The following is a 144,179-nucleotide window of genomic DNA, read 5'->3' on the forward strand; positions in this document are numbered from 1 at the left end:
ATTACAGGCACGAGCTTCTGTGCCCACCATTTTTTTTTTTTGAGACGGAGTTTCACTCTTTTTGCACAGGCTGGAGTGCAGTGGTGCGATCTCAGCTCACTGCTACCTTTGCCTCCCAGGTTCAAGAGATTCTCTTGCCTCAGCCTCCTGAGTAGCTGCATTACAGGTGCCTGCCACCATGCCCGGCTAATTTTTGTATTTTTAGTGAAGACGGGGTTTCACCATGTTGGCCAGGCTGGTCTCGAACTCCTGACCTCAGGTGATCTACCCACCTTGACCTCCCAAAGTGTTGGGATTACAGGTGTGAGCCACCATGCCCGGCCAGATTTACCTACATTTTTATAAGATTTAAAATTTTTTGAGAGATAAGAGTCCTGCTATGTTGCCCAGGCTGGAGTACAGTAGCTATTCACAGGTATGACTGTTGCACACTACAGTGTCGAACTTCTGGGCTCTAGTGATCTTCCCACCTCAGCCTTCCAAGTAGCTGGGACTACAGGCACGTACTACTGAGTACAGTGTATTTTTATAAGATTTTAAAAAGGATTACACATTCTAAATTATGACATCCACATTCCATTTACTTTTGTGTGGAATTATAAGGTGATATTTTAAATGATGGGAATGAACAACTTGACATGTGTATCAGTAACCTCTAAACATCTATTTCAAACATCTAGTAACCGAAAGTCATGATCCTTCAGCTCTTATACTAAGAACTTCCATACATTAGAGCAATATACATATTCAAAGTGAACTAGTTCAATTTGACAAGTAAATAATTTTTTTTTTTTTGAGACGGAGTTTTGCTCTTGTGCCCGAGCTGGAGTGCAATGGCGCGATCTCGGCTCACTGTAACCTCCGCCTCCTGGGTTCAAGTGATTCTTCTGCCTCAGCCTCCTGAGTAGCTAGGATTACAGGCATGCGCCACCACGCCCAGCTAATTTTTGCATTTTTAGTAGAGACGGGGTTTCACTGTGTTAGCCAGGATGGTCTCGATCTCCTGATCTGCCCGCCTCAGCCTCCCAAAGTGCTGGGATTACAAGCATGAGCCACCACGCCCAGTCAATAATTTTTCTATGTTTAGGTAAATTTGAAAAATATACATCATTACTACCACATTCATCCTAGTTAGAATCTCATTTATATTTATTCCACTATGTTTATGATTTGGTAACTAATTTGGAAGCATTATATTATCAAAAGTGTATCAGATTAGCTCCCTCAACTCACTGTATCTATTAACAGTTCTGAAGAAATAGGCACTGGCTTTAAATATGGCCTGTTCCAGTTTGTGAACCGTTGTAGGCAAGTAAAGTTGTTGGGCAAAGAGGTGACCTGTAGGATGATTGAAGGTAAACTGTCACTACTGTATACAAAGAAGAAAAATAAGATGTAGGAAGAGATCCGTTATAATAACATATGACATATCCTATCTAAGTTTTTCATATATTTCAGAATTGTAAAACCAAAAGTATGTAATTTTTTCTAAGATGTATAAATGATTTACTTTTAATAATAAATATTTCTTGATTTATAACGTAAATAAAATTAAACAAATATGGGTTACTCGAATTAAAAAAATGGCACGTGTAAATGAGCATTTTAGTACAAATAATTAAAATGTATTTATATTATATATAAATCTGCACAATGGAAGATACTACTAAAATGTTGCTCTACAGCACATCACCCTAGACAAAATAGAATTCTAGAATTCTCTTTAAAAAAAAAAATCACTGAGAATTAGATGATGACTGTGAAATAGGTTCTCCCATTACAATACTACTTCTGTCATTCAAAGTTCTGACCACAGTTGTAGCTGGCGACTGAAGCACTTTACGAGAAAGCCTCATTCTTCCATCGGCTGGGTCACGTCCAAAGTATTTCACCTGTATTAAAGAAACAGATCTTCCTTTAAAGTTACAGCACATTGAGTGACATCTAAACTAATAGACATTTAAATTTACGTGGTCTAAATAAGGCAATGATTTGTTTTTACTTGTTCACTGAAAGCATAGTTCAGTGCTAAATGGAGGTATACACTTAATATATATAAGTAGTCATTATAAAAAAGAGACAGGAGCAGTTAGTTGTTCAACTATAATCTGCCGCTGAACTCATCTGTGCCTTTTTATTCTCACCAGGCCAAGTCCTTATACTGGGGGAACAGTCACAGGCATAGTGTATGATTCTAGACAAGGGCTTCTGAGCCTAATTGTGTTATATACTATACAGGATTATGCTTAGGTCAGTTGGATTTTCACTACTGCTCAAAGGACCATCACATTAGTGTTTATTTGGCTTCACCTTGGAAAATGAAAGTCAGGGGCAAATGCGGAAGGTTTAAAGTTCTTCTGATGTGAAAACAACAACAACAACAACAACAATAAACCAAAAAATCAACCTTATACAGAGATACTATATCTTAGCACTCATCTTCCCCTGGAGGCTACCTGGACAATAAGACTACAGATTGGGAATAAACCAGAAGCCTTAGTTACTCAGGTCATGGGTATTAGCGTAAGTGAAAGAGAATGTGGTGGAGCTCGAAAAAACAGACTGGCAATGACTTCTTTCATCCACTCATAAAGGACTACAAAGAAAGGGCCAATTTTTTTATACGAATTCTAGGCCTGAATAACATGGCTCTTACCAAGCTCAAAAACTTTAAGTAGTGGAGAAACAAAGTCTCACCTCCTCAAAGATCACATTCAAAGACTTCAACAAGTTACCTTATCAGAGTTCTTATGTCAGTCTCCAAATCATGGAGTCTGCATAGCTAACGCTAACATGCTCATGTATTTTTTAAATGAACTAAGGGTGACTACCATTTTGGCCAAGTTGCAAGTTCCTTGAGAGAAAGAATTGTGTCTTAAATCCTTAATGAGTCTGTTCAAGCAATTCTAAGATTAAAAATGAAGTACTGCATATAAATAAAAAACATCATAGATGGTGACTCTTCTTTCAACTTTTTGAAAAAAATAATGGAAGCTTCAAGAACAATTTACAACTTTAAGGCTAAAAGGTGGAATACAAGTACCTGAATTTCTTGGCCAACTTCTAATCCTAGGGCAGTAGGATGTTTAATCTGAAAAAACAAAAAAAAAAACATGTTAATCTATTAGTTGTTGTACATAATTACATAGTGTCCATGGAAGTACACATTTTTTCCTCAAGCTTTATTCGTTTTTCTGATTAAAAAAGTCAGTTAGCGGCCAGGCACGGTGGCTCAAGCCTGTAATTCCAGCACTTTGGGAGGCCAAGGCGGGCGGATAAGGAGGTCAGGAGATTGAGACCATACTGGCTAACACGGTGAAACCCCGTCTCTACTAAAAATGCAAAAAATTAGCCGGGCGTGGTGGCGGGCGCTTGTAGTCCCAGCTACTCAGGAGGCTGAGGCAGGAGAATGGCGTGAACCCGGGAGGCGGAGCTTGCAGTGAGCCGAGATCGCGCCATTGCACTTCAGCCTGGGTGTCAGAGCGAGAATCCGTCTCAAAAAAAAAAAAAAATCAGTTAGCCTGGCATGGTGGCTCACGGCTGTAATCCCAGCACTTTGGGAGGCCGGGGCAGGCAGATCACTTGAGCTCAGGAGTTGGAAACAAGTCTGACCAACATGGTGAAACCCTGTCTCTACTAAAAATACAAAAACTAGCTGGGTGTCGTGGCACACGCCTGTAGTCCCAGCTACTTGGGAGGCTGAGGCAGGAGAATTGCCTGAATCTGGGAGGCAGAGGTTGCAGTGAGCTGAGGTTGTGCCACTGCATTCCAGCCTGGGTGACAGAGTGAGACTCTGTCTCAAAAAAAAAAAAAAAAAAAAAAAATCAGTTAATTATAAAGATTTAAAATATAGATGTATTAAGAACATAAAAATTATCCAAAACAGGCCGGGTACAGTGGCTCACACCTGTAGTCCCAGAACTTTGGGAGGCCGAGGTGGAAGGACTGCTTAAACTAGACTGGGCAACAAGAAGAAACCCCACCTCTACAAAAAATCCAAAAAAATTAGCCAGGTGTAGCAGTTTTTGCCTGGGGTCCCAGCTTCTCCAGAGGCTAAGGTGGGAGAATCACTTGAGCCTGGGAGGCTGAGGCTGCAGTGAGCTGTGATCGTGCCACTATACTCCAGCCTGGGTGACAGAGCAAGACCCTGTCTCAAAACCCTCTCAAGTTGTAGATAACTACTGCTAACATTCCAATGAGTATCCCTTCAGATGTCTATTTAGTGTATGTGTACTGCATTTATAAAAATGGACCCTCTGTGCTTACTGTATATCTTAAGGACATCTTTTTTTTTTTTTTTTTTTGAGATGGAGTCTCGCTCTGTCATCCAGGCTGGAGTACAGTAGCATGATCTCAGCTCACTGCAACCTCCTCCTCCTAGGTTCAAGAGATTCTCCTGCCTCAGCTGGGATTACAGGTGCACGCCATCATGCCCAGCTAATTTTTTGTATGTTTTGTATGTTTAGTAGACACGGGGGTTTGCCATGTTGGCCACGCTGATCTCAAACTCCTGATCTAAAGTGATCCATCCACCTTGGCCTCCCAAAGTACTGGGCTTACAGGCGCGAGCCACTGCACCTGGCCCAAGGACATCTTTTCATATCAATAAATTAAGCATACCGTTAAGTTTCAAACTATATAGTTTTAAACAATCACCTAAAGACAATAATTTGTTTTAAATTCCAGTGTTGCAAATGTTAATGATTGATGAATATAGGAGAAAGATACATGACGGTTTAGTGTATTATTCTTTCAACTTTTTTGTCCATTAAAAACTTTTCAAAATAAAAAGGTGAAAAAAAAATAAGTTGCAGGGTAGCACAGATCATGAATTCATCTACTCTAATTATCCTCTCCAAACAAAACCTTACAATGTCTAGGTCTATAGACATTTACCAAACACCCTCTAAAAAGTTTGTCCCAATTCACACTCCCATCAACAGTGTATGAAAATGTCCATCTTTTCTCTTATACACACTGAGAATTTTAAACTATCTGAAAGTTAAAACTTTTGCATTTCAAAAATTGCTGTTGATATTAAATGTCCTGGCTTTTTATAAAAATAATTTGTTCATGTTCTTTACTTATTTTTCTATTGATATTCATCATTCTTACTGATTGATAAAAGCCCTTTGTAAATTAAGCTTCTGTTCTATGTTATAAGCATTTTTCCTTTAGATTGCTGATTATCTGTTAACCTTATTGAAATTTTTGCCATATAATTAAAAAATTATGGGGTCAAATTTTATAAATTTATTTACTTTTTTGGCTTTGATATCATGTTGAGGAGTTCTCCACTACTAATCTTATTAAAACATCCAGTTTTCTTCTAGTAAACCCTCCTGCCCCAACAAGATTATCTTTTCCCACCACCACCTTTTTTAAAAAAGCACATTTAGCTCTTTGATCCAGACAGGATTTAGGTATAAAAATGAATAGAAATCCTGTTTTAAGATAACCAGCTGTACCAATATAATTTATTAAATAATCTTTATTCACTGTCTATAATACAACTTCTAGCATATATTATAATCCCATGTATATTATTTCTGGTTTTTGTTTTCTTGTTGCATGGATTATCTATTTCTGGGCCGGTAATATACTATTTTATTGTCTATGGCTTTATAATATATTTTAATATATCGTAAAATAGACACTTTTTTTTTTGAGACAAAGTCTCACTCTGTCACCAGGCTGGAGTGCAGTGGCACAATCTCGGCTCACTGCCCTCCGCCTCCCGGGTTCAAGCAATTCTCCTTCCTCAGCCTCCCGAGTCGCTGAGACTACATGCACACGCCGCCATGCCCAGCTAATTTTTGTATTTTTAGTAGACACTGGGTTTCACCATGTTCGTCAGGATGGTCTCCATCTCTTGACCTTGTGATCCACCGGCCTCGGCCTTCCAAAGTGCTGGGATTACAGGCATAAGCCATCCTGCCCAGCCAATTTTTCTTAATGCTAAACAATGTAAAACTTTTTGCCAGCAGCATCTCTGCCACTTGTTTTCTCTGTTTAGGCTAGTAGTAGGCAAAGTGTATAATTCTTACCAACCTAGGTAATTTCAATATGGTGTTGTAAGGCAGTTATAAAAATAACATCTGTCTTTTTACCTTTCGTTGATCAAGTTGTGTGTTATGAAGCAGTACTGCAGTCATATTTGGATATAATTTTACCATTACACCAGTATCTCTACAAAAAAATAAATAATAAGCCTGGTTAAAATAATAAGTATCTGTATATCCATTGACAAATAAAACATTATGTTTTCATATGAGGAAAAAGTAAAAAATGGAAAGAAACCCATTCTAGCACATTTTAGAACTATAAAAGGTACACTTTTCAACTGAAAATATACCCTATAAATAAATATATGTGAATCGAAGAATGAAGAAAAGATAAAGAAAAAACATGCAATAAAAAAGCTTTTAGAGCCAGGTGCGGCGGCTCACACCTGTAATCCCAGCACTTTGGGAGGCCGAGGCAGGCAGATCACGAGGTCAAGAGATCAAGACCATCCTGGCCAACATGGTGAAACCCCGTCTCTACTAAAAATACAAAAATTAGCTGGGCGTGGTGGCGCGCACCTGTAATCCCAGCTACTCAGGAGGGTGAGGCAGAAGAATTGTTTGAACCCAAGAGGTGGAGGTTGCAGTGAGCCGAGATCCTGCCACTGCACTCCAACCTGGCGACAGAGCAAGACTCTGCCTCAACAAAAAAAACTTTTAGAATATATGTTTTTCTGTATTTCTCTTCATAAATTTCCAAAAACTTTTTTTTTTTTTTTTTTTTTTGCCACCCAGGCTGGAGTGCAGTGGTGCCATCTGGGCTCACTGAAACCTCCGCCTCCCAGGTTCAAGCCATTCTCATGCCTTAGCCTCCCAAGCAGCTGGGATTACAGGCATGTGCACCATGACCAGCTAATTTTTGTATATTTAGTAGAGACGGGGTTTCACGAAGTTGGCCAGGCTGATCTCGATTTTCCAAAAATTTTTGAAATGACATTAAATATTTTAAAAATAGTATAGAATATCATATGATTAACCTGTAAGGTAAGGATTTAAGGAAGGTGGTCAGGTAAAATGGGATACTTATTTCATTTAAAAACTAATCTTCCCTTTTTTCTCTAGTCCATGAAAATATGCCATCCCATTTCTTATTTTTCACCTGCAATATTAAACAAATTATCTCATTGCCTTTTATTTTATTTCAAATAGCTTTGAACATTTTTGCTACATTTGATAATCTCTTTTTTCTTAAAAAAGGGATTTTCTTATCCTAAAAAAACAGGCTCTTTTAGCTGGTCAAAAAAAATGCTTTGAGATTGAAATTGGCTTTTTTTTTTTTTTTTTTTGAGATGGAGTCTTGCTCTGTCACCCAGGCTGGAGTGCAGTGGTGCGATCTCATCTCACCGCAACCTCTGCCTCCCAGGTTCAAGCAATTCTCCTGCCTCACCCTCCTGAGAAGCTGGGATTACAGGCATGCACCACCATGCCCGGCTAACTTTTGTATTTTTAGTAGAGATGGGGTTTCACCATGTTAGTCAGGCTGGTCTCGAACCCCCCACTTCGTGATCCACCAGCCTTGACCTCCCAAAGTGCTGGGATTACAGGCATGAGCCACTGTGCCTGGCTGAAATCGGATTTAAAAATATGTGCCAATTAAGCATTCAGATATGTTTAAAATAAGCCATCAAAAGAAAAAAAAAAGAAGGAAATATTGCTAAGTCTATTTTGGGCCTATTTAATATTTACTGGGAAAATTAATTTGGGGCTTCGCCAATTACTAGTAGAAAATTTGGTTGAAGAATTCAGTTGGCTGGGCGCGGTGGCTCATGCCTGTAATCCCAGCACTTTGGGAGGCCAAGGGGGGCGGCGAATCACAAGGTCAGGAGTTCAAGACCAGCCTCACCAACACGGTGAAACTCATCTCTACTAAAAATACAAAAATTAGCCGGGTGTGGTGGCAGGCGCCTGTAGTCCCAGCTACCGGGGAGGCTGAGGCAGGAGAATGGTGTGAACCCGGGAGGCGGAGCCTGCAGTGAGCCGAGATCGCATCACTGCACTCCAGCCTGGGTGACAGAGCGAGACTCTGTCCCCCCAAAAAAAAGAATTCAGTTAAGAGAACCTATCATAATTAAAACCACAGAACTGTTACTGAAATTTTATAAAATGATATCGAAAATAAAATACACTATACCTTAAAAAGTAATGATTACATGGCAATTGGCATGTAATCTAAACACCTTATGATTTCAAAGTAAATAAAGTAAATGTAAAATTAAATTGGGATTATAATAGGAATCTGTTAACCAAAACAGGGCTGGGCACAGTGGCTCATGCCTGTAATCCTGGCACTTTGGGAGGCTAAGGCGGGAGGATGGCTTGAGGCCAGGAGTTTAAGACCAACCTGGGCAACATAGTGAGACCATGTCTTTACAAAAAAATAAAAAAATCGGCCACGTGTGGTGGTGTTTGCTTGTAGTCCTAAATACTCAGGAGGCTGAGGTGGGAGAATTGCTTGATCCCAGGAGTTCAAGGCAGCTGTGAGGTACGATGGCACCACTGCATCCCACTGTGGGTGGCAGGGTGAGACCCTGTCTCTAAAGAAATAAAGGAAAAAGCTCAGCATAGTATATTACTTGATATTACCTGATTTCAGTTATTGTGGCGGTATACACTGCTCCAAATTCTAATTGCTGCTCCTGCTGTAAGTGCAAAATAAGCCATAAGATTCATAAAGAAAACATCAACAAAAAGTAGAAAAAACAAATATAGCTATATGATACATAATTAATATGATATATACTTACATCATCCTTGCAGATTTCAGTAATGAAGTCTCTTGCCTCATGCATAGCACTGGGTGTTGGTGCAAATACAGAAAATGTTTCTTCATCCACCTGACTAATAGTTACACCTTTTAAAAACATAATGTAACATATTAAAGTTAACTTGGCTGGGTATAGTGGATCACATTTGTAATCCCAGCACTCTGGAGGGCTGAGGTGGGAGGATCACTTGAGCTCAGGCGTTCAAGGCCAGCCTGGGCAACATAGGGAAAGCCTGTTACTACAAAAAATAAATTAAAAAATTAGCTGGACCTGGTAGCATGTGCCCAACTACATGGGAATCACAGTCGGGAGGACCACTTGAGCCCAGGGGTCAAGGCTGGAGTTAGCAGTGATTGTGTACTGCACTCCAGTCTGGGTGACAGAGCAAGACCCCGTCTCAAAAAAAAAAAAAAAGTTAACTTGCTCATTCCAGTGGAAACTAGTCTTAAAAATAGATGTGAGAACAGGAGGGACCTATTAGTAGCTGGGTGGAGTTATGCTGTATTTAATCATTACTTTAGGAGTGAAGGAATTCATTCATCAACAAATACACTCTGCATACTTGCTAGGTACCTGGCATTATACTAGGTAGGCCCTGGGGATACAGTGGTGAGCCAATATGCTTGATTTCTTGAAATTTACCATCTGGTGAAATCAAATATATCTATACAAATTTTGGAGAGTCTGGTTCTGCTCTCTTAATTACGAGTAGAAACTATAATAGAACCCTTTCCTTACCTTTTTTCTTTCTCCCGCTTACTCTTAGGAGGGGTGAATAAATGAATAAGGGACAAAATCACATCAGTTTCTCAATGTTAGCAAATGGCTAAGGTGACTCTGCTTCTCACTCTCTTGCAATAACCTCAAACCTTGAAGTACGAGGTAATTCAAATATTGCTTCAGGAGAAATAAATTAAAGCATATTATTTTCTTGTATACTCTTTAAATAAAAGAGTATAAATAAAACTAAGTGAAAGTATCAGAATAAAAAGAAATAACTAAGTAATAATTCCTCTAAAGTTAAAAACTAAAAATTATTCTAGATGTTCAACTATAAAATGTTGCAAAAATGTCCTGATGAATTATTTGTAATCCTTCTTGAATATAGTTAAGAATGACCATTTGCTAATTTTTTAATAGGCACACAGAAAACTCACAGTCAAGACATGTCATATCCTTTTCTCCTGGTCTTTCTCTCATTTCTCAAATAAATATATATTTAAAGCAACATACTAGAGATGAAATAGCAAACTTTCATGGTCTAGCATTTAATTAAAAAACCCCAAACTTCATACAACTCTTACCTGTTTCAGCCTGAAGTTTTTTTAAGTTATATCCACCTGGTCCAACAAATTTTGCTCGTTTTGATAATGGAACCTGAACAGTTTCTGGAATGTAATACAGACAAATATATAAACAATTCAACTACATACATGAACCTAAAACATGCCATGGTCACTTGAGATTTTTTTTTTTTTGACCTAGACATATATAAAAATATTTTACTATAAAATAGAAAAGTAGATGATTAAAATTACTGAAAACTGTTAAAGAATATTCCCTAAAATTTAAAGCATTTTAAGTACAAAAGTATTTTAAATATTTTTGTTTTGTGCACTGGGTAAAAACAATGTAAAAGCAGTAATATTCGTTCATATATTAATGTTTATCTTACCATGATCACTAAAAAAAAATTTTTTTTTTTTTTTGAGACAGAGTCTTGCTCTGTCGCCCAGGCTGGAGTACAGTGGCGCGATCTTGGCTCACTGCAAGCTCCGCCTCCCGGGTTCATGCCATTCTCCTGCCTCAGCCTCCTGAGTAGCTGGGACTACAGGCGCCCGCCACCACGCCCGGCTAATTTTTTGTATTTTTTAGTAGAGACAGGGTTTCACCGTGTTAGCCAGGATGGTCTCGATCTCCTGACCTCGTGATCCGCCTGCCTTGGCCTCCCAAAGTGCTGGGATTACAGGCGTGAGCCACCGCGCCTGGCCGATCACTAAAATTTTAATGTATTACCTACAACAGGTCCATTTTCTTTTCTAGATGCTCGAGGTTTTGAAATAGTTTTGTTCATGATCTGTAATATTTCCTTTTTTGCCACTAGAAGAGAAAAACACAAAAATTATAACTACATAAAACAAGTATGATCTGAAATACTGCACTCTTAGTTTTTATGGTATACAATCTAAACCCTATAGCTTAATAATTGAAGCTTTCCACATCCCTATTACCTTGAGAATTCACTCATATTCTCTTCTCCATAAATCCTACCTTAAAGAGCGTTGCTTAATTTGTAAAAATTGAAATTTCACTGGTAACCCACTTTGATGTTTATTCATGCGTCCCAAAAACTTAGTTCTTCTTCTTTTTTTAAAATAGATATGGGATCTCACTACATTGCCCAGGCTGGTCTTGAACTCCTGGGGCTCAAGCAATCTTCCCGCCTTGGCCTCCCAAAGTGCTAGGATGAGCCACCATGCCATGCCTGGCTACTTAGTACTTCTTTTTTTTTGAGACAGTTTCCCTCTGTGGGCCGGGCGCGGTGGCTCACGCTTGTAATCCCAGCACTTTGGGAGGTCGAGGCGGGCGGATCACGAGGTCAGGAGATCGAGACCACGGTGAAACCCCGTCTCTACTAAAAATACAAAAAAAAAAAAAAAAAAAATCTTTCGGCCGGGCGCAGTGGCTCAAGCCTGTCATCCCAGCACTTTGGGAGGCCGAGGCGGGCGGATCACGAGGTCAGGAGATCGAGACAGTTTCCCTCTGTCACCCAGGCTGGCGTGCAATGGCGTGATCTCGGCTCACTGTAACCTCTGCCTCCTGGGCTCAAGCAATTCTCTTGTCTCAGCCTCCTGAGTAGCTGGGATTACAGGTATGCACCACCATGCCTGGCTAATTTTTGTACTTTTAGTAGAGACAGGGTTTCACCATGTTGGCCAGGCTGGTGTCGAACTCCTGACCTGAAGTGATCTGCCTGCCTCGGCCTCTCAAAGTGCTGGGATTACAGACGTGACCCAACACACCTGGCCGGTACTTCTTGATCTAAGTTATATGAAATTCCACTTTTTAAAGCAATATTTTATAATAAGCCTAATGAGAACTGTAGTTCCCATTAGCAAAGTGGAAAAGAATGAAAGGAGAATCATGCACACTAGCTCACCTGATGCTTGTTGAATAGCCTCCATTACAATTTTTATTGGTATTCCAGGTAATTTAATATCAGCCTAATATGGAAAAGTCAAACAATTATATAAATGTTGACTCATGGCATTATTTAAATGTTACAAAAATGAAACAAAATGGGTTTTAAAAATACCTGTAATGCAGTTATTCCTTTATTAGTGCCAGCTATTTTGAAGTCCATGTCACCATTGTAATCTTCAATTCCCTTCAGGAATTTAAAAAGTTATGACACAGTTTTAAACAAAACCAAAAGTCAACATATTCACTGTAGAAACATTTCAAAAAACAGCTTTAGAAGTAAACCATATCCTAAGTCCAAACACAAAGCAATGTTTTCTACATTAACTACCACTTCCAATTTGTGACTTTTTAAGCTACAATTATTTTCACCAGAAACATCATTTTATTTTTAGATCATTCCTTTCCCTCATAAATGCCTGAGAATGAATTTATGATCATCCTAAAGTGAGCCATTATGAACACTTACACTGTGTATTACTGCAATACTTAAGGATAACTATTACTATTTTTTTAAAGTAATTTTTATTTATTTTATTTTATTATTTTATTTTATTATTTTGAGACAGAGTCTTGCTCTGTTGCCCAGGCTGGAGTGCAGTGGCACGATCTTGGCACACTGCAACATCTGCCTCCCGGGCTCAAGCAATTCTGCCTCAGCCTGCCAAGTAGATGGGATTACAGGTATGTGACACCATGCCCGGGCTAATTTTTGTATTTTTACTAGAGATGGAGTTTTGCCACATCAGCCATACTGGTCTCGAACTCCTGACTTCCCAAAGTGCTGGGATTACAGACATGAGTCACTGTGCCTGGCCTATTACTATTAATATAATACCTATTTTAACTTCATATCCTATAGATACAAGGTGAACATGCAGAGGAGGAAGGGAAGAACAAGTACCTGTTTTTCAAATACCAGCACTCTTCTAAGCATATGCTACGTGCAAAGTACATATAGTCTTCACCATTATTTTTTTTTATCTTTTAATTTTTATTTATTTATTTTTAGTCTTCATTATTAAATATTTGAAACTGGGAATATACTTGCCAAAATATCTGTCAGCAAACGATAATCTTCTATTTCACCCTTCTCAGGATCGGTTTTGGTGACCAATCCTACTGCCACGCCTGCAACAGGAGATGAAATTGGAACCCCTATAATTGGGAAAAAGAACTTCTGTGGGTAATGTGTACATGAGCCTAAAACAAATATTTATCTATCAGGTTTTTTTTTTTGAGAGTGAGTCTCGCTCTGTTGCCCAGACTGGAGTGCAGTGGCATCATCTTGGCTCACTGCAGCCTCTGCCTCCTGGGTTCAAGCGATCCTCCCACCTCAGCCTCCCCAGTAGCTGGGATTATAGGCACCCGCCAACACGCCTGGCTAATTTGCTTGTATTTTTAGTAGAGATGGGGTTTCAACCATGTTAGCCCTGTTGGTCTTGAACTCCTGACCTCAGGTGATCCGCCAGCCTTAGCCTCCCAAAGCGCTGGGATTATAAGCGTGAGCCACCACGCCCAGCAGACATTTATTTTTTAATGTAAATGGATATTGTTGTCTAAATTGACAATCACCGAAGCTGAGTTGGAAATCTTAAGAGGTCATCTGACTACTTCATTTGTTTTTGAACATATAATAAAGTTCCCTAAAACAATGTAAACAAGTACTATATCCAGCAAGAACTTCTCTAACAATAGCAAACTTTATAACTTTTAAATTATCCATTGCTTTGCTTTTTTGCTTCAGGTGTCTTATTCTCTTTTTGTTGGAAAGTAAGCATCTATTTGGTAAATTCTTCCAGCCTGAACCCCTCAGTTTACCTCCCCATGGCAGCTAACATTAGTGTATCCTCCCAGAAAATTTCTGTGCACAAGTATAAATGTAAATATAATCTTTTGTTTTCTTTACTCGTGGCGGCAGACTGTAGGCATTTACTGTTCTGCACCTTGCCTTTTTCACTTAATAACATGTCTTGGATATTGACACATACCACCACACAAAGCTGTACTTTATTCCTTTGAATAGTTGCATAGTACTCCCTGTATGTTTTATAAGTCACACACAGAAGTGCGATTGCTGAGTCAAAAGGTATGTGCATTTATGTTTGTTGGACTGTCAAACTGCCTTCTAAAGACACAGCATTTTAAACTTTTACCAGTGGTGTAAGAAGGTACATGCTACTCTATATTCTTATTAATTCTTGTCAAATCTTTTGATTTTTCTCAATTTAAAGGGTAAAAAATGGTTATTTTAAATCTGACTTGTTTTCTATGACTGAGGTTGAAAAAAAAAAAAAAAGAAAACTATTTCATGTTCATAAACCTATTTATAAGTCTTATTTTGAGAACTCCCTGTTCATGGCCTTCAACACTTTTCTACTTGGTTGGCAGTCTTTTTATTACTGATTTTCTTTCAATATGGACAGATCTTTATTAAAATGTAAAGATAAAATATTATGTTTAATAACATACAAATATAAAATATTTTATTTCCTAGTTCATTGACTTTGCTTATGGTCATTAGTTTTCTGTGTAGGATTTTTAGTTTACGTAATCATGGTTTCTGGGTTTTGCTTAGCAGAGCATTTCTTCTCCAAGATTTTGATAAAACCTACCATCTTTCATCTGTTTAAAAATGTTTAAGTTTTGATCACTTGGAATTTACTTTGGTATAAAGGAGTGTGGATCTCATTTCATTTTCTCTAAGCAACCTCATCTATACTTATGATTTTAACCACCATCTATAATGTTGATGACTTAAAAATCTATCCTACCTGTCCAGCTCTCTGTGCTAAACCCCGGACCTGTATTAGTAAACTCCCTGTCAGACATCTCCAGCTAAATGTCCCCAAAGCACCTTAAATATATATTCAAAATTGAGCCAGGCCCAGTGGCTCATGCTTGTAATCCCAATGCTTTGGCAGGCCAAGACGGGAGGATCGCTTAAACTCAGGAATTTGAGACCAGCCTGGGCAACACAGTGAGACCTCGTCTCTATAAATAACAATAATGATGGCGATGAAAGAAATACATATATGTTCAAAATTGAATCACTATCAAAAAATCCTTTTCCTCCTGCATTCTTTGGTTGAAAGCAACTAAGACACTCATGCCAGAATCAACATTTCTTTCCCCATTTCCTATATCCCATCAAGTCACAAAGATCTGTTTATTTTTTAGAAAGCAGTCCTTTACCCTAAATATTAAAATACCTATTGTTACTTTTTAGTCTGAGTCCACATCATTTCTTGCCCTGGCAACAATCTCCCTGTCTGGCTTCCCAGATTTTAGTTTCTCTCTTTGCTTCTTAGTCTCTCCCATCTCATTCCTCAGGGCTATTCATCACTTCAGCTGGGAAAAACTATTTGGAAAAAACAAAAGCAGATTCAAATCATGCCACTGCTTTCCATTAAATCCTTCAAGTTCCCCATTGCCTACTTTCAGGAAATTTTGTACATATTCTGTGATCAAATAAATTTGGAAAAATATTACATGTCCTATTCCTAGAGAGTCAGTATTCGGATTAGCTTATTAAACTCTATTTAATCCACATTAAATAAACCTGCTTAACCCTGCTGAAACTTACTTTAGAACAGAATAAACTTTTTCATGGTATACAATAATCAATGTCCTGTGGAACACTATTCCATGGAATACTGAATTGGAAAAATGCTGGCTTTAAGTCCAAACTCCTTAGCATAACAATAACCTTCAATATATGGTTCTACTTTATTACCTTAACACCTCTTTTGAATACATTCCTGAAACACACTGCACTGTAACTTCTTAACTTTGCACATGCTGGTCCTTTCATGTGAAATACAGGCCCTGCTCCTAATATGCCTCTCAACAATTACTCAGCCTTTAAAATCAAATGAAATGTAGTAGTCTCTCTCAGCCAATTATGCTCAGCCTAGTTCATCAATCAACCTTACACATATTTGTATTATTACCTCTTCAATCTATTAGTATCTTTTTGTTTTCAAACCTTTAAGCTTTTTCAAAAACTGGGTACAATTTGTATCCCCAGGGCATAGGACAGTGCCTGACTTAGGGCAGGGCAAGCCCTACTCAAGCAATTCAAATTCATATTTGAATTGAACTGTATACCTTGTATCGGCCCATCCCACAGGACTTGACATTCATTCTTATCAAATTTAATTTTTTTGAGGTTTTTGGCTTTAATACTTCAAATTTAATTTTTAAACTATTAAGCTCCATATTTTTTTTTTCCTGCTCAATTTTGTCAGTCACCCATTCCTTTTAATCAGTATTTTTATTGGCAGTATTTTTATTGGCAGGCCAGTGCTCTCAGTCAAGTCAACATTGAAAGAGACAGGGCTGAAATAAGCATCCTCAAATCTTCAACTTGAGATCCTTCTCTGACCTGTTGATCAGATTAAGCAGTCCCTTTGCTCATCCCTTAACCGGTATGAATGGTGCACCTATTATCTAGTCTAAATTTCTGCATCATTTACACAAGATATCATAAAGATATCATAAACTGTAAAGCTGAATTATAGATACATCACAGCAACAGCAATACCCTCTACTGCAAATGCAGTAATTTCTTCAAAACAGAAAGTGAATTAACTATGGCGTGACTTATTTTGGAGAAGTCCCTTCTGGCTTCTTTCTGTAGTCCCTTTCCTTTTTTTTTTGTTTTCTTGAGACAGAGTCACTCTGTCACCCAGGCCGGAGTGCAGTGGCACGATCTTGGCTCACTGCAGCCTCCGCCTCCTGGGTTCAAGTGATTCTCTTGACTCAGCCTCCCAAGTAGCTGGGATTACAGGCATGGGCCACCACGCCCGGCTTATTTTTGTATTTTTAGTAGAGACGGGGTTTCACTATGTTGGCCAGGCAGACCTCAAACTCCTGACCTCAAGTGATCCACTCACCTCAGGCTCCCAAAGTGCTGCGATTACAGGCATGAGCCACTGTGCCTGGCCCCTTTCCTTTCTAAACTACTTATAAACCATTCTTTTTATAAGTTCTTAAGAGTCTTGTTGAGGGTCACAATCAAGTTCATTGGGTTATACTTTATAGAAAATACTTTTCTTCCAATAAGAAGAACGTTTTCTGTCCTTGGGATACTAGTCTCCACGATTTCTCAATGACTGCCATCATACTTCAGTAATCTAATCCTGAAGTTCTCATTATAATCAAGGATGAGTTTTTGTCTAGACCAAAAGATCTGAATTCATTTAAAAATGGCAGATAAAGACTCTCCTATGATGTCATCTTTTATTTTTCAGTTTACCTTTTTCAAGATTTGTTCAGTGTTTTCCAGTATGAGATTTGGAAGACTGAGAAACACAAGTGCCATGAAGTCTAAGACTGTTTTGTTCATCACCATGTCCTAAGAACTTAGATCAGTGCTTGGCACATAGGTGCCACAAAGTAAAGATTTGTAGAGTGAAAGAATGAAGATGAAAATAGCAGCAGCAGTATTTTACCAGCTACCTTAAATATCAGATTATGTTTTCAGCCAGGCGCGGTGGCTCACGCCTGTAATCCCAGCACTTTGGGAGGCCGAGGCGGGCGGATCACGAGGTCAGGAGATCGAGACCATCCTGGCTAACACGGTGAAACCCCGTCTCTACTAAAAATACAAAAAATTAGCCGGGCGAGGTGGCGGGCGCCTGTAGTCCCAGCTACTCGGGAGGCTGAGGCAGGAGAATGGCGTGAAACCCGGGGGGCGGAGCCTGCAGTGAGCCGAGATCGCGCCACTGCACTCCAGCCTGGGCGATGGCAAGACTCTGTCTCAAAAAAAAAAAAAAAAAAAAAAAAAAAAACAGATTATGTTTTCCTTTACTGAATAAATTACAAAAGTACCTTTAGCATTTTGTGCTTTGGCCTGTTTTTAGTTTTAATTTTTCTAGATAATATTATTATATATTCAAACCATGTTTTCATTTCATCCTTTGTTACGGCCCTCTTTTCTATCTTTCATGCCAGTACTGTAAATGTGTTAAGTTACCAGAGAACTCTTTCTGTGGCCTCTTTAGTGTCTTTAGGTTCCTTCTCTCTTTCTTCTGGAATAGCAGCATTGATGACAGTTTGGCACGAATTGGTTTTAAGAATCTCCTAGCGGCCAGGCATGGTAGCTCACACCTGTAATCCCAGCACTTTGGGAGGGCAAGGTGGGTGGATCACGAGGTCAGGAGTTCCAGGTCAGCCTGGCCAATATGGTGAAACCCCGTCTCTACTAAAAATACAAAAATTAGCCAGGCGTGGTAGCACGCGCCTGTAATCCCAGCTACTCAGGAGGCTGAGGCAGAAGAATCACTTGAACCCGGGAGGCGGAGGTTGCAGTGAGCCGAGACTGCACCACTGCACTTTAGCCTGGGCAACAGAGCAAGACTCTGTCTCAAAAAAAAAAAAAAAAAAAAAAAAAAAATCTCCTAGCATAATGCTTTCGTTTTTGGCGTTTCAGACCTGGGGATTACAATGAACCATTTGTAGTCCCGCCTTCCTAAAATTGTGTGTACATGCCTGAGTGGCATTGTTCTCTTGGCTTGTATAAATCGACTGAAAGATTACAGTTGCTTTCTCTTATGATTCCTAATAGTACTTATTAATCAAAACTTCCTTGGTGATTGGAATCAATTCTGGAGCTCTCTACCTTTTGGAAGGAAATAAAGTTTACTAGGTCACCAATGCAAATAAAAATTTTTCAGTGTACTGCTTTTAGCTAAACATAAGAATTCTAGCAGGTATCTGGATATTTGAAGCTCTACTTTTCAACCATCTTGACTCTGGCTTGATTTGGTCATCTGTAATCTGACTTTGAGTTTTACTAAAATCCGAATTTAAAGAAATCTTACATTTTATACTAACAGGTGTGTATAAAAGGTTAGCATTTTTTTTAAATCTTTTTTGTAGAGATGAGGTCTTGCTATGTTGCCCAGGCTGGTCTTAAACTCTTGGCCTCAGGTGAGCCTCCTGCCTTGGCCTCCCAAAGTGCTGGGATTACAGGCATGAGCAATATCAGCAGTTTTGAGACATAATTCTTTTACCTGAATCCATTAATGCTAAACTTCCGCCACATGCAGATGCCATAGAAGATGACCCTATAGAAAGAAAAATAACTGCTTTATATTATACTGATTTTTTTTAATGTAGAAAAGTGTTACTATTGGTTATTTCCTTATAAATAGTCAATTACAATACAAATATTCAATAGTATCTTCTTCTTTTTTAAAAGCACCTAAGGCAAGGTCTTTTAAGCTATAAACTACGGGGCTGCAAGGTCCAATATGGTAGCCATTAGCTATAAGTGGTGACTTAAAGTTAAATCAATTAAAATAAATTTAATTCTTCAACTAGATAGCACAGATAAAGAGGATTTCTATTATCACAAAAAGTTTTATTTTATTATTATTTTTTGAGATGGAGTCTCAGCCCACCACCACGCCCAGCTAATTTTTTGTATTTTTAGTAGAGACAGGGTTTCACCATGTTAGACCCTCTGGACCTCGTGATCCACCCGCCTCGGCCTCTCAAAGTGCTGGGATTACAGGTGTGAGCCACCACGCCCAGCCCATCACAAAAAGTTCTATTGCGCAGTATTGCTACAGATATTCTAATAGACTTCCTAGGGCATATCTTTTTTCTTGCTTATCAGAAGTAGTTAAAGATATAGGGCTTTGGCTCTCTCACTCTCATAAGCCCATTAATTTAGTCACACCCAGTAGAGAACCACAAAGTCTTTAGTTTAAATTCTGAGTTTACCTTGGTATTTTCCCGTCAAAATATGTGACTATCTGAATTATGTCTGTTACACCTTTAAGAACTCCATGACCTTTCTGCCTTTAATGACTGCACTGTACCTTGACCCATGGACTAATTTTTTATTTAAATGTGACCTCTTGGCCTAGACACCCTCTGTGATGTACACTTATTATTCATGTGGATATGTGACAGGTATCCCCTGCCTAATGATCACTCTATTTTGGCCCTTCCTCTCTCTGTTAACCTTGTTCTGTGGTTTGTTTGTACAAATAAAGAAACAAGCCAAACTGGATCTACTATAACAGATAAAGAAAAACATTTGTTTTATATTGTTTTCAAAACAACTCATTAGCTAAGAACAGAGATTAAGACAAGTATATGATTAACTCAATACATTTTTCTCTTGCAATAAACTTGGGTTCTGTAGTAATAAACAAAATGTAACATTCCATTTGAAAACAATAATAGAATAGGGAATATGGTCTTTTCCACTATGAAAGAAGTATTTCAATACCATACCATTTGACTCTAGGACTTCAGATGTAACTCTTATGGTGAAAGGAAAATCTCTGGGAATAACAGGATACAAAGCTTTCTCAGCAAGAGCACCTAAATTAGAGTAGAAAACAATAAGTAAAAAATGTATTAAGTCTCTGTAAGAATACCATGTAAGTTTACAGACCTGTACTTACCATGCCCAAGTTCTCTTCTATTTAAACCAGTGACTTTGCCAATTTCATTAGTTGCATAAGGAGGAAACTTAAAAAAAAAAAAACACAAACACACATATACAATTGACATAGAAAGATGTACAAGTTATATTACCAAAATAATAAAACAACTTATAGAACAGTAGAATCTCATTTTTGTTTTTTAAAAAAGTACATTCATAAATATACAGAAAATGCATAATATAAATTTAACATACATACCAAATTGCTAAAAGTAGCTATTTCAAGTGTGTAAATGGATTAGGATGTGGGAACTGGATGGGTATGGGGATTTACACCATAAATTTCCATTACGTTTAAATTATTAACAATAACAAAATGTTATATTTTTGTAATAAGTAAAAATATGTACATATTTAAAAAGTACACATTGAAGAATCACAGATTTTTTTTCATAGCAAAGCCCACATTTATTTCACTAAATTGAAATTTAATTTACACTGATACTTTTTAGTTATCTCTCTCCACTACCTTTACCTTTTTCAGATATGAAACAAAATACATGAAAGGGAAAGTTGCATATTTTGAAGTATTTCTCAAGCAAAACATAATGACAAAAATGTATGGAGGAAACAGCTCTTTTCCATAAGGGTTTTATTTTAGCCAGTGGTTGCAAACTGTTTTATTTGGTAGATATGTTACCTTGAAGAAATACGAATTAGTTGTGATCATTTGACAATAGGAAGACTTCCCATAAAAATCTGTAATTTCAGGCCGGGCACAGTGGCTCATGCCTGTAATCCCAGCACTTTGGGAGGCCAAGGCAGGCAGCTAACTTGAGCTCAGGAGTTTGAGACTAGCCTGGCCAACATGGTGAGACCCTGTATCTACAAAAAATGGAAAAATCAGCCGGGCGTGGCGGCGCATGCCTGTAATCCCAGCTACTCATGAGGCTGAGGCACAAGAATTGCTTGAACCCAGGAGGTGGAGGTTGCAGTAAGCTAAGACTGCACCACTGCACTTCAGCCTGTGTAACAGAGACCCTGTTTAAAAAAAAAAAAAAAAAAAAAAACTTCCCCCAAATATCTGTAATTCCAGATTAACAAGAATTTTTTTTTTTTTTTTTTAAGATGGAGTTCTGCTCTTGTTGCCCAGGCTGGCGTGCAATGGTACGATATTGGCTCACCACAACCTCCGCTTCCGGGTTCAAGTGATTCTCCTGCCTCAGCCTCCCAAGTAGCTGGGATTGCAGGCAGGCGCCACCATGCCTGGCTAATTTTGTATTTTTAGTAGAGACAGAGTTTCACCATGTTGGTCAGGCTGGTCTTGAATTCCCGACCTCAGGTGATCCGCCTGCCTTGGCCTCCCAAAGTGCTGGGATTACAGGCATGAGCCACTGCTCTTAAAAGCAGTGGATGGAGCAGGAATCTGATTAAACCTCTGGATCTAGCAGTCAATTTGCAGGAAATAGAGAGGATGGAGGAACATGTTGAACTGCACCACGAGTGTGCAATCAGCAACACCCAGACTGTGGGAGACTATAAGTAAAATGGCTATGGGGCTTCAATAGATAGAATGTAATGGAGGAGAAATGTATAGATTTAAAAAGACTTAAAGAAATATCAGGCCAGGCATAGTGGCTTACATCTGTAATCCCAGCACTTTGGGAGGCTGAGGCAGGCAGACTGCTTGAGCCCAGGAGTTTGAGACCAGCCTGGGCAACGTGGCAAAACCGCGTTTTGTAAAAAATCTAAAAATTAGCTGAGTGTGGTGGTGCCTGTAGTCCCAGCTACTTGGGGGACTGAGGCAGGAGGATCACTTAAGCCTGGGAGGTGGAGGTTGCAGTGAGCCAAGATGGTGCCACTGCACTCCAGCCTGAGTGACAGAGTGAGACTCTGTCTCAAACAAACTGAAACAAAAAAGGAAATACCAAACGTTTTAAAGAAAAAAACAAGACTAAACTATAGTATCTAAAAATGGAGCCAGGAAATCCAAGATGATTACTGTAAAACTTAGGAGAGTAGTTACCTACTTTTAAGAGACGACGGGTATTGAGATTGGGATGAAAAACATGGAGGGGCTTTTGAGGTGGCTGGCAATGTTAAATTTCCTGACTTGGGTGGTGGTTACAAGGGTATTTGCCTTATAAAAACTTATTAAGCCATCCTTTGTTTTATACAGTTTTCAGTACCTCTGCTTTATTTTATAATAAAGAGATTTACAAAAATAAAATATGGCAATAATGGCCCATGGCCCATATCCTTCTCCAGTTCCCTCCCCAACCCCCTTACCCAATAATCAGCTAGACCTCCATTGTGCACAGCTGCCCTTTTAAGACTGCCACGTGCTCTCCAGCTCATGACAAAGAACCTGCTTTACTCAATTACAATTCCTCTCTGGCTTCTGTAGCACCAGGATATATCCAGAACAGGATATTTACAAGGGATTCAAGCCCTGTATGAATCTCGATGTTTATGGATATTCTGTAGCATATACTTTCTACAAAAAAATGTTCTCTATTGATTACAGCAGATTCAGCAAGAGTGAAATGCTGGAATTCTGGGCAGCCAACAACGGTTATACAAAAACGAAATGACTTGCTACTTTACATAAGTCTCTCATGTTGTATTCTTTTTATTTCTGAGACAGGGTCTCACTCTGTTGCCCAGGCTGAAGTGCAGTGGGGTGATAATGGCTTGCTGCATTCTCAACCTCTTGGGCTCACGCAATCCTCCCATCTCAGCCTCCCGAGTAGCTGGGACTATAGGCACATGCCACCATGCTTGGCTAATTTTTAGATCTTTTTGTAGAGACAGGATCTCACTATGTTGCCCAAGCTTGTCTTGAATTTCTGGGCTCAGCAATCCTCCCTCCTCGGCCTCCCAAAGTGCTGGGATTACAGGTATGAGCTACCATGCCCTGCTCTCCATGTACATTCTTCAAATAATAAAATTAAAAGTACTTTATATTAGGTCTGGTCCCTTAGGATTTGTTGTGAATAAAGTCAATCACAAACTCAATTATCTATAATTATCTCATATAAAGTAACTTAATATTAAATGTCTCATCTTTTACTACTCATCAATTGAGTATAAATATGAACATTTCAATGAGCAAACAGGTGATTTGTCAGTTGAGGTATTTAAAAAACTCTACTTTTGTTTGACACACGTGTATACACAGGCATGACTTTTTTTTTTTTTTTTTTTACGTAAAACGATATTGTCTGCTATACTTTCTTTAAGTTTTATGTATGACTTAGAACACGAAGTTGTTGATTAGAAAAATACTACTTATCTCTCTAAAGTACTTATCTCTTATCTCTCTAAAGTAGTACTTTAGAGAGTGCTACAGTACTCTCTAAAAATACTACTTACATCTCTCTCTACTTATCATTCTACACAAAGCTTGCCATGCCTTCTGTAAGCAATAAAATAGTAGCCCCAAATTGATCTTAATAGATATATGATAAAACTAGAAAAGTAAAATATTATTGGTAAAACTCAGGTAGTGGATATATGGAGAGTCATTGTAAAGTTCTTTCAACTTTACTGTATCCTGGAAGTTTTTAAAAATAAAATGTTCCAGCCCGAGCAACATGGCAAAACCCCATCTCTAGAAAAAAATAGAAAAATAGCCAATTGTGGTTGCAGAAGCCTGTAATCCCAGCTACTTGGGAGGCTGAGGCGGGAGGATGTCTTGAGCCTGGGAGGGAGAGGTTGCAGTAAGCTGAGACTGCACCATTCCACTCCAGCCTGGGCAACAGGGTGAGACCTTGTCTCACAAAAATAAATAAAATAAAATTTTGAGGAAAAAAATTCACCTTACCTCATAGTGCAGCATGAAATTTTTATCTTTTATCCCACTAAAAATAAAAGGCATAATATTAAAAACATCATAGGGAAAAAACATATTTATTTATTCAAAACAATTTATTTAATCAAATACAATTTATTCAAAACACAACTAAAACAGATTTAAGGGGATTTTACAAAAGAACTAGGTGTTAATGAAAAATCAGACTGAAACTGAAAACCAAAGAATTGATTAGAAGGATGATTGTGAGATGATATTTTCTTCTGGGCTTATGAATGAATTGTACAGATTTAGGAAACCAATTTTACTTTAAATATAAGTCCTTAAATATCCAGATTTGAATACTAAGACAATAGATGTATTTTTAAGCATTAATAACTACTGAGAGAATCCTAAATGCTATACCCACCTTAGTTAAATCTCAGAGCTACAATGCTTCTGCCAGTCAATATGTGAAATGAAGAAAAAGTCCTGGGATGGGGCAAAATCTGCATGATCATAAACTGTAGCTTTCGAAAAAGAAATCTAAAAACCAAACTCCTTCAGAGGACTAAAGGAATCACAGAGTTTGCGAGCCAGAGAGGATTATAGCAGGTCACTGGCCCAGTTCATTTGACAAGAAATAGAAACCAAAGGCCAGTGTGGCTGAGTGATGATGTGTGCCCCTTTATTTACACAGGTTATAGACCTAAGACTAGAATATATGGAGGTACCCTGACCAAGCCCAGTGTTCTGCATTCCACCTTCACACACATAGCTGCACTGTCGATTCTATCAGATACATGGAAAACAATTACAGCGGCTACTGGGAATTATCCTCATCAGTTGGGCAGCAGGAAAAGGAAGGCCGGGCCCTGTGGTCTTCTGAGACCCTTAACCAGGAACAGGAAGTAGCCCTACTAGGCACTGAGGAAAATAAAGAACTGGCTATGAGTGTCAAGACTCTATGCGATAATGCTGGTGAGGACTGCAATATAGATTCTTTTTTTTTTTTTGAGACAGAGTCTCGCTCCGTCGCCCAGGCTGGAGCGCAGTGGCGCAATCTCGGCTCACTGCAACCTCCACCTCCCGGGTTCATGCCATTCTCCTGCCTCAGCTTCCCAAGTAGCTGGGACTACAGGTGCCCACCATCACGCCTCACTAATTTTTGCATTTTTAGTAGAGACGGCGTTTCACTGTGTTAGCCAGGATAGTCTTGATCTCCTGACTTCAAGATCCGCCCACCTTGGCCTCCCAAGTGCTGGGATTATAGGCGTGAGCCACCGCGCCTGGCCTGTAATACAGATTCTTATCATCAAAATTGATTAGCATGATTTTACTGTTGACTTTTTAGGGGCAGAGGAGGACAGCCAAGTATTTCTGAACACAAAATCACAACGTGGCTTGGGATTCGACAAGGCTTTTCATTAACAAGGTTTTTCATTAACAGCCTCCAGATTACTTTCAGCAATGGGGGCTTTTGTGTATTCATTTGCTCTCTTGTTTCTAATAGAAAAACCAATCCATTCAAGATTACCAAGGAAGTCTGTCCTAAGAAATCATTCTAGAGGCAGAGAACAAACTAAATATACTCACATTAAAGAATTAAATGCTTTACTAATATTTGTTCCAAATCAGTGATTTAGAAGACAATCTAGCACACACACAAAATCCTTTGAAATCATGATGATGTAAACAGAAAAATGAAGTACAAAAACACAGGTTAAAAAAAGTAACAATAATTAATAATATACCACATAAGCTTTAATTACATAATAGAACATCATAAAACACAACAAACATCATAAAAACGTAACTTACTTTATAGCTGTTATAACTTGATCTGACTTAATACCAGATTCTAATGAATCAAATGTAACGGTACAAAGCACCTAAAAAAGAAAAAGAAATCCTCAGGCTTTAATATACTAACCACAAAGATGAAAACCAAAAATACTTGAAGAATCCAACTAACTCTTTAAAAAATGAGATAAGTACATCCTACACAAAGCTTGCCATACTACTAACTGCAGTAAACACTTATTTATTCTATAAATATTCATACTATGTGTAAACCTCAATAATCCAAAGTTCTAACATCACATAGACTACATATGTAAAGCACTGCTCTAGGAATGCTGGGGAAGGAAGGCAGGAAGAGAAAGCAATATTTTTAAGAACTATGTATGACAGTATGCTGAGGAAGCCTCAATACAGGTTCAGCCAATACAGCTGCCTGCTTAAAATTTAAAAAAAATCAGGCCAGGCATGGTGGCCCACACCTGTAATCCCAGCACTTTGGGAGGCTGAGGTGGGCGGATCACGAGGTCAGGAATTCGAGATCAGCCTGGCCAATACAGTGAAACCCTGTCTCTACTAAAAATACAAAAATTAGCTGGGCATGGTGGCGTGTGCCTGTAGTCCCAGCTACTTGGGAGGCTGTGGCAGAAGAATAGCTTGAACCCAAGAGGCAGAGGTTGCAGTGAGCCGAGATCATACCACTGCACTCCAGCCTGGGCAACAGAGCGAGACTCCGTCTCAGTAAAAGAAGAAAAGAAAAATAAATTAAGGAAATCAGTCTTCTTTGTAGAGAGGTAACATAATCCAGACAATCTACAATGTATCATTCACAACATCCAGAAAACAACCTACAATGAAACACGAAACAGGGCCCATTCTCAAGAAGAAAGACCAGGAATGGAGGCTGATTCTGAGTTGATTAATATGGTGGATTAGCAGACGAAAGATTTTTTTTTTTTTGAGACGGAGTCTCACTCTGTCGCCTAGGCTGGAGTGCAGTGGCGCGATCTCTGCTCACTGCAACCTCCACCTCCTGGGTTCAGACGATTCTCCTACCTCAGCCTCCTGAGTAGCTGAGACTACAGGTGCGTGCCACCACACCCAGCTAATTTTTTTGTATTTTTAGTAGAGATGGGGTTTCACTGTGTTAGCCAGGATGGTCTTGATCTCCTGACCTCATGATCCACCCGCCTTGGCCTCCCGAAGTGCTGGGATTACAGGTGTGAGCCACCGTGCCCGGCGACAAAAGATTTTTAACAGCTATTATAACTATACTCAAAGGACATAAAAAAGAATAAGTGGAAATTCTAGAATTGAAAACTTTAGTATCTCATAATGGAAAGGAGATGGCAAGAGTCGGTGAGCATGAAGATGAATGAACAGAAATTGCCCAATTTGCAGAAGAGAGGAAAGAGAACATAGTTGCAGTGACCTATGGGATAGTATCAAAAGAATAACATGTGCAGTTGCAATTCTAGAAGAAGAGAGAGAATGAGGCATGAAAAAATATTTGAAGAAATAATCGATGAAAATTCTCAAGTTTGGTGAAAGACATCAATGTACAGATTTAGGCTCAGGATACTTTTAGCAGGATAAATTCAAAGGAAACCACACGTTTCAATCATAATGCTGAAAACCAAAGATAAGGAGCAAATCTTGAAAGCACCCACATGAAAAAAATAATAATAGATAAGGAACAATGATTTGAATGGGTCCTTTTCATCAGAAAAACATGGAGAACAAAAAACACTGAAACGGCTGGGCGCGGTGGCTCATGCCTGTAATCCCAGCACTTTAGGAGGCCGAGACTGTCGAATCATGAGGTCAGGAGATGGAGACCATCCTGGCTAATATGGTGAAATCCTGTCTCTACTAAAAAATACAAAAAAAAAAATTAGCCGGGCGTGGTGGCAGCCGTCTGTAGTCCCAGCTACTTGGGAGGCTGAGGCAGGAGAATGGCATAGGCATGAACCCAGGAGGCAGAGCTTGCAGTGAGCCAAGATCACGCCACTGCACTCCAGCCTGGGCGACAAAGCAAGACTCTGTCTCAAAAAAAAAAAAAAAAAAGAAAACACTGAAACAAGTTTAGGTGCTAAAAGAAAAAAAGGCTCACCCCAGAATTTCTATACCAGCAAAAAGATTCTTTGCACACAGAGGCAAAATAAAGACATTTCAGAAAAACGAAAGATAATAATTTGTTATTAGAAAACTCATAGGATGGGCCAGGTGCAGTGGCTCACGCCTGTAATCCCCAGCACTTTGGGAGGCCAAGGCAGGCAGATCACGAGGTCAGGAGATGGAGACCATCCTGGCTAACATGGTGAAATCCAGTCTCTACTAAAAATACAAAAAAATTAGCTGGGCGTGGTGGCGGGCGCCTGTAGTCCCAGCTACTCAGGGGGCTGAGGCAGGAGAATGGCGTGAACCCGGGAGGCAGAGCTTGCCATGAGCCAAGATCACGCCACTGCACTACAGCCTGGGCGACAGAACGAGACTCCGTCCCAAAAAAGAAAACTCATAGGATGATATTAAAGGAAGTCTTGTCAGAATGAAGGGAAATAATACTGGATCCATCCTTGGATCTTCAGAAAGGAATAAAAAGCACCAGAAATGGTAAATACGTGAGCCAATATAAAAGCCTTTTTCTTATTACTTGTTTAAAATACATGATTGTATGAAAGTTATAACACTGCCTTGTGGGGGTTTATGACACATGTAGATGTAACTGATAAGACAACTGCAATATAAAGGATAGAAGGGGCAGGAAATGCACCTAAATGGTTGCAAAGTTTCTTCATTTTATGTTAAGTGGTACAAAATTAATTCTAAAAAGACTGTGAGGGCCTGGGATGGTGGCTTATGCCTGTAATACCAGCACCTTGGGAGGCCAAGGCAGGAGGACTGCTGGAGCCCAGGAACTCAAGACTAGCCTGGACAATATGGCAAAACCCTGACTCTACAAAAATTTTTTAAAATATATAAATAAAAAGTTGTGAGAAGTTATGGATGTATACTGTTATTTCTATAGTAATCACTGGAAAATAATTCAGAGGTACAGCTAAAAAATAAATAGGCAAATTAAAATAAAATTATAAAAACTATTCAATTCATTCAAAAAGAAGGCTGAAAGTAAAAAATAGAGAAACACAGAAGGGCAAAAGAAAAACAAATAATAAAATGACAGTAAATTCAATCACATCAATGATTAAATTTAACATGAATGGACTAAGTACTACAGTTACAAAGCCAGAGATTGTCACAATGGACAACAAAAGTATGCAGAACATCTTTATAAAGGTATTTTAAAAACTTGACTAAAGAGCATAAAAGAAAACCTGAATCAAAGGTGACACTGACTATATTCATTGTAGACTATAGCTTAAATTATAAAAGTATCATTCTTCTCTCAGATTAATATAAAAATTTAGTACAATTATAATTATAAATCCTAGAAGGATATTTTGAGAACTTGATATAATACTAAAATTCAAATAAAGGAACAAATGTATCTAAATTTTAAGATAATTTTGAGGGGATTAAACAAACAGGGAAGATGGCTTGCTTCTCAGATATTGAAATATACCCCTAAATCATAATAATTAAAATAGTTTGACAGTGGCCCAGAAAATTCACATAACAATGAAAAAGGATATAGTTTAACAATGTATTTATAAACTTTGACTACCATATGGTGACATCACAAGTCATTGAGAAAAATAAAGTATTAGTAAATAATGTAAAATTGGCTCACTATGGAGGTTTTCATCTCATACAACGTGTAGGAATAAATTCAAAGATCGATTAATGGTCTAAATTTGACAGCTAAAACTAGAAAGCTAATAGAAAAAGTAGGTGAGTAACTTTGTAACTGAGGTACAGAAGAATTTATATCAGAACTAAAGTTTTCAGATTTACTCGAAACATAGTAGACTACCGCAGGCAAAGTTAAAAGGCAATAAATAAAAGAAACATATATATATAAAGTTTGTTACCAAAAGGAATTAATATTTAAAACACTTAAGAAATTACTACAAAACAGCAGGTAAAATACAATAAACCATATTAAAAAAAGAAAAACTGGCCAAAGGATATGGACAGAAAATTCATAAAAGGGCAAACCTGAGGCAGGGCCACCACACTGCACAACTCTAGGGGACAACATCCATGTGAAATAGTGCCCTGGAGGTGTGCAGTTCCCCAGGGCATGGTTTATGCAGTGACCATGTTGACTGGCTGTTATATAAATAATGCTGAGCCTCACTAGTAATCAGGAAAATACAAATTAAAGCAAAAAGTTACTACTTGGTACCTATCGGATTGATAGAATTAAAGAAACAATGTGGGAAAGGAGTATAAAACATAATATGGTACACAGAACAATGAATACAGATGTAGGTAAATATTAATAAACGAACAGAAGGAGAACCAGAAGGCTACCTGTTAAATACAAGAGTGGGTGCCTATGTAAAGAATAAAGAATAGAAAAAGTATAGAACTGTAGAGGCTAAATGCAGAAAACAAATGAGGGCCTTGAACAGGTCAGCAATGACAATATGCCATAAAGTGGAGTCTGAGTTACTCAATTTTGTATACCCAATATTAAAAGAAAGATACAACAGAAATACCAGATAATTCTAGAAAATGCAAACTAATTTATAGTGACAAAAGCAGATCAGTAGTCTCTTGAGGAGGTAGGGGGCAGGAAGAAGGAATTACAAAAAGGCATGAGGAAACTCTTGGGGGTAACTGATATGTTCATTATCTTTTTCATTTTTAAATTTTTTTAAGAGACAGGGTCTTGCTCGGTAGTCCAGGCTGGAGTGCAATGGCATGACCATAGCTTATTGCAACATTGAACTCCTGGCCTCAAGCAATTCTCCCTTCTGGGCCTCCCAAAGTGCCGGAATTACAAGTGTGAGCTACCATGCCTGGCCTGTTCATTATCTTGGCTGGTTTCTCAGTTGCATACTTGTGAAAAGTTACCAAATCATACATTTTAAACAGCATAGTTTATTGAATAGCAATTATACCTCAAAAAAACTGTGAAAATTACATAGAAAACACACCAAAGGCCAGGCGTGGTGGCTCATGCCTGTATCCCAGAACACTGGGAGGCTGTGGTAGGAGGATTGCTTGAGGCCAAGAGTTTGAGACCAGCTTGGGCAACGTAGTAAGACCTTGTCTCTACAAAAAAAAGTTTTTAATTAACCAGGCATAGTGGCACACGCCTGTGGTCCCAGCTACCCAGGAAGCTGAGGTGGGAGGATCGCCTGAGTCCAGGAGTTAGAGGTTTCAATGAGCTATGATTGTGTCACTGCACTGGAGCCTGAGTGACAAAGCAAGAACCTGTCTCAAACAAAACAAACAAGAATTGCCAGATATTAATTTAAATAAATAATATATACCATATGACAAAACCTACAGCATCTACTAATGTACTTCTATTAGATCTAATTAAACAATCTTAATTCAGCAAATAATTAGAGCTTTTTATATAAATTACCTGTGTTTGTCCTCTTTGAAATAATGCTGATCCATGAAGGGTTTTAAACATATCTACCTCACAACTTACATTCCTAAGTGAAGTCAAATCCCGACCATCGCACCTATAGTGATATAGGAAATAAGTACATGAAGTAATGCTGGAAACAGAAAAATCACGTCTTTATCTCTCCCAGGAAGTTCTCAATCTCAGCTGTGTATCATAATCCCCTGTGGAACTTTAAAAAATAATAGATACTTGAGCACTATCCTGAATATCACTTAATCAGACTGTCTGAAGTTGAACCTATATTCCTGTGTTGTTAAAAAGCTGTACAGGTAGGCCGGGCGCGGTGGCTCACGCCTGTAATTCCAGCACTTTCGGAGTCCGAGGCAGGCGGATCACGAGGTCAGGAGATCGAGACTATCCTGGCTAACACGGTGAAACCCGTCTCTACTAAAAATACAAAAAATTAGCTGGGTGTGGTGGTGGGCACCTGTAGTCCCAGCTACTCGGGAGGCTGAGGCAGGAGAATGACGTGAACCCGGAAGACGGAGCTTGCAATGAGCCGAGACTGCACTCCAGCCTGGGTGACAGAGTGAGACTCTGTCTCAAAAAAACAAACAAACAAAAAACCTCTACAGGTAATCCTGAAGTGCAGTCAGGGCTGGCAGACACTGCTTTACACACCAGGCCCAAGACAGATGGTCACATATCACGTACTTTTTCTTCAATAGGTGTCCATTTATACAGCAAATATTATAATTCTTTACTGTTCACTTGAAAAAAAACAAACTTTCTTTGATCAAGTTTCCATTTTCAAGACAACTTGCAGAGACAGTGCATACTTCAATTTCAACAAAAAAGGGTATGCTTACCTTTTGTACTCATTCAAAATAATACTTCTAAAAACTTCCTTTGTAACAACATTGAAGGATTCTATTATTTCATATGGATCGGCCTCTGGAAATTTTTCTATAGAAAAAAGACAAACCAAAACAAAGATTTTTACTTTTTTAGGAAATAGGATTTCTCTAAAGTTCATAGCATAAAATCAACTAACTACAGGAATCAACCAAGGGAGATGACTCTGAACATTTAGTCCTCAGGCAAACAAAGTAGATAAATTAAATGTTCTCAACCAACTGTGACACATCAAGTACCAAGTACCACAACTGTGTTGATATTGTGAACTTAGTTTGCTTTCTACCTGAATGACTGAATGACAGTGCTTTGAAATCAGTTCCTTTTTCTTTCTTTTTTTTTTTTTTTTTGTTGGAGACAAAGTCTTGCTCTGTTGTCCAGGCTGGAGTGCAATGCCACAATCTTGGCTCACTGCAACCTCTGTCTCCTGGGTTCAAGCAATTCTCCTGCCTTAGCATCCTGAGTGGCTGGGACTACAGGCACGTACCACCACGCCTGGCTAATTTTTTTGTATTTTAGTGGAGATAGGGTTTTACCATGTGGCCCAGGCTGCTCTTGAACTCCTGAAGTCAGGCAATCTGTCTGCCTCGGCCTCCCAAAGTGCTAGGATTACAGGCGTGAGCCAATGCCCCCGGCCCATTAGTTCCCTTTTCTATTATGTTACCAGAAGAATCCAGCCAACCTTTATGGAAAAGGTCTGACAGTCTTTTTTTTTTTTTTTGAGATGGAGTTTCGCTCTTGTTGCCCAGGCTAGAGTGCAATGGCATGATCTCAGCTCACCGCAACCTTCGCCTCCTGGGTTCAAGCAATTCTCCTGCCTCAGCCTCCCTAGTAGTTGGGATTATAGGCATGTGCCACCACGCCTGGCTAATTTTTGTATTTTTAGTAGAGATGGGGTTTCTCCATGTTGGTCAGGCTGGGCTCGAACTCCTGACCTCAGGTGATCCGCCTGCCTTGGCCTCCCAAAGTGCTGGGATTACAGGCATGAGCCACCGTGCCCGGCCTAACTGACAGTTTTAAGAGTAGACACCCTCACTCTTTTGCCTTTAATCTAAATCTGCAAATTGGGGAAAAATTTTAAAAATATATTATAAATCCCTACAAACTGTTTTCTATCTAATATTTGTCGAATGCTTTCATGAGCCAGGCACTTTATTGGTTTTTTAATGCTTTTAACTTTCATAGTAACTTATGAACTAAATTTTATTATTCCCATTCTACAGAAGAAGAAACTGAGGCTTAAAGGGGTGAAGTACTGTGTAAGAGATAACCAATGAGTTTAAAAAAAATAAATAAATAAAAAACAAAGAGGTGGAGTAAACTGCCTGAGACCACACAGGTAGTAACTGATACAGCTGTAACCTGAATACAGATCTGTCAGCCTCAAAGGCTTATGGTTTTATTTTATTTTTAGCTTAGGGTTTAGATGTTAAACTATTCTACCCTATCAATTAATTTATGCCAAGTTTTAAGTACTATTCTCTCATGTGTATGGTTTATTAAACATAACTTCAAAGTAACCAAAACACAAGAAATGGTCGTAGAAAGATATATTAGATTGCATCTTCCTCAGATAAGAATAATTTTTAATATTAGACTTTAATATCTTTTCTGCTTTAACTGAGTTGTACTTGGAAAGGAAAACAATCAGTACCAAAACGTTTAAAATATCCTATCAACCCAGAGGGTCGTGAAGATATTCTACTATGTATAATACAAACAAAAAGTCACTTTTCTTTTAAAATAAGACAATATTCGCTATAAAATTTCTTTCTTACCAAATAGGATGAAATGTAGTGAGAAAGGACTAAACTTATTCAATGACAATTACAATTAATGGCCTTAGTATCCATGCTAACAGCATTTTTTTTTTTTTTTTGAGATGGAGCCTTGCTCTATTGCCCAGGCTGGAGTGCAGTGGTGATCTCAGCTCACTACAACCTCTGCCTAATAGGTTCAAGCGATTCTCGTGCCTCGGCCTCCCGAATAGCTGGGATTACAGGTGCCTGCCACCACGCCTGCCTAATTTTTGTATTTTTGGTAGAGATGGGGTTTCACCATATTGGCCAGGCTGATCTTGAACTCCTGACCTCAAGTGATCCACCCACTTTGGCCTCCCAAAGTGCTGGGATTACAGGCATGAGCCACCACACCTGGCCAGTTTTTTATCTTAAAATAAATATTCATGTGAGAGTATATTTGTCTATTAGAAAAATTAACAAAAACTATGTCATACTTCATTTATATTCAGTTTGTGTGAGGTTGATATTATTATTATTATTTATTTATTTATTTATTTATTTTTTTGAGACACAGTCTTGCTCCATCGCCCAGGCTGGAGTGCAGTGGCGCGATCTCGGCTCGCTGCAAGCTCCACCTCCTGGGTTCATGCCATTCTCCTGCCTCAGCCTCCTGAGTAGCTGGGACCAGAGGCGCCTGCCACCACGCCCGGCTAACTTTTTGTATTTTTAGTAGAGACAGGGTTTCACCGTGTTAGCCAGGATGGTCTCGATCTCCTGACCTCGTGATCCACCTGCCTCGGCCTCCCAAAGTGCTGGGATTACAGGCGTGAGCCACCACACCTGGCCAGAGGTTGATATTATACAGTAAGATCCTTTGCTTAATAATTACTGGAGAGCTAAATTACCTAAGTTCTGTATCTTATGATTCCACTAGGTATTAAGAATAGCATCAGTTAACATTTATTGAACACTTACTGTGTGGCAGGTGCAGATGTAAATGATTCACTCATGTAATCCCCATAAACCAGGTATTATTAACACTGCAATTTCACAGATCAAGAACTCAAGAATTTTAAATACTATATTTGGGTTTTCAAATGACAAGATACCAGGTTACATTTCTTGTATGGTAAGAGTTTGATTCAGAAAAGATCAGGAACATTCACATTCAACATTTACTAGGTACCTACTCTGCACCAAATGTAGTGCTAGCTACATTCATAGAAGTTAATTTACCAGTAACCCTGTGAGCTATCATTATTACAAGTTTATTGAAAATAAAGCTGAGAAGCAATGAGAGTAACATTTATTTGAGATCTTCAACCAAAGTTAAAAAAAAAAGTCTATTATTTCTTTTAATGCTTTTAAAATTAAAAAAAACATAGTAATAGCGGTTCTGTGCAAAGGAGACTTCCTCTTTCCCCAAAACAGTTTGGGGAGGCTTTGGAGAAGAGGTGGCATTTGAACCTTGGGTTAGAAGAAGACCACCTGCTATGAGAGAGCATTCTAGGTCTAGGGAACAGCAGCTGTAAAGTTCAAAGTCCTTTGAATTCTTCTTTGCTTACAGATGTGATGCCTTTCCTCTTTGACCTTTAATCCCAAGAAGCAAGATTCGGGCCATGCCTTATTAAACCTGCCCTCAGCAAAAAAAAAAATAAAATAAAATGAAATGAAATTTACCTTTTAGTTGTTCCTCCGTATCTAATCTTATTTTGTTAACAGCTTCATCTCTGGAAACCTAAAAGAAAGTTGAGGTTCAGTTATCACATATACATGACAACATTTAATATTTCTGTTTTCTAATTATTATACAATGAACACACTGTGAATTATTCAGATTTCTTTAATATTCTTTAAAATATTAGAATTGGTTCTTGATTTATGACAAATACTATATGTTAATTCATTTAAATACATTTTTACATTCCCCTAAAACTTACATTAAAAAGAAAAGAACTTTGGGTGGCCAAGGTGGGCAGATCACTTGAGGCCAGGAGTTCAAGACCAGCCTGGCCAACATGGCCATCTCTACTAAAAATACAAAAGATAGCTGAGTGTGGTGGCATGCACCTGTAATCCCAGCTACTTGGGAGGCTGAGGCATGAGAATCGCTGGAAGGCGAAAGTTGCAGTGAGCTGAGATCACGCCACTGCACTCCAGCCTGGGCGACAGAGAGAGACTCTGTCTCAAAAGCAAAACAAAACAAAAGAATGGAGAAACAATTAGGCTTTTGTTAGCTTTTCATTTAGAGATTTTTAATAAAAATAGGACTAGCATTCATAAAGAAAATTACATGAGTTATGACAAAAATGTTTTCCTAGGGCAATTATAGAAGACAAAACTCAGGTATACCTACTTTGTCATGCTCGTAATCTGTAAAAACTGCATAGAGTCTCTCCATAGCCAGTCTATTTAAGCACAAAATAAATGTTAGCATAATAATATCTGGAAACATGAGGCAGTTTCTATTATAAACAAAACTGAAATATTTAATAATAATCAGCTAAAACTTTAATAAATACTTCAGAAAGAAATAAAGTTTATATTGCTATTTATCATTGCTAATCTGTTTACTATTTATGGTATAGAACACATTTCTTTCTCCCACCCTCTCAGGGGAAACCACATGTGGTATCCTGTTCTTTTCTTCTTAATTGTTCAATTAATTTCACCTTTCACATACTTTTTAACCTCTTCCTTTCTTCATTCTACCCATTTAGGCTCCATTATCACATGAAACTCTTTTGCTAGGAAGAGTTAATTTAATTTCCAACTCATGGCTGTGCAACTGACATTAAGGGAAAGTATTAACCTTTTCAATTTTTTCAAATAAAACAATTTTCCAGTGATTCATTTACATTTACTGAGTGTCTGCCTAACGTTCTAAGCACTGGGCATGAAACAGTGATTACATCTGATTTCTTTTTGAGAATTCCAACAGTCTCCTTAAATATTCAAATATCTTATGTTTTATTCTCTTTTTCCCAGACGTGGAGAGATGTGGTGATTACCTGAATCTTGACCAGTAAACACACTCTTTCATTTCAGATTCAAAGTGAGGTCTTACAAGAGTGATGTGGGCTTATCCTTCTTAAGGGAGTAAACAGATATTTATGGGAATGACTCTTAAAACAGAAAAGTGCTATTTATGAAGTAAACAGATATTTAGCTATTTATGAGTAAACAGATATTTATGGGAATGACTCTTAAAACAGAAAAGTGCTATTTATGAAGTAATGCATGGGCAGTGCTTCCATGGGAAGTTTCTCTCCCATGAGGAAATTAAATCTGATGACAATTTCATATTTTCATTTGCACAGATGTTCTTACTTATGAGTATGTTTCACAATCTCTGGCGAAGGGGTAAATAACTTCTGAGGTGTCCTCTTGGTAACACCAGTTTCTTTTACCAACTGCTGAATGCCCTGAATTATTTGCTGGGTATATTTCACTCCCACTTTGATAGCATGGCAAAAGTCCTGCTGTAAAATGTTCTCTGCAGAGGCTTCCAACATGACTATTTAAAGGAAAAAGAAAAAAAAAAAATGACTGCCATCGAAGCTCTCAGTAATACAACATTTTCAAATACCATGACATGACATAAATATTATGGATCAATTTTACTTCTTAGTGATAGATCCACCTTGATTTCTTTCCTCAGAATCAACATACTTCCAAAATGTAAGCAGTGGTAAATGAATAAAGACACCTTGATATCTGTATTTAGGTTTATATTCTCCTTAAGTTTAAGGAGGGATTTCCCATAAAAAATGAAACAGAAAAAAAAAAAAGAAATTATGTATTTATTTTAAAAGTAAGTTTTACTGAACTGTAAGTCACATAAAATAAAAACTAAATCTTTTAAAGTATACAAGTGCATTTGTTTTTAATACTTTTTTTTTTTTTTTTTTGAGACGGAGTCTCACTCTGTTGACCAGGCTGGAGTGCAGTGGCGCGATCTCAGCTCACTGCCAGCTCTGCCTCCCAGGTTCACGCCACTCTCCTGCCTCAGCCTCCTGAGTAGCTGGGACTACAGGCATCCGCCACCATGCCCAGCTAATTTTTTGTATTTTTAGTAGAGACGGGGTTTCACTGTGTTAGCCAGGATGGTCTCGATCTCCTGACCTCGTGATCTGCCCGCCTTGGCCTCCTAAAGTGCTGGGATTACAGGCGTGAGCCACCACCCCTGGCAATACATATTTTAAATAAAATGTAAAAATATGTAACACAATAGGAATCTAATAAATATTTCCTGTTTAACAATTAATTCTCACATTGTCTAATTCTTGCACAGATGGGGAAATCTCTGCAGTGATCCTGTTTCAAGTAAGCCAACTAAAGGAGTGAATAATACAATTTTTTCTTTTTTTTCTTTTTTTTTTTTTTGAGACAGTCTCTCTCTGTCGCCCAGGCTGGAGTGCAGTAGTGGCGTCATCTCGGCTCACTGCAAGCTCTGCCTCCCGGGTTCACGCCATTCTCCTGCCTCAGCCTCCTGAATAGCTGGGACTACAGGCGCCCGCCACCACGCCCGGCTAATTTTTTTGTATTTTTAGCAGAGATGGGGTTTCGCCATGTTAGCCAGGATGGTCTTGATCTCCTGACCTTGTGATCCGCCTGCCTCAGCCTCCCAAAGTGCTGGGATTACAGGCGTGAGCCACCACGCCAGGCCAATATGATTTCTTCTATTGCATTAGAAATAGCTAAAGGAAGTTTTCTAAACAGAAATGAAAAAATATGAGAAGACATCGTGGACTGTTAGAAAGGAAAGAAAATCAGTATGCAAACTAAGAATAAATATAGATGCTGGGCCTGGTGGCTCACACCTGTAATCCCAGCACTTTGGGAGGCTAAGGTGGGCAGATCACCTGAAGTCAGAGTTCGAGACCAGCCTGGCCAACATCGCGAAACTCTGTCTCTACTAAAAATACAAAAAAATTAGGCAGGCGTGGTGGTGGGTACCTGTAGTCCCAGCTACTCAGGAGGCTGAGGCATGAGAATCACTTGAACCCAGGAGGTGGAGGTTGCAGTGAGCTGAGATCACACCACTGCACTCTAGCCTGGGCGACAGAATGAGGCTCCATCTCAAAAATAAATAAATAAATAAATAAATACATAAAGAGAGAAAAAGAGTAAATACAGAGCAATAAGCTTTTCTTTCCCTCTTGAGTTTTCTAAATTATGTTTGACAGTTGAAGCAAAAGCAAAAATTGTAACACTGCCTGATATGGTTCTAACTGTAGAAGAAAATGATAACAATTGCATTCCAAATGGGAGAGGGTAAAGGGAAATAAGGTTTCCATATTTTGCACCAGGCCTGAAGAAATTTCTTCTGATACCATGATACTGAGATGGCTACATTCTTTTTCTCATCTGTATTTCCAGGATATCCTCTCACTTTGACAGGATTAAACCAGAGATTTTTAAAAATTCATTTAATGGGTGTAAATTATATCTCAATAAATTGCTTTTAAAAATGAAATATGTGGCCAGGTGTGATGGCTCATGCCTATTGTCCCAGTACTTTGGGAGGCCAAGGTGGGAGGATTATTTGAGGCCAGGAGTCTGGGACCAGGCTGAGCAACACAGCAAGGTCCTGTCCCTAAAAAAATAAAAGCTAGAAGATAAAAAACTCATCTGTGGTGGTGTGCCTGTAATCCTAGCTATTCTAGAGGCTGAGGCAGGATGATCACTTGAGGCCAGCAGTTTGAGGCTAGGCTACAGTGAGCCATGATCACGCCACTATACTCATACTCTAGTCTGGACAACAGAGTTGAGAAGAGTTGAGAACCAGATTAAAAAATATATATATATGGCTGGGCATGGGGCTCATGCTTGTAATTCCAGTGCTATGGGAGGCCAGGACAGGAGGATTGCTTGAGGCCAGGAGATTAGCCTGGGCAATATAATGAGACGCTATATCTAATAAAAATAATGGTAAACTTAAAAACATAGAATATGACAAAGAAAAATGGTTACCCCCCAAATAAATTTTGTTTTCACTCATTAAACTTTAATGCAATTCCTTTTAAAAAATACTTTCTAAGAAAATTCCTTTAGCCAGGTGTGGTGACATGTGCCTGGATTCCCAGCTACTCAGGAGGCTGAGGACAGAGGATTGTTTGAACTCCACAGTTTGAGGCTGTAGTGATGTATAATCACACCATTACATTCCAGCTTGAAAACAGAGTGAGACTGCCTTAAAAAAAAAAAGAAAGAACACTCCTTACAGTTGAGTCTACAGAGCTGTGCTGTCCAATATGGTAACTACTAGCCACATATGGCTACTTGCATTTAAATTATTTAAAATTAGACAAAATTAAAATTTTGGTTCCTCAGTTACTCTAGCCACATCTGAAGTGCTAAGTAGCCACATGATCAGATATAAAACATTCCCTTCACTGCAGAGTTCTACTGGACAACACTGCCATCGATGCTAAAAATTTAAACATAAAAGCTTGTCAAAATGATTGCTTATAGGCCCAGCATGGTGGCTCACTCTTGTAATCCCAGCACTTTGGGAGGCCGAGGCAGGTGGATCACCTGAGGTCAGGAGTTTGAGACCAGTCTGGCCAACATGTTGAAACCCCATCTCTACTAAAATTAAAAAATTAGCCAGGTGTGGTGGCACACACCGTAGTCCCAGCTACATGGGAGGCCGAGGCAAGAGAATCGCTTGAACCTGGAGGTGGAGGTTGCAGTGAGCCGAGACCGCGCCACTGCACTCCAGCCTGGGTGGCAGAGTAAGACTCCATCTCAACCAAAAAAAAAAAAAAAAAAAAGAAGAAGCTATAAATTCTAGACCCAAAATATCTTCTAAAAATATGTTACTGGTATACTTTTTCCTGACATATCTTCTCACATACAGAAATAATAGTGATATTAAATATACCAGTTGAAAACAAGCATCTAAATGGTACTTTTCAGAATGTTGGTGTTGAAGTTATCCAGCAGCTGACAGCATGGAGTAATTATTCTTGCCTTATAAGATTATACTGTAAAGATTTGGATGACTGCCTGGGAGTGGTGGCTCACGCCTGCAATCCCAGCACTTTGGGAGGCCTAGGCCGGTGGATCACCTGAGGTCAGGAGTTTGATACCAGCCTGATAAACATGGTGAAACCCTGTCTCTACTAAAAACACAAAAATTAGCCAGGTGTGGTGGTGCACACCCGTAATCCCAGCTACTCAGGAGGCTGAGTCAAGACAATCACTTGAATCTGGGACTCGGAGGCTGCACTGAGCCGAGATTGTGCCACTGTACTCCAGCCTGGGCAACAGAGAGAGACCTGGTCTCCAAAAAAAAAAAAAAAAAAAAAAGATTTGGATGACTAAATGACTAAATATTTTAATAATGAAATAGTAGCAATTACTTTTTTGTATTTTTGTATCATGGAAGTTCCATGATGGTGGTATTTCACTTGGACCCAATGTTAACTTTAACAGGTAAACAAGGGGTTAAAATACATATTTGATGCATCTTTATGAAAGCAGAGAGAGCTGGCTGAATAGCTGCATGGAAATAGTGATGCAAAAGTCATAAAATGGAGGCTGGTAATTCCTGAAAACCATCTCCTTACAGGTTGGTTCTGAATCACTCTCAGTCTCCCTCTACCCAAGACTACTCTCTGAAATTTATGCACTCTAGAGTCTCATTCTTCCCTCCTGAAAGCAACAGGTGAGAAGAGCCAGCTGGAAGTCAGCCTGTGGGGTTTCTATGGCATGCCATATGTGCAGCAAAGATTCCTTGGTTCTGCTGGGTGCGGTGGCTCACGCCTATAATCCCAGCACTTTTGGTGGCAGATCACTTGAGGCCAGGAATTTGAGACCAGCCTAGCCAACATGGCAAAACCCCGTCTCTACTAAAAATACAAAAATTAGCTGGGCGTGGCGGTGCACGCCTATAATCCCAGCTACTTGGGAGACTGAGGCAGGAGAATCACTTGAGCCTGGGAGGCAGTGTTGCAGTGAGCTAAGATCGCACTGCTGTACTCCTCCACCCTGTGCAACAGAGAAAGACTGTCTCAAAAAAAAAAAAAAAAGATTATTAGTTCATTCTTCTAATGTCTACTTAACAATTAGAAGGGTTCAAACTCTAAGGCAGATAGTGGCTATATGACCAATTAGCAGCAGGTTTATTTCTGTTTTTTTTTTTTTTTTTTTTTTTTTTTTTTTGAGACAGAGTCTCGCTCTGTTGCCCAGGCTGGAGTGCAGTGGCGCGATCTCGGCTCACTGAAAGCTCTGCCTCCCGGGTTCACACCATTCTCCTGCCTCAGCCTCCCAGTAGCTGGGACTACAGGTGTCCGCCACCACGCCCGGCTAATTTTTTTGTATTTTTAGTAGAGACAGGGTTTCACTGTGTTAGCCAGGATGGTCTCGATCTCCTGACCTCATGATCTGCCTGCCTCGGCCTCCCAAAGTGCTGGGATTACAGGCGTGAGCCACCGCGCCCGGCCACTTCTGTGTCTTAATGATAATAGCAGGTATTAACTGTATGCTTATTAGGTACCAGTAACATGCTGGGCACTTTGCAAATCTTGACTCTTATCTTCGTAACTACCCTGTAAAGTAATAAGACTAGTTTACTAATAGTGAATAAACGAACGCCGTAACTTTCAGCAAAAATTCAGATGAACAGGAAACCAATACTTTGCTCAAGGCTCCGAGATGCTCAAACATGAGGTAGACATCATCTATTATTCACGGCTTCCCCATTCTTTGGAATATCGTCTCTACATTTTGATAGTTACTCACAGTACTAATCCCACCTTCTGGAGGCAGAATACAAAAATCATTTCCTTGCCTCGCTTGCACTCAAGGGTATAGTCATGTGCCACAGTTCTGCTCAATGAGATGTAAATAGAAACTGCTGTGTGGGGATTTCTGGGAAAGTTGCTTAAAACGCAGGTTGACTTACTCAACTGCCACACACCTTTTTGCTATTCCCTTCTTTTCTCTTCCTCCTGCCTATAAGTCAGGTAAGTTGGCCAGAGCTCTTCATGCCAGTTCATATGCATGAAGATGAGGCCACATCTTGAGGACAGCAGAGGAGAAAGCTGAAAGGAATCTAGATTTCTGAAGATGTCATGTAACCACTATCACTGTCCTAGATTTACCACCTCTGAATTTCTTTTACCTGAGAGAAAAACAAAGTTTCCATCTTGTTTAAGTCTTATTTATTTGGTTCGACAACACAACCCCCAACTAATATGTGGGGATTTTTCTAACTTACAGAACCTAATTTTAACTTCATCACTGGCTAACATACCAGAAGAAGAAGCTGGAAATGAGATGTTTCACATATTACTTGTACAAAAAAGCAGTAAAATTTGAATAGTTTTGTTTCATCAAAATGTTCCCCCATCAGAAGACCCTATGTCAAAAAGTCCCACACATCAAACATCACATAGTAGAATAAACCAACAATAAAAGTCCTTAAATAATTTGTCCAAGATCACATGATTATAGTGGCAGAGACAGGTTTCAAATCCAGGTCATTCTGACTGCTAAAGCCCATTTTCCTTCCACAGAACAAGGACCTGATTTTCGTATGCAAGTATGCAAGTATGACATTTCTGTCACAAGGAGTAAGTGAAAATGGCCCATGGTCAATGCATTTCTTCTATTTTATTACCAGTTTTCCACCTAGTAGAAATGGGTCACTTCTTAAGAGGATACCAAGCAGACTTAGAATGAAATAGCTAAATTATAATATTTAAACTAATAAAATGGTTACTACCAGACTTAGAACTTCTATTTTTAAACTAAGTTATTTAGACTAATAACTTATTAGTCTAAACATAATTACTGAAATTATTTTTAGACTAAAAATTAGTTATAATTTTAATAATTTTAATTAAAATTTAGTCTAAAAATAATTACTGAAATGATCTTGGTAAATATTTTTGTATATTTTAAATAAAATTGAATACAATCCTGTAATTTTAGGTATCATTTGACACGAAGCAAGAGCACTACAAAAATAGGACAGAGATAAAACATTACAAAAATAGGACAGAGACAAAACATAACAAAAATTTTTATGGCTACCAACAAAACATACACAGAGATTAAATTCAGTTTAAGAAGCCAGAACTTGAAAGTAAAATCCAGAACAAATGTGGTATTTAAAACAACTTACCAATCTGACTTTTAGGTGCTCCAGCAACCACTAAATTTAAAGTACTAGAAGACATTTCTTTTCTTGTTGGGTTAACAACACATTCTCCATCAATTATTCCTATTCGTACTGCCCCTGAAATGTATTAGAATATTGGCAACTATTTAATGGAAATTCCCAGTTTTCAAGACATTATTCCAGTCATGGCTTCAACCCCATCTTTGATTGTGACCACAGAATAAAATCCGTGTTTCTACCATGGTATTTAAGACCCACAGAACATCCTACCCCACCCTACCTTCTGGCCTCACTGGACCACTCTGAATTGCTCAAACATACCACTTCTTCCACACCTCTGGGATTCTGCTCACGTTTGTCCCCTGGTCTAGTCAGTATCCTCTCTAAGGCAAATGCTTAACACCAGATCCTACTAAGGTTCAGCTTACACAATGACTACTCTGAGGAGCCCTCCTTGACAACCTGACCACACAAAATCAAACCTGCTCTTCTCTATCATATTCTTAGCACTCTATGTCTTTATAATAACACTGATTATAAATAATTATCTGTCTCCTTTATGCTGAAAGCAAGAACTGCATCTTTCATCGTTGTATTGCTAGGGCCTGCTCTGCCTAGGACACTTGATAATTATTTACTCAATGAGCCATTTTTATATTGCATGATTATGAACTTATAACAGCCGTAAGTTACATTAATTTCATGCTGAAGGAGTATATACTCTGATAATTTCCCAGTTAAAAAAAAAAAAAAAAAAAAGAAGTCCTCTAACAGAAAGAGGCAATTATGAGGTCAAAATATCTAGGGACATAAAATCTGTAACACTGTAACATATGCTATTAGAAACAGAACCCAAGACAAGGATGAAAATGTCTGAAAGACCTGAAAGGAGACTTAGAATGTCATCTAGTTTAATTCATGAAGAGGTTATAAATCAGAGCCATATGCCATTGCTGTAACACGGTCACTACTACTTAATGAAAAAAATATACATATGATTTCTTACTTTTAAATCCTAACTTACCAACAGGTCCATTCCAAGGAATATCTGATAATGAGAGGGCTACAGAAGCTTAAAAAAGGAGAAAAATAAGGGCTGAAATTAGAATTTCATTGCTTTAAAAAAATCAACACTGATAATTTTAATCCCTACTTTTATACTTACCACCATTAATTGCTAGGACATCAGGCTCATTAACACCATCTACTGCTAGCAGATTACACAGAACCTGGTAAAAGGGAAAAAATTTGAAGCACTTAAAATAATCTGTTTGATTTGGAAGCGTTATCATTTAGGTTAACATCTTGGCCTAAAATACCAGAGCACTGTATGGCTAAAAGCAGGGGCTTTGTAGCCAAACCTCTTAATTTTGGCTATCATTTAACCAAATGCTTGACATTAGATAAATTACTTAAACCTCAAAAGCTTCCTCATCTTTAAAAGGGAAAAACAGGCCAGGCGTGGTGGCTCACGCCCGTAATCTCAGCACTTTGGGAGGCTGAGGAGGGCGGATCACCTGAGGTCAGGAGTTTGAGACTAGTCTGATCAACATGGTGAAACTCTGTCACTACTAAAAAGACAAAAATTAGCTGGTGTAGAGACTGGTGCCTGTAGTCCCAGCTAATCAGGAGGCTGAGGCAGGAGAATCTCTTGAACCCAGGAGGCAGAGGTTGCAGTGAGCTGAATCGCGCCATTGCACTCCAGCCTGGGTGCCAGAGTGAGAATCTGTCTCTAAATAAATAAATAAATGCGAAAAATAATGGCATCTTCCCAAAGGGTTCCTATGAGAATTAGATAAATATCATAGGTAAAGCACTTATCACAGTCCTCGCATGTTGCAAGTATTCAGTAAATGTTAGCTATTTCTATCATATAAAAATATTTTCTAGGCCAGGTATGGTGGCTCACGCCTGTAATCCCAACATTTTGGGAGGCCGAGGCAGGAGGATCACTTGAGGTCAGGAGTTCAAGACCAGCCTGGCCAACATGGCAAAACCCCGTCTCTACTAAAAACACACAAATTAGCCATGCGTGGTAGTGCATGCCTATAATCCCAGCTACTAGGGAGGCTGAGGCAGGAGAATCACTTGAACCCGGAGGCAGTGGTTTCAGTGGGCTGAGATCACGCCATTGGACTCCAGCCTAGGCAACAAGAGCGAAAATCCGTTTCAAAAAAAAACAAGGCTGGGCGCGGTGGCTCGTGCCTGTAATCCCAGCATGTTGGGAGGCTGAGGTGGGCAGATCACGAGGTCAGGAGATCGAGACCACCCTGCCTAACATGGTGAAACCCCGTCTCTACTAAAAAAAAATACAAAAAATTAGCTGGGCATGTTGGCAGGTGCCTGTAGTCCCAGCTACTCAGGAGGCTGAGGCAGGAGAACAGTGTGAACCCAGGAGGCGGAGCTTGCAGTGAACCGAGATTGCGCCACTGCACTCCAGCCTGGTCGACAGAGCGAGACTCCATCTCAAAAAACAAACAAACAAACAATTTCTGTTGGCCAGGTGCAGTGGCTCAGGCCTATAATACCAGCACTTTGAGAGGCTGAGGCAGGGGATCACTTGAGGTCAGGAGTTCAAGACCAGTCTGGCCAACGTGGCAAAACCCCGTCTCTATTAAAAATGGAAAAAAATTAGCCGGATGTGGTGGCGGGCACCTGTAATCTCAGCTACTCAGGAGGCTGAGGCAGGGAGAATGGTTTGAACCTGGGAGGCAGAGATTGCAGTGAACCGAGATCACACCATTGCACTCCAGCCTGGGTGACAGAGAGAGACTCCGTCTCAAAAAAAAAAAAATTTTCTGTTTATAAGCATAGATGAAACGAACTTTATACTGCAATAATGTGCCCATGTCATGCACTTAAGAAAAAAACTTCCCTGACCGGGTGTGGTGGCTCATGCCTGTAATACCAGCAGTTTGGGAGGCTGAGGCAGGAGGATCACTTGAAAGCAGGAGTTCGACACCAGCCTGGCTTACATAGTGAAACCCCCTCTCTACAAAAAACAAAAAAACTTAGCTGGGTATAGTGGTTTGTGCCTGTAGTCCCAGCTACTTAGGAGGCTAAGTTGGGAGGATCACTTGGGCTCAGGAGTTTGAGGCTGCAGTGAGCCATAATCATGCCAACTGTACTCCAGCCTGGGCAACAAAGGTCCTGACTCAAAACAAAACAAACAAACAAAAAAAACACAAAAAAAACTTCCTGAGGCTGAGGCTGTGATATTCTTGCAAAGGCATATTCGCAAGGTGTATTTATTTATTTCAAATGAATGAAATGGTTACATAAGTATATGTGTCATTATCCTGAAAAAAATATTATTCAGAAAGTATTAACATATAATAAAGTAGAGGTTCAGAGGATCCAGCAATAAAATTAGGTAATAAAAATTAGTTACGTTGGTTGTCCTATTCCCAGCCTGATCTGGTCTCCACTCACTCTAGTCACGCTGATCTTCTTTTTAAACTCACTAATTTCTTTCCTGCCTCTGGGCTTTCAATGCTTCCCTGACACACCTTGGTTGGCTAACTCCTACTCAGATTCGGGTGTCAACTCAAACAGACACTGAATAAATGTTAGCTTTTTAAAAGTACTATCTTTTCGCCAGGCACAGTGGCTCATGCGTATAATCCTAGCACTTTGGGAGGCCGAAGGCGGGGGGAGGGGGTGGATCACAAGGTGAGGAGTTCGAGACCAGCCTGACCAACATGGTGAAAACCGGTCTCTATTAAAAATACAAAAATTAGCTGGGCACGGTGGTGCGTGCCTGTAATCCCAGCTACTCAGGAGGCTGAGGCAGGAGAATCACTTGAACCTGGGAGGTGGAGGTTGCAGTGAGTGGAGATCGTGCCATTGCACTCCAGCCTGGGCGACACAGTGAGACTCTGTCTCAAAAAAAAAAAAAAAAAAAAAAAAAAAAAGTACTATCTTTTTTCAAAAACTTAATGTAAAATATAACAGTATCATAAAAAATTCTTATATTCTTTATAATGTTTAGTTTAGGAAATATTACAGAGATTCATTAAGTAATTTTTGATTGATCTGGCAACTAAAAAACCTAAAGCAGAATCTACCTGTGTATCATAGAAGTAGCCAGCTGGAAAGAGCGGTCTAATTGAACGATCTGCCAAAAGAAAAAAAAAGACATTAAACCATAGTGACAGAGTTGCTTTACAGTTCAAAACTTTTGAACTAATATAGATAGCCATTCAATGTTTTCAAGAAAAATCCCCTTGGACTGATTTACTAAGAGGGACACAGATAAATGTCAGTGCTTCCATTATTACATACCATGCCCTAACAACAAAAACAAACACAGAAGGAGCACATTAACAATAAAGATTGGGGAGCAATTTTTCATTCTGGTTCCACAGGCAACAGTTACATATATAAGCAGAGCAAAGAGACTTAAGACCAATAGCAGGCCAAAAGAAAATGCTTCCTTGCTACTTTGTGTCTGAAGACTGTATATAAATATACATAAAATAGCAATTTCTGACCCAGCGCAGTGGCTCACGCCTGCAATCCCAGCACTTGGGAGGCTGAGGCGGGCGGATCACGAGGTCAGGAGTTCAAGACCAGCCTGACCAACATGGAGAAACCCCATCTCTACTAAAAATACAAAAATCAGCCAGGCATGGTGGTGGGCGCCTGTAATCCCAGCTACTCAGGAGGCTGAGGCAGAAAAATCACTTGAACCCGGGAGGTAGAGGTTGCAGTGAGCCGAGATCGTGCCACTGCACCCCAGCCTGGGTGACAGAGCAAGACTCCATCTCAAAAAAAAGCAATTTCTGGGTAGAAGAGCTATAAATTGCATATGATCCCACAATATGTAGGGATGTTAACGATTTGAAAGATTATGGACATATTTCAGTAGCTGATGAATGTAATGTTTAGGAATTACTATTCTGAACATGAAAAAATGTACGAGGAACAGATTCAACAGAGTAGAGGTATGGGCCAAAAAATTCACATGCTCAATAGAGATTTACTCATTTAGTCAAAAAATATTTATTGAATGCCTATTCTGTGCTAAGCAGTATAACAGGTACTAGGGATTCAACAGTGAAGAAACAAAAGCTTTTTTCTCTCGTAGTGCCCACATTTGAGTGAGGGAAGAGAAAGAGTGAATAATCTTAGGTGGTATTAATGCTATGAAGGAAAACTTAAGACACTGTAGAACACAGATGCAAGAGAAGAGATGCTAACATAGGCATATCAGAGAAGATGAATGCCTCTATGTTAATATCTTACCTATTATTCGACTTGTAAGAATTTCTTTATCAGAAGTACCAATCTCTCTTCTCAGATAGTTTGTGGGAATTCTACCTGCTGCAGCAGCTTTTTGTCTGTAGTCAACCTGAAGCAGCAATAAAAAAAAAAGTTCATATAATTATTTTTGCAGAAACAAATTATACTGTAAGAACTACTATATGTATGCTAATTCTCCTGAGGTTGCTAACAACACAGTCTAGACTCAGAGTAGAAAATGTTATTTACTTAGCATTTTGTATCTTTTGGGGAGAGGAAAGTTGATAGAAATGTTTCTGCAAAGTGATTTTAAAAAACGTTCAGGTGCAGTGGCTCACGCCTGTAATCCCAGCACTTTGGGAGGCCAAAGCAGGAGGATGACTTGAGGCCAGGGGTTTTAGAACTGCCTGGGTAATATAGAAAGACCTCGTCTCTACTCCCAATAAAAAAAAAATTAGTTGAGCACAATGGCCTGTGCCCATAGTCCTAGCTACTCAGAAGGCTAAGGTAGGAGGATTGCTTGAGCCCAGGAGTTTGAGGCTGCAGTGAACTATGATCACACCACTGAAGAATTCTAGCCTGGGTGACAGAGCAAGACCCTGTCTCTTAAAAAAAAAAAAAAAAAAAAAAAAAAAAGTCTTCTACTGAAAAGTAAGAGTGGAAGACTCACTATTTGCCACAGATGCTCATTCTGCTCAAGTCAAACATTGCTTTCTTTGGTATCAACTCTGTTAAATATAATTGTACCCCCCTTTTCATAATAGAAGGGAGCTATAAAATTCTAATGAGCTCATTACTAAACATATACAGTTGTCTCTTGGTATCCCTGGGGGATTGGTTCTAGGACCTCTTGCAGATATCAAAATCCATGGATGCTCAAATCCTTGATGTAAAACACCACAGTATTTGTTTATAACCTATGTATATCCTCATAAATTTTAAATCATCTCTAGATTACATACAATCCTTAATACAATGTAAATTCTACGTAAATAGTTTTTATACCATATTGTGTAGGGAATGACAAGAAAAAAAGTCTGTACATATTCAGTACAGATGCAATTTTTTTCCCAACATTTTCGATCCATGGTTGCTTGAATCCATGGATGCAGAACCCAAGGACATGGAGGGCTGACTGTACTTGAAGAGTCATACTGAAGGGAAACTATGAGTGCAATGAATTCATTGCTTATTCAATGTCAAAGTACTCATGCACTTCCAATCTTCTTGTCAACTTACACACCTGGACGTTCCAAATTCTAAAGCATGCTTAATCCTAATATTTGTTTATGAAGCAGTTTATACTCTTTTAATGAATCAGTATCAAAAAACTAGGAAAAATTCTTTGTTGTGTGAGTTTGTATTTTCCACTCACCAGACACTGCACAAAAATATTATACATTCTACACTTACTTAGACCATATTACAGTTCAGATAAATCAGCAAATACTTACCACCAAAGGCATAAACTGGGAAGGCGAAGGTTTTGTTTTACTGACTGCTGTGACCATTACTGCAGTGTCACCTGACTTAAACATAAAGAACAACACTGGTAAGTTCCTTTGAAATCAGATATTAGCACCTAAGTAGCAACTGAATAAATCCTTACTCCAGTTAAACTCAAGAAAAGATATTTAATTCTATGACATGATTATGAAATAAAAAATATTCACAAGTAGTCCAATCTTGATCTCTGAGCTTTTCAAAAGCTATGGAATTAAAATAAGGAAAGATTAACAGGTAATTTAGTCATATCCAATGAATTGAATACTATTCTCTACTTCTTATGTGGCTATACATAAGGAAAAATTCCCCAATTATTACTATAGAAGAAAATACCAAAATCACTTTCTCTAGAAAAGCACAACAGAATTTATTAACACATAAAACAGAAGCCCAAGTTTGGAAAGGATGTTAAAGGTCACTTAATACAGCTGGGCACGGTCGCTCACACTTGTAATTCCAGTACTTTGGGAGGGCAAGGCAGGTGGATCACGAGGTCAAGAGATTGAGACCAGGCCAGGCGCGGTGGCTCACGCCTGTAATCCCAGAGCTTTGGGAGGCTGAGGCAGGTGGATCACGAGGTCAGGAGATCAAGACCATCCTGGCTAACACGGTGAAACCTCGACTCTACTAAAACTACAAAAAATTAGCTGGGCATGGTGGCAGGTGCCTGCGGTCCCAGCTACTCAGGAGGCTGAGGTTGCAGTGAGCCGAGATCGCGCCACTGCACTCCAGCCTGGGCAACAGAGCGAGATTCCATCTCAAAAAAAAAAAAAAAAAAAAAAAAAAAAAAAAAAAAAGAGATCGAGACCATCCTGGCCAACATGGTGAAACCCCGTCTCTACTAAAAATACAAAAATTAGCTGGGTGTGGTGGTGCACGCCTGTAGTCCCAGCTACTTGGGAGGCTGAGGCAAAAGAATCGCTTGAACCTGGGAGGCAGAAGTTGCAGTGAGCCAAAATTGCACCACTGTACTCTGGCCTGGAGACAGAGCAAGAGTCCATCTCAAAAAAAAAAAAAAAAAAAATAGGTCACTTAATACATGCAGCACTCTGGACTCTGGTTGTCTGGAATGATTCTTACAGTAGAAATTATCTTAGTAGTAGCTGAATTAATTTCCAGTACCAAAATTCTAAGTAGTTACTCGATGTTGTAGTTACACATTTAGTTATGAGTCTCCATAACCATTTTTAAGATGAATTTTAAAAATCTGGACTTTTTACCTGTACTACAGCAGAGCCATCTGCAAATCTGGCCAGCTTTCCAGAAGATATTTCTAATTTCCTGTTTAAAAATAAAAATGCAATACAAGAAGACTTAGGTCATCTGTACAATTCCTGCTTAGTATAAAATAATAAAAGATTCTAAGGGAAGATTGTAAACCCCCCACCCACCCACTCCACCAACAAAAAGGGGCAGAATCCATGATCATTATCAAAAGTAAAAGTGGAATTTAAGAGTGGCTTAAAGAAGAATACAGAAACCAAGGCACAGGATTGATCTGAACAGGAAAGTATTTTGGAGGTTCAGAAGTTAGAACTGTTTCCCTAAATGTTAATTCCCATGTACCATCTATTTTTTTGGGGGGGAGGGGCTGGGTCATTTTGCCTTGTATCTTCTTTTTCTTTTCTTTTTTTTTTTTTTTGAGACAGGGTCTTGCTCTGTTGCCCAGGCTGGAGTGTAGTGGCACAATTACAGCTCACTGTAACCTTGAACACCTAGACTCAAGCGACCCTCCAACTCAGCTTCCTGAGTAGTTGGCACTACAGGTGCACACCACTACACTTGGCTAATTTTAGTTTTTGTATGGATGAGATCTCACTATATTGTCTAGGCTGGTCTTGAACTCCTGGCCTCAAGCAATTCTCCCACCTTGGCCTCCCAAAATGCTGGGATTATAGGTGTGAGCCACTGTGCCTGGCTCCATTTACTATCTTAGTATAGTCTCTTATCATCTCTCACCTTGTTGATTACAGTAATGTTTTAACATACAAACAGGATTGTTTCCTTACTTAAAAATCCTTTAGCTGGGCGTGGTGTCTCCCACCTGTAATCCCAGAACTTTGAAAGGCTGAGGCAGGCCTGATCACCTGAGGTCAGGAGTTCAAGACCGGCCTGGACAACATGGTAAAATCCCATCTCTACTAAAAATATCAAAATTAGCTGGGCATGGTGGTGCGTGTCTATAATCCCAGCTACTAGGGAGTCTGAGGCAAGAGAACTGCTTGAACCCAGGAGGGGGAGGTTACAGTGAGCCGAGATTGTGCCAATGCACTCCAGCCTGGGCGACAGAGTGAGACTCCGTATCAAAAAAAAAACAAAACAACAACAACAACAAACTAGAATTTCTCCCAATGCTTTTAGGACAAAATATAAACTTCTAAATATTGCCTATAAGGACCTCATGTTCAACAGAAGGGGAAAGAATAATCTTCAATTAAATGAGTAAAGAGTAGTCTTTTGAGGCAATAGTGGACAAGTGGATGCAAAAAATAATGAATCTTCATAAATTAACTCAAAATGGATCCTAGACCCAAATGTAAGAGCTAAAACGATAAAAGTCTTAGAAACAAAACACAGGAGTAAATCTTCAGAGACTTGGGCCATACAAAGTCTTAAATATGACATCAAAAGCATAAGTGACAAAAGAAAAAAATAGGTAAGTTGATTTCATCAAAATTTAAAACTTTAATTAAGAAAGTAAAAGAAACGCCATAGATTAAGAGAAAAATATTTGCAAACCATATATCTGATAAGGGACTTGTGTTAATATCTAGAATATTTAAAGAATGCTTATAATTCAACAATAAAGACAACTGAATTTTAGAACTTGGCAAAGGACTTGAACAGACATGTCTCCAAAGAAGACATACAAATGGCCAGTAAGTACATAAAAATATGCTCAATATCATTAACTATCAGGGAAATACAAATCGAAATCACAATGAATACCACTTGACACCTGTTATGAATGTTCCTTGTAGCATTATTCATAATAGTTCCCAAATGGAAACAACCCAAATGTCCATCAACTGATGAATGGATAAGCTAAATGTGGTATAATCCATACAACTGATTATTATTCAGCAATAAAAAGGAACAAAGTACTAATACATGTCACAACATGGATAAACACTAACAACATTATGTTAAGTGAAAGAAGGCAGTCACGAAAGACTATGTTTCCATGTAAGAAATGTTCATAATAGGCAAATCCACAGAGATGGAAAGTAGATTAGTGGTTGCCTGGGGCTGGGTAGAAACGCTAAGTGACTACTACTAATGAATTTCTTTTTAGGGTGATAGAAGTGTTCTAAAATTGATGGTGGTAATGGCTGCAAAACTTTGAATATACTAATATCCACTGAATTGTACACTTTATTTATCTGTATTTACTTATTTTGAGATAGGGTCTTGCTCTGTTGCCCAGGCTGGAGTGCAGTGGTGCCATCACAGCTCACCACAGCCTTGACCTCCCAGGCTTAAGTGATCCTCCCATCTCAGCCTCCCGAGTAGCTCGAAATACAGGTGTGCACCACCACGCTGGGCTAATTCTTAAATTTTTTGTAGAGATGAGGTCTCACTATGTTACCCAGGCTGGTCTCAAACTCCTGGACTCAAGCAATCCTCCTGCCTTGGCTTCCCAAAGTGCCAGGATTACAAACATAAGCCACTGCTCCCAGATGAGTTGTACACTTTAAATGAACTGTATGGTATGTGAATTATATCTTAATAAAGCCATCTTATATACATGAAATAGGTAGCACTATTAGCCTTATTCCCCAGTTTCAGCAGAGAATGCAAAAAGAGGTTACTGAGGTCTTGAAACAGACCAGCAAAACTTGTCAAAGAGCTCAAGATTCATCAAAAGGTGTTTTGAGATGAAACCAAGTCAGTGACCCCTGAAGATACAGAGGAAGATGCTCTGTCACATGAACTCAGCTTTGGCAACATTCTATCATAGTCTGGTGCTGAAAATGCACAAACCAAACACATGCATGTAGACAGGCCCAATGCCCTACTCCAAGTAAGATTATTCTGTCCTTCACATACCAAAGAGATGAAGGAACAACCCTTAATATTTTCACCTGTTAAATACCTTTGCCAGAAGCCTGAGTTAATGAAAAGCATATTTATCTATTCAGTTAGACTCATTTTGTTAAGTTTGAAAGTCAGAACACAGTGTGTACATTTAATATATGTTAGTTAATACAATGATTTTCTAGTATCAAATTCTTGACTCTGAAATATTAGTTTTTTTTTTAAATCAGGGAATATTTGAGAAATTCTAGTTAGGTTTCTATTTATTCAACACAGACGTTGTAATGATGAAAGCCTACAATAAAACGGGTCTCCTCTGACTGATGGGAATGCGGTACAGAGAGGAGGCTGATGCTGCATTAATACGTGGAGTAGATGGAAGGAATGAGATACTCAAAACCAGTCACACTGTGTAGTATCACAGACCTGCAACAATCTATAGCTGAAATCAGTATTAAGTAATGGTTTCATGGGGCAAACGTAAATTTGACATCTTGAAATTTTGTTTAACCCTGAGTGACATGCCACCAGTACTTCTCAAAACCTACCAGGAACTGGCATCCTGTCTACCAATGTGACTTCTGAATACCTAAGTGATCTCTGTGAAGGGGAGTGGAGGATCTTTAACTAGATTGAAGTGGGCCCAAAACACAGGGAAGAAAAACTGTGAAAGCTACAGTTCTACTCTACTAATGGGGCTACTGCCTTAGCATTTTGCCCACTGTGGCATATTCTGTTGAATATCCTCAGTGATTTGATGCATAGTAGATGCTCAATAAAAGCTTACTGAAATGAAAATTAAACACCTGCCTCCAAGGTTACTGTGAGCATTAAATATATTATCTGAAAAACACCTACAATAATTATATAATCTTCCAGAATGCAGTAAAGAATACATATGATAACAAATATAATGTGCCTGGTACATAGTAGTCACTCAATAAATGTTGCCAATGGCAAACAAGACAAAAATGAAAGAATTTATCCAGCAGGTATGATATTTTATGAGTCTAGTTATTTCAATACATGACACAAGTTTAAAAAGAACTACCTACAAAAGAGGAACACGTTGACTAATAAATGAAAGAGTCAAAGTAGATTATTTATGGAAAATATGGAGGGTAGCAGCTGCACCTTGTTTTGAGTATCTAGTGCCTATCTCACAGTATGTGTCTGTTGAATGAAATGTTCTGGGCATTTCTTCAAAGCACGTGCAGTCCTTGAAGAATGGACTAGATGTCCTCTCCCTCAAAAATCAGAATTAATGAATGCTGGGAGTGGAATGAGCCTTAGAGAAAACCTAGTCTAGGGGCAACCAACTACAGCTCGTGGCCTATTTCTGTACTACTCTACAATTAAAAATGTTTTTATATATACACATTTTTTTTTGAGACAAGAGTTTCGCTCTTGTCACCCAGGCTGGAGTGCAATGGCACGATCTCGGCCACTGCAACCTCTGCCTCCTGGGTTCAACCGATTCTCCTGCCTCGGCCTCCCAAGTAACTGGAATTACAGGTGCCTGCCACCACGCCCGGCTAATTTTGTATTTTTAGTAAAGACGGGGTTTCACCATGTTAGCCAGGCTGGTCTCGAACTCCTGACCTCAGGTGATCCATCCACCTCAGCCTCCCAAAGTGCTCGGATTACAGGTGTGAGCCACTGTGCTTGGCCGTTTTTTAAAATAATTCTAAAGGGTTTGTAAACACATACACACAGTGTGTACCCCAAAAAGCCTAATATATATATATTATCTGGTCCTTTATAGAAAAAGTTTGCAGACCCTTGATGGAATCCAGTCTCCACACTTTGCACAAGAAAATGGTGAATTAACTTGTTCAACGTCAATTACTTATCCAAGTTTGAGTGGGAGACCTGGATTCAAAATGATTTTTTTGCTTTCTGTATAAACTGGGGTCAAAATTCTTTCAAAGCACACGTAAAAAATTTAGATATATGAAGTTTGCATTAGCAATTCCATTTATTCTAAAAACGATTAAAGCATAAGTTTTTTTTTTTTTTTAAACGGTCCCCTAAAAAAAGTACGGGCTTTGTAAGCAAGAAACAAATTCAAAAACCACCTAGTCCCATAACACTAAATTTTTAATTGACTCTTAGAAAGTTATCTAACCTTTTTTGAGCCTCTGTAGTCTTAACTATAAAATGAGGGTAATAGTACCTTTACGACAGGTTTAAAAAGATTGCGAGGATCATATAACTGGCGTTCAAAAAACTGACTTTTCCATTTCCTCCTAACCCAGGGTCATAGTGGCCACACTTTAGGCAATCAATTACATTGGATGACATGATACATCCACGTCAACTCGTTATCCCTAGGTGGAATGTTTTCCACTTAAGAGCCCAGTGGTCCCGGAAAGTAAAGAGATCGGAAGTCAGGTGGACGGACACAGTCGGATGGAGCAAAGAAGCCCGCCACACACCAACAGAGGGCACGACATAGCGCGGGAAGGAGGGTCCGAGGAGACACATTCCAAACCCGGAAAGGGAAATTTGGAATTTAGGTTTAGGGTAAGGAGAGATTAAATAGACCTGGGATACTGCGTTTCTACCCTGGGAGATAAATACGCTCAAGCTGGCTGGACAAGACACCTTATGACAATCTACAGTGAACGCACGTCACTCCTTACCTGTTGCCTAAGTCCACGGCCACAGCGCGAGACCCTGCGCTACTCCATAGTGCTCGCGCCTGCAACTGGGTGAGTGCCCGATCCCGCCCTGGCAGACTAAAGGGACCATCGCTCAGGGGCCGGAGCCGGAGGAACGAGCAGCAGTACCTGCAGGCCGCCATGACACCCGGCACGCGATCAACCCAGGCTGTGCTCTGACTGGCTCACTCCGCAGACCGTGGGGCGGAGCCTGATGCAGTTTCGTTTCCGTGGTGCGCGAGGGACGCCGGGGTAACGGAAACCTTGGCCACCTTCTACGAAGACTAGGGAGGGTCAAACCTATCAGAACGCGATTATGTTGTAAACGATCTTTGTCTTTATGTGCCAAAGAAAGGCAATTAGATAAATAAGGTTTTTGTGTGTGTACTATCGTAATTTAAAGGAGAAGTCCTAGAATAATGTAAATGTTTAATATGCAGAGTAAATTTATATTTACTTTTAATACTAGAAGTTATAGAACAACACGTTATTATTATTTGGCTGTGTGAACTAAGAATTAGAATTTGCGTGGTGGGCCTTGGAAAGAGATCTCCTTCTCCCCTTCTCCGCGCTGGTTTTTATTTTATAAATTTCACATAGCAGATATGTTACTGCAGCGATTTGTGTTAACCAATTTACAGTAAATTCATTTTTCATCGACTTGTAATTTTAGAAATCTTTATTGTCATTTCTGATTCATTTTCATTTCCATTGCTAATAATTAGCAATTTATATTTCTGTCACTTTTGGTCGAATTCTTAAATGCAAAATGCCAGCTACTGTTTGAAGTAAATATTTTGTAAAATGAAAAAAAAAGTTTTTGAGATTTGAAAAATTTTTAGAGAGTGGATAAATTTCTTCCATCCCATTAATCCATTCTGTTAGAAATTCTTTATATTGTTCCTTGAATGAACCAATGGGCATTTTCAAATTATGATGTATATTTTTTGTGTAAGGTCATAACCGCCTTCCCCCAAAGAAAACCAAACAACAAAAACCCAACACTCATTCAAAAACAGTTTTAAGAATTAAAAACGTTGGCTGGACGCGGTGGCTCATGCCTATAATCCCAGCACTTTAGGAGGCCGAGGCGGGCGGATCACCTGAATTCGAGACCAGCCTGACCAATATGGAGAAACCCCGTCTCTACTAAAAATACAAAATTAGCCGGGCATGGTGGCTTATGCCTGTAATCCCAGCTACTCGGGAGGCTGAGGCAGGGGAATCGCTTGAACGTTCTTCGTGAGAGATTTCAGTAGATTGATTGGTCTTGAAAACTCTGTGGCAACTCACAGTAAAGTAAAAGGGAGAAGACGCAAAAACTGCTTTAACACTAAAAATCTGTAAACCAAGTTAATGGTAATCCCTCTATTGGAATGGAAATCCCAAATCAGTAATAATAGCTCATGAAAGCAAGGTGTCAGCTGCTTTGCCACCAAATCATTTGTCTGTTTAGAGCTCATCATTCTTTTTTCTTTTTTAAATCACGGATGAACATTTTTAATTCTTTTTGTTTTTTTTTTTTTTTAGATGGAGTCTCGCTCTGGAGTGCAGTGGCGCGATCTCGGCTCACTGCAACCTCCGCCTCCTGGATTCAAGCGATTCTCATGCCTCAGCCTCCGGAGTAGGTGAGATTACAGGCACGTGCCACCACACCCAGCTAATTTTTGTATTTTTAGTAGAGACGCGGTTTCAGCATGTTGGCCAGGATGGTCTGGGTCTCCTGACCTCCTGATCCACCCGCCTCTGCCTCCCAGCGTGCTGGGATTACAGGCGTGAGCCACTGCGCCCGGACTTTTTTTTTTTTTCGTGACAGAGTTTCACTCTTGTTGCAATGACGCGATCTTAGCTCACTGCAACCTCCGCCTCCCGGGTTCAAGCAATTCCCCTTCCTCAGCCCTCCCGAATAGCTGGAGTTACAGGCGCCTGCCACCATGCCTGGCTAATTTTTTGTATTTTTAGTAGAGATGGGGTTTCATCATGTTGGCCAGGTTGGTCTCGAACTCCTGACCTCAGGCAATCCACCCACCACGGCCTCCTAAAGTGTTGGGATTACAGGCGTGATCCACCGCGCCCAACCTTATCCAGCCTTTTCTTAATTCTTCCTCCAGTTTCCAGGTATTCTGAACATTTTTCTCTTCTTCAGAACTCCTTGAACTCCTTGAATCGGTTAGCTTTCATCCAGCCAGAAATGACGGAAAGCAGCATTTACCTATTAAGAATCCCCCACCCCCATTTCCTCACACAAATCTGATATAATTCAAATAGTAGCAATTGGATCGTAAACTCAAAAGCAAATGTAGGCACTAAAATCTTGTAGCAGAGCTTTGTTATGAAGATATAGATGATACAGAATACGTTTATATGTTTATATTAAGCATTTTTAGATTAGCATAGAAAGAAAAACGTAAAAAGTTTAAATTCTTGTAGTTGTTACTACTCAAGCTATAATCCATGAGGTTCAGTCTGAGATGTTATTCTGGAAGTAGAGTTATGTCAAGTACAGTTTAACAGCCAAAATATAATTTAAAAGGGATTTATTTACCTATGACTGCTGAAGGACATTAAAAATGATCCAACTTAAATCCACCAGCAACTTCTCCTTTTCCCTTTTCTTCAAACTCCAATGAACCTGCATCAAAATAGTTAATACCACTGCATGCTCTGAATAAGCAACTACGTTAAGTAAAACACCATTGCATTAAATTATGCTTACCTACTTTTTTTTTTTGAGATGGAGTCTTGCTCTGTTGCCCAGGCTGGGCACAATGAATCTTGGCTCACTGCAACCTCCACCTCCTGGGTTCAAGCAATTGTCCTGCCTCAGCCTCCCAAGTAGCTGGGACTACAGACGTGCGCCACCGCAACCAGCTAATTTTTGTACTTTTAGTAGAGACGGGGTTTCACCATGTTGGCCAGGCTGGTCTCCAACTCCCAACCTCAGGTGGTCTGCCTGCCTTGGCCTCACAAAGTGCTGGGATTACAGGCATGAGCCACAGAGCCTGGCCCTTTAACTATATTTTGATTTAATTTGTAGTTTAGTTTAGACAGGGTATACATTTATATTGCTTTTATGACTAAAAGCTGTAACAGTATAGAAGTTATATTTTGTTATATAGTAACATTATAATTAAAAGTATCAGCGGACCCTGAAGTGTTCAGGAAAAAATTTTTCTCTTGAAAGAATGTAGCCTACTCAACTTTAAGAAAGTCTGCGCTACACCACTACCAGAAGGATCTTTCTCAATCACAAATAGAATTGTGTCTCCATCCTGATTAAATTTTTTCAATGGCTTCCTAAGTCTTTAAGGATAAAATTTAAACTGCTTTGTATGGACTGTAAACTTTCCTTTCCTATTGGCCTCATCAACTTTTTCTTACTACCCTATTTTCTTCCCTCCCTCTTTTCACTTTGTACTCCAAGTAAACTGAACTGCTTGTTCCCTTGCAACACTTTCTCCTGCCTCTATGGCTTTGCAGATATGATTCTCTGTGCTTGGCACATACTCCTCACACGTATCAATCAAACAAACTCAGTCTTCAGTACTATCCTCTTTACTTCCCTAGGCAGACTTATGGATACAATCTATGTCTGTCCTTCCACTTAATTAATGTATTTATGTAGTTATTAATTCATCTATGGAAGTGAATGTGGGAATAGGTATTGCATAGTGGTTAAAAGTGCTGGCTCTGCCATCAGATTGCCTGGGTTTGCATCTTACCTCTTTCCCCTCCTAAACATATGACTCTTGATAAGATACGCACCCTTTCTATGCCTCAGTTTCCTCTTTTGTAAATGGGAATGATAGTAAATATCTACCTCCCAGGGTTGTTATGTGGACTTAATGCAGTCTTATTTTTATGAAACTAAGGATAGTCCCTGGCACATGGAAAGCATGATAAGGTGCTCTAATATTTATTGAATACTTGCTTTATGCCAGGCACTGTGCTAGGCTTGAGACCATAGAGATGTCAAGAGAAACATAGGGCATAATCCTTGCTTTACAGAGCTTGCATTCTAGCGAGAGATTGACAAAAACACAATCAAACATATAAACAGATAAATTAGAATGTGGTTTATGGAGCTTGCACTCTAACGAGAGACTGACAAAAACGCAATCAAACATAAACAGATAAATTGTAATGTGGTTAATATTAAGAAGGAAATAAATTAGGTAAAAAGAGAATAATGGGATGGAGAGAGAACAAACTTCAAAAACAGTGGCCAGGGAATCCATTCCTGAGGAGATATTTTAGCCAATCTGAAGGACGGGAAGAAGACAGCTTCTGAAACATGGGGTCCAGGCATGACTTGCAGCGGGAGGGGTGCCCCAAGTCAGGAGAGAATTTGGCTTCTCTGAGGATGTGGAAAAGCCAGTGTCACTAGAGAGTAGTGAGCAAGAGAGTAGTAAGCAGTTGGGTATGAAGTAGAAGAGGAAGGCAGAGCATAGCAAGGGGTTTGGGAAAACAGCAGAAAGTTTAAACAGGGAAGTAGCATGATCTAGCGTACATTTTAAGATGGTCCCCTCTGGCTGCCAGGTCTAGAATGGATCAGAGGAGGAGAAGAGAGAAATGTTGTGATTAGGACTAATGTGGTGGCATGGACTGATGTGGTGGCAGGGGTGACAAGAAGAAAGCATGGGCAGATTTGGAATATATCTTAGAGGTGGAATTGATCAGACTTGCTGATGAATTGGATACAGAGAGAGAAGAATGAAGACCATTAATAGGCTCAGATGGGTCAGAAATGCAATGTCTGAGACACCAGAGTGTAGCTGTCAGCAGATAGTTGGATCTGAGTGCAGGACGCAGAGGAGACGACTAGGGGAACATAAATATAAAAGTAATCACTGTGGGAGTAGAGATTAGAGAGAGAGAGTAGAGAGAAAAGAGAAGAGGGCCTGGTCTGAACCCTGAGGAGGGAGAGGCTGCATGGCTATGAAGTTGGAGCCAGCGTTGTGTTGATGCAAGAGAAGCGTGAGAATGCATTATGCTAGGTATTTTCCATTTGCTCCCATCCATACATTCTCTACCTTCCTTGGCTTTGCTCTGTGCCCCAGGGAACTGATCATTATGGATTGCAACACCCCAGCTCCCTGGCTATTGGTTGGATCAGCCAATGGGAAGTACCAGCAGGAGACACAAGAGGAGAGACACACTAAAAATTAGGAAGCCATAATTCGTCATGGCGAGGCAATGGCTATGTTTCTCTGCCACTGTGGCTCCTACCAGGCAGGCCCTGCTTGCCTGCTTCCAGCTCTCACTCCAGTTCTGCTTCTCCTCCTTGCTGCTCTGGCCTTAACACTTCCCCATGGTTGCTAGTGCCTCGGTGCTGCAGCACTCTTGTTAGTCCTGGAATCTGCCTGCCACTCTGTAACTAGTACTTTCCTAAAATTCTCTTCAGAATTCACTTGAGTATGCAATCTGTTTCCTGCTTCTCTTGCCACCTCAGAGACACCTCAGAGATGCCTCTCCATACTCTCTCCTAGCAGGAAGTCATTGTTACTTGTCACTAGCAGCTTGTTAGCCTGGAGGTGGGAAGTCAGGAGCTTGTGCTGTCTGTTGTTCTGATTAACCCACAGTCTCAGGCAGGCCCTGTGTCTCAGGGTCTTCGGTGCTGGTGGCATTCTCTGTGTTCATACCCCCATCCCAGCTGTCGTTCTGAGCCCAGCATTCCTTCTGCCCCTTCCCCAGGGTAGAGAGTCTTGTTCTGTTTCTTCCCTGAGCTGCAATCAGTTTCCACAGCTTTTTCTTTCTTTTTCTTTTTTTTCCCCTTCCCCTTCCCCTTCGCCTTCCCCTTCACCTTCCCTTCCCTTCCCCTTCCCTTCCTCTTCCCTTCCCCTCCCAACCCTTCCCCTCCCATCCCTTCCCCTCCCCCCTCTGCTTCCCCCTCCCCCTCCGCTTCCCCCTCCCCCTCCCCTCCCTTCCCCTCTCCTTTCCCCTCTCTTCCCCCCTCCCTCCCCTCCCTTCCCCTCCCCTCCCTTCTCCTCCCCTCCCCTCCTTCCCCTCCCCTCCCTCCCCTCCCCTCCCCTCCCTCCCCGCCTCCCCTCCCCTCCCCGCCCTTCCCTCCCCTCCCTGCCCTTCCCCTCCCCTCCCCTCCCTTCCCCTCCCCTCCCCTCCCCACTCTGCTTCCCCCTCCACCCTCCCCTCCCCTCCTCTCCCCTCCCCCTAACGCTCCTTTCCCCTCTCTTCCTTTCCCCTCCCTTCCCCTCCCCTCCCTCTCTGCTCCCTTCCCCTCTCTCCCCTCCCCTTCCCTCACCTTTCTCCTTTCTTTTCCCTCCTCTCTGCCACTCTCCCACCTTCCCTTTCTTCCCTCCTTCTCTCTTTCTCTCTCTGTTTGTTTTGGGGGAGGGGGGGGTCTCACTATGTTGTCCAGGCTGTATTCAAATTCCTGGGCTAAAGGGGTCCTCCCACCTCAGCCTCTGGAGTAGCTGGGATTACAGGCATGCTCCACTGTGCCTGGCTGCTTTTCACAATGTCTTAGGCTAATGGTGTTTGCTGCCTTCCCACAGCACCTAAGGCTTCTATTCCTTTGGAGAGATGGGAAAGAAGCATCCAGTGAGGCTTCTGCCTTTCCCACAGTGACTGTGTCCCCCTTCCCCAGGCCTACACCACGAGGGATGCTCTCAGGATTCTTGCTCTTACCTGAGTCTTTTTTGTAAGGTCCAGTGAGGTCCATGGAGACAAGCTTTTGAGTGATTGCAAATTCCTCTTGTGTCTGTGGTCGCCAGGAGTTCTATATTCTCTGGGTAGCTTTCTTAGTCAGCTTGAGCCAGAAGGCCATAGACTGGTTGGCTTAAACAACAGAAATGTATTTCTTTCTTTCTTTTTTTGAGACAGAGTCTTGCTCTGTTGCCCAGGCTGGAGTGCAGTGGAGTGATCTCGGCTCACTGCAACCTCTGCCTCCTGGGTTCAAGCGGTTCTCCTGCCTCAGCCTCCTGAGTAAGCTGGGATTACAGGTGCATGCCACCACACCGGGCTAATTTTTGTATTTTAGTAGAGATGGGGTTTTACCATGTTGGTCAGGTTGGTCTCAAACTCCTGACGTTGTGATCTGCCCGCCTCGGACTCCCAAAGTGCTGGGATTACAGGCATGAGCCACTGCACCTGGCCCAGAAATGTATTTCTTATACTTCTGGAGGCTGGGAAGTCTAAGATCAAGGGGCTGGCCAATCCAGTTCCTGGTAGGGGTCCTCTTCTGGCTTGTAGTTGGTCACTTTCTCTTTGTGTCCTTACAAGGAAAGAGAGAGTAGGGTTATAGGGGAGAGAGAGAGGCAGAGAGGGAGGGGGAAAGAGAGAGCAGGGAAGGAGAAGGAGAGAGAGGGAAGGAGGGAGGGAGGAAGGAAGGAAGGGGAAGGAAGGGAGAGAGAGAAAACCTGAGCAAGTTCCCCGGTCTCTTCTTATAAGGGCATTAATCCCTGTATGAAGATACCCTCACACCGTCATCTAAGCCTAATTACCTCCCAAAGGCTCCATCTCCAAACATTATCATATTGGGGATTAGGCCTTCAAAATATGAATTGTGGAGGGACACAATTCAGTACACAGTAATAGCCCATACTCAGGTTTTAGCAATTAAAGTATTTGGTTGAATTCTTCTTCTTGCCAGTGTTTGGTGGTGACTGCTCCAGGTGGCAAGAGCTCATGTCCCAGCTCTCTTTGCAGGTGCCCGTCTTTCCTAAGATTTCTGGTTAGTAGGTTGTTCTGTCTCTTCAGTTCTCTGATGTGCTCAAGAAGAGTTGTGAATTTTCCGATGGTCTGGCTTTGTTGTTGCTACTGTTGTGATTGTTTTTGTTGCTCTAAGAGTGGGATGCTCTTTCCAGATTTCTACACCTTAAGCAGAAGCCACGGGCCTCTCATGCAATTCAAGACCTCTCCTGTCTACTAAGGAAGAGTCTAATTTTTTCTTTCACAAGTTTTTTTTTGCCTCCTCCTGCCTCCATAATTTGTATGGCTTTTCCAGGATTGGGACACAGGATAATAGAATAGAGGAAGGATTGCAATAATTCAATTTCTGGAGCCAGTGGAATTCTTCTTTGACCAACACTGGATGTTTTCCATTTCTACCATTGCTACAGACATCCAAAATCTGGCCATGATATGGGTTATAGGTATGGGTTACATGGGTGACCTCTGCTAGGACTGCCAAACTAACGCCGTTTCCCAGTGTGAGTGCTCTCTGGGTGATCTTTTGTGACTCTCCCAGCCTCTGCTCCTGGTGGTCTATTGTACTTGTACAGCTTTTTTTTTTTTTTTTTTTTTTTTTTGAGATAGAGTTTTGCTTTTGTTGCCCAGGCTGGAGTGCAGTGGTGCGATCCTGGCTCACAGTAACCTCCACCTCCTGGGTTCAAGCGATTCTCCTGCCTCAGCCTCCCGAGTAGCTGGGATTACAGGTGCATGCCACCACTCCTGGCTAATTTTGTATTTTTAGTAGAGATAGGGTTTCTCCATGTTGGTCAGGCTGGTCTTGAAACTCCTGACTTTAGGTGATCCGCCCACCTCGGCCTCCCAAAGTGCTGGGATTACAGGCATGAGCCACTGCGCCCGGCCCTATTGCACAGCTTCTTACTGCTGAGGTCCTCTTGTCTTGGCTCTTAGCCCTCTTAGGTGAAGTACCTTCAAAATGGATTTCTTGGGTTCTCTTGGACCACAAACTCATACATCCTTGTCCCCCAAACAGGTAAAATTATAGCTTGTTTCAAACATTGATCTCTATTCTTGCTCTGCCATTTGGTGGCTTCAGGTAGCCTCTGTCTTCCAAATTCTCTGTGGGAAGCAGGCACTAGTGTCCATATTCTTAAATGTTCCTGGTATGGCCACTTTGCAATAGCAGGATAGACCCTCACCCAACATTCTAATTCGATGTCAAGACTGATGATGTCATACACACACATCAAAAGGGTGTGAAAAGGTGTATTTTTTTTTTTTTTTTGAGAAAGAGTCTTGCTCTGTCACCCAGGCTGGAGTGCAGTGGCATTATCTCAGCTCACTGCAACCTCTGCCTCTTGGGTTCAAGCAATTCTTCTGCCTCAGCCTCCCAAGTAGCTGGAACTACAGGCGCATGCCACTACGCCTGGCTAATTCTTTGTATTTTATTAGAGACAGGGTTTCACCATGTAGCCCAGGCTGGTCTTGAACTCCTGAGCTCAAGCAATCTGCCTGCCTTGGCCTCGCAAAGTGCTAGGATTACAGGCATGAGCCACTGTGCCCGGTCAGGTGTATTTCTTTCATAATGAGGCTTTTTGGGGAAAGCAGGACAGGCTTCACAAGCTGGTCTAAAGGTGACTTGAGAGAGTAGGAAAAGGAGATTGGCTTGGAGTTTTTCTTCTGGTAATTGGGTGGGGTGGGGTGATGGTCTCTGCGTATGGGTGGGCAGAGGCTTCTGTGGTTAGAATCTCCCATGAGTGCCAAAGGACGGAGCACCTGAGCTTTCTTATCAGCTTGCCCAGATGTGGGCCACAAGGGGAAGATAAAGTGGTGAGCGTTAAAAATGATCAGGAATCAAACATCAAAAAATGGATTTAAACTCTATTAAGGCTTAGTCTAGCTCTAGGGGACATATGGCAAGACTTCCTGATAACTCTCTTCCTGGGCCTGGGCTTGGCTTCTAACTCATGATAGCATAAGACTATTGTACAGCTTAATAAATGTCTAGTTGGAGAGGGAGATGCCAGTCTTTTCCTCGTTTTCTACTGTGGTTCTCTTGGGCTCCCATTGCTTAGTTTGGAGGGGAAGATAGGCAAGAGGGACTCTGACTTCCTCCACAGAGAGGGGAGAAAAATGTCACCATCATTTCTAACTAGGCTGGCAACTGTCTACCTCAATGCCTCCCATCAATCTGTGTTCCAAATTTCTACTATTCTGCTTTTTGGCTGGAATGAGTGATAGGAGTTGATAATTATGGACTAATTCTGCTATCTTAGATTTTGTAGAGTGTTGGGGCAATTATTACTCATTGTTTTCAGTTTTAGAGCCTTAACTCAAATTCTGAGACCATTCAGTGCTCATTCAACATCCGGTTATACACAGAGGAGGAGGAAAATTTCTTTCATTGGGATGGCAGAGAGTGCAAGGCTGAGAATGGATGCAGGTGAATTAGTTTCCCTCCCTCTCTCCCTCCCTTCTTTCCTTTCTTTCTTCCTTCCTTCCTTTCTTTTTTTTGACAGAGTGTCATTCTGTTGCCCAGGCTAGAGTGCAGTGGCACGATCTTGGCTCACTGCAACCTCCACCTCCTGGATTCAAGCTAGTCTCCTGCCTCAGTCTCCCTAGTAGTTGGGATTACAGGTGTGTGCCACCACACCCAGCTAATTTTTTTTTTTTGTATTTTTAGTAAAGATGGGGTTTCACCGTGTTGACCAGGCTGTTCTCGAACTCCCGACCTCAGGTGATCCACCTGCCTTTCAAAGTAGTGGGATTACAGGCATGAGCCACTATGCCCAGCCAGATGCAGGTGAATTAGAAGATTTGCTTAAGGGAGGATAGGAAAAATTTATTTGGCTTCAGTCTCTAGTGAATTTTGAGGCAAGGGGAGCAGCTGAGAGTAAGGGGTAAAGAAGGTATGTGAAGTTAAGGGAGGAAGTTATTTTGGGGGATGGAAGAGTAAGTCTACTCAAGGAACACAGTGGGATTGCTAGACAGTCGTGCCTTGCTACATGCCCTTTGAAGTTTGTGATCATGAATTTCAAGAGAAACCAGTCTATTCAGTTGGGTGACTTTTTTTTCTAGCAAATTGTACCTGTTTGGTGCAGGCATGGAAAAAGTGAATGGTAGTATTCATCTGGGGTTGGGGTTTTCTAGGTGCTATGGACTAATTGTGTTCCTCCACCCTTCAAATTCATATGCTGAAGTTCAGCCAGCACGGTGGCTCACGCCTGTAATCCCAGCACTTTGGGAGGCTGAGGCAGGAGGATCACTTGAGGCCAGGAGTTTGAGACCAGCCTGGCCAACATGGTGAAACCATGTCTCTATCAAAAACACAAAAAAGTTAGCTGGCTGCGGTGGCGTATGCCTGTAATCCCAGCTACTCAGGAGGCTGAGGCCAGAAGGTGGAGTTTGCAGTGAGCCAAGATTGAGTGACTGTACTCCAGCCTGGGTGACAGAGCGAGACCTTGTCTAAAAAAAAAAAAAAAAAAATTGTATGTTGAAGCTCTAACCCCCAATGTTGCTGCATTTGAAGTAAGGCAGTAATTAAGTTTAATGAAATCTGGAGGGAGGAGCTCTGATAGGATTAGTTTCCTTATAAGAAGAGACACCGGAGAGCTTTTGGGCTTTTCCTGTCTCCTCATCATGTGAGGACTGTGGAAAGGCAGCCATCTACAAGCCAGGAAGAGAGCCTCTTCCAAGGACAGACTCTGTCAGACCTTGATCTGAGACTGCTAGTTTCCAGAACTGTGAGAAAATACATTTCTGTTGTTTAAGCCACCCAGTTTATGGTATTTTGTTATGGCAGCCCAAGCTGACTAATACCCTAGGCAAGGATGACTGAGGGAGAGAGAGGCAAACGAGTTATGGATGTTTGCAGAAGAGTGATTATAAGGAGGGGACCATGAAATCTAGGCTAGACAAGGCGCTGTGGACATGAAGCCAAGAGAAAGTTGATGAATAGTGAGAAATGGTGGGACCAATGGATCAAATGTTGAATTATAGCAATGAGGATAAAAAGGTGGTGGTTGTTTTCAAGGTTCATTCATGTTATAGTATATATCACTACATTCTTCCTTTTTGTGGCTGAATAATGTTTCATTGGATGGATATACCATGTTTTCTTTATCCACTTATCAGTTGATGGACATTTGGTTTGTTTGCGGAAATGTGAATTATTGGATTTTTTTTTTTTTTTTTTTGCCCAGTTAATTTTTACTGGGCTTCTGACATTTGCAGTTAAAAAAGTTTCACATACTGGTGAGTGTGAATGTCATAACAATGTCAATTGCACAGAATTTTTATAGGGATTATATGTGTAATGGACACTGCTGCACTATCCAGAATACAGACTGTGTACTTGGGAAAATCAAGGAAGAGTACGTTCACACATTTAGTTATCCAATTGGTCCAGAGCCCCCGAACTGCTCAGTTTGTTTGTCCCTAGGGAAGATACAGAAAGTATATCTGCTACTGCTCTTTTCATTGTCCGTGAAAAGTAAGCATTTATCTAAAAATTATGCTTTCTTACTTAATTTTTGTGTTTTACTTTTTAATTTTTTTTTTAAGAAACAAACACACCTATTCCTCATTGTCATGGGTTCAGTAAGAAAGCTGTGACTAGATAGCACCGCTGGCCCACAGTTTCTGCTCTGAGGAAAGCAGTAACCGAGGTTAGAACGTTTCCCTCCTTTGGAACGGTCACCCAGCTCTGCTGGTGCAGGTAGCAGATATCTCTTCTGTATCTTCCCTAAGAACGAACAAACTGCACAGTTCTGGGGTTCTGGACCAATTGGATAACTAAAAACTCCCACTTTAAGGCAGAAGGTAGCAGCAGGTTAGATATGCCTGGATGATACTTGCTGCTGCAGTTTTTTTGTTTTTTTGTTTTTAATTGACAATAAGGGATAGTAAAAACCTCTTTCAGCCTGTTTTTGTCTCTTGGTATACTGAACTTTTCCTTCATTCCAACACAAGAGGATCAGAAAGGGTCTGTCTCCAAAGAGGACCACCCCTAATTTTTCCAGATCTTAAAACAGCAAGGTTCAATGTCTAGACCCTCAGTGTCATGAGTGTTGCTCTGTGTCATGCCACCGCCAATGACCATTTTGGTTATTTGCTACTTCTACCACCACCCAACATTGTCATTATTCCTAGGGAATAGATTTTTCCTGTGCTGACCACACTCCGGATGCTTTCGTACATGCAACTCAGTCACAAACTGCTACAGAGAAAGTTTTACTGATTTGTGATAAACAGAATCAATTCACAAGTAGTGTTTGGTGTTTACTTGTGTGTTCTTAGATTTTAACTAAATGCAGCGCCCCCCTCCACACCCCATGCCACTGGATTGTTGTCTAACTTTTCACATTGGTTAATTGTTCTTAGGATAGTGGGATCATTGTTCCTTCTCACAAAACAAAACAGTTTCTTTAAAATCAGGATGAATGAACAGTAATTGAGCACAAAAGCCTGACCTTGCCAACATTGCATTGCATGCTTAGTCAAATTAGTTTAGACCATTACAGTTTATATTAATTGTGTTTGTCATTTGTAATTAATGTGAATTAAAATTTGGGGAATTTTGGAATTGTTTTGGTCAATTATGCTAGTGGGAATTTCAGAACATATTAACATTTTCTCTTGCTCCTTAACATTCTTCTGTGTTTCTGTGTTTTGTTAACAGAATAATTATGTCTTTGACCTGATTTTGGAATAGGCTATCTTTAATGTTAGCTCAGGGATAATGTGGAAACCATCCTTCACCCAATTTTCTCTGGTTTCTTTTGACAATTGGCATAAGTCTGATTGGGAGAGAAGCAATCTATACATTTGAATTTTGGCTCATTGTGTAAGATGATAACATTGAGCCAAATTTAGAATGTGTTAGAGTAACTTGAGACTTTCTACTAAAATATGCTTACTGTGTCTTGGATATGAAACAGGTGGCTCAGCAGACAAGCATGAGCTGTTGTAATAAATGGACTATTATATGCAAAGAAGCTTGACATTATCATCGTTAACCCTCATTAAAATCACAAGCTTTTAGCTTCTCACAGCTTGTTTTCTTTTAAAGAGATGATGTTCAAGATCATGCTGTAGTCTTTGAAATGTTTACATTTAAAATAAAACCTCTAGGGCTGGGCCGGGTGGCTCATGCCTATAATCCCTGCACTTTGGGAGGCTGAGACGGGTGGATCATGAGGTCAGGAGTTCAAGAACAGCCTGGCCAAGATGGTGAAACCCCCGCCTCCACTAAAAATACAAAAATTAGCTGGGCCTGGTGGCAGGTGCCTGTAATTCCAGCTACTTGGGAGGGTGACGCAGGAGAATCGCCTGAACCTGGGGGGCACAGGTTGCAGTGACCCCAGTGCACTCCAGCTGAGTGACAGAGTGAGACTCCAACTCAAAATAAATAAATTAATTAATTAATAAAGCCTCTGCTTATTCTTGTGAATCAATCTTATGAGAGAGATGGCTTTGAAGTTGAGCAGTAATATCAACTTTAATTTTTTTTTTTTTTTTGAGATGGAGTCTCCCTCTGTTGCTCAGGCTGGAGTGCAGTGGTGCAATCTTGGCTCACAACAACCTCTGCCTCCAGGGTTCAAGCAATTCCCCTGCCTCAGCCTCTCCGGGTAGCTGGGACTACAGGCACGCACCACCCTCCCAGCTAATATTTTTTGGATTTTTAGTAGAGACGAGGTTTCACCATGTTGGCCAGGCTGGTCTCGAACCCTTGACCTCAGGTGATCCGCCCGCCTCGGCCTCCCAAAGTGCTGAGATTACAGATATGAGCCACCGTGCCTGGTCAACTTTAATATTTTATTGTCCTTTTCAGTCTCTCATATAGCTTTCAAAAATTATTGAGTCCACAGAAATTCACCCACATTTGCAGTTTCTCTTTCTTTTAGCAATCCTTGTCTCTTTTTTTCCTGGTTCTCATATGCATCATTCTCAATACCACTAACCATGCATGGAGCCTATATCATTATGTGAGAAAGCACAGCAATTTCTTTAGTAAATCTGTTCACATTTTATCCCTTTAAATACAGACTCCGATGGACTCTTAAGCAAAGCAATGCCAGGATGAAAAGGGTGTACGAGATTTCTCTTAGGCCTCTGCCTGGTTCTCATTAGGCCTTGTTTAATTTGGTTTCGGCTTTAGCTACATAGCCCAGTTTAATTTACCTCCCCTGCCCCAGTATTTTCTTGTGGGAAATTTTAGTTTTTTTTTTTTTTTTTTTTTTTGAGACAGAGTCTCGCTGTCGCCCAGGCTGGAGTGCAATGGCGCGATCTCGGCTCACTGCAGGCTCTGCCCCCCGGGGTTCACGCCATTCTCCTGCCTCAGCCTCCCGAGTAGCTGGGCCTACAGGCGCCCACCACCTCGCCCGGCTAATTTTTTGTATATTTAGTAGAGACGGGGTTTCACTGTGTTAGCCAGGGTGGTCTCGATCTCCTGACCTCGTGATCCGCCTGCCTCGGCCTCCCAAAGTGCTGGGATTACAGGCGTGAGCCACCGCACCCGGCCTAGTTTTAGTTTTTAACTTTTGTAAAATTTGGTTGCTTTTGTTGAAAGATAAACTTAGGCACATTAAAATTTGGAAGAATTTATTTGTGCAGGCAGAGATTCATGAATTGGGCAGCACCAGACCTCAAGCAGTCCAGGACTCTACCAGGGGGGTTTGATGGGAAAACTTTTATAAGGTGTTTGTGGAAGCAAGACAAAGAAAATATTTGATTGGTTAAAGTGGAAAGTTCCTAGTTAGAGGTTAGTTGGTGGTTTCTGATTGATTAAGCTTAAGTTTCATTTTACTGTTGACATTGAGTTAGGGTTTGGTTTATTAGTAAGGGACCCAAGGTGCCAGAGTTGTTTCAGCCTAATGACCTCCTAATTAAATTTTTTAAATACTCTGAACGTTAAGAAAGTATACTTCACTCAAGACTTGAGCTCTAGCCAGGTGTGGTGGCTCATGCCTGTAATCCCAGCACTTTGGGAGGCCAAGGAGGGTGGATCACATGAGGTCAGGAGTTTTAGACCCGCCTAACTAACAAGGTGAAACCCTGTCTCTACTAAAAATACAAAAATTAGCCAGGCATGGTGGCCGGTGCCTGTAATCCCAGCTACTGGGGCGGCTGAGACAGGAGAATTGCTTGAACCCGGGAGGCAGAGGTTGCAGTGAGCCGAGATCATGCCACTGCACTCCAGCCTGGGTGACAGTGTGAGACTCCATCTCAAAAAAAAAGAAAGACTTGAGGTCTACACGCACTGAAATTGTTATCCCTTTTGATGAAGAGGTAAATTTGGAAATGATGCTTAAAATATTGGGGTTTGGTTTCAATAATGATTTATCGAATATGTTGAATGTAGGCAGTATGTTGTTTTCACATTTATCATTTAAAAATTAATTTTAACTTTAATTGGTTCCGGGGTACATGTGCAGTATGTGCTGGTTTGTTACACAGGTGAACGTGTGCCATGGTGGCTTGCTGTGCCTATCAACCCATCACCTAGTTATTAAGCTCAGCATGCATTAGCTATTTTTCCTAGTCCTCTCCCTTACCCCACCCCACACCCTGACAGGCCCCCGTGTGTGTTGTTTCCCTCATTTGTCCATGTGTTCTCATTGTCCAGCTCCCATTTATAAGTGAGAACATGCAGTGTTTGGTTTTCTGTTCCTGCGTTAGTTTGCTGAGGATAATGGCTTCCAGCTCCATCCATGTCCCTGCAAAGGACATGATCTTGTTCCTTTTTGTAACTGCATTGTATTCCATGGTGTATATGTACCACATTTTCTTTATCTAGTCTATTATTGATGGGCATTTGGGTTGATTCCATGTCTCAAGATCTAGAACCAGAAATACCATTTGACTCAGCAATACCATTGCTGGGTATATACCCAAAGGGATATAAATCATTCTATTACAAAGATACATGCACATGTATGTTCATTGCAGCACTATTCACATTTATCATTTTATTTAATTGTAGAGCATGGCCGTGCAGACTTGGCCTAATATAAATTCATGAGGAATGTGCAACTGGGAATTCAAGTGATATATGACATTGTTTTCTTTCTTTCTTTCTTTCTTTCTTTCTTTCTTTCTTTCTTTCTTTCTTCTCTTTCTCTCTCCTTCTTTCTTTCTTTCTTTTTTTTTTTTTTTTTGTGGAGTTTTGTTCTTGTTGCCCAGGCTGGAGTGCAATGGTGTGGTCTCGGCTCACTGCAACCTCTATATCTCAGGTTCAAGCGATTCTCCTGCCTCAGCCTCCCAAGTAGCTGGGATTACAGGTGACCACCACCACACCCGGCTAATTTTTTTGCATTTTTAGTAGAGAAGGGGTTTCACTATGTTGACCAGGCTGGTCTAAAACTCCTGACGTCAGGTGATCCACCCGCCTCGGCCTCCCGAAGTGCTGGGATTATAGGCGTGAGCCGCCCCGCCCGGTGAGACTCTGTTTTCTCTTGAGAAATTTGCAAGGAGACATATGAGTATAATGAGACTATATTTTGAGATATAAACTTATTCCTCTCTCCTAATATTTTATGCTATCCTACCATTCTCCCCAACCTAGGAAGTAACTAGGGTACTTTAAGTGCCCCAGGAGAGATTGTTAAAAAGAAGAAAGAAAATAATAAATACTTTTTGAGTTTCAAAATAGATACAGACCATATTTTGAAAGAAATGCTTTGTGAGACAAGGGGCATAAAATTCTGCATGCTACAAAAAGTAGATTAAGAAGAATATGGAATGATCTGAGGAGCATTTATCCAGTATTTTGAAAAGACAGCCTAGAGAGAAGATAAACGCAAGTTGGGGAGAGGTGGTCATAGGGACTTGAAACTTGAGGATCTGTAATAGAGGAGACTTGAGCTGAACGAGTTTTCGGTCCCCCAAACAGCCATATTCACTTGTGCCTCAGTGATTTTGCTCATGCTGCTTCTACATTTGTATGCGGCTCAGCTGATGTTTCTGTTGGGAGGCCTGCTTTAGCCTACCCCAGTCTACCGAGTTTCTGTAATAAGCAAACGGTTAACTCAGTAGTCCTGGGTTCCTCAAATTCTGCACATTCCGAAAGTCTTCAGGAAGGGTCCTTGAGTGGTTCCTGGGAGGTAACCTCTGAGACCTTGAAATGTCCTTTCTGATAAGACTGCCTTTGTGTACCTGAGACTTTGGTTTACGTGGATAGTTTATGCTAACAATGTGATTTATGATGAATGCCTGTTTTTGTGTGACTGAGGCCCTGGGCCACACTGTATCAGTTTGACCTCTGGATGGAGGCTGGAGATAGAGTAACTAGAGTTGGTCATGCAGGTATCCCACACCTATGTGACTGACCCCAATAAAAACCTCTGAACCAAGGGTTTGGTGGGGTTCCCTGGTTGGCAACACTTTGCGCTTGTTATCACGCATTGTTTAACTGGGGGAATTAAGTGCTGTCTGTGAGATTCCTCTGAGAGATGACAACTGGAAGCTTGTTCTTGGTTTCTCATGGACTCTGCCCTATGTATTTTTTTTTTTTTTTGCTGATTTAAGTCTGCATTCTTTTGCTGTAGTAAACCATAATTGTGAGTGTAATAGCTTTTCTGAGTCCCTGTGAGTCCTTCCAGTGAATCGTCAAACCTGAAGGTGATCTTGACACTCTTTGATAATTTTTTTCTATAACACTTATCACACTGTTCATTCATTCATTCATCCATCCATCCATTTAACCAATGAACTATTGAATGCCTACCATGTCCCAGGCATTGTGTTAAGCCTAGAGGTATAAGAGTAAACATTATAGGCACAATCCTTACCATCAACGAGTTTATAGTCTGGTGGTGAAGGAGAGAAGTAAACAGATAAATACAATTCAGCGTAGTAGCAGCTATGATGGGCATACTGCAGTGTGCCATAGGGAGCAGAGAGATAAGAGGCCAACAAAAACTAGTGAGGAGGGTGTCAGGTCAAGCTTCCTAGAGTGGGTGAAGAGCTGCTTGCTAAGTAGGCAAGTGACAAAGGGGTAGAAAAGGGTGATTAAAGCAGAGGCAACACATATATAAAAACCAGGAAGTGAGAAAAGTGAAGTGATTTTATTGTGTCTGGAAAGGAATTTTTGTTGTTGTTGTTGTTTTGAGATGGAATCTTGCTCTGCCACCCAGGCTGGAGTGCAGTGGCACGATCTTACCGCAACCTCAGCCTCCTGGGTTTGAGTGATTCTTGTGCCTCAGCCTCCAGAGTAGCTGGGATTACAGGTGCCTGCCACCATGGCTGGCTAATTTTTGTATTTTTAGTAGAGATGGGGTTTCACCATGTTGGCCAGGCTGTCCTTGAACTCCTGACCTCAGGTAATCCACCTGCCTCGTCCTCCCAAAGTGCTGGGATTATAGACGTGAGCCACGGCACGTGGCCTGGAAAGGAACGTTTGAGGGAAAAAGTGGCAAGAGATGAGGCTGGAGAAATATGTAATGGCCAGAGTCAAGTAAGACATGGTATGCTTCTCTTAAACAGATGTGAAGAAGTCTGGATTTGGGAGAAAAAAGGTGAGTTCAAGTTTGGTCATGTTGATGTTGTTTAATGGTTTCTTCTTCCCTTCATCTGTAAGTTCCATAAGGTCGGGCAATACTGTTTATTAAATATAACTTATTCTGTTGTAAGCCAATAGTATCATTCCTAAGATACTTATCACTACGAAAAGTATATTATCAAAACCATTGTTTCCGGAGATTAAGGAAATTAGGAGTTAGAGAATTTTTAGAGGGGAAATATCAAAGTTATTTTTGCTGCAGGGGTTTCAATAATAAAGGAATTTTGAATATAAATATATTTAGTTATTAGATGCTAAAAATAATAAATTATATTAAAACTGACAAAATAAACTTCTTCACTTTCATTACATTCCACTCCCTCCACTTATTCTTTTCTTTAATCTTTGGCCTTGACCTGGCAATTTTACTTGCAGCATACCTCATAAACATCAAAGGTAAATGTAAGAGCAAACGCATTGCCCAGGTGAATAAATACCTGAGAGTAGCCACTCATTCCAGCAAAGTGGCTCTGTGTCCTATGCTTTGTATACATGTTCTCTATGTAGTCAGCGTTGGTTCTGTATCACAATCAAATTATTAAACTACTGATCACATTATGTCCTAGGGAAATTATGAAAATTAGCACTATTGGAGAAATGGTTGCTATCCATTCCCCCATGATATGAAATGGCATCTTTGTAATACACTCAATTCCCATATATATATATTTTGTTTGTTTGTTTTGTTTTGTTTTTTGACAGTCTCGTTCTGTCACCCAGGCTGGAGTGCAATGGCATGATCTCAGCTTACTGCAACTTCTGCCTCCCAGGTTGAAGTGATTCTCCTGCCTCAGCCTCCTGAGTAGCTGGGACTACAGGTGTGTGCCACCACGCCTGGCTAATTTTTTTGTATTTTTAGTAGAGACAGAGTTTCACCATGTCAGTCACGTTGGTCTCGAACTCCTGACCTCAAATGATCTGCCTGCCTCGACCTCCCAAAGTGCTGGGATTTCAGGTGTGAACCACCGTGCCTGGCCCAGGAAGCTATATTTAAAACCAAACAAAACAAAAAACTCTTCAGGAGATTCTAATATTTAGCCAGCTTTGTGTATGATGACTATAGATGATGTAAAGATATGTACTATAAGTCAGAATTCCTCTCTAGCAAATCAGTCCTGAAAGTGAGATGGCATGAACATAACATTTCAGTTTAACCAACACTTATTGACTGTATGAGACACTGGGCTAGGAGTTGGAGCTATAAAGATTAGTAAGTCATGGACTTTGCCCTTAACTCTGGTAATGAAAGAAACAAACACATAGCCAGGTAGCTTCAAAAGAAACCATGGCGGCCCAGCATGGTAGCTCACGCCTATAATCCCAGCACTTTGGGAGGCGGAGGTGGGCAGATTACTTGAGGTCAGGAGTTTGAGACCAGCCTGGCCAACATGGTGAAACCCCATCTCTATTAAAAATACAAAAATTAGCTGGGCATGGTGGTGGGTGCCTATAATCCCAGCTACTTGGAGGCTGAGGCAGGAGACTCGCTTGAGCCCAGGAGGCAGAGGTTGTAGTGAGCCAACATCACACCATTGCACTCCAGCCTAGGCAACAGAGCTAGACTGTCTCAAAACAAACAAACAAACAAACAAACAAAAAAACATGGCAAGGTGCTATGATAGAAGCCCTGTGCACAGACTTCTGCTTGCTGAAGAATTCCAGGAAAGCTTCCTGAGAAAGATGAATTTTGAACTCAACCAGAATGACATCACCAGGTACAGAAGTGGAGCTAAGGATGCCGGAGGCCGCTCCTGGCCCGACTCATTGTATCCTGTGTGACTAGCGCTCCTGGGGTAATGCAATGGGGGTGGTTCTGGAAGAGGGGTCTTGAAGGGAAGATCAGCCCAGGCAGAACAGAGGTGGAGAATTGTAAAACAGCAGAGTGTGTTTAGGGAACTGGAATCAGTTTGCTATTACTGTACTGTAAACTGTAGGTGGAAAGTGGTAAGATGCAAAACTAGAGGATGGGTGATTCCGTGCTGTGGATCCGGGACTGCACTCTGTAGGCAGTGGAGAACTATAGGTGGGTTTAAGTAGGAGAGAGATGTAAAGGTCTGAATTTCCAAAAGATGTCTCCTGTGGTAGTGTGGAGGGTGAACTTGAGGGGGTAAGATCAGAAGACAAGAAAGAGACTAGTTGCTGTAGTTCCGTGAGTGATGAGGATGACAAGAACTAGGGCATTGCAAGACGGCAGAATGGGTGTGAATGTTAGAGATGTTCAGGGCATCCAGAATTTGGTTTATGATTACAGTAAAGGCTGAGGGGAAGGGGGGACTCCAGGATGACTCCCAGGTTTCTGAGAGATTTAGAGTGTGAGAGAAGATGATGTCTTTTTTTTTTTTTTTTTTTTTTTAGAGAGTTTTGCTCTTGTTGCCCAGGTTGGAGTGCAGTGGCATGATCTCGGCTCACTGCCAGCTCTGCCTCCCGGGTTCAAGCGATTCTCCTGCCTCAGCCTCCCAAGTAGCTGGGATTACAGGCACCCGCCACCACGCCTGGCTAATTTTTGTATTTATAGTAAAGATGGGATTTCATCACGTTGGCCAGTCTGGTCTCGCACTTCTGACCTCAGGTGATCCACCTGCCTTGGCCTTCCAAAGTGCTGGGATTATAGGCGTGAGCCACCACGCCCAGCCATGATGTCAGTTTTTGGTCATGCCAAGTCTGAGGTACTTGTTAACCACCTTGTCCTGTAACACAAGGTTGAAAGTAATAAATGACACAGAGAAACAGAAATAGAACTCAGAGGAATAAAATAAAAATAGGACTCAGAAGAGGATAAATAATTTCTGGTATGCAGAATTAGGAAAGATGGAATCATAGAGAAGGATTGGTCTAGGCCTTGAAGGATTGGTAAGATTTGGATATGGGGATATGATGGGAGGGAATTGTCCAAGTGAAGGCACAATCACCCTCAGGATATTGTTTGGGAACAACTGAGACTTCCTGTTTGTGTGACTATAGAGTAAGCTAAAGCCAGATAAGGAGGATGTGGCTACATGGTAAGTCGGAGCCAAGTCCTCAAAGGCTTTGGGGTTCTGTCTCTAATGAGCATTGGGCTTCGCATTAGGCAATACTGTGAATGGGACTACGCTTTAGGAAAAATAATCTCAGGTATTATATAAGATACATTAGAGGTAGAAAAATTAAAGGCAGAGAGGAGTCAGGACACTACACCAGGATGCCAGAAACAGGAATGGAGAGGAGGGACCAGTGACGAAGAAGAGCGGGAAATTATTGCATTTGAGAGTGTGGCTCAGGTCAAAGGTTAAAGATGGTTGGATTACAAGGGATTGAGAAGATGGTACTGCCTCTATAGAAATAAAGGCGTCTAATAGAAAAACAGGTTTATACTGAACCCCTAGATCTGGCTCTGAACATTTAGGTACGTGCTGTACTAATTTGAATCCAGAGAGATCCATGTCGTGGGTCAAGACACCTTACAAAGTGCAAAAGTTAGCTTTACGAAATGTGAAGTAAACGGAAACAAGGCCAGTTATTTCTTTTTCTTTCTTTCCTTTTTTTTTTTTTTTTTTTTTTTTTGAGTTGGAGTTTTGCTCTTGTTGCCCAGGCTGGAGTGCAGTTGCATGATCTGGGTTCACTGCAACCTCTGCCTACCAGGTTGAAGTGATTCTCCTGCCTCAGTCTCCTGAGTAGCTGCGATTACAGGTGCCCGCCACCACATCTGACTACCTTTTTTTTTTTTTTTTTTTTTGAGACGGAGTCTCGCTCTGTCGCCTAGGCTGGAGTTCAGTGGCGCAATCTCGGCTCACTGCAAGCTCCGCCTCCCGGGTTCACGCCATTCTCCTGCCTCAGCCTCTCCGAGTAGCTGGGACTACAGGCGCCCGCCACCACGCCCGGCTAATTTTTTATATTTTTAGTAGAGACGGGGTTTCACCGTGGTCTCGATCTCCTGACCTTGTGATTCGCCCACCTCGGCCTCCCAAAGTGCTGGGATTACAAGCGTGAGCCACCGCGCCCGGCCCATCTGACTACCTTTTTGTATTTTTAGTAGAGATAGGGTTTCGCTATGTTGGCCAGGCTGGTCTCGAACTCCTGACCTCAGGTGATCCACCCTCTTCGGCCTCCCAAAGTGCTGGGATTACAGACGTGAGCCACCATGCCCGGCCACAAGACCAGTGATTTTTACAAAAGTCTTACGTGTTTTCAAATGAGACCAGCATAATATTTACAACTTGAGGTAATCTCAAGAGTTTACTAGAATTCTATATTAATAAATTAATATATTGTTAAAGTGCTTTGGATTCTATAATGTAAGTAAAGATACTTTCTGCCATCATAAATAATTGAGACAAGCAAGAATCATCAATGGATGCTTAAACTAGTGGGTGAAAATTTGAAGAGTAACAGATATTTACACTATCTAAAATTTAGCTCTCTTCTATTTTTATTTATATTTGTTTTTAATGCACAAACCATTTGCCAGCTTCAAAGGGTTAAAAGAAAATAATGGAAATCTCATTTATTGTTTAGCATACTACAGCCTTTGGACACTAGGAGAATTCATTTCCCACTAGAGGGCGCTCAGGTGTTGCTTAATTCCCCTCTTCAGGTTTTTTTTTTTTTTTTTTTTTGGGACCTCCTTTGTAACTCAAACTGTAAAATGGAATTTTAATTTTTATATTTGTGGGTGAACTTAACTGACATTTTAGGATTAATGTAGCAACAACATTTTAAAGCTTGGGGTGTCTTGTTTTTCATTTCATATTAAAAATAATTACCCAAATGACAGCAATCAAAACTCCCTCCAAAAAGAAAAAAACAACTTCCAACATCCCCCAAATCAATTGTTTTTGTTTTCCAGCAAACATTTCTGGTCCTGGTTCATCGCAGGTTTGAGAGGCACAGTTTCTTCTCCATTATTTACCTACTCTAGAACCACTTTATTGAAGGTGAAGGTGGGGTGGGATGGCCAGGGTGAGACAAACTCTCAGTTTCAGAATTTGGTGCAAGGTGCTGACACTCTTGTGAGTCCTGCCTTACATTAGACTATGCTAATGGTTCTCAAAGTGGCAGTCCCCCCACCAAGCAACATCAGCATCACCTGGGAACTTGTTAGAATGCAAATTCTTGGGCCCCACCCCAGACCTACTGAATTAGAACTTCTGAGGGTGGACCCATTGGTCCGCATTTGAACAATTTCTCTGAGTGATTCTGATGAATGCTACAGTTTGAGACCCACTAGGCTAGATACTTGGTTTTTACAAGGCAAACTGCTTTTGGGCAATCAGAGCCCAGGTTTTATTGGTTAGTGCCCTCTCTAAGAATCAGGAACAGACTCCCTCTAGGCTAGGTCTCAGACCCTTAGGCAAATGGCAGTCAGGGTCAAGGTGGTTTTCCACCTGCTTCAAGTTTCTAAAGAGAACTTGTCTTTCACCAGTCTCAGCAGGGGCACCAGTCCATAGACCATTCACATATAGAGGGCACCATGAGAGTCAGTTAAGAATTTATGGCCAGATGCAGTGGCGCACGCCTGTAATCCTTGCACTTTGGGAGGCCGAGGCGGGTGGATCACCTGAGGTCTGGAGTTTGAGACCATCCTGGCCAACATGGTGAAACCTCATCTCTACTAAAAATACAAAAATTTAGCCAGGTGTGATGGCAAGTGCCTGTAATCCCAGCTACTTGGGAGGCTGAGGCAGGAGAATCACTTGAACCTGGTGGGATGTGGGGTGGAGGGTGCAGTGAGCCGAGATTGCGCCACTGCACCCCAGCCTGGGATTTTCTTTTAATCCCAGCTCTCCCACCTAATTGGACTGACTGTGAGCAAGTTACTTAACCTCTCTTTAAATTTCACTTTCTTTCTCATTTGTAAAATATGGGTGATAATGATCATCTAACAGAGTTAGTGTGAGAGAAAGGAATACAATCAGAAGGTAAATTGTGGAAATAAGGCACAATTATCTGTATATTACTGTTCCAGGAAATGTTGTAGAGTTATAGGGTAGTTCTAGCCACATGATAGGGCTAGATACACATTAGTTCCCTTTCTTGCAAAGCTTTGTACATTTTGAGTATTCAGGACCCTTTTAAATTGTCAAAGTGGGCTGGGACTGGTGGCTTATGCCTATAATCCCGGGACTTTGGGAGGTCAAGGTGGGAGCATCGCTTGGGCCCTGGTTTTCAAGGCTGCAGTGAGCTGTGATTGTTGCCACTGTGCTCCAGCCTAGGCAAAAATAAATAAATAAATAAATGAAATAAAATAATAATAATAAAATAAAAATAATCAAAAATCAAAAATCATCAGAATGAATTATGTTCTTGTACTGTTTACTTCCAGCTTCACACTCCAGCTCCTGGATTTCTGGAGTGGCTAGGAGAGGGTTCTATTTTCCCTTCTTTTCTCACACAGGGGTCTTTTGAGCCAGATTTTTTATTCTTTTCCCCTCCAGATCACAAAGCTTATATTTTTATTTGCAGAAAATTTGCAATATTCAATAAAGCATTAACGAGGAAATGAACATCGCCAGTCCTTCTCCGGAGGAAAACATCATTAATGTTTTGGAGTATTTCCTGCTAGACTTTTCCCCCTTTGCTTATATAAAATTGCTATCATAACGCACGTTCAATTTTCCTTCCTGCCTCAGGGCTTGTTCAGATGTGATTCTCTTGGCCGGGCACAGCTTTCTCTGGCTTTGGTTGCTCCTTCTTTCCCTACCCTTTCCTCCCATCCCAGCCCACCCTGATGCTTCAGATAAAGTGAGGTCTCCCTGCTAGATGCTTTCAAAGCGTGCTGTGCTCACTCTGGACAGCGTTCCTCATGGTCTGTAATTATACATTTACCTGTGTGATGGTGTGAGTTGTGTCTGTCCGTGGCTGAACTGCAAGCTCTGGGAGAGTAGGAGCTGTGTCTGATTTACTCACAACCTGATGCCAAGTGCCAGAATGCTGGACACGTAGTGTGCCCGCGACAAATCATTTTTGAATGAGTGAATAAGTAAATGAAGAATTTTGTAAGCATTTTTTCCACACTGGACATGATTTTATTTTATTAGTTATTTATTTTGGATGTGATTTTAACTGGTGGATGTCCGGGGATAGATGAGGTGTTCTCTCAGGATTTCTGATAACTCCATGGGTGTCTGAAGCAGCCTGTTGGGGTGGAAGGATTCCTGCTCTGGGACTGAAGAAACCCGGGTTCTGCTTTTTGCTTTACCATTTCCTCTGATCTGGAGCAAGTCACTGAGCCTCATTTTCCTTAGTTACTCTGCTTCTCTCCCAAAGAATCTCACACATTAAATAAAAAAATGCATGAGAAAGCCCTTCTCAATTGCAAAGGTCCATAAAAATATGTAGAGAAGGTTGTTCAAAAGATATTTTGCTTTATAGATAAATGGAGCCACTTGCTAATTAAATTTCCACTGAGGCGCTAACTTTAAAACTTAAAATTGATTGTTTCCAAGATAATCTCCCGTTTCAAAGCTTAATAATTAGAAATAACTGTGAGTCTGAATGTCTTTAGTAGCCAAAATACGTTAACTACTACTTTATTCGTTAAGGGCGGACATTGTAGAGTTTGTTTCAATTTTGTACTTAAAGATTGCAATAAATAATTATGATATGCTGTGACAATAGAAACTTAGATTTATGTTTCTTTCAAATTTCATTGTGCTGAGGTAGTCAAGATATTTTTTGACAGACTAGCCAATGAATGTAAATTACATAGATTATTTTAAAAACAAACTTTAGTTTTAAATTTTTTCTTTTTTTAATAAAATAAGCTTTTTACTGATGCATAGTGTACATACAAAAGAGTGCTTAAATCATCAGTATTTTGAGGAATGTTCACAAATGAAATAGGCCTAATGTAATCAACAGTGAGATTAAAAAATAGAACATTCCCAGCATTTAGAAGCCCCTCCCTCTATGCCTTTCCAGATACCACCCCAGGAAGAAAACCTTTATTCTGACTTCTGTCATCAGAGACTCGTTTTTCTTGTTTCAAACCTTTACAAATGAAGCCATACACTATGTTGTAACCTTTTATGCTTGGCTTCTTTTACTCAAAGTTATTCATCCATTTTGTTGCCTGTAACAATAGTGTGTTATTCTTTTTTTTTTTTTACACTGCAAGAATATGTTTATTTTTGAGATCTATTGCACATCATAGTTAATATAGTTAATAATAGTGAATATAGTTAATAATAGAACATTGTACATTTCAAAATTGCTAACAGTATACGTTTCAAATGATCTCACCACAAGAAATGTTAAATATGTGGGGTGATGTTTATGTTAGCTAGGTTGATTCAATTATTTCACATTGTATTTGAAGACCATAATAGCACTTGGTATCACATTACGTATATAGAATTATAAATGGTCAACTTTTAAATTTTTCTTATTTATATTTATTTATTTATTAATAGAGACTGGATCTTGCTATGTTACCCAGGCTTGTCTTGAACTCCTGTGATCAAGTGATCCTCCAGTCTTGGCCTCCCAAAATGTTGGGATTACAAGCCTGGGCCACTGAACCCATCCAAACCCTAGTTTTTGAATATACTCTATACCTTATTCAACAAGAAAGGAATATGCTAAAATTTGGAATTTCCAAAACGGAGCTAATATCTTTGTGATATGATTAATATTCATATTTAAAGGTTGGATGAAAGAAAGTTTTCCACCAAGGTCTTAGATGCCAAGAATTAGAATAAGTAACCCCTATAACTAAGTTTTATTGATTGATTCTTTAGTAGTTTTCCATTGTATCTTAAATAATTTCCTTTCTGTTTTAGGTTATGTGATGGTGCTTGAAATGTATATACATTGAGGACATAAAATATCTTGGAGAACAGATGAGAATTGAAAGTATGATAGAAAGAAAGACCAGTCTCTTACTATCTATGAAAATTTGTGAGTTCATGGATAAAATGAGGCAGTGTTTGCTGATTTTATTTTTTAATAACTCCGACACACTCTGTTGAAAAAGAAACATTTTTCTTTTCTTTCTTTGTAACACCAATTAGTAAACACATAGCATTTTAGAAGAGGAAAATACTTTAAAAGTTCAATGTCCTTGTTTCATAGATAACATCTAACATTTACAAAGAAATTTACAATTGCTTCCAGATAACATGATTTCATAGAGTCCTGAGAACTCTATTATTACCCTCAATTTAAAATGAGGAAATGGAGACTCAGAGGACTTAAATGACTTATCTAAGGTCACAGAGATAAACATAATAATGATGGATAATATTAATTGAGCACTTTCTCTATGCCAAGCCTTCCTCATGCATGATCACATTTAATCCACACAATAGTCTTATTACCTCTTACATAATATGTGACAGGCTAGCGTTATACATCAGTGCTAAGAAACTGGCATAACTGACTTTTTTTCCTGGATGCTCTTCTATAGACACAACCTAAATATTAAATAAAATCAATATGATTTTATATATTTAGGATAGTATCACATCGTGTATGTATGACGTTGATTGGTTAAGCAAATAGTATTCTCATTTTACAGATGAGAAAATATGGACATGGAGAATTAAAGACTCCCATAGTAGTACTGTGCTAGCTGACACTGATGAGCAGAGGCAAGAATCCAGTTCTTTTCACCACACTAGCTTCCTTTTCTCTGAGACGTGTCTCAGAATGTGGAGTGGGCAATTGGTGACTTGGATCCAAAGCTAAGGACAAAGTGGCACCAAGAACCTCATATTCTGCGTATTGGAGGCCAAGTACCTCCTCCAGGATTTAGTAAGAGTCAGGCAAACTGACTGGGCATTCCCCTAATCATCATCTGAGACTCAACCCCTCCTCATGCCCAATCTATTTACACTTTTGACTAGACAGGGAAGACAGGCACGTGATAAGAGTCTCAAGTCTTTGGTGAAAAGTACAGTGGCTCCTGCTATGAAGCCAAAGACTGGGTGCCCTGAGGACCACCTACAGAGAGTGGGATTAAATGAGAAGAATGACATCTTATTTCTTAGCCCACACCAGCTGATCTGACCTCAGTGCCTATGAGAGTAAGGGAATGGAGAATTGAGATAATGAGGCAGAGAGAAGTGAGGCAGTGGAGCAGGCTGCACGCATCTGGTGCTATGACAGTGCTGTATGGGTATTCCAGTGGTCAAGAAGCCACCATGGAAGTAGCCGGACTTGAGTTGTCCTGCCAGTACTCTACTCAAAAGGAGTTGGGGGCAATGCCAGGGGAAGCAACTGAGGGGGTAGTAGAAGAGCCGGGTGGAGGGTGCTCCCACAGCAGGAAACTCTGCCCTGGGGAGACTCCTGCAAGTCTCTAATGTAGCCCATGGAAGAGCCAGTGTTGGGACACCCACCACACAGAGACTAATCGACAGCACCAGCCAAGAGAAGACCACAGCTGCAGCACTGAATGAGACCCTGTTCCTTTCTGTCTCTGCATCTACTACAAGCCACCACTCCCAAATCCCACAACTCAAGAGGGAAGGAAGGTGGAGACTGCACCCGTTTTCCATTTCAGGTCCTGGCCACAAATGCCTGAGCTATCTACAGGAAGGGAGGATTGGACTTCTTCATTTCAAAGCTGTGAGAGCTGCCCAGAATGTTGTTAAAGTGGTGAGAAAGGGAGGTTCAGTGGAGCATGGTTAAGGTAGTATTGGGGGGAAAAAGGATACTTTATACTTGTGCTCTACTGAATTCAGGTTGTGTAGAATAGACATTACATATGCCTCTCTCCATATATATAAATATAATAACCAATATTTATGGATAGCTTTGCATCCTTTTCAAATATGCAGAAAGTCTTATGGGATGATGTTATCAGGAACCAAGCAGCATTTTAAAAATTATTGCATATCCAAGTGATGAAATTAAGAAAACGTGGGCCAAAAAAAAAGGTAACCTCCTCTTTTCTTCTGAGTTTTCCTTTTGCCCCAGCAGATGTGTTGGCATCTGACCTGCCAGGATGCTAAGAAATCCTGACTGGTAGGCCGATAGATACAATCAAACAGTCAGTATTCAATTAGTACCTTCCATGGCAAATACCATGGGAATGAAAGAGTATATAAAAAATGGTCCTGGCCAGGTACAGTGGCTCACACCTGTAATCCTAGCACTTAGGGAGGCTGAGGCAGGTGGATCACTTGAGTCCAGGAATTCGAGACCAGCCTGGACAACATGGTAAAACCCTGTCTCTACAAAATATACAAAAAATTAGCTGGGCTTGGTGGTACATACCTGTAGTCTCGGCTACTCAGGAGGCTGAGGTGGGAGGATTGCTTGAACCCAGGAGGTCGAGGCTGCAGTGAGCCATGATCATGCCACTGCACTCCAGCCTGGGTGATGGAGTATGATCCTGTCTCACACACACACAAAAAAGTTCCCTACTTTCAAGGTGGTGACACTCTAGATAAACGTATGCTCATTAAAGATAGGCAGCATATGACAAGTGCCAAGCGAATCAAAGTGACAGCAAAGGTTATGTTTGAGTTTAGATTACCTAGAGACCCTCTTGCACTGGTTGCCTGATTGGAAAAGGTGAGGCTCGAATGGTGCCATGAAGGATGGGTGAGAATAAGAGGGCAAAGACTAAAGGGCTGCTACATGAGCAAATGAGCAGAGATCAGGGTAGCTGGGAAGTCACCTTTGGGGACACTGAGTCCCCCTCAAAGAAATTCTGTAACAGCATCCTTTGCAAGTCCTGGAAAACTGGCAGGTATTAGGGCATTTATTAGTTCATATAACTAAAGAGAACTAGAGGTAAAGTGTGCAGGAGTGGGTTGATTTGGGTTGTAGCTCCGTTTGTATGTGAGCCTCACTGCCCTCTCTACCTTCAGCCTGGTGTTCTTGGTTGTTAGATGGCTACCTGGATGTATTGGTTATCTATTGCTGCATAACAAAAAACCCTCAAATTTAGCAGATTAAGCAGTAAAGTTTTTTTTTGTTGTTGTTGTTGAGACAGAGTTTCACTCTGTCAACCAGGCTGGAGAGTAATGGTGCCGTCTTAGCTCACTGCAACCTCCTCTTCCTGGGTTCAAGTGATTCTCATGCCTCAGCCTCTCGAGTAGCTGGGATTACAGGCATGCACCACCATGCCCAGCTAATTTTTGTATTTTTATTTGTATTTTTATTTGTATTTATTTATTTTTTTGAGACGGAGTATCGCTCTGTCGCCCAGGCTGGAGTGCAGTGGCGCGATCTCGGCTCACTGCAAGCTCTGCCTCCTGGGTTCACGCCATTCTCCTGCCTCAGCCTCTCCGAGTAGCTGGGACTACAGGCGCCCGCCACCACGCCTGGCTAATTTTTTTGTATTTTTAGTGGAGACGGGGTTTCACCGTGGTCTCGATCTCCTGACCTCGTGATCCGCCCGCCTTGGCCTCCCAAAGTGCTGGGATTACAAGCGTGAGCCACCGCGCCCGGCCCAATTTTTGTATTTTTAGTAAAGATGGGGTTTCACCATGTTGGCCAGACTGGTCTTGAACTCCTGACCTCAGGTAATCCACCTGCCTCGGGCTCCCAGAGTGCTAGGATTACAGGCATGAGCCACTGTGCCTGGCCAAGCAGTAAACTTTTTTATATTTATTTATTTATTTATTTACTTATTTATTTTTGAGACAGAGTCTCAGTCTGTCGCCCAAGTTGGAGTGCAGTGGCACCATCTCGGCTCACTATAACCTCCATCTCCTGGGTTCAAGCCATTCTCCTGCTTCAGCCTCCTGAGTAGCTAAGATTACAGGCGCCCACCACCACACCCAGCTAATTTTTGTATTTTAGTAGAGACAGGGTTTCACCATGTTGATCAGCCTGGTCTCGAACTCCTGCCCTGTGATCCACCCACCTCGGCCTCCCAAAGTGCTGGGATTACACTGCGCCCGGCCTCCACTTCTAACATAACTAATATGGAATTGTGAATAAAGAACTGGGTAACTTCAATAAAACGCTCATTAGGAAGAGTGGATGGACCACAATACACAGTTTCCCTGGTCCACAGCACATATTACATCCTGCTGGAAAGAAATTTTAAGTTCTCCCTACCCTGGTTGTAAGAGAGAGTCTGGGTAGCAAGAGTAAAGTAGGGTCCCCATCATTAATTGCTGCCAGATTGTGGAGGGCCTTTTGGAATGTTAGCCTGTAGGCAATGGAGGAAGAAAGATCATTCAAGGTTTTTGCATAGGGTAGTGACGTGATTTTGGTAAACTTCATTTTGGAGGCATTGTGCAGTATAAATTAATAAATCCCCTTGAAATAATGTCCTGGGGACACAGAAATGTTAACTGATTCCACAGTAAAAGCCCATGTATAATCTAGGTTTGTCTCTTTCCAAATAGAAATTATAAGTTGTTTCCAGGAACCTACGTGGAACAAGCAGGGTGGTTCACATTGTGTCACTTCCTTGGTATTAATTCCAAACTAGAATGAAAAAGCTTTAAGGCTCTTTTGAAAAGATTTGTAATAGAAGTAGACTTGGTAGGTGGAGAGTGACTGGGACTAAGTTTAAATAGAAAAAATGAGAAAAAAATGACTAGAGAAAGCATTTTTGGATAGCTATAATCCTTCACTTACTTATGCACAGTGAAGGAAATAATAAAAAATTGTTTTAATTATTTTACTATTGTAAGTCCTGCATAAGTTAGCTAGCTACAAGGTTGTATGGGCTGCGAAACATTTGTACTTTAAACAGGATCGAGTTGTGGGATAGGTAAAGCTGTGAGCCATTGCACTACCTGCTATTGTGAGGGGTTTTTCTTAGGTTAGGATATGAGGAATAAAGCCTGTGAGATTTCTTCTCAGATGGCCTGGAAGAAATCCAAAATGGAAAATGGTAGAAAAACTGAGTATTCCTATTTGAAATTTCAGATGTTATGATTTAATTTGCATTTGACTTATTCCTGAAAAACATGATAGAAACACCCCCATAATAAAGTTATGTTATTCCTCTAGTCTACAGACTTGAGTATGGGTGAGTGAAATGTGTAAAAGAAAACATTTTTTGAGGTAGGAATAGATTCATCATTGAGTTCCTCTGCCAAATTCAGAATTAGATAGTGGAAAAATTCTATTTATTTTGAGTTTGTTAATCTGCCAGCAAACTGTTGGGAAAAATAAAGACAAGCCAGATGAGGACTTGGGTTATGGAATGAACCATAGATGACATATGAGTGAACTTTTTAAGAGAATATAGTTGTTCCTACTTTTATTTCCTGGTTGTAGTTTAGAGTGTTAAATAACTTTGATTTGCAGTGTGCATTTCTACTGTACTAAACTATAGCAGCAAAATGGAAAACACAGAATATTGCTGTGTTGAAATTAACTTTAAGGGTCAGGAAATTGAAAATATCACGTTGCCATAGTAACACTAATTTAGTCAGATCGCACATGTTGTTTCTGAGCCATTAGTTTACTCTTATGATATCCTGGATGGGAACATAATATTTACCCTGGAATGTGGTTAAGTTCTTGTTACAATGCAAAGCAATTTCATATTTTCTTTATGTCCGTTTTAAATCCTTTATTATGGTTGGTTTGATGTCTGATTCCTTGTGCTATTTGGAAAATGCAAAAATGTAACAGTTTTTTTTAAAAGTTTCTGAAGATAAATAGGAAATCATGAATATATCATATTTATATAACAACCATGGAAAAATTATGAGAAAGAGGAACTGGATTTTGAAAGTTTGCGTCCGAATTTTTGGGTAATTGTTAGATAATTTATTTGGTCTTCCAATTGGGTGGTTCTGACTTGATCTGATTTTAGTTTTCATGGTTGTCAAATTCCATATGATATCTACTAGGGATTTTCCCCATCTTCTTTTGAATCCCAAATTCATGAATATTGCTATAGCTTTGTCTTTGGCTGACATTTCAGGCCCAGTTTTCCACAAAGAAGCCTCTCCCGCCACAACTTCATAGGAATTATTACCGAGATAATGACCTATAGAAAAGGGCAAATCTGCCTTCCAAGTGGGCCCTTTCTCAGTGCACACACCAAACACATTCCTATGCCTGCCTGCACACATCAGTCTCGTGCTGTGTGTGATTCAAATCTGCTTCTTAGTAAAATGACAAAATGCTGCATGTCATATCTTTGAGGCTATTCATGATTATCACATTGATTTTCAGCTGTGCATTTCTGGGATAAATCTCCCTCAATCATAGTATATAATTCTTTCTATATGTTGCTGGGTTTGGTTTGCTAGTATTTTGTTGATGATTTTTATTTCTATTTCCATAAGCAATATTGGTCGGTAGTTTTCTTTTTCTTTTCTTTTTTTTTTTTTTGAGATGAAGTCTCATTCTATCCCCCAGGCTGGAGTGCAGTGGCGTGATCTCGGCTCACTGCAACCTCCGCCTCCTGGGTTCAAGCAATTCTCCTGCCTCAGCCTCCTCAGTAGCTGGGATTACAGGCACCTGTCACCATGCCTGGGTAATTTTTGTATTTTTAGTAGAGACGGGGATTCACCATGTTGGCCAGGCTGGTTTCGAACTCCTGACCTCAAATGATCTGCCTGCCTTGGCCTCCTAAAGTGCTAGGATTACAGGATTGAGCCACTGCGCCTTGCCAGGTCTATAGTTTTCTTGTAACATTCATGAACATTAGAGTGTACTCTATTACCCAAACTCTCATTCAGTTCACTTAAGAAAAATAAAAGCAATGAAGAAAATGACAAGCATGCCTTTTGGTATTGTAAATATGAATACAATTTATTTGGTTGATTGGACAGTCCTTCCTTCCTTCCTAACTTCCCTCCCTCTCTCCCTCTTCCTTCCTTCCTTCCTTCCTTCCTTCCTTCCTTCCTTCCTTCCTTCCTCTTTCTCTTTCTTTCTTTCTTTCTTTCTTTCTTTCTTTCTTTCTTTCTTTCTTTCTTTCTTTCTTTCTTTCTCTCTCTCTCTCTCTCTCTCTCTCTTTCTTTCTTTCTTTCTGTCTCTCTCTTTCTTTCTTTCTTACAGGGTCTTGCTCTGTCACCCAGGTGAGAGTGTAGTGGCACGATCACAGCTCATTGCAGCCTCCATCTTTTGGGCTGAAGTGATCCTCCTGCCTCATTTTTTGATTTTTTTGTAGAGATGAGGTCTCACTGTGTTGCCCAGGCTGGTCTTGAACTCCTGGGCTCAAGCAATCCTCCTGCTTTGCCCTCCCAAAGTGTTGGGATTACAGGCGTGGGCCACTGCGCCTGGCCTGGACAGTTCACTTGCTTGCCAGTCTCAGTGCTAAGTAATATGGAGAGATTAAGTTCAATACAGGACATTATTTATTGAATGCCTAATATGCTAGGCTTGTGCTTGGTACTGGGGGTATACTGATGAGTATTGAATGGTAGTAGTTACATAGTGGGTAAGAGCAGTTGGATTTGGGACCTATTTTTACGACTTCCTAACTAATGGACCACAGACAAATTACTTAAACCTCAGTTTCCTCATCTGTGAAATGTGGCTACTAATAGCGTGTAATATAGGATTGCTGTGAAGTTTAAATTAAGAATACGGGTAAACAGTGCCTCACACTCAGCTATCACTAGATACCGTTTAGCTTTATTATTATTTGTTTTTCTTGTACCAGAGCTTACATACATCATTTCATTTAATTCTCATAACAACCCTGCTGAGGAGCTTAGTATTAGCTCCATTTTCATAGCTGAGAAACCCTTTGCTTCTAGAGGCTAACCAACTTGCCTGACATCACAGATACGGCTACTGGTAGAAGCATAAGTCACATCCAGAATATGCTTGACTGCCAAGATAGTGTTCAAAAACATATGGTCTTTCCTTGGCTTAAAGGAGCTGTCGCCTAGATTTTCCAGGTAGCCCTGTCCAATAATTAGTTTAGATTCTTTAAGTTTCCAGAGAAGATGTTTTGGTGCCATATTCCAGTGACTTTTTTCCCCTAAAGCCAGTTAAAAAAAAAAGTCTAATACAAATGTCAACTATTGTATTATTGTATTAGAACTGTATTTCTTTTCTTTCTTTCTTTTTTTTTTTTTTTGAGATGGAGTTTCACTCTTGTTGCCCAGGCTGGAGTGCAATAGTGTGATCTCGGCTCACTGCAACCTCCGCCTCCAGGTTCAAGCAATTATCCTGCCTCCGGGTTCAGCAATTATCCTGCCTCAGCCTCCCAAGTAGCTGGGATTACAGGCATGCACCACCACGCCCGGCTAATTTTGTATTTTTAGTAGAGATGGGATTTCTCCATGTTGGTCGGGCTGGTCTCAAACTCCCGAGCTCAGGTGATCCGCCCACCTCGGCCTCCCAAAGTGCTGGGATTACAGGCGTGAGCCACCACACCTGGCCTAGAGCTCTATTTCTTCCTTAGTATACAGAATAAATGTATCTGTCTATGTGGCAACTTAAAGTGAAGGTATTCTGGTAATTTCTCTGACATTTACCTAGAGAATTCATTGTTCAATGGGGGAAAAGCACATACTATATAGAGAGCTTTGTTTTTCTGGATTTCTCTTCAAGGTTAAAAAGCTAAATTAAGGATATTTTATTATCTTTCTAGACCCTCTCTCTGCCCTTGATTTTGATCCTTGTTTGACCAAGGATTGTTTTCCAGGGTCTCTGACTACCTGTTCATGGGTTTGGTTCCCACCTTGCTATACTTTCTAAGTGCTCTGTTTTCACATCACTTGAAGGGCCTCAGAGGTCCCCTCAAAATAAAGCCTTATAAGCAATATATACTTAGAAGTGAAGTTTCTAGGAAAGATGGGTGAATATCTAAAAATGAGAAAACTTTCTGAAAGGAAAAAAAGTCTTTATTTTAAAGGAAAAAAAATTCCAGTGCATACCAAATATGACACAAAGCTGGTACCCACCCAGTGGCCAGATATGTTTTCCTGAGGGATTTCCTTGTGTTTATTCCTCTAGCATTTTTTCATTCCTGACTTTTGGGGTGGCCCTTCTGTGAAGAGTTTCCTCATCCCAGCTGTTATGATGTTTAATCTAGAGTTGCCAACTTCTGATCCGGCGGTTCCAAGACACAGGGTGAGGAAAACAAAGCTTTCCAGTATTTCTGAATCTGATCCCCCACCCGCATTGGAATTACTGCTTTAATCTCTGGTCAATCCTGAATTGTTTTCAACCCTAGTTTTATCTCTCCTCTCCCCCGGAATAGCAGAAGAATTACTAATGGTAAAGATCTATGCCCGTGTCCAGGGTTCAAATTACTTATGCTCCACACAAACCTCAATTTATGTCTCTTTTCTTTTTCTTTCCCTCCCCTCCCTTCCACCCAAGTAAACTATGGTGTTTTTGGGTCTCTGTGTGTGAAATAATTTACTTTCAAGAGCTTCTTATTTTTTTAAGATAAAAATTAGATTATAGTTTTTTAAGCTAACTAGGGTTATTTTTTCTTAGGAAAAACAGGGTAATCTTTAAACAGGCTAACCATCTGGTTTTGATCCTAATGTTAGTCCATGAGATGGCTTGACACTTTAAATAAGCAAAGTCATGGCTTTTCGTTTTAGAAATATGCAAGGATGGCTACTCCTGGCTCCTTCCTGCCCTTGGCCTGATTGTTTAATGTTAAGGTGGAATGATCCTGACTGGTCCTGTGTTTTACGCCTGACCTGCTGCAGGACTAGGCAGATAAGGAATTAGGGAAAAGCAGAATTATTACTCAAAGGCAGAAAACAAGGCACAGATTTATATGAAGAAACAGCTCCTTTATCCAAATATGGAGAAACACAAAACTTACAGTACGGTAACATGTTGCTTTTTTCTGGTACATTCAACCTATACCGTAATGCTGTGAATGAAGCTACCTCTGGCAACGAAAAGTATTTAGGAAATCAAATGGTAAAGTAGGAAAATGGTGTTTTTTAGTTTTCTTACTGTCCCCAAGTTTCTGGTATAACATAACTATTCCCATATGGCTTTGTTTAAGGACACCCCTCTCAAAGCCCCCACAGATTTGCCTTTAGACCATACCCCTTGCTCTGGATCTCTTCCTCACCCTACTGTCCTTGGTAAGGATGGATAGCCACTGACGTGAAACAGTCCTTTATTTATTTATTTATTTATTTTTGAGGCAGAGTATCGCTTTGTCGCCCAGGCTGGAGTGCAGTGGCGCAATCTCTGTTCACTGCAACCTCTGCCTCCCGGGTTTGAGCTAGTCTTCTGCCTCAGCCTCCCGAGTAGCTGGGATTACAGGCACCTGCCATCATGCCTAGATAATTTTTGTATTTTCAATAGAGACGGGGTTTCACCATGTTGGCCAGGCTGGTCTTGAACTCCTGACCTCAGCGGATCTGCTTGCCTTGGCCTCCCAAAGTGCTAGGATTACAGGTGTGAGCCACCGTGCCCAGCCACTGACCTGAAACAGTTGAGTGTCCCCTTCCTTTATGTATCTGCTCCAAGCTAGGCATAGCCAGCTAGCTTGCTGGAAAGATAAATAGCAGGAATATACCATTTTGCACTTTAATAACAGGAATCTTTTAGAATTAATTTCTGATCCCCAAAGAAATTCTGTAAATATAACAAATTTGTGGAAATTTTAGGTGATGTCAGGCTGATTGAACCTGCCTGTCTGGGAGCAGGCAGGTTTTCTAGCGTCCCATAGTATATTATATATAAGGTTAGAGCTGCCTTTGAATCTTCACTTCTTTTCTCTTGAGAAAAATCCCTGTTCCTTCTATTGAAAGGTCTTAATGAAAGCTTCAAAGAAAAATGCAGGTTTGTAATGAAAGAAGGATGGGTCCTTATTAGAAAGATGTTCTAACCAAAAAATACAAAATGTTTAAATGGTGTTCCGAATATTTCATAGCAGTCTAGATAAGAAAAACCCAGATTCCTGTATTGTTTCTGCAGTATTATTCTAGCTCTTTTATATGATTGACAACTAATTCTCTTGCTTATGTTTCCCTTCTTTTTGCCTTGTCCTTATTATTTATCTGTTTGTTTTGATATATGACAAAACATTCCTTCCAAACAGAAAGTCAGAAAGTTGAAGTTTTCCTACGATAAAATAGTTTTGTTGTTTGTTTTTGTTGTTTTTTTAAGAATTAGGGTAGAAATCTACCTTTGGCAGAATGGAAAATATTTAGGAGAGTTGAGTCACATTTATACTATTATTGTATTGACATTCTATTTTGACTTATCTTTCAAATAACAAATATTGTGGAAACATTTTATGAACTTGTGTTGAGTGAATTTGAATATCTGACTTAGAGACTGGGCATGACTTCTTTGGAATATTTGTGTTTATGAAGATATACTTTGTCTGCCTAAATTTGTTTACCTCAATTTGTATAAAAATGAATTTCTGAGAACTTAGGAAAATAATTCCTTTCTATTTAAACATTAACATGTGTTTCTTAAATTATACATTAATATAAAGCATAATTATTTTGGTTAGTATTAAGAAGCTACATTGATTAAAATATTAAACTATTTTTGGTTTGTTTACTCATTTTCAGTTGTCAAAATAAGTATAATTGGAAACAGCTGCCTTCATATTATTTTTGACAATTCTTCACGTTTGAATCTACAATGGGTAACTAAGAAAATGGGCCTTTTCTAATTACAATTTTTCCTAAAATATACATTCAGATTGCTCTTCTGTAAATGAGAAGTAGACAGATATTTTCTGTGGCTTCCTCATTTTTATGAATTGATTAGCCTCATTTGGCTATTTTACACATATTAGCAGATTTCACTATTCTCTGGCATGATTAAAATGTGGTAGAAGACTAGTGAAGTGTTTCTTTATCCTTTTAGTCTTGTCTTCAAGCTGCACTTAAACTTCATTATCAAAACAACTTAATAATGTGATTTGATATTAGCAAGAGATTTGAAATTTTTCCATGTCTTAATAGTATCTTAATAACTTCTGTGATTAAATAAGTACATTTATTTTAGCCGTTCTTAGGATTAATTTATCTAATGCAAAGTGAGCTCTTGATTAATTTAGAAATTAGGAAGCTAGAAATATTTTTTAACATACCAGTTTAATATAAAATGCTATACTATTAGGCAATTTTTTCTTCTAAATTTATCCCTACAACACTTCTAACTTTTTTAATGAATTTAAAAAGAAATACTGTGTTCCTCTCCCCAACCCCCCACACCAGAAAGTCTGGCCAAGACCAAAAGAAATATAATCCAAGGTACCTCACTTGCATTTGAAAGCATGGGAAATGCTTGTTTTACTGCTCATGCTAGGATTCCATTCCTATGCATGTATTACATAACGCACGAAGAAGGAATTGGGCTCCAAAGAACTTTGATTTTACATGGCAATATGGTAAGGCTTAAAGAACACTGTCCTATGTGTTGATAGCCCTATAGTTCCAACTTTGCTTTTTGCTAAGTCATTTCTCTAGGCCTCATTTTCCCCAAACATATATCTATAAGGATGGATTGGATGGCTTTCCTGTTTTCACCATCTCTGATATTTTATTTTATTTTTTATTTTTTTTTGAGATGGAGTCTCACTCTGTCGCCCAGGCTGGAGTGCAGTGGTGCAATCTTGGCTCACTACAACCTCTGCCTCCTGAGTTCAAGCAATTCTCCTGCCTCAGCCTCCCAAGTAGCTGGGATTACAGGTACCTGCCACCATGCCTGGCTAATTTTTGTATTTTTAGTAGAGACGAGGTTTCACCATGTCGGCCAGGCTGGTTTTGAACTCCTGGCCTCAAGTGATCCACCTGCCTTAGCCTCCCAAAGTGCTAGAATTACAGGTGTAATTACAGGCCATCTCTGATATTTTAGAATCTTTGAAATCTATAATTACTCTCTCTCATATTTCTCACACTGGCCTTCTCAAGCATTTTGTGTTTTCCTGAACACTTTTTCAATGTGATACTTACTGCAGATGACTTCAACTCTGAGAGCAACATGAACAGTACATCTTGAACCACAAAAAAGAAACCGAAACAAAACAAAAAGCAAGAACACTTTGTCTAACATAAGCCCTGAAATAGTGAAGCCTCGTTTGAGTCCTTTCTGTAAAGTTCCTATTTGGAAGCAATTTTACCCCGACTTCTGCCGTCTACAGATAGGCGGCAATCCTTGCTGATATGCTAATCATGTGAGAAAATGGCTGCTTTTGCCATAAATAGGCATGCTGTTATCTTGGTAACTTTGCATCTCTCCCCTTAAATATCTGCTGTTTGCTTTGTTTATGGGGCCAATTGTTTTAGACTAGACTAGACTTCGTTACAAGACATTAGAAGTAAAAATACTTTCCTATTACTAACATTTTTGTCTCTGACTTTTCCTTTCGCATTGCACACTTTAATATCCAAGGTCTTCTGCTTCAGACAAGGGTGTGTTCTTCCTCCTTTCAAAGACTAGTTCCTGTGCTTGTGTTCTTCCAGCTCCCAGAATATTGTTTCTTCACTTATCTACTCTGACCCCATCTTGCTTCTTTAAAATTTCTTTGTGGTAGCTTTCCTATCTGACTAGAACCACAAATGTCTTTCTTTTGATTTTATTCATCTCTCATGTTACTTTCCTTTAGTTCACCTTTTCATTAACAGAAGTCTTGAAAGAATCCTCTATTTTAATCCAGAAGATTTCCGAAATTCCATAACCATTTTTAGCCTGGCTTTTGCCCCCAAACATTTACTGAAACCACTCTCATAACGTTGACTAAGAATTGGTCAGTGACTAAGTACAACGAACTTTCAGTTCTCTTCCCTGCTGTTGTCTAAATCTGGAAACTCATTGTATTAGTCCATTCTCATGCTGCTATGAAGAAATAGCCAAGACTGGGTAATTTAAAAAGAAAAGAGGCTTAATTGACTCACAATTCCACATGGATGGGGAGGCCTCAGGAAACTTATATCCATGGCAGAAGACACCTCTTCACAGGGTGGCAGGAGAGAAAACTAGTGCTGAGCAAAGGGAGACCCCCCCCCCTTATAAAACCATCAGCTCTTATGAGAACTTACCCACTATCATGAGAACAGTATAGGGGAAACTTCCCCCGTGATTAAATTATCTTTACCTTGTCCCACTCTTGGCATGTGGGGATTAGTACAATTCAAGGTGAGATTTGGGTGGGGACGCAGAGCCAAACCATATCACTTGTTTTCTCTTTTGGCTTCTTTACATTTTCCTGGTTTTCCCATCTCTCTGCTAGCCCCTTTTCTGTTTCATCTTTCTTCTATAACTTTGTTTCTCAAGGATCTGATCTTGGCATTGTTTTCTTCTTATTCCTCGTTTTAATCCAATTTCGGACTTATCTGGTCTATGGGGATCCATTGTTAGCTGTCTGTGGTTGGCTCCTGAATCTGTATATACAGCCCAGCCTTCTCTACTAAATGAATCTCTCTCCCTATTTTTCTTCCATATTTATCCAGTATCTAACAGGTCTATGATTTTAATGGTCAGCAAAATATCAGCAGTGGGATATTTTCTAGTACCTCTGCATCATTATGTATAAAATGTAACTTGTCGTCTATATGCTTAAATCTGCCCTTCCTTACATGACCCCCTTTTGAGTTAATGATAGAATCATCCATGAAAGTCACCTAGGATTGGGATCTGGAGCCGTATTTAATTTTTCTCTGCCTTATTCTTTGCTCTGCTGATGAATTGCTAAGTTGTATATAGTTTATCTCCCTAAAAGCTCTCATACCTACCCAATTCTAACAGATGCAATCCAATTCTGAGCCTCCATCTGTCTACAATTTTCTTGCCTTCAGACTGTTTACCATCCTGTTTCTAGCTTCCTGAAGCCAAAGTCTGATATTATTATTCCCTGCTCAGAAAATCTTCAATGATATATCCCCTTATGGCACTTAGAGGGGTCTCTTTTCAAAATCACAGTCTTCTCTCTTGACTAAAAGATTGACTTGTTTATTCTCTTCCAGACAATTTGGGCTTAAAATTTTTTTAAACAATTTAAATATTGTGAAATATAGGATACAAAAAGTGCATACAACTCATATGTATAGTTTAACAAATATCTGTAAAGTGAACATCCATGAAAACTACCACCCAGGTAAGGAAATGGAACATTATTGACACATAGGAAGCTTCCTGTGTCTGTCTTCCCAATTGTCCTCTCAATCCCAAGCTCCTTTTCTTTCTCCAGGGAAAATCACTCTCCTGACTTTTATAGAAGTATTTTTCTTGTTTTTCATTATAATCTGACTACTTGGGTATATACTCCTGAGTAATAGAGTTTGTGTTCCCTGTTTTTGGTGTTTATATAGATGGAGTCATTATTGTATGTATTCTCTGTGTGACTTTTCTTTTCTTCTCTTGACTTTATTTTAAGAATTATTCATGGTCAGATGGGTGACTCACGCCTGTAATCTCAGAACTTTGGGAGGCTGAGGCAGGTGGATTACCTCAGGAGTTCGAGACCAGCCTGGCCAACATGGTGAAACCCTGTCTCTACTAAAAATACAAAAATTAGCTGGGCATGGTGGCAGGCACCTGTATTCCCAGCTACTCAGGAAGCTGAGGCAGGAGAATCGCTTGAACCCAGGAAGTGGAGGTTTCAGTGAGCAGAGATCGTGCCACTGCACTTCAGCCTGGGCAACAAGAGCAAAACTCCATCTCAAAAAAAAATTATTCCTATTAATATTTATAGTTATGGATTGTTCCTTCTCATTGCTGATGAAGGCCACACTTGCTGGGTGGAGAGGAGCTTCCTGTAATCACAGCTCCTCAGGAAGCTGAGGCAAGAGGATCATTTGAGCTCAGGAATTTGAGGCCAGAGAGAGGCAACATAGCGAGACCCTGTTTCTAAAAAAAAAGATCATGCTTTATTTATCCATTCTTTTGCTAATGGACATTTGAATTGTTTCCAGTTTTGGGTGATGATAAACAATGCTTCTGTGGATATTATTGTACATATACCCTGGTACATTTAAACATACAATTTCTAAGATAAAGATTTGGGGGTAGAATTTCAAGGTCATAAGGTAAGCATATCTTCAACTTGATTAGATAATGCAACACATTTTCAAATAATTTGTAGCAATTTACATCATTCACATTATGTAAGTTTCTGATGCTCTATATTTTGGATAACTCAACACAGTTAATACAGTTAATTCCATTTGTATAATGTAGTCTGTATTATTAGACTTTTATATTTTTGCTCATCTGATGGATGAGTAGTGGTATTTCATTGTGGTTTTAAAATACATTTCCCTGAAAAATAATGACACTGAAGATTTAAAAATATGGTATTGGTTGTTGGGATTTTCTCTTTTGAGAAGTGTTTGTTCAAGTCTTTTCACCAGTTTTACTCCTGGTTTTCCTTGTTATTTGGAGGAGTTTCTTCATATTCTGGATATGACCTGGTTGTGGTGTGCTTTGTCATAGCATCCCTAGAAAACTAACATGACTGTCTTGATTGTTTTGGCTTTTTGCATTTCTATATTAATTTTAAAAGCAATTTGTCAAATTCCATAAAAACTTATGATTTTGATAAGATTGCATTGAATTTACGCATAAATTGTGGAAGAAATGCCATATTTTTAATATTGACTGTTTCAATCCTTGGACAGTCTCCTCTGTATTACTTTCTTTAAGGTCTCTCAACAAGGTTTTATAATTTTCTCTATAAAGGTCTTAAACATCTTTATTAGATTTATTCCTAAGTAATTGGTAATTTTTTAATGCTATTGTAAATGGTATCTTTTATAAAATTAAAATTTCTATTTGTTGCTGGTATAGATTTTTATATATTGATTTATTATCTAATACATTTCCTAAACTTTCTTGTTCTAAATGCCAACAACTCATTTATATGTATATTTAGATTTTTGTATATAATCATTATCAGCTGTAAATTATCATAATTATGTTTTTTCCTTTACTTTAATTTCTTACCTTTAATTTCTTGCTTTTTTTCCCTCATGGCTGGGCCCTCAAGTGAAATGTTGACTAGAAACAGTAATAGGAAACTATCTTGTCTTGTTCTTGATCTTAAATGAAAAACTTTCAGCATTTAAGTATGATATTTATTGTATGTTTTTACAAATATCCTTTATCAAAGTAAAGACTATTTCTTCTGTTCTTAGTTTGCACAGAGCTTTATTTGATGAAATCATAGATGTTAAAGTGTATTAAGTACTTTTATCTGCCTATATTGAGATGACCATATGACTTTTTTCTCCTTTAATCTGTTAACTTAGTTAAATACATTAATTAATGTTTGAATATTAAACCAACCATACGTTTCTGGGATAAATGGGATAAATCCAACTTGATCAAGATCTATTTTTATAGGTTGCTAGATTGTGTTTGCCAATCCAGTAGAGCAAACTATTAGCTCAGGATTTTTGCGTCTATGCTCATATATTAGGGTTCTCTAGAGAAACAAAACAAATATATACACAAAAGGAGATTTATTATGTAGAATGGCTCATGCAATTGCAGAGGCTGAGAAATCCCACAATATGCTGTCAGTAAGCTAGAGACACAGGAAAGCTGGTAGTGTAATTCAGTCTGAGTCCGAAGGTCTGATGAGATTAGATGAAATGAGATGTGGCAGGCCGGGTGCGGTGGCTCACGCCTGTAATCCCAGCACTTTGGGAGGCCGAGGCGGGCGGATCATGAGGTCAGGAGATTGAGACCATCCTGGCTAACATGGTGAAACTTCATTTCTAGTAAAAATACAAAAAATTAGCCAGGCGTGGTGGCCGGCACCTGTAGTCCCAGCTACTCGGGAGGCTGAGGCAGGAGAATGGTGTGAACCCAGGAGGCGAGCTTGCTAGCCTGCAGTGAGCTGAGATCATGCCACTGCACTCCAGCCTGGCAACAGAGTGAGACTCTGTCTCAAAAAAAAAAAAAAAAAAAAGAAAAGAAATGAGATGTGGCAACTCAACCAGTAAGGCAGGAAAAAAGGGGTGAATTCCTCCTTCCTCCGCCTGTTATTCTACTCAGGCCCTCAGTGGATTGGATGATACCTAACCATATTGGGGAGGACAATCTATTTTACTGAGTCCACTGGCTCAAATGCTAATCTCATCCAAAAACACATTTACAGACACACCTAGAGACAATGTTTAATCCAGGCACTCCATGACCCACTCAAATTAACACATAAAATTAACCATCATAGCTCATAAGTGAGGTTGGCCTGTAATTTTCTTTTCTTTATAATATCATTGTTAGGTTTTGGTATCACAATTATGCTAGCCATAAGAGATGAGTTGGACAGTATTTTCTATTTTTCTGTTCTCTGGAAGAGGTTGTATATAATGGGAATTATTAATTCTTTGTGCGTTTGTTAAAACTCACCAGTAAAATCATCTGGACCTGGAGTTTTCTTTGTGGGCACACTTTGACTACTGATTTAACTTCTTTAATGTTTATAGGATTCAATATTTTCTGTTTCTTCTGATATCAGTTTTATATGATATTCATCTAGGTTTTTATAAAATTTCATCTAAATTTTAAAATTTATTGACAAAACCTGTCAATAATATGCTCTTATTATTTGTTTAATGTGTGTAGCATCAGTAGTGGTTCCCTCTTTTACCTCTGATATTTGTTATTCATTCCTTCTTTATTTTTTGCTGATCAGTTTCACCAAAGGTTTGTCAATTTTGTTAGTTTTTCTCAGAGAAAGACCTTTTGACTTTATTGGCTTTTCTCCATTGTTTTTTATTTAATATCTATCTACTCTCTCACTATTTATTTCTTTCTGCTTTCTTCAATTTTCTTTTTCTTTTTCTAATTTCTAGAGACAAATGCTTAGCTTACTAATTTTTAGTCCTTGTAATTTCCTGACATATTCAGTTTAAGTTATATATTTCCCTCTAAGTATTGTTTTAGCTGCATCTTAAAGTTCTGGTATTCAAGTTTGTACATTATCATTCAATTTAAATTATTTCCTAATTTCTCTCAATATTTGTTTTCTTTGGCCCCTTTCATAATTTTTCAAAAAATGGCAATTTTTGTAGTTATCTTTCCAAAATGTATAGTGGTCATAGAACATTCTTTGTATGATTTTAGTCCTTTGAAATTTGTTAAGAATTGCTTTATGGTCCAGTATACGGGCAATTTTTGTAAATATTTCTTGTGTACATTCCACAGTTGGATTCAGTGTTCTATGTATGTCTGGTACATCTAGTAAGTCAGTTTGTTCATTGTGTTGTTCAAATCGTTTGTCCTTATTTTTCTATGTTTGTTTTACATAAATTGGGGAAGAAATGTCATCTTTTTAATGTTAATGTTAAATGTCTTTTTTTGTTGTTTTGAGATGGAGTCTTGCTCTGTCACCCAGGCTGGAATGCAGTGTGGTGATCTCAGCTCACTGTAACCTCTGCCTCCCAGGTTCAAGCAATTCTCCTGCCTCAGTCTTCTGAGTAGCTGGGACTACAGGCACATGCCACCATGCCTGGCTAATTTTTGTATTTTTAGTGGAGATGGGGTTTCACAATGTTAGCCAGGCTGGTCTTGAACTTCTGACCTTAAGTGACCCACCCTCCTCGGCCTCTCAAAGTGCTAGGATTACAGGTGTGGGCCACCATGCCCAGCCAATGTTAAATGTCTTAATATTGATAGTAAATGTTCTATCATTTACTGAGAGAGGTATGCTAAATCTCCTGGTATGATTGTGGATTCCTTTATTTATCCTTGTAGATCAGTTTTTGCTTCACGTATTTTGAGGCCATGTTAGGTGTGTACAATTTAAAATTTTGTCTTCCTGGTGAATTGAAATTTTATCATTAGGAAGCCTCTTTATTTAGAATACTTTTATTTATTTATTTATTTATTTTAAGATGGAGTTTTGCCCTTGTCGCCCAGGCTGGAATGCAATGGTGTGATCTCGGCTCACTGTAACCTCTGCCTTTTGGGTTCAAGTGATTCTCCTGCCTTAGCCTCCCAAGTAGCTGGGATTACAGGCACCCACCACCACACCCAGCTAATTTTTTGTATTTTTAGTAGAGACAGGGTTTCGCCGTGTTGACCAGGCTGGTCTTGAACTCTTGACCTCAGGTGATCCACATGCCTCAGCCTCCCAAAGTGCTGAGATTGCAGGCATGAGCCACAGTGCCAGACACTTTTTTCCCTTAAAGTTGATTTTGTGATATTAACATAAGTGCACACAGCTTTTTTATGGTTATTATTTGCATGGTTTATGATTTTCGCATCTTTTAACTTTCAATTTCTCAGTGTCCTTTTAAAATCCAGTTTAAAAATCTTTGTTTCTAACACTGGAACATCTAGTCTATTTACACTGAAGGTAATCATTGATATATTTTTATTTAATTATGTTATTTTATTTTATTTCTGTTTGACATACCTGGTCTACATTTTTTTTCTCTCTTTGTTTGCTTTTTTTTCCAGATTGACTGGCAATATTTTTTAAACTCGTTAGCTTTGTAGTTATATACTTCAGTTTTATTCTTTGAGTAATTACACTATACATTATAACATTCCTAATTTGCTTATCAAAATCTAAAGTTAATAGAAACTTTGCCCTTCTTCCAGATAATACAGGTGATTTATTAATAATATTTCATTTCCCCAATGTCTGACTTTATATTTTCCTCCATTTTAACTTTTTGAGTTACTTCAACATCATTACTCCACAGAATATTGAAATGGATAGGCAATTTATTAATAGGAAGACATGATAAATTTAACATTGTTAGATACAATTTCCAAACCAGTTTTAACTGGAAATTCAAAATTTACTTATGTGTGTCTTCCATTGAGTTTTGGAGCTGCTAAGGAACGTTGAGATCAGTGTATAAGTTCTTATATTTAGACTTCTAAAGATTTTAAATATAAATATGTATTTTAAGGATAGATTTTTTACTTTAGCATAAATTCGGCCCACTTATTCTGTGTAGCACTTGGTGGGTGTTTTTAATCTGAAGGCTACTGTATTTCTTCTATTTTGGAAAAGTTTATGCCATTTCCTCAATGTTATTTTCTGGCGCTCCCATTATATATATGTTGGAGATGCCCAGTGGATCTTCCATATTTTTTATAATGTGTTTGCACCTCTTTATTCCACCATAATGGGTTCTGGGTAAATTCCTAGTACTCTTTCAATATATCAGTTCTGGATTCCATTATCTCAATTATTAAGGTTTTTGAAAACTTAAACTCTATTTTTTAATTTCCAGGATTTCTAACTGTATCAGTCTGTTCTCACATTGCTATAAAGAAATACCTGAGACTGGGGAATTTATAAAGAAAGAAGGTTTAATTGGCTCACGGTTCTCCAGGCTGTACAGGAAGCATGGCAGCATCTGATTCTGGGAGCTCTCAGGGAGCTTTCGCTCATGGTGGAAGACAAAGCGGGAGCAGGTGCATCTTACATGGCAAGAACAGGAACAGGAGAGAGAGAGGAGGTGGGGGGAGGTGTCACACACTTTTAAACAACCACATCTTATGAGAACTCACTCACCATCATGAGGACAGTACCAAAGGGGATGGTACTGAATCATTCATGAGAAACTACCCCCATGATCGAATCACCTCCCACCAGGCCGCACCTCCAACACTAGGGATTACAATTCACCATGGAATTTGATGTGGATGCAGACCCAAACTAAATCGATAACTTTTTTTCTTTCTTTTTTTGAAATGGAGTCTCGCTCTGTCGCCCAGGCTGGAGTGCAGTGGCCTGATCTTAGCTCACTGCAACCTCCGCCTCCCGGGTTCGAGCCATTCTTCTGCCTCAGCCTCCTGAGTAGCTGGAACTACAGGCACATGCCACCACGCCTGGCTAATTTTTGTATTTTTAGTAGAGATGGAGTTTCACCATATTGGCCAGGCTGGTCTCAAACTCCTGACCTTGTGATCCACCAGCCTCAGTCTCCCAAAGTGCTGGGATTACAGGCATGAGCCACTGCGCCCAGCCAAAAATTTTTTTAAAAGGCAATTTTATTGGAAAAGTTTCAGGTTCGCTGCAACATTAAGAGGAAGGTACAGAAATAGAGCTTTTTCCAGCTTCCTTTCCATTCTCTCTCTCTTTTTTTTTTTTTTGGATAGAATCTCGCTCTGTCACACAGGTTGGAGTGCAGTGGTGTGATCGTGGCTCACTGCAACCTCCTCTTCCTGGGTTCAAGTGATTCTCTTGCCTCAGCCTCCTGAGTAGCTGGGATTACAGGCGTGTGCCACCATGCCCGGCTAATTTTTGTATTTTTAGTAGAGACGGGGTTTCACTACGTTGGCCAGGCTGGTCTGAAACTCCTGACCTCAGGCGATCCGCCCACCTTGGCTCCTAAAGTGCTGGGATCCACCTTAGTCTCTTATTTCAAGCAGTGTGACTGGATTTGGTCTTCTACCTCACATAGGATGCTGATAGTCTTGATTTCCCTTAAGGATGTAAATTCCTGTCTGCCTTTGCCTACTGCATCCACCGGTTTATTGCTTTGTGTTTCTGTTAGAATTCTCTTCTGTTAGAACCTAAACTTCATAAGAGCAGGAACTTTATTCTGTTCAGCTCAGCATCCTTTGTATAGAACAATGTCTATCACATTGTTGCTAAATAAAAGCTTGTTAAGTAAATGAATGAATGAATATTTGGTTTCTGACCCACAGAAATGTTTGTCTTTTTGTAAGCCTGGCTAGAATTTTTTTTTCCAATTTCTATTTTATCTTTCATTGCTATAAACTTATTTGGGGTGGGGAGTGGCCCAAAACATGAATTTATGACATTATCTCGATCTGAAGTTGTGGCTAAATATATATATTAATACAGTTAGCTTTTTGCCTAATAGGAATGGATCACATGTGCTGCATTATCAGTCTTTATTATATCTCACATAACCTTAGTGCCCTTTTCTCTTCCTTTGTCATTTAAAAATTTTTCTTATGTCCGCTCTTGGCTTACTTAGTTTTAAGAATTTGAGCTTCACAAACTCAAAGTAATTTCCTAAGCACATCTTTATTTCATTTTCCTCCATACTCGAATGGTGAATAGCATTAGAATTTTCATATTATATTTAACTTAATGGAAGCCTGCCAAAAATAGTCATCAAACATAGCTTGTCTAATTAGCCTTTTTCTGTATGATTATAATTGTGAAAGGGCAGAAAGTACTTCAGGATATATTATGCCCAGAGAATTAATTAGAAGCATACCCCAAAGAAGATTTGGCATATGTGTTAGTTTTCTCTTGCTGCCGTAACAAATTGCCACCAATTTAACAGCTTAAAACAATATCCATTTGTTTTCTCACAGATCTGTAGAACAGAAGTCTGGCATGGCACGGCATGGCATGGATTCTTTGCTCAGGATCTCACAAAGCCAAAATCAAGGTGTTGGTAGGGCTGCATTCCTTTTTGGCGGCTACTGGGAAGAATCTGTATCCAAGCTGTATCCAAGGTATTAATCATGCCTTTTTATTTCTGTATTTCTGATGCTTTGACATCTGGGACTTTGCTGGCACTCCCGTGCCTGTACCTTCTAGGGCTAGCCAATTCCTAGAGATAGTAAATGGCTTGCCTTTGAGTGTACCTTTCATATGCAAATTAGCAAACTCAGAGCCCATACCCTAACCACTTCGTTTATCAGACTCACACTCAGGACCCCTTTCCACTTGCTCTATTATCCCAGGGCCCAGGTACCAGGCACATGGGGAAAACCTGCGTTCTCCAGAACCCAATGTAATTTTTCTAACTAGCCAGTTCTAAACCTGCATACTCTGCCTCACCCATTTCTTCCTATGGGAACCACAATTAGGGCTCTTGTGTCCTGACCAACCCTGGTGCTTCCCTGTGTGGTGTGGCGTGCCCCCTTCTTTTGGCAACTGTGAGTAACAAACTGTCTTTTTAATGACAACTGTCTTCTGATCTTTTGGCCCATCATACCTGAATAATAATAGGACTTACATTTTAAAGCACAAACTTATTCAGGTTGTTGGCAGAATTCAGTTCCTACTCATGCCTCCTACACGGTCCCCTTCACCTTCGAGCCCACAACAGCACATTACATCTTTCTCATACTTTCAATTCTTTTGACTTCCTTTTCTATTGCATCTCTCTGACTTCTTCTCCTGCTTTTAAGGGTAAATGTGGTTATTTGGGGTCCCCTTGGATAATCCGGAATAATTTCTCTATTTTAGGGTCAGCCGATTAGAAACCTTCATTAGATCATTAACATCCTTTTACCATGTAATGAACCATAACCATAGAAGTAATCCCAGGGGCAAAGATTAAAATGCATGCCAAAATTCTGCATACCACAGCATTTTAGATGTTAAATAAGAAAAGAAAAGCTGGCTTCAAAATTTGGGAAGATATTATTAGAAGTTGTAATTTTTTTATCTGTTCACATTACTGGCTGCAGTCTTTTTTTTTTTTTTTTTTTGAGATGGAGTCTCGCTTTGTCCCCCAGGCCAGAGTGCAGTGGCGCGATCTCGGCTCACTGCAAGCTCCACCTCCCGGGTTCACGCCATTCTCCTGCCTCAGCCTCCCGAGCAGCTGGGACTACAGGCGCCCGCCACCACGCCCGGCTAATTTTTTTTTTTTGTATTTTTAGTAGAGGCGGGGTTTCACCATGTTAGCCAGGATGGTCTCGATCTCCTGACCTTGTGATCCGCCCGCCTCGGCCTCCCAAAGTGCTGGGATTACAGGCGTGAGCCACCGCGCCCGGCTGCAGTCTTTATTTATTTATTTATTTATTTATTTAAGAGACAGGGTCTCACTGCATTGCCAGGCCAGTCTCGAACTCCTGGGCACAAGCAATACTCTGAGTAGCTGGGACTACGTATGTGTGCCATTGTGGCTGGCTTACTGGTTACAGTCTTTGAGTTTCTGTGTTAAAAATTTCTGTATTAAGATGGCTTTAGAATGGTATGACTGAAATAATTATTCTGTGAGAAACGGACCAGTTAAGTATGAGTCTAATTTTGCTCCTATTGTGCATAAGGGCAAGATATTAAGCTTGCTTGACACTGAGACTGTGTTCTCCTCTATTTGAAATTCCTAATATTTCTCCAAGGGGAAAGCTTAGGTGTTTTTGTGTTCTTTCACGCACAATTACCCCCACAGGACTCCTTAATACTCATAGTATTTTTCCATCATAGTAACTTTATATTGACTTCGTCTGCTTATATGCTTATTGGGGAAAAAGTTCCGAGGCATAATTGTACATTAATAGTTTAAAAAGTCTGACTTACATTGCCTAGTACTTGAACACAATTAAAAATACCTTATTTGCTGCAATTAATACAGGACCAAATAATGCAAATGTAAAACATCTCAAAGACAAACATTTTCCAAGATCATTTTGTGCCATTACCTGGGTGCCTTTTGAAATGTTTGCAAGTGTGTTCTTCTTGTCCTACAAGTGCTTAGTCCCTCACTTCCTCTAACCCTGTCTTCCTATGCCCTTTTCTCTTCCTTTGTCATTTAAAAATTTTTTCTTATGTCTGCTCTTTGCTTTTTCCCTTCTCCATTTTATATTTATTTCTCTGTGTGCATGTCCTAATCTTGCTTTACGGATTTCCTCACTATGTGATTTCATCACTCACTTTGTTTATCCTAGTTTTTCAATTTCCTTGGATTGCTGTTTCTTTTTTCTTTTCATTGTGTTTTTTCCAACAGGCATTGTTGCCTCATATCATTTGCTCCTCAAACACAGTATTTTCTTCCAAAACATATCTATGCAATTTTTTGGCAAATGCACCTATAGTACCCGCTGAAGTCTACTGCTAGAAGAGGTAAGAGTAGTAATATTAGTGATAGTAATTGGCAGTATGAAGTTGGGTTTAGATATAGGGTCTTCCTCACCCTATTCCCAGTTACTCAAATTTTAGCTTTAGTTTTCTGTCTTCAGAATATTACGGATTGGAATAACATGATGAGGACAGATAACTATCCGAAGGTTAAATGTTTTTCAATTTCTTGCCCAAACAGGAGGGCATGGCAGTCTTATGTGTTGGCTCAGGTTCAGAGGCATGCTTCTCATGTTTTTCATGCCTTTATAAAAGAAGTTCAGAGTTGCTCCAGCCCTAACATATGCCAAGAGTTCTGAATTTATCCCTGTAGGGTACGCTGTGGTTAGTACACTATGTGCTTAATGAATCTCTGTTTGAGGATAAAGCTTGACTCTGAGCTCCTTCAAATCTGAACTGTCATTATTTTCTCAATGTAAGTTACATTGACTGTAGCCTTGCCATTTGCTTGGTATGCTGCTCTGCTGCTTCTTTAACTCATGAAAGATGGGTGAAGTTTTCATTTGGCCATGGTAGTTTCAACAAAACCAGAGTTGGCTTTTGCAAAATCATTTTGCTTTTAAGGCCTGGCCTTTGAAAACCATTAGGATGTTTTGCAAGGCTTTTAAGAAAAATATTTTGTGAGAGTCAAGTCCAGTTTTGTTTTGTTTTTAAACTGCCACTATCAGGGGAAATCTGGGCAGAGGAATCAATTCCCCCTGTTTTCAGAGTTTAAACAATGCTGTATAAGATGCAAATGGGTAGCATTTTGCCTGTTAGGATCTTTCCACTACTTTTTCATCTGCTACAATTATTAAACAAACAAACAAACAAAAAACCCAACAGCAAGTGATTCAGGTCTCTTTTTTTTGTTTGTTTCTTGGTTATTCAGGGCTTCTCTTCCCGTGTGCTGATATGACACAAGGAGGCTCCCATAAATGCCTGGCCTCAGAGATCCTCTTGCCTTGGTCCTCAATGAGTTATATAGTGTCATACTGTCTATGCTAGGCTTAAGATCAGGATTGCTAACTTGATGTAGAACTTATACTCAGATTTCCTTTATCTCTTCTTTCTTCCTTCTTTTCTTTCTTTCTTTCCTTTTCTCTCTTTCTTTCTTTCTCTCTCTCTCACTCCCCTTCCTTCCTTCCTTCCTCTCTCTCTCTCTCTCCCTTTCTTCCTTTCTTTCCTTTCTTCTCACTCTGTCACCCAGGCTGGAGTGCAGTAGCACGATCACAGTTCACTACCGCCTTGACTTCCTAGGTTCAATTGACCCACCTGCCTCACCCCCTGAGTAGCTTGGACTACAGACATGCACCACTACGCCTGGCTAATTTTTATATTTTTTTGTAGAATAGGGTTTCACCATGTTGCCCAGGCTGGTCTTAAACTCCTGGGGTCAAGCAACCTGCCTGCCTCAGCCTCCCAAAGTGCAGGGATTACAGGCATGAGCCACCATGCCCAGCCTCCCTTCATACTCTAAAACTTATAATACATTGAGGTACTAAAGATTTACACACACATACACACACACACACACACACACATCTTCCACAGTGTGAAAAGAAAAAAAAAATGTAACAGGAAAGATTTAAGCCCAAAATAAAGTAGAATTTATTTTCTTTCTTTTTCTTTAATTCCTTCCTTCTTTCCCTTTTTTAAAGACAGGCATCTCTCTGTTACCCAGGCTCGAGTGCTGTGGCATGGTTACAGCTCACTGACCTCCTGGGCTCAAGGGATCCTCTCATCTCACCACCCTGAGTAGCTGGGACTACAGGCACGTGCCACTATGCCTGGCTAGTTTCTAAATTTTTTTTTTGTAGAGATGGAGTCAGGGGTGGGGGGGTCTGACTATATTGCCTAGGCTGGTCTTGAATTCCTGGCCTCAGAGATCTTCTTGCCTTGGTCCTCAAAGTGTTGGGATTGGAGGCGTGAAACACCCCACCTGGCCTAAAGTCGAATTTCTTGAATGCTGAGATTATGAAGGCATTTAGTATTAATAGAGAATCCACTATCTACCTACACTTACATATATCATCTTGTTTAATTCTGCTAATTACCATGTGAGGGATGTATCATATTCCTCATTTAATTTATATTTAAGGTAACTAGGAGTGAGAAACACTAGGTCTGTCTTTCTCGAAGGTATATGCTCTTTTCAGCACAGTGGCTAGAATAGATTTTGAGTTTTTTCCCCCCTGAAAGTCTTTAAATTCTTATTTGCAGTAGTTCAGGATCACTTAATGGAAGTCTGGAGGTGAAAATAATGGAAACATAACTCTCAGAGGTGCCAGGAGATCTGGGTTCTAGAGCTGGTACTAGTTTCCACATGTGAAAGTAGAGACACGGCTGCTTATTTTGCCTGGATCTTGTCAGTTGTAAAGCAATCTTTACAGGCAAGGTGCTATTGAGTAAGAAAATGTCAGTCATGTTTTTTTGTTTGTTTGTTTATGGAGTAAACAGAATACAGTTTGAGGTTTTCGTACTACTACTCACTTTACTAGATTCTCTACCTCTGGTGAAAAGTGATTATGATTAAAATTCACAAACTCATGAATCAAGAAGACATGAATAGTCAGCATAACTCATGCCTGTTGCCTTGCTTAGGATTACTAAATCATTAGAACAGGGAGAGAATGGCTCCTGTCTTGTGGCAAAAAGTTAAAAACGTGGTGACTTTGGAATTTAAGCCAGAATCATAGGTCTTGTTGTCAGGTAGGCCCTCATGAAGTGATCCGCCTCAATCCCACTTTTGGCCAGGCAAGGTATAAATTCCTACTTTATGGATAAAATAACAGAGGCTAAGAGGTTACACTTGGTAAGTTGCAGAAGAGTGCCATGAGGCGGGAGTTGGGAGTAGAATCATCTCCAAGAGCAATCTTCTTCCTATTGCAAAACAACAAAGCAAGTCCTGGTGTCAGAGATATCTCTTTTCTAACGGATCACTTAGTTTTACATTCCCCAACCTGGGAATGATCTGTCTCTTCACCTTCTAAGTCAACCACTGAAGCTAATCTACAAACGATAAATAAAAATCTTTGAGATAAAAGGACCTTCCATAGTAGTGCTCTCGAACAGAACCTAAAACACCTGCATTGCATATGCTGGCCCTAGATCACCACATCCAGAACACCTGGGTTAATTCTTGTAGCTTCAGAAACAGGTTATTCATTGCTTTTATGTGAAGTAAGTAGTGAGTGTCACAGATTTTTCCCACAAAACTTCCGTTAGTAGTCTCTTTTTACTTTAGGTGTTTAGAGTCTGCTATCTTATTAATCATTCAATAAACCAAAATGTGAACATTTCACAAGTCTCTGATTGTACCTAGTGTATGTGCCTCCGTGCACCATTCCCCCATTCAATGTTGTTTCATACTGGAATGGCCCTCATCACAGTAAGTTCTTGCCAGCTGTTTGTTAGGAACTCTGAAGAGGATCCAGGCGTAAGATTAAGATTCAAACTATACGAGTTTCTGGGGTCTCTTAATCCTGTGAAACTATGGTCTTGTGATATCAACATTGGTCAACTGAGAGCCATGAGCCATAGATAACCACTCACTAGTGATAGTGATCAGTACAGACAGCCACTTTGAGTTAGTGTGTCTGTGTTTTTAAATGGGGCTTATGTTTTAAATGCCTCGCGAACTTTCAAAGGGGCACTGAGAGAGTTATATCTTTAAATGCTATCGGATAGTGGCACAGTAGCCTTAAAGATGATAGGAATAGGATAAATTTGTTAATTTCACTGCTTGGCAATTAGGTTAACCATAGTTACCCTAATTTTCCCTTCATCTTCATGGTTATAACAAATGTTTTATGTAAAGGGACAGATAGTAAATATTTAGGCTTTCTGGGTCACTTAAGCTCTCTGTCACATATTGTCATTTTTTTCCCTCCATCTTCCCTTTCTCTTATTTGTCCTCCTTGTCCTCAATTCTTCAAAAACCATCCTTAGCTTGGAGACAGTACAAAGGCAGGATACAGGCCACAGGCCACATTTGGCTCAGGGGCCAATAGATTTCTAACTCCTAGGCTATATCATAGTTGTTTCTTTTTTAAACACTTCACTATTAATGGAAAGTTAAGTTGTTCACATTTTTCACTGTTTCAAGAAATGCTGTAGTTAAAATCTTACTACTTGTGTTTTTGTGGATATATGCTGAATTAGTCCATTTTCATGCTGCTCATAAAGACATACCTGAGACTCAGTAATTTACAAAAGAAAGAACTTTCATGGACTTACATTTCCACATGGCTGGGGAGGCCTTACAATCATGGCAAAAGGCAAGGAGGAGCAAGTCACGTCTTATGTGGATGGCAGCAGGCAAAGAGAGAGCTTGTGCAGGGAAACTCCTGTTTTTAAAACCATCAGATCTCATGAGACTCATTCACTATCATGAGAACAGCGCAGGAAAGACCCACCCCCATAATCCAGTCACCTCCCACTGGGCTCCTCCCATGACATGTGGGAATTGTGGGAGTTACAATTCAAGATGAGATTTGGGTGGGGACACAGCCAAACCATGTCATATGCTGATAGAATCCTAGAAGTGTAATCAATGGTTAAAGGGTATTTGCATTTGTATCGAGATGGATATTGCCAAAATAACCTTTGCAAAGTTTGTACCATTTATATGTCCACAGATAAGAGTGTGAGAGTGCTATTCCCTACACCCTTGTAAAAACTTGATATTATCAAACTTTTGAATTTCCACCCATCTGATGAATAAAAAATAGTACTTCACTTAAAAAAATTGTATTTTCTTCATTCTTAGCAATGTCAGGAATCTTTTCATGTGTTTATCAGGCATTTAAATGTATTTCCTGTGAATTTCACTAGTTTTTTGTCCTTTTCCTATTAACTTGGAGAGTTCTCATTAATTCTTTCTTTATTTTACATGCTGTAAAACTTCCAAGTCTGTCAGTTGTCTTTTAACCCTGCTTAGAAATTTCATATTTTTATTTCATACAAATGAATAATCCTTTACTTTGTGACTTCTGAGGATGTTGTGTCTTGCTTTGGATGTGTCATATTCAGATGAGAAGTATGTATTTATGATAGTACATTTGACTAAATTCCTAACAGGATTTGATGTAAGGAAAACATCAGTTTCTCTCAAACAACTTCTATGCTTTTTTGTCTTGGTTGTCAGGAAACTCAGTTAAATTGATGATTCAAACTTGATAACTATCTTACTTTTTAGGCAATGCAATGGATAACACACACTGTCAGTGCTAAATGGTGGTTACAAACCTGAAAACAGAGACTGGGGATAAGCTCGACACTGTGAAAAGCTAACTTCCAGATCAAAATCTATGGCAGATAAATATGACATCAGGAGACCCTAAATATGAATGGATCAGCTTTGAGAATTTGAGTTTGTGACAAACTTGATCAGCAGTACAAGGGCATTGGTGGGAAGCAAGGCCTGGAAATAGGGATGGATGCATGAAATCTAGGGCAGTCTGTAGCCATATGTCCTGAACCTGTGAGCTCACAACTTCTCCAGGCTCACAAACCCTTATCCACAATTCAGAAATCCAAAAAGCTCTAAAAACCCAGGCTTAAAAAAAATTTTTGTTGTCAAAATCTGACCTAAATGGTTGTGAGACCACTTAAAGTCTTTATTCTATGTAATTTTAAGATTCACACATTTTGCTGTATAAATAACAATGTGGTTGGTTTTACATTGTTGCTCCTGGCCCTACTGGAGGGTATTGTGTAATATATGGTGTATGTATCTCCTACCTTTCTGGAATAAAAAAGTTGTAAATTCTGAAACATATCTGCTCTCAAGGGTTTTTCTTAAGAAATTGTAGACTTGTAATAAGTATCTTACCTGAAGGCCCAGGCAGAATAGTTCCCTTCTTGCCTCTTTATGGTTTCTGATTTGACTTTCTAACATTATTTTTAATGATTCAGATGCATATGCATTTTTAGTATGCGCTCTCAATTTTTTTTGGCAATAGAGGTCCCCTAAAAGGATCCACACTAATCCTTGCCCTTGTGTAGTACCATCCTATATTAAGTCAGAGCTGCTCTGTGTGCCCATATAGAATATGGACAGATGTGAAGATGTTAGACTTTGGAGGCTAGGTTGTAAAAGGCATTTCAGCTTCTGCCTTGATCTCTTGAATCTCTCTGCTTCTGGGGGAAGCCAGCTGCTATGTGGTGAAGACACACAGAGCTGCAAGGAGAGGCCCAAAAGGAGAGGAACAAATTTGCCAGCCACATGAGCAAGACATCTTGAAGTGGATCCTCCAGCCCCAATCAAGCCTTCAGATGATTGTAGTCCTTACATACACCTTGACTGCAAACTTATGAGACACCCTGAGTCACAACTGCCCAACTAAGCCTCCCCCATATACATGATCCCCAGAAATTATGAGACTAATATATGACTATTATCCTTTTAGCCACTAAGCTTTTAGGTGATTTGTTATGCAGAAATAGATAACTAAAACACTGAGTAATAACTAATAAATAATGGATTAATTAAAATCTACAGTTTGGAAACTGTTTTCTATGGAGCCCCAAAACTAATTGATTTAGTGTGTTGTTTAATTTCTGAATTTTGTTTCCTGCATAATTTGCATATTGACTTAATCTGGTATTTTATGTATTTAATATTTTGCCCCTTTTTTCCCTTTCTCTGTCTCATAGAACTTAATTTTATAATTAAATTTTTATAAAACCTCTTATTTTGGGACTGTTCTGATTAGGGTTCAGAAATAGTTTTGTACTGACTACTTATTACTGTGTAACAAGCTACCCCAATGCTCAGTGTTTTAAGACAATGACAATTTACGTATCTTGTGACTCTGCAGATTGACTGGGCAGTTCTTCTACTGGTCTTGCTCAGACTACCTCACAGAGCTGGTTCTACTGGAGCTGGAGAGTCTAAGATGGCCTCACCATCATGTTTGGGACCTTGACAGGGATGATTGCAAAGGTAGGACCTCCTTCTTCACAGAGTCTTTCCTTGGCATTTAACCGCAAGATTTTTTCCATGGTGGCTGGGTCCTAACAGAGCAAAGGTAGAAGCTCTAAGGAGTCTTGAGGTCGAAGGTCTGGAACTTTCACAGTGTCACCTCTATTACAGTCTAAAGGTCAAAGCAAGTTACAAAGCCAGACCAGATTCAAAGGCATGAGGAAAAAGTTTCACCTTTTCATCGGAGAAACAGCAATATCACATTGAAAAAGGGGCACAGGCACAGGGAGAAGTGATTCATTGAGGGCACTTTATTATGATGATAAACCACAAGCTTTATTAAGAGTGATATAAATCCTAAATTAAGATTCTAGTTGCTTGAATTCCTCAACACGGGGCCAGAAGATTCAGAATGATTAAATTCATCTAACACACATATATTGACAATCTACTATGTGCTGGCTCTAGAAAAACAAATTATATAATTCCTTGCTTGAAGCACGTAACATACTTATTCCCCTAGTTTCTTTAAATGCAGTTCATTAGGATCAGAAAATGAAGGTTCTATATAAACAAAGCAACAGATATTTCTGGAGTGCTTTCTGTGCTTAGAATTCTACTATTTATGCCTGAGGTACTTTGCTAGGAGATGAATGTGGCAGCTTGTGAGAGATACTGATGCTCTCTGCAGATGTGTCTGTGGATCCCACATGCTTGGCCATAACATCTGCCCTCAGGGTGTTTGATAGGGCATTGGAGTCCTGTTGGGCTCCACCTGCCTTTTCTTACACATTTTCCCATATGGCAAAGATGCCAAGAGTGAACTCTCATGGCTTAAAATTATTGGGTAGGTGTCAGAGGGAGATTATGGAATTGTCTGTCTGTACTTTATGAATAGAACAAAGTGTTGAGCACTAGGTTACAGAGACCTGAGTAAGACATAAGTCATGAAATCATAGAGCTGAGAGAAAAAATGCAAGTTGTCTGGCTATCCCTGTCATTTAAAAGATAAGAAAATTGAGACTCAGGGACATTAAATGACATTAAAATATCTATGTATCAGCAGTCCTGAAACTACAACCTGGGAATTATGATTTGCTCTATGGTGTTATTTCAACTAGTTCTTACCATCTTAAAGTCTTATCTTCTCAAAGAAGAGAAATAATATCTAAGCCTCACTGAGATTTAACTTAGTATGTGCCAAGCAGTGTGCCAAACTTGGAGTTTCTCAAATAATCCTCAACCAGAGGAGTGGTTGTTGTTAGTATTCCTACTTACAGGGAAGGAGAACTTTAGTAACTTTCCCAAACTCCCAGTAATAATTTCAGAGGCAAGTTTTCACCTGGGTGTTCTTACTCAGAGTCTGTGCTCTGAATCATTGTGCCAGTCCTACTCTACGCATGAGGGTGATAATACTGAAGAACCCAGAGGAGGCTGGGAGCCTGCTGAGGTTCCCTGAAAAGTTTTCAGGTCCCAAGTGGGGAGCGCTAGAGAGAGGGGACATGCACTCCTGGGGGCAGAACACAGCCTGGCTCATGGTGGAAGCTTAGGCTGGGTTTATTGAGTGAATGTTCAAATACCCCAGCTTACTGATGGACCAACAAGTCAGTAGAGTATGGATTATGAATAGAATCTTTTCTTTCTTTTCTTTTCTCCTTTCTTTCTTTCCTTCTTTCTTTCTTTTCTTTCTCTTTCCTTCCTTTCTTTTCTCTTTCTTTCTTTCTTTCTTTCTTTCCTTTCTTTTTTCCCTCCCTCCCTCCCTTCCTCCTCTCTCTCTTTCTTTCTTTCCCTCCCTCCCTTCCTCCTCTTTCTTTCTTTCCCTCCCTCCTTCCCTTTCTTTCTTTCTCTTTTTCTTTTTTTCTCTCTTTTTCTTTCTTTCTTTCTTTCTCTTTCTTTCTTTCTTTCTTTCTTTCTCTCTCTTTCTTTCTTTCTTTTCTTTTCCTTCCTTCCTTCCTTCCATCCTTCCTTCCTTCCTTCCTTTTTTTCCTCTCTTTCTTTCTTCCTCCCAGGCTGGAGTGCAGTGGTGCAATCTCGACTCACTACAATCTCTGCCTCCTGGGTTCAAGTGATTCTCCTGCCTCAGCCTCCCAAGTAGCTGGGGTTACAGGCACCCACCACCATGACCGACTATGAATAGAATTTTTCTTTCGCACTGACAGATATTGCTTATAACAGCCTTGTCCTGAATGCCTTAAAATCCAGCCATTCTATGGCACACATAATAGATCCTTTTTTCATAGTCTACTTCAGAAATAATTAGATTTGTGAGCCATTCATTCATTCATTCATTCATTGCTTCATTCAAGAAATATTTTTGAACATGAGTTGTGTGCAAGAAGACATTGTACTAGGCACTGAGCCACTTCAGGGCTACCTTAGAGGCTGTTTCTACTTTCCTTTTAGCTCGGATTGTGTCATCCTATTTAAAATGGCTCATGGTGCTTTCTTCTTTTTCTTTCTTGAGGTGACAAGATTTGCACATTCTTATTTAAGTTCACAGCACAAGTAAAATTAGAAAGTCATATGTCTCACATGATTTTAGATCTGGCATTTTTTTAAGGGGATCCCAGAAAGAAGGGGCATAAATCTGCTCTTGGCCAATTTGAATTAAAAATACTTGTTTTATTAGAGGCTAACTGATGTAACAAAGCCACTGATATATAATGGCTAACACATAAAATAAGTTTATTTCTTGTTCACATACAATTCTAAATGGGTTTTTCTGGTAGATAGGTGAATCTCCTCCAAGTGGTAACTGGGACACCCAGTTCCTCTCAAAGTTGTCACACATGTCCACATCAAGCAGCAGAAGGAGGAAGAGCATGGACGGTCATACATGTGAAGTTTTTTTTGTTTGTTTGTTTTTTGAGACGGAGTCTCGCTCTGTCGCCCAGGCTGGAGTGCAGTGGCGCGATCTGGGCTCACTGCAAGCTCCGCCTCCCGGGTTTACGCCATTCTCCTGCCTCAGCCTCTCCGAGTAGCTGGGACTACAGGCGCCCGCCACCACGCCCGGCTAATTTTTTGTATTTTTAGTAGAGACGGGGTTTCATCGTGGTCTCGATCTCCTGACTTCGTGATCCGCCCGCCTCGGCCTCCCAAACTGCTGGGATTAAAAGCGTGAGCCACCGCGCCCGGCCCATGTGAAGTTTTTATGGGCTTGACATGGAAGTGGCATACATGTTTCTAATTACATTCCTTTGGCGAGAACTCAATCACATAGTCAGAGTCTAATTGTGAGGGAGCCTGGAAAATGTACACCACCATATTCCCAGAAAAGAGGCAATCGTTTGATGAACAGCTGGCCAGTATCTGTCAAAGTATTTATATACAACACCACACACACACACACACACATATGTGGGATCCTGTGAATTACAATATTTATTTGAAAAGAAGAGAAAGGACTGTAAAATCTTTGAGCTTATTTCACTTCTGTCTTAATACACTAACCTGCTTTTAAACTACCATTTCCTTGAATTTCACGTACTTAGAAATTTAAGTTTTTCATTTCATAAAATTAAAAAATTACATCAGCAGGTTTCTTTTGAAATCACGTTCAGCCTTTTTGTCTTATAAATGAGAAATGAGGTCAGAGAGGTTAAAATAATTTGCCTAAGATCCCACAATTGATAAAGCTAAGACTTTCAGAGGTTTCTTGATTTTCTCCTTTATCTTAATTTGAAATAATATCAATAACATATGCTCAAACCCTTGTTACCTGTTTTATATTTTAACCTTACGCAAAACAATTTTTTCAAATTCATTTTGTAGAAAGTCTGCTGTGAATATATTTTTTTTCTTGGTTAAAGAAGTTCTTAGTATAACCTTTAGATGGCACAAGTTAGCTAATCCAAGGCTTTTTTGTAGCTACAGTGATTATAGGAGGTTAAAGAAAAGTTTATGGAAAACTGGAGCACTGAATAATAATTTAGATAAAGTAGGGATGTAATCAGCAAAATTTCCTTGCATTTAGAGTCACTGTTCTGAATGAGATTTTATATACAAGAGGCAAATGTTTAGAAGATTTTTCAGAGGTCCTCTAATTGTGCCAATGTCAGGAATAATTAGAAATAAATTACTCTTGGGATAGATTTTAGGGTACAAATTGGGATTGGAGAAGCTTTTCCAAAGTGGATAGAATATAAGTCTGGGAGATAGGAGGCCTCCGTTTTCCACAAGTCCCCAAATATACAGGACAAGCTGTCTCCACTGGCTTATGCTACTTATTGCATCTCCTCATTTGCTAATTATTTATCTCACCAGGGTGTTCTGAAGACCTGTATGACAATGACTGAAAAGCTTTTTATGTACCTCTGTAGGACAGGGCTACAGCACAATACTGTGCGCTTATTAGGGCTACAGGAATTGTTTGTAGAATTGAATTCTCCCACTTGATTTGCTTTTTCTCATTCCTGTGCCTTGGAGGAATGCGAAAAAGTAAATCCTAGGTGTTAATGAAAAATGGTATTTACCCAGTGCCTCTTATGTTGCCCTGCCCTCTTATAGCCGGTGTGAGGAAATCTGCTCTTTCCTGAAATGTAGTTCGGTTCTGAAGACAATAATTAGCTAAGGAAAAAAAATCATACACAGAAGAGGCAATATAAAACCAAAACACTGAGTGATTCTATGCACAGTTAGTGCTTTTGTTGTGAGCATGAGCAAACAGTCGTCATATACACCAAAGAAAGCAAAAATGCATTGAATTGAGGAAGGAGATAGTAAGTGTCCCTTTGGTATTCACTTAGAATGTGCTCTTTGTCCTCACTGTGTCTAGTTTTCAAATTTCTATGATTAATGAGTGCTGGAATCTGAATTAGAGTTTAAATATGCTAACTTCCTTTTTCCTGACAATGCCAGTTTCCAGGTTTATGTAACAATGCGAAGGAGGCAAAGCAAAACGATGGTGTTCCTTGGCTCTGCATGGTAGGTCCTTTCTCATTTTGGGTGACGTTCCCATCCTCAGCTCACTCCCAGAAGTCAAAGTCTTCTTGTTCTTTTCCTATAATTCCTGACAAAACCCACTCTCTCAACCTTCATAATAAGGCATATGGGTCTGATGCTGGCCTCGACTGTTCCAGATATCCAGCAGGTTTTCAGTTTTTTTTTTCTCCTCTTTTCATAGGTGTTGAAGCAGGTTTTTAATTTTAACTGGTCAACTGGTCTAAACCACTTCCCAAGCCAAAGGTCTATAGATGTACTATTTTTGTAAAAATGTATGCATGATCATTATAAAAATTCAAATCATATAAATAAGTACATCCCACATTCCATTTCCCAAAGATAACCACTACAAACACTTTGGTGAAAATTCTTCCTATGTGTATATACATGCATACATTTGCACAAAAATGGGATATGAGTTGTTGCTGGTAAAATTGAAGTCCTCTGTCAGGTAGCCTATCCCAACAACTATGTAACTTGTTTTGCCTAATGGTAAGACAGTTTGCATAAGGGTTCAGAAACTTAAAATACATTGTATTATACAGTTATCTTCTGTGATTTAATGAATGTCTGTCTTAAATATTGTGAAATACAAATGGTTATTCCTGATGATTTTAATATTGGAATATAAATTATCAGGACTAGAAAGTTTATTTGTGTTTTGGCACATATTCCTGCACGGTTTTTGGTGGAAGAGAACAGAGCACTTGCATTTTTGCCTTTAGGTCCTCACAAGGAGAAGTAGCAAAGTATGATTCCTGTTGATTGCATGGGGAAGAGGATTGATAGATGTTGGTTATAAGTCAGTGATGAAGTGACTGGTTCACTTCATCAGTGATGAAACATCCTGGTTCTAATCTATTAGTCCATTCATATTAGGTCTCCTAGAACAAGAGTTTGTTATCAAGGAAGATTATGGCTTCACTATACTACTATTAAATTTCAAAACTTTATTTAAATTTTTGTATGGAAATATCCTCTCTAGGAGGTAGAATTCTGTATACCTGGTCTCTTGAATACTTTTCTCCCACTTCAAATACCTGACCATTATTTTTGTCTTTCAGGTTTAGAATTTTTCCCCTCTCTTATCTTTATTCTATTCTAGACCCACATATTTGTTCTCCTTTTTTCAACTCTGCAGAGTAAGAATTTTCATCTAAGTTAAACAATTAGTAATTAGTAATGTGATTAACATACTGCCCAGCACTGTGAAGGTTACAAGAGGCAGTGCTGCTTAGTGGTTTAGTACTTGGGTTTTGGACTCAGGTTGCCTAGGTTTGTACACTGGCTTTACTGTTCATTAACTATGTGAACATTGGCAATTTACCTCTGTGAAGTGAAGATGACCGTAAAAGAGGTTCCATCAAAGATCGTTGATATAATTCACTGAGATAATCTTGTAAACCACTGAGCCCAGTTCCTGGTATATAATGAAGAGACAATAGTTGGTGTTATTTTTATTTATTATTTACTTTATTAATTATCACCAAAGATAATTCAACATGAAGTCTGTCCTAAACAAATGTACAGTCTTGCTGAATTAATATTTATAAACAAGCCACAAAGAATAGAATAAAAATAATTAAGTGATATAGATTATGATATTGGCAATAAGACTTTTAACTAAGGAGGAATTCATGGAGGATGCAGAGATTTAGCTGAGCCTTGAAAGGTAGATGAGGTTCGGGTCTGTAAAAAAGGAAGGGAGACAAGATTCCCATGTGCAGACAATATGTATTACAGTTGATTTTTCTTGAGCATCAAGAGACTTGGGATTCTCCCATATTTTCTAAAGAAGCTGGTTCTAGGGCCAGGTTCTGGCAAGACCAGGAACACTGTTGCTTCAGAGCCCCAGGGTTTGATGAATTTGTTCTGTGGGGATTAGTAGAGTCGATGAATGAGTAACAGAAATGGTAATTAAGCAATATGATAGGACAGACTATGGCATAACAGTGATTAATGGGATGCCTCAGGTGAGCATAGAGGCACAAGGCAGAACTGAGAGCTCTTGGTATACCAAAGAAGTGTCATTAATCAGCATTATCTCATGCTTGAGAGTGGTTTTATTGAAATTATAAAACAGGTACTTAAAATAACATTAAAAGCACAATTTTAAACATGCACAATTGATTCTAGTAAAGTACTATGCCAGAGAAAAATTTCAACCTTCCAGAGGACTGTACCCCTAGAGAAAGAAAAAGAAAGCTGTGCTCCTCAAAGCTGAAAGTAGCCCATTGACACAGTTTTGCTCTGCCAACTTTACCTTCTTAAAATTGTTCTTTTCATTGTAAAACACAGTAGAGACCAGCACAAACAGAAATGAAATCTTGGCAGTGCTTCTTTCTGCCTCATGTGCCTTGTAATGTCTCCCAAGCTCTCAGCCAAGGTTGGCTATTTCCTCCACATCAAATTGCAAGGAAGTGTGTAAAGGAAGAGGTTCTGGACAACATGCAAGCATCTGTTGAATTTGGTACATTCTATTGCATCTACAGATCAAAGAGAAAACATGAGGTTTGGGATTTGATGGTCGGGGAAAGTGATTAGGTCTTTCACCTCGAGCCGCTATGATGGGTTTATCCCAGTAGGGATGTAGTTCAGTATCAAGCACTCTAAATCAAGGGATTATACAAGAGGTCAACATCTAGTCAGGTACAGGTTGCTAGTTGGGTACCCTGCGATTCAGGGATGAGCTTGAGTTTTGGAGAAGGCCTTTGCAAACTCAGATTGGAAACCTGAGGGCAGGGAAAGCAACATAGTCCAGAGCTGATGGACCTGACATGCCCAGGAGAGCTTGGTGCTGTGCCTAGAATACCTAGTAAGGCTTCCTCCTTCACCTACCTACTTCCATTATCAGCGCCCCCCACCACCTAAACTTGGTTCCCCCAAAGGGACTCTGATACCGATTCATCAGAATTAATTAAATAAGTGGGTACCTCCTTTCTTTCTTTGTGTATTGGAAAAAAAAAGAGTTATGACTTCATGCTCAACTAAAACAACATGAAACAACACAAAACGAAGACGATTTCCCTTTTTTTCCTGCAAAAATCTTGCTCTAGTCATATTTAGATTACTGCCTCATTAGAATTGCACATTTTTTTTTTAGCTTTAGTCTTGCTTCAGCCCCGAGAGTAGGTTGCGTGGTCATCCCCTGAAAGATAGGTCCAACTACAACATGTGAATGTGAACCTTATTTGGAAAAAAGGTTTTTGCAGATGTAATTAAGTTGAGGATCTTAAGATGAAATCCTCCTGGATTAGCACGGGCCCTAACTCCAATGACAAGTGTCCTTATAGAAGAAGAGAAGGGGAGAAGACACAGATAAGAAGGAGGTCTAAAGAACAAGGCAGAGAATAGGAGTGATTGGCACTTACAAGCCAAGGAATTCCAAGGATTACCAGCAATCACTAGGAGTTAGAAGAGAAGCATGGAATGGATTTTTCCCTCGGAGCCTCCAGAAGAAATCACATCTTGCTGATAGCTTGATGTTAAACTTGTGGCTCCAAAAACTGTGACAGAATACATTTCTGTTATTTTAAACCACAGTGTTTGTGATCATTTCTATGGCAGCCATAGAAAATACAACATTGTAGAGCCTACATCAAGGAACCGTTTTAGTTGAAGGGGCTCAGAAACTTGCTAACTTGCTGACCTTAGTACCCAGGGATGATCCTCTACAGTTCAATCCAGATGTTGGGATTTCTGGAGTCAAGGGAGCAGAAACCTTTGCCGTGGATGGGATGGATCACTCTCCTAGTTTCATTGTAGACCATGCTCTGATACTGTTCTTTTTCTGAAATGGGTGGAAGCCTTTTATTGTACAACTCATGCCAACTAGCTTGGTATGATACTTGTCAAATCAAATGAGTTTAAATGCTTTAATGGACAGCTAAAATACCATCTTAAAATGTAAAGTTGTTAACCATCTGCTAAAAAGTACAATTCTGGGAACCACAGATAAGTGCCCTGAGCTCTGGTTTCATTAATTTAATCATTAAATATACAATGAGCACATTCAAGTTCTCTGTCTTTCTGGGATTTACATTCTGTGAAGTCACTGGATTCAGAACAATAGACTTCATTTGACTTGGTTTACTCTTTCTTTGTTCCTCTCAGTTGATATAAAGATCCAGACTTGTAAAATGGATAAGAAAGAGGATGATGATTTGCTTTACACAAGGATCCTTTGCTTTATAAAAGGATTAAATGTATGGTTCATCCATTCAGCAAGTATTTATTGAGAATCTGTGTGGCAGGTGCGGTTCCATATCCTGAGGATACAGGAATGAACAAGGCACAGTTCCTATCCTCACGGAGCTTACCTTCTAATAGGAAAGACAGGTGCTGAGCAGATAAACAATCATATAAATTAATAAACATACTATGATATCAGACAATATTATGTAATATGAAGAAGTTCGTCCTCCCCCAATGCCAAGACATATTTTGACGGGAATTTTTTTTATCATTTACGATTTTTTTTTAAACAAACCTTGGTTTTTCAGAAGGCAACAGCCTCCTAGTTGGTCTCCTAGTTTCTACTCTTGAACCACCTCAAATCTGTTCTTCATCCAGCAGCCATAAACAAGGTGATGTCCCCTCACATCCCCTGTTTCATCCTTCACTTAGAATGGAATCCAAATTTCTACAAGGTCTTGTGCTACCTGTCCCCCACATACCTCTACCCTTGTTTCTTGCCACTGGCCCCATGGTCACTTATTCAGCCACGTTTGTCTTTCCCTCAGTTCTTTCAGGACACACATGTAGCCTCCTCTGCTTTTAATGTTTTTCACTCCTCTCCCCCTTCAATAGGCCCTTCTTGCTATCCCCCATCACATAAATCTATCACAGCATCTATCACAGATTGGAAATGTACACACACACACACACACACATTTGCACAGTAGTTCTCCCTTTTTGGTGGTTTTGCTTTCTGTGGTTTCAGTTATTTGCTGTCAACTGTGGTCTGAAAATATTAAATGGGAAATTCCAGAAATAAACTGTTCACAAGTTTTACATTGTGCGCCATTTTGAGTAGTGTAATAACATCTCTCGCCATCCTGCTCCAACCTGCTTGGGATGTGAATCATCCTTTCGTCCAGCGGATCTACGCTGTCTGCATTCCTCACCTGTTAGTCACTTAGTAGCCATCTAGGTAATCAGATTGGCAGATCATAAGAAGAAAGGTAAGTATAGTACAATAAGATATTTGAGAGGGAGAGACAGACAGAGACCACATTTACATTACTTGTGTTACGGTATATTGTTCTAGTTGTTCTATTTGATTATTAGTTATTGTTGTTAACTCTTACTGTGACTTATTTATAAATTAAACTGTATCATAGATATGTACATACAGGAAAAAAACCCATAGTATATCTAGGGTTCAGTACTATCTGTGGTTTTAGACATTCACAGGGGATCTTGGGACTACTGTCTATTTATTTGCTTGGTACTTGCTCCCTGCAAGTCTTCTGATTTTACTAATCTGAAACTCCAGGAGGGGATGGGATCACAGCTGTGTACTTAGAACCTAGCCTGGCACTTGACACATAGAAACTGTAGGCAGACATTTGTTGAATGACTTAAAAAGAAAAAAAGAAAATGTGCTAGTGAGTGAGCGTCAAATAACTTTTAAGAAATTAATCAATTTCATAGACCAAGTTACCTAAATTATTCTCCCATTAAATTGTATTGCTTTGTAAGTTTATTATTTTCCAGTCCTTTTGTGCCTACGGTTGTAGTCTCAGAAAGGAGAAAGTTTACTGGAATCAGGTGACTTGTGGCCACAGAAATACTTTCATGTTCCTTTCCAGCACAAATTTGTTGGTTAACAAATAGAAGGAAGGCATTTAATAAATATGACTGGCTGTTGGTTGTGTTTACCCTCAATGAAAGAGAAGATGCTGAGATAGTTCTTCATCATATTCTAGAAAGCAGCTCCCTAATTTGTGGGCAGTGACTCTACCAATGACCTTTTTGCACTAAAGGTTACCGTCCCCTTCTTTAACCAGGCAGTTTCATCTTCCTTCCGACGATGGAAACCTTGGGTGCTCTTGTTAGTGCTATTTGAGGGAGGAGGTACCCACAAAGTCAGTTCCTGTCTGTGGCAAGTCAAAGTTAGAGATCGCTGTTGTTTGGTGTCCAATGGGTGCCAATGCCACAGGTTCAGAAATAGCTGGTAAAGTCCCTGCCTCCTAGTGGGAGACTAGAGGCTGGTGGCTTGGTGTTCTAGCTTCACCAAGCTAGAGTTCAGCTCCGTTATACATCAAGGAGGATTTTGTGGTCTGATCTGGAAACCTAAAAGCCCTTCATGACATTATTTTAAAGGGAGAATGCAACCAGAGTGCCAGATAATAAACCTTTAAGGAAAATTTTGGAACTTAATGCCTCCTTAAAATAAGACAGAGTTTCACTTTTTAAAAATTGCCTGGAGAGAATCAGAAAACTTTTTTTTGAATTATTGGGCAAAATCTAATACTTAGCCAAGGGCAATTGACTTTTATATTTTCTAAATTTTCTATAATGAATATATACTTTTTATTAAAATTTGTTTTTAGGAGAAAGGAAAGACATTACAGGGAAAAGGAAGGCCATTACAGGGAATATAATAACATAAATATAATAAATTATATAAGGGCCCATTGCAGTGGAGGCAAGGGTGGGAAATGTGCACACTGCCAGGAGCGGCTCACATGCGATACTGAAAATCACTGGTGATGCCCTCAGCCTCAGCCTGAAAAGGTATGGACACAAATGAACAGATTAGCAACCCGGCTTACACTGATGTGGTTTCTTGAACCTCAGCAATAATCTTTCCTCTTGGAAGCGACCCACTGGACAATGCAAAAGGTGGCCAGGGAATGTATTTGCAATCAAGCTCTGCCCTGGACTCATTTTTCCCTCTTCATTTCTGTTCCGCCATTGAAGCTGCTGAGTACAAATGCTGTCATTTTACACTAGGGGTCCTCTTTTTCCATCATCTCTTCTAGACATTCAGAGGATTAATAGTGAGTCAGATAAAATCTTTTGAGGAATCTGCTGGTTTATAAATGAAAAAGAATTAAAACTATGTCTAATAGTTTGCATTTCTACGGCACTTTATAATTATCAAGTATTTTTTAAATTAAAAATTTAATGTACAATACATATAACATAAAAGTTACCACTTTAACCATTTTTAAGCATATAGTTCAATAGTATGAAGTACATTCACATTGTTGGCAACCATCACCACCATCTATCTCTAGAACTCTTATTGTCTTACCAAATTGTAACTTTGTACCCATTAAGCAAATCTACCAAGTGTTTTCTTATACATTATTTCATGTGCTCTTCTTGATATCCCTGAAAGTGGGAGGGAAGATATTATTAGCTCAATAGAACACAGCGGTTAGTGGGGCAGGCGCTGGAATAAGACTAGCAGGTTTAAACCTTGATCATCAAGTATTGTTAACAATAGAACCTATCTTACCAGGTTGTTGTGAGGATTACATGAGGTCATTCTAAGGTGTTTAGAACATAGCTATAATCATCCCCATTTTGCAGATAAGAAAAGTAAGACTCAGAGACCTTGAGCATTTGCTAAAACTCACAGAATTAAGAAATGGCAGACAGGTGTGGTGGCTCATGCCTGTAATCCCAACACTTTGGGAGGCTGATGTGGGTGGATTACAAGGTCAGGAGCTGGAGACCAGCCTGGCCAACATAGTGAAACTCTGTCTCTACTAAAAATACAAAAATTAGCTGGGCATGGGGGCGTGCGCCTATAGTCCCACCTACTCAGGAGGCTAAGGCAGGAGAATCACTTGAACACAGGAGGCAGAAGTTGTGCTGAGCCGAGATACCACTGCACTCCAGCCTGGGCAACAGAGCAAGACACTGTCTCAAAAAAAAAAAATGGCAAATGGAAACCTGAATTGTGGTTGATTCAGTGTTCTTTCCTTTATACCCACTAATAATTAATTAAGTCCCTGCTCAATACTGCCCACAGAAACACTTTTTGTGTTCCTCAAAAACATGTAAAAATCTAGATTTTAGGCTAGCAAAAGGAGGCGATTTCACTTAAAACATGTTTTGTGTTTTTGACTTCAGAGTCAAGGCCTTGCAAATTTCCTTATCAGCCCTGACATCCCTTGGGTGGTGCTGACAGCACTGACCTCAAGGCATGCTGTGAACCCAGGAGAGCATGAGCTGGGGATGGGGAGATTACAGGAAGGTAGATGAAGTCAAGCAGGAATGAGAGAAATTTGGTCCAGCTCCAAGCTGGCATTGGAGGGCCAAGGGGAGCCTCCTTCAGGAGGATTGGCATAGGAAATAATTTTAAATTGCAGAATAGAAATGCTGATGGAACAAGGCAAAGCAGGCTTATGCCAGGATGAGGAATAGGGTAGGATCCAGGCCCAAGGCATAAGTTTGCAGAGATATGTGTGTGTGTGTGTGTGTGTGTGTGTATGTATGTATGTATATGTGTGTGTGTGTACCTGATCTGGTACCTGGGATATAAGGCAGGAGTCTCTCCTCACCCTCCTGCCCCTCTCTTTATACTAGTGTCTCGGGATATGAGAAAAACAGAGGAACTTCTCCACCCTTACTAGAGGCTGGGTAGAAGGGGGCAGAAAGGTGATCTGTTCACTCTCTAGTTCAGAGGTTGGTGAGGATGAGAAAAAAAGGCTGCTTTTGTTAGCCTTGTGAAATGACCAAGCTTTGGCTCTGAGGCGTTAGAGTTCTACCAATTATTTCCAAATTCCTAGGGTTTAGGTATTTAAAGCTCTTGGTCAGGGATTACAGGAATGAAGTGGGGTGGTGTTTATGTAGCTGAACGCTCCCTCCAGAGCTGGGATGAGGCTAGGACAGGAGAGGAGATGACACAGGTAAGACTTGCAAGGTGAGCTACATATTTCCCTACCCATGTCTCATTGTTTTCTCTCAAAAATCATCTTCATAAACTACTTCTTTCTTTTTCTTTTTCTTTCTTTCTTCCTTTCTTTTTTTTTGAGAGGGTGTCTAGCTCTGTCACCCAGGCTGGAGTACAGTGGCATGATCTCCACTCACTACAACCTCTGCCTCCCAGGTTCAAGCAATTCTGTCTGCCTCAGCCTCTAGAGTAGCTGGGATTACAGGTGCCTGCCACCATGCCTGGCTAATTTTTGTATTTTTAGTAAAGATGCTGTTTCTCCATGTTGGCCAGGCTGGTCTTGAACTTCTGACCTCAGGTGATCCTCTTGCCTCGGCCTCCCAAAGTTCTGGGATTACAGGGGTGAGCCACCAGGCCCGGGCTACCTCCTTATTTTCTGTACTATTAACCTATTTTTCTCTGTGGCACATTTATTTTTGCATATAAGCATGTTCAATATTCTCAAATAATATGAAACAAACAAAGTCAACAAAATAACCCCTCATACTTGGCTCCCCATCTTCTTTAGTTGCCGTTCGTTATTCTTGTCTCCCGTATGGTCACACTTCTTGGAGGAGTTGTCTGCATTTTCCAATGCCCTTCCTCACTTCTCAGTCTCATCTCAGTCCACTATAACCTAGCCTCTCACCTTTCCCGCTATTGAAACTGCTATTGCAAACTGCAAATGTTCTCCACAATCCCAAATTTCGTGGCCATTTTTGTCTTCTTTTGATGATAATGACTGGGTTTGCGTTTTTCACTGCTCTATCCTCATTACCCACTAGCACATGCCAGGCACATAGTAGGTTCTCAATAAATATTTTTTGAATTGAATTGATCTCTCTGTGGTGTGTGACACTTTACCACTGAAGGGGATTAGACTATGCCAACCCAAAATATGCCAGTTTGGCACAGGGATCATTTTCAGCTGAAGAAAATGGAGAATCAACAGATGCACAATGAAGTCCTTCTAGAGTTCCCATTATCTGACTAAAAGCAGAAACTTCTGAGAACTGAGGATTGCCATAAATCCCCTTTCTTGGGCAAATTTTATGACTGTGAGGAAGACGGCAAGTTGGCACCAAGATGGACCTGCACAAACAAAGCTTGCTAAGATAGCCCTTATTTTCCATTAGTTTTCTCTATATATTTACCTTCCCAGTTTGCAGCCCTTAGAAGCCTAAAAACTTTCTTCCTTTGTCTTGTCCCATCTCTGCAATTTATCTTTCTTGTTGTTGTTAAAAACAGTATATAAACTCTCAGACCTATTTGCTTCTTCGTTCTTCAGTTTTTTTGGTAGGAAGATCCCTGTGTCACATAAAAGCTACGCATCAAATAAAATTCATATGCTTTTTCTCTCCCGTTTTTCTGTCTTTCACCAGTTTAATTTGTAAATTAGTTGGGCATGGTGGCACGTAGACATGGGGTTTCACCATATTGGCCAGGCTGATCTCGAACTCCTGACCTCAAGTGATCTACCTGCCTCACCCTCCCAAAGTGCTGGGATTACAGGCGTGAGCCACTGTGTCCGGCCTCTCAGGCTTCTTTTTGATCTCTTCCCTTGTCTTGTTCCCTAAAGGTCAGTAGACTCCAGGGTCTGTTTTTTGACCTCTGCTTTTCCCAGTCTGTAGACTTTCTCTGGATAATCTAATCAAAACCCATGGCTTCAACTATCTGCTCTGAGATCATTATCTTCCAAATCTATATCTGCAGCTCAGACCCTATAGTCCAACTACGTGGTAGAAATCTCCAGTTCGATGCCTGCCATGTACCTCAAACTGAACAAATTCAGAACTGAACTCATCATCTGCCCCCCCAACCTGCTCCTCCTGTAAGTGGCGGCTCAGTGAATAACACCCACCACGCACCCAGTTGTCCAAATCAGAAACCTGCAGCTGTGTTTCCTTCTCCCTCATCTCTCACATCCAGTAAGTCATGAAATTCTGCCAATTGTGCCTCCTTAATGGCTCTCAGAGCCATCTCTTTTTCTTTACCACCACTGCCATTTCCCAAGTCCAGGCCACCATTGTCTCTCCTCTCCATTATTGCACTGGCCTCCTCACTGCTCTCTTTGGTATCTGGCCTTCCTCAGCCTCATTGCCTCTTGTCCATCCTCCTTGGCATGAATAACTCCTAGTCATTCCTCAAGTGCGACTCAATGTCACTTCCCTTGGGAAGCTTCACTGACTAAGCCCTCCCCACCCATGAACCCCAGGGTATATTGAGTGTGTCTGCTATATGTGTTCCAAGCACTTAAATCGTCTTATTATAATTGCTTGTTTAATTGCTTAACTGTACAACCAACCCACTAGATTGTAAATACTGTTTTGCCCTGCACCTATTTCTAGCACCTCGCGCAGGGCCTAGAGCATATGGTATGTAGTAGCACGCAGCACATAGTAGATACTCAAAAAATATTTGTTAAACGAGTCAAAGAAAATACTCTCTAAACTGAAGAACTGCCATTTTGTAGTTCATCTAAAAATAAACAAGGATCAGTGGTTTAGCAAATAAATCTATGGTGTATGTGTGTGTAAACTTCCCACTCTCAGTTCATGTGGTTGATGAACCTCAACTATGTAAGTGAAACCTTATTTTCCAAATAAAAATATTCAGTGTGAATGGCAATGTCATAATTTTTGGTGCTCATGGCAACAAAGAGCTGCAACAAATAAAGTAAGCAAAGAAACAAAGGTAACAAAACCCCATTTATTCATCCAGATCTTTTCTGTTTAACTCTGCAGTCTTAACAGTTCAATAATTCAACTGCAAATTTGTTAAGATTCATTGCTTTCCAAGTCCATCACATGCTCAAGCTTATTTGCTTGTCTCTTTCTGCTGGGAAACTATTTGTCTGTGGAATAGCCCAGAAAACAACTTTTTTTCCATGTTAATTACTCAAAGATTAAGAAAGGTAAAATAAGAGTTATGTAACAGAGGGTTTGTTTTGCTCCTAGGATTACACAGTAATGAACATGCATATTTATCCTTGGGAATGCTTACAATGATATTATCTGAATGATATATTCTCTTCTTGTATCCCTATGAATAAGGTACTAATTTCCGTCTTCCCGTCTGCATTAAATAGTCTGAACCCTCTTGTACCTGTAATTAAAATTTTGAATTATCTGCTATGTATAGAGCACTGTGAGGATTGCCAGAGCAGTTAGATGTGTCCTATATCCTTGATCCCTTTGGAAGAATGTGACCCAAACCCTCATGAAACACATAGGAGAGGGTGTGAAAAGTAATTGTAACTAAAGCCTGCCAAGTCAGAGTTCCTTCCTACTAATCACCAACCGGTGTTTTTGGACTTAATATAATTACTTGGGTTAAACTTGAATACTTAACTCTAAAGGTGAATGTTTTCAAAAATGAAGAGTTGGGGCAGTTGCTTTTTTTCTACAGTTGTAGTCTCTAGAACTATGGTTGTATAAATATTTTTATAGTATTACAGCATGCACATAAATCTACTTTAAGGAAATAACTTCATTCCTTTCTCCCTCCCTTCTTTCTTTCCTTTTATAAAAAAATTAATATTTTCCTTTTTTTAAACATCAAAGTAACGAGTACAAGTTTAAAATGTCAAATAATGCTAAGAGGCTTATAGCAAAAACCAATATTCTCTTAATCCCTCCATCTCAAATTGCCTCTTGTCCTTTTGAATACTCCTACGTCCCTCAGGTAACCATTTTCAAAATCTTCACCACTTCTAATATCAAAATGCTGTGCGAATACTGCTATTGCCTTTTTAAAGCATTATTTATTTTGGCCCTTTTATAGCTCTTTTCTTGAATCCATTCTTTGTAAAATAGTACCATCACAATTTTTGCTTGAATCTGTACTCATCAATTTATTATAACCATTTTGTAGTTAAATATGTACATAGTTTGTATGTGGGAATATATATAATAAATGGTTTGTACTGCATATATAAAATTATATATACTATATAGTATGTATATAATTTGTGCTATATGTGTTATCTATATAGTTTATGCTATATATATTTATACTACTTAGTCATAATATGTGCATAGTTTGTACCATATATAGATTATAATATAAACTATGTATAGTTTGTACTGTATATACTATGTAAAGTTTAAACAAGCTAAAACATAGTATATACATATATGTAGTATATAATTTATGCTATAATTCTATTATACAATTTCTGTTTTCTTGGAGTTAATAATTTTTTTATTTTTTCACTTGCTTGGTTTTTATATTTTTGGAAACTACAAACTTATTTGTAAAGTAGCTCTCATTACAGCTTTCTACATGGTAAAATTTGTAAGATAATCTGCAAATTCCAGTTAGGAGGAGTTTATTCTTACCTTTTGTCCTTGTGTTTCGATGAGGATTGGTTGCTTTTTGAACCTGCTACACATGTTTATTAGGTCTTCACTTTGATATCATCTTGAGAATTCACTTTCAAGGAATTCTCTCTCTATTGTGCTGAATCTTCCTATTTCTTGGTTTTAGTGGAGCACATTTCTTAATAGCTTCCAGAAAAAGGGCACCTAGGAATTTGCATGAGACTTCCTATGTCAGAAAATGACTTCATTTTATCCTCATGTAGTTTGATGTTAAAATTATTTTTCCTCAGAAAAATAATTGGTCTCTTTTTTAAAAATAACTTTTCTTCAAATATCTGGAAATCCTTGGGTATTCATTTATCTTTAAAAGTGAGGCATTAAAAAGAGTTCAAGTTCAGTGTTTCTGCTAAATTGGTTTGATGGGGAAAGAGGCAATGAGGCTACAGAGGTGCTAGGGAGGTGTCACAAAAGGCTGTTTTCCAGCAGTCAACTACTGGTCTTTTCAAGTCTGTTTTTTCTTTCAATTTTGTTTATTCCTATGTTTGAGACCTGAAAATTTCCATTTTGAAAATTTCGAACCTGAACTTTGTTTCTTTGCCTTTATTTTTTATTTTTTTGAGATGGAGTTTTGCTGTTGTTGCCCAGGCTGGAGTGCAGTGGTGCGATCTCGGCTTACCACAACCTCCGCCTCCCGGGTTCAAGTGATTCTCCTGCCTCAGCCTCCTGAGTAGCTGGGATTATAGGGATGCACCACCACGCCCAGCCAATTTTGTATTTTTAGTAGAGATGGGATTTCTCCATGTTGGTCAGGCTGGTCTCGAACTCCTGACCTCAGGTGATCTGCCCGCCTCTGCCTTCCAAAGTTCTGGGATGATAGGCATGAGCCACTGAGCCTGGGCCTTCTGTTCTATATCTCTTAAAAAGAAAGCACAACAACCTGAGCTAACGTATTTTCTTTCCTTTTTTTTTTTTTTTAGTTTAAAAAGATTTTTAAATTTTTAGATTTTTGCAGAGATGAAGGTTTTGCTATGTTACCCAGGCTAGTCTCAAACTCCTGGCCTCAAGTGATCCTCCTGCCTTGGCCTCCCGAAGTGCTGAGATTACAGGAGTGAGCCACCATGCCTGGCAAATGTATAATTAAAAAATAACTGATATTGCTTACATTCACTATTGTTGTTCTAGCATTTAGTCCTTAATTTTCTCTAAGAAAAAACTGTTCGACTGTCTGGTAGTTATAATTTCATTTCAATTTCTTCTTGCATTTTTGTCCAAATTTCTTTTACATATTCTCTTGCTATGTAGTTTCAATATGTACATTTCGTATTAGTAGGTTTCATTGTTAATCTATATTATCCACTATATAGTAACCATATTCATTTGTATTAATAATGTGTGCTTTAAGAAATTACCCTTATTGGCCACTAGGATAATAATCTATGTTTCTCCTATAGACATACAGAGATGATAGGCTTTGGGCATTAGGTAATTTTCAGTTGAAGGGTTTTTAACTTGGCCTATAAGGTATCTGAAATTGTATTCCAAATTTTTCTGTATATTCCTATATGCATTTCCCCACCCTAACTCAAAGGATCCCCAACCTAACTACCAAATAGGTAAGAGCCATTATTAATGTGTCTTGGATGTATTTCTCTTGCAGACAACAATTAGAAGTAAGACCACAACAATGACAACAACAACAACAACAACAATGAAAATGAAATCTTATCTTTTAATTTAGCTGGTGATCTTGGGAGTTAAGGCTGTTGTACTTATTCTTTTCTTTATATTTACATGGTTTCCGTGAACTAACTTTTTATTTATTTATTTATTTATTTATTTATTTACTTATTTATTATTTTCACCATTAAAATTGGTTTAACTATGAAAATTCTGGAGGATAACCTAGGAAATACCATTCTGGACATAGGTCCTGGCAAAGATTTCATGACAAAGATGCCAAAAGCGATAGTAATGGAAACAAAAATTGACAAATGGAACCTAATTAAACTAAAGAGCTTCTGCACAGCAAAAAACTATCAACAGAGTAAACAGACAACCTACAGAATGGGAGAAAATATTTGCAAACTATGCATCTGACAAAGCTCTAATATCCAGAATCTATAAGTAACGTAAACAAATTAACAAGCAAAAAATGAACAACGCCATTAAAAAGTGGGCAGAGGACATGAACAGACACCAAAAGAAGACATACATGCAGTCAACAAGCATATGAAGAAATGCTCAACATCACCAATCATTAGAGAAATGCAAATCAATTCGAGGAGCTTTTTGGGTATATACACAAAGGAAAACAAATTGTTTTACCAGAAAGACACATGCATTCATATGTTAATTGCAGCACTATTCAAAGTAGCAAAGACATCAAATCAACCTAAGGTACCCAACAATGGTGGATTGGATAAAGAAAATGTGGTACTACATATACATCATGGAATACTGTGTATTCATAAAAAACCAAAGTCATGTATTTTGCAGCAACATGGATGCAGCTGGAGGCCATTATCCTAAGCAAATCAACCCAGGAACAGAAAACCAAATACCACGTGTTCTCACTTATAAGTGGCAGCTAAGCATTGTGTACACATGGACATCAAGATGGGAACAATAGACACTGGGGACTATTAGAAGGGAAAGATAGGTAGGGGGGTAGGGGCTGAAAAACTACCTATTGGGTACTATGCTCACTACCTGGGTGATGGGATCATTTGTACCCCCAAACCTAATTTTCATACAATGCTATATACCCACATAACAAATACATATACATATATACCCCTGCATACGTAACTCATGAATGTAAAATACAAGTTGAAATGATAAATAAATACATAAAAAAGAAAAAAGAAATGCAAATTAAAACTACAATGAGATACCATCTCACAACCAGTCAGAATGGCTAGTATTAAAAAGCCAAAAAATAACATACTGATGAGGTTGCAGAGAAAAGGTAACGCTTATATACTGCTGGTGGGAATGTAAATTAGTTCAGCTATTTTGGAAACCAGTGTGGTGATTTCTCAAAGAACTTAAAATAGAATTATCATTCATCCCAGCAATTCCATTATTGGGTATATGCTCAAAGGAATATAAATCATTCTGTCGTAAAGACATAAGCACACATATGTTCATTGCAGCACTATTCACAATAGCAAAGACATCCAATCAACCTAAATGCCCATCGATGTAGACTGGATAAAGAAAATGTGGTAATATACACCCCAATGTGGTACATGGAACACTACATACCCATAAAAAGAACCAGATCTTGTTCTTTGCAGGATCATGGATGGAGCTAGAGCCATTATCCTAGGTGAACTATCACAGGAACAAAAAACCAAATACTACATGTTCTCACTTATAAGTGGAAGCGAAACACTGAGTACACATGAACACAAAGAAGGGAACAACAGACATTGGGGCCTACTTGATGGGGAAGGGTGAGGATTGAAAAACTACCTATCAGGGGCCGGGTGTGGTGGCTCACACCTGTAATCCCAGCACTTTGGGAGGCCGAGGTGGGCAGATCACCTGAAGTCGGGAGTTTGGGACCAGCCTGGCCAACATGGTGAAATCTCGTCTCTACTAAAAATAGAAAAAAAAAAAAAAAAAAAAAAAAAAGAAAGAAAATTAGCTGGGTGTGGTGGCACATTCCTGTAATCCCAGCTACTTGTGAGGCTGAGTCATGAGAATCGCTTGAACTTGGGAGGCGGAGGTTGCAGTGAGCTGAGACTGCGCGACTGCACTCCATCCTGGGCAACAGAGCCAGACTCCATCTCAAAACAAAAACAAAAACAAAAACAAAAACCTACCTATCAAGTACTATGCTTATTACTTACGAAATTATCTTTACACCAAACCCCCTGGACGTGCAATTTACCTATATAACAAACCTGAACATGTACCCTTGAACCTAAAAGTTAAAAAAAAAAAGGATTAAAAAAAGGCGAATTTGAGGGACAGGAAAAATAACTGGGCCACATAAATTTATAGCTATATTAAAAAAACTTAAAATAGTTTAACATATATAAGAGTATACATGCAAATATAATACTGAGATACATAAATGCAAATATAAACATATATACACACATATAGATATATATACTTTATCTGTATGTGCATAGAGACTATATATAACATTTTTCATTTATAGTGAATGCAAGATTTTAAATTAACAAATTGTGAGTTTTCACAAGTTTATACACCTGTGTAATTAACACCCCATTAGGAAATAGAATATTTCCATGACCCCAGAAGTAGCCTTCAGTTTAAAAGCTTTTAAAAACAAAGTTGGAAGATAATTTTAACTCAACATATTCTGCTTAATCAATTTTCTTTTTTTTAAAAAGCATTAGCACAGATATATAGAGCTATTCTTTAAAATATTATTCTAAATTCTAAAATTAAGTAAAGTTTTAAATACTTTATAGAAGAGATAAAACATTTGTTTAGTCATGATTTTCTCTTTATACTAGAGTATAGCTGACTTTTTTCATCCAGGCAGATGTGTGTTTTTTTTTTTTCCAGGTTAAACAAATTCAAATATTCCACTGGTGCCAGCTTTTCTGGTTTTCTTCATATACCATTGTTCTTGCAAGTTAGATTTTACGATTCCATTTCTTCAGGTATGTTTACAGCTATGCATAGTTTCTGTTGTTTGTCTAAGCTGGTTGTCTTGTTAGTGCATCTTGTTAGTGGCATTGTTGACTTCTTTGCTGTGACCTTCCAAAACTGATATTTTAAGATCCTTTACATTTAAGAAAAGTTTCTCTGGTTTAATTAGTGGTGCCCAACAGGGGTTGATTTTGCCTCTAGGGGGAACATATGGCAGTGTCTGGAGACGTTTTTGATTGTCACCACTGGTGGTGGTGGGAGGAGGTGAAGCTGCTCTGGCATCCAGGGAGGAGGCCGGGGATGCTGCTGTCTCCCTGTGATGCACAGGACAGCTCCTCCCCAATGAAAGGAATTTTCTGGTGTAAAATGCCAATAGAGCTAAGATTGAGAAATCCTGACTTAGATGATTTACAAAGTTTAGCATAGTTGCCTTCTTCAGGTGATAATATTTCCAGCATTATGCATGACATGCAGATTCCTTTCAGAGGTTTATTTTGAGGCCCTCCTTTTTTGTTTTCTCCAGAGACTTTCCAAAATTACCTGAAACATTTTTTTGGATAGAAAACAAAATACAGTAGCCTCGCTTTATAGTTGCAGGTGTTTACTTTGGCACTTAAAATAAAGCTCTCATTTGAGGCTATTTCCAACAGTACATTATTTCTAAGTCTTAACTATCACTTTTTCCACCCCACCCCCCCCCCACCCCCCCCCCGTTTACTCAAGGGCCTTGATAAATCGGTCAATAAAGAAAGGTGATTGCATTTATAAAGCTAGAATAATAGGACTTGATTTTAACTTAGACCTTTTAAAAAATGTTATTGAGTGAAAAATATATTCTTAGCAAAGTCTTTTAAGACTGGATCATTTTAAAGGGATTCTCAGCATGAACACATCACAACATATGCTCAAGAAGTGATTTAGCATGTGTGCTGGCAACTCTCAAGTTGAGAAACTGAACAACTAGATCAATTTTTCATTCCCTCTGGTTGAACTTCAAGTACTAATAAACACTATAGCATGAAAACATATGGATATTTTGGGTCTGGGGCTTGGTTTGCAGCCTTGGTGAAAGGTAGTTTGTTTTGTTAATTTTTTTTCTTCTTGTATGCAAGGTTCGAACTAAGATACAAAAGGAAGTAGGAAAGTTGAAATGTGCCCTGAAGTTTTAAAAAGAGAAAAGGGAGGATTTTAGTCTACTCTGTACTTGCTGATTCGTGTATCTTAAACACCAACCAGGCAGATGGCTTCCAGAATTCCTAAACAGAAGTGGAGTCACTGTAACCTTCTCATGGTTTCCTGCACACATGACCTTTAGAATATGGGAGCATTTTTTATTATAGTTTAAATCAAATATTTATTGACTACACATTGTGCTAGGTGTGGGGAATACAGAGAATTCTTAGATGTAGTCTTTGCATTTAAGGGATGCATATATTAAAATACAAACAGCTTTCCAAATTAGTACCTGCTAACTGCAGAAAGGATAACACAGGCAGTTCCTGCTACTGCAGTTTGCTTCCCCTTCTCCTGGAGTCAGCCTTGCCTTGAACCAGCTGTAGTGCAAAGTGTGCTCACTTACAGATTTGCTTGGTTTGGCCCCTCTTGCTTCTCCTGTGCTGGGCTCAGCACACCCTAGCTCTTGAGTATTCACCTTGATAATGGCGTTTTGTGTCTGTGGCTAGGCTTCCTTAGCTTGGTGATTGACTCAGACCTCTTTTCCGTATTACTGACCTTAGTTCCCGCCTGTCTCTGCTCTGCAGCCTGTCTTGATTTTGCTCCTTAGCAGATTCTGGGAGGTAATAACCCCTCCCTTGGCCCCGCAGCACTCTTACCAGCACTGAGCAGCTAATACCTCTTGCCACGCCTTTCTTCTGCCCTGGTCACTCTTTCCCTCCTGCCCAGGAAGATGCCAGACTTTACAGAAGAGCTAGGACTTTAACTGAACCTTGTGCAAAACAAGGTTTTAAAAAGATTAATCCGATAGTAGCATGTTTACTGGAGAGAAGACAGGAAGACTTCATGGAAGTAACCCAGGACCAGAGGATAAAGGCCCAAATTGGTGGCAATAGGAAAAGAGGGGATTGATGTTAGACATGTTTCTAAGAAAGAATTAGCCAGACTGACTTGGCAGAAAGAGAAAAGAAGAAGATGGATGTCTTTGAATTTTTAGAAATGCTTTGAAGATAAAAGTTCCATCTGGGGGAAAACACGAGAGACCTTTGAGGGTTCACCTTCCAGTAGGGTGACCAATTGTCTCAATTTGCCTAGGACTGAGAAAGTTCCCAGGACGTGGGACTTTCGACTTCAAATTAGGATGGTCCTTGGCACACCAGACTGAGTTGGTCATCCTATTCCTGACCAGTGCCAATATCATTCAGTGTGGTGTTGAATAAAAGCTTTTATCTTTCTATGGGGCTCTTTTGACACTCCAAGTCAACTTGGCCTGGATCATCTTGAACAGGCATTTCAAAAAGCTGTTGGGATTTTAGTCAAAGGGGTTGAGACTTTTATAAGTAGGGCAGAATGCTACATATAAGAGTGGTTGACCGGGCGTGGTGGCTCACGCCTGTAATCACAGCACTTTGGGAGGCCGATGCAGGTGGATCACCTGAGGTCAGGAGTTCGAGACTAGCCTGGCCAACATGGTGAAACCCTGTCTGTACTAAAAATACAAAAAATAGCCAGACATGGTGGCAGGTGGCTGTAATCCCAGCTACTCAGGAGGCTGAGGCAGGAGAATCGCTTAGAACTTGGGAGGCGGAGGTTGCAATGAGCTGAGATTGCACCATTGGATTCCAGCCTGGGTGACAGAGGGAGACTCTGTCTCAAAAAAAAAAAAAAAAAAAAAAATAAGTGGTAGGTGCCTGTGTCAGAGCCAAGCATCAGACTTCCATTTTGGTGAGAAGCAAATTAAAAAAATAAAATGTTCAAATAATCTCAAATTTCAA

The 144,179-nt window shown here is 39.7% G+C and overlaps 1 protein-coding gene across 2 annotated transcripts; it reads right to left on the reverse strand.

Moving 5' to 3' along the window:
- Positions 1-1,482: 1,482 nt before the first annotated feature.
- PNPT1 (polyribonucleotide nucleotidyltransferase 1) lies at positions 1,483-57,995 on the reverse strand. 2 transcript variants are annotated; one of them, XM_030827628.1, is made up of 28 exons: positions 57,748-57,995; positions 52,285-52,345; positions 51,013-51,087; positions 49,562-49,667; positions 48,382-48,431; positions 45,480-45,543; positions 45,339-45,386; positions 44,318-44,431; positions 37,510-37,696; positions 36,536-36,587; positions 35,860-35,917; positions 32,392-32,488; positions 31,535-31,637; positions 26,053-26,123; positions 24,265-24,301; positions 20,458-20,524; positions 20,285-20,374; positions 19,051-19,104; positions 13,083-13,189; positions 12,147-12,218; positions 11,991-12,054; positions 10,847-10,930; positions 10,135-10,218; positions 8,810-8,916; positions 8,649-8,704; positions 6,111-6,189; positions 3,044-3,091; positions 1,483-1,892 (listed from the first exon to the last, which is right to left on the reverse strand). In XM_030827628.1, exons 1-28 carry the CDS (start codon positions 57,906-57,908, stop codon positions 1,737-1,739), a joined length of 2,352 nt encoding a protein of 783 aa, XP_030683488.1. In that variant the 5' UTR covers positions 57,909-57,995; the 3' UTR covers positions 1,483-1,736. The 2 variants fall into 2 exon arrangements, with proteins under 2 accessions (XP_030683488.1, XP_030683489.1); XM_030827629.1 differs by having other exon boundaries at positions 51,013-51,083; positions 57,748-57,929.
- Positions 57,996-144,179: the final 86,184 nt, after the last annotated feature.

The sequence above is a fragment of the Nomascus leucogenys genome, chromosome 14 (assembly GCF_006542625.1).
Source record: "Nomascus leucogenys isolate Asia chromosome 14, Asia_NLE_v1, whole genome shotgun sequence".
Classification (NCBI taxonomy): Eukaryota; Metazoa; Chordata; class Mammalia; order Primates; family Hylobatidae; genus Nomascus; species Nomascus leucogenys.

Coding starts and splice junctions, on each gene's coding strand:
- PNPT1 (XM_030827628.1), bottom strand. CDS start 57,908: ATGGCGGCCTGCAGGTACTGCTGCTCGTTCCTCCGGCTCCGGCCCCTG. Junction 6,190..8,648: donor GCCACAATAACTGAAATCAG/GTAATATCAAGT, acceptor ATTTTTTTGTAG/AGATACTGGTGTAATGGTAA. Junction 1,893..3,043: donor AAGTTGGCCAAGAAATTCAG/GTACTTGTATTC, acceptor TCTTTAATACAG/GTGAAATACTTTGGACGTGA.